Source organism: Xenopus laevis, chromosome 7S, assembly GCF_017654675.1.
Source record: "Xenopus laevis strain J_2021 chromosome 7S, Xenopus_laevis_v10.1, whole genome shotgun sequence".
Classification (NCBI taxonomy): domain Eukaryota; kingdom Metazoa; phylum Chordata; class Amphibia; order Anura; family Pipidae; genus Xenopus; species Xenopus laevis.
In genome coordinates, this window is record NC_054384.1 from 3,795,685 (window position 1) to 3,939,863 (window position 144,179).

At 40.8% G+C, this 144,179-nt stretch overlaps 6 protein-coding genes and 1 long non-coding RNA gene across 14 annotated transcripts; 5 read left to right on the forward strand and 2 right to left on the reverse strand.

The window, feature by feature from the left end:
* Positions 1-1,313: 1,313 nt before the first annotated feature.
* Positions 1,314-20,500, reverse strand: phc1.S (polyhomeotic homolog 1 S homeolog). Of its 7 annotated transcripts, none has more exons than XM_041570600.1 (17): positions 20,350-20,463; positions 19,024-19,106; positions 17,451-17,570; positions 16,225-16,352; positions 13,949-14,059; positions 10,343-10,420; positions 10,083-10,232; positions 9,807-9,962; positions 8,551-8,857; positions 7,455-8,005; positions 7,249-7,375; positions 6,939-7,126; positions 6,697-6,808; positions 5,649-5,757; positions 3,580-3,730; positions 3,238-3,463; positions 1,314-2,156 (listed from the first exon to the last, which is right to left on the reverse strand). In XM_041570600.1, the coding sequence occupies exons 4-17, from the start codon at positions 16,336-16,338 to the stop codon at positions 2,002-2,004; spliced, it is 2,535 nt and encodes an 844-aa protein (XP_041426534.1). In that variant the 5' UTR covers positions 16,339-16,352; positions 17,451-17,570; positions 19,024-19,106; positions 20,350-20,463; the 3' UTR covers positions 1,314-2,001.
* Positions 20,501-28,119: 7,619 nt separating this feature from the next.
* On the forward strand, positions 28,120-58,306 carry a2m.S (alpha-2-macroglobulin S homeolog). Its single transcript, NM_001172060.1, is given in 36 exon segments — positions 28,120-28,213; positions 31,171-31,354; positions 31,661-31,817; positions 32,278-32,330; positions 33,430-33,450; positions 34,136-34,304; positions 35,052-35,136; positions 35,969-36,089; positions 37,110-37,224; positions 37,446-37,555; positions 37,625-37,786; positions 37,940-38,167; positions 38,412-38,475; positions 38,628-38,773; positions 39,390-39,539; positions 39,644-39,814; positions 41,824-41,923; positions 42,111-42,228; positions 42,634-42,862; positions 42,939-43,065; positions 44,202-44,320; positions 44,403-44,454; positions 46,845-46,928; positions 47,134-47,310; positions 48,186-48,267; positions 48,348-48,504; positions 49,485-49,559; positions 49,713-49,875; positions 50,758-50,981; positions 51,074-51,289; positions 51,856-51,980; positions 52,990-53,080; positions 53,160-53,231; positions 53,793-53,895; positions 55,344-55,388; positions 57,765-58,306. Coding segments are annotated over 36 exon segments (4,389 nt in total). The 5' UTR covers positions 28,120-28,139; the 3' UTR covers positions 57,785-58,306.
* A 7,888-nt stretch (positions 58,307-66,194) lies between these two features.
* On the forward strand, positions 66,195-72,782 carry LOC108697913 (protein kinase C-like 1). Its single transcript, XM_041570699.1, has 10 exons — positions 66,195-66,697; positions 67,162-67,243; positions 68,439-68,512; positions 68,751-68,850; positions 69,618-70,108; positions 70,312-70,382; positions 70,629-70,692; positions 70,781-70,872; positions 71,261-71,437; positions 72,655-72,782. The coding sequence occupies exons 1-10, from the start codon at positions 66,614-66,616 to the stop codon at positions 72,719-72,721; spliced, it is 1,302 nt and encodes a 433-aa protein (XP_041426633.1). The 5' UTR covers positions 66,195-66,613; the 3' UTR covers positions 72,722-72,782.
* A 783-nt stretch (positions 72,783-73,565) lies between these two features.
* Positions 73,566-74,877, forward strand: LOC121396125 (ribosomal protein S6 kinase alpha-4-like). The gene is made up of 3 exons (XM_041570700.1): positions 73,566-74,276; positions 74,415-74,492; positions 74,665-74,877. Exons 1-3 carry the CDS (start codon positions 74,178-74,180, stop codon positions 74,854-74,856), a joined length of 369 nt encoding a protein of 122 aa, XP_041426634.1. The 5' UTR covers positions 73,566-74,177; the 3' UTR covers positions 74,857-74,877.
* Positions 74,878-80,212: 5,335 nt separating this feature from the next.
* Positions 80,213-83,886, forward strand: LOC108697149 (ovostatin-like). Of its 2 annotated transcripts, XR_005962845.1 has the most exons (4): positions 80,213-80,614; positions 81,105-81,197; positions 81,285-81,329; positions 83,751-83,886. XR_005962845.1 is itself a non-coding variant. In XM_041570701.1 (3 exons), exons 1-3 carry the CDS (start codon positions 80,483-80,485, stop codon positions 81,324-81,326), a joined length of 267 nt encoding a protein of 88 aa, XP_041426635.1. In that variant the 5' UTR covers positions 80,213-80,482; the 3' UTR covers positions 81,327-81,453. The 2 variants fall into 2 exon arrangements, 1 of the variants encoding a protein (XP_041426635.1); XM_041570701.1 differs by lacking the exon at positions 83,751-83,886 and having other exon boundaries at positions 81,285-81,453.
* Positions 83,887-97,389: 13,503 nt separating this feature from the next.
* LOC100036845 (uncharacterized) lies at positions 97,390-130,985 on the forward strand. Its single transcript, NM_001097133.1, is given in 36 exon segments — positions 97,390-97,714; positions 102,794-102,977; positions 104,252-104,417; positions 105,828-105,880; positions 106,568-106,588; positions 107,416-107,587; positions 107,991-108,075; positions 108,475-108,601; positions 110,177-110,291; positions 111,045-111,160; positions 111,463-111,621; positions 113,484-113,705; positions 114,141-114,198; positions 114,418-114,560; positions 115,020-115,169; positions 115,408-115,578; positions 116,142-116,223; positions 117,484-117,622; positions 118,038-118,269; positions 119,361-119,484; positions 119,752-119,870; positions 119,991-120,042; positions 120,715-120,798; positions 120,918-121,094; positions 121,768-121,849; positions 122,864-123,017; positions 123,856-123,939; positions 124,518-124,680; positions 125,219-125,439; positions 126,095-126,310; positions 127,122-127,243; positions 127,783-127,873; positions 129,876-129,944; positions 130,073-130,175; positions 130,289-130,339; positions 130,543-130,985. Coding segments are annotated over 35 exon segments (4,374 nt in total). The 5' UTR covers positions 97,390-97,646; the 3' UTR covers position 130,339; positions 130,543-130,985.
* LOC108697327 lies at positions 107,242-108,560 on the reverse strand. The gene is made up of 2 exons (XR_001932412.2): positions 108,436-108,560; positions 107,242-107,516 (listed from the first exon to the last, which is right to left on the reverse strand). It is a non-coding gene; the product is annotated as an uncharacterized LOC108697327 (long non-coding RNA).
* Positions 130,986-144,179: the final 13,194 nt, after the last annotated feature.

Consider the following 144,179-nt stretch of genomic DNA (forward strand, 5'->3'; position numbering starts at 1 on the left):
TTGGACTTTGCTAAAAAAAAACATGTAAAAAAGCCGCACAGTTGTGGAAAAACATTCTTTGGACAGATGAAACCAAGATGAAGCTCTAGCAGAATGATGGCAAGTAAAAAGTGTGGAGAAGGCTTGGGAAGAGCTGATGATCCAAAGCATAGCACAGTTGTGTATAAAACATTTGGGGGGCAGTGTGATGGCTTGGGGTGCATGGCTGCCAGTGGCACTGGGACACTAGTGTTTATCCATCATGTGACACAGGACAGAAGCACAAGAATGAATTGTGAGCTCTTCAGAGACACTGTCTGCTCAAATCCAGCTAAATGCACTCACATTGATTAGGAGGCGTCTCATAATGAGCCAAAACATAGAGCCAAAGCAACCCAGGAGTTTATTAAAGCAAAGAAGTGGAATATTGTTGAATGGCCAAGTCAGTCACCTGATGTGAAGCCAATTGAGCTGCATTTCACTTGTTGAAGTCTAAACTTGGGACAGAAAGGCCACAAACAAACAGCAAGTGAAAGCCACTGCAGTAAAGACCTGGCAGAGCATTAAACAGGAGCAAACCCAGAATCTGCTGATGTCCATGAGTTCAACACTTCAGCCTGTCATTGCAGCAAAGGGTTTTCAACCAAGTATTAGACATGAACATTTTATTTTCAGTTTTTTAATTTGTCCAATTGCTTTTGAGCCCCTGAAATAAAGTGATTGTGTTAAGGAAAGGCTTTAGTTCCTCACATGTTTATACAATCTTTTTGTTCAACCCACTGAATTAAAGCTGAAAGTCTGCAGTTCAACTGTATCTGAGTTGTTTCATTTAAAACTCATTGTGGTCATGTACAGAACCAAAATTAGAAACAAGTTGTCTATGTCCAAATATTAATGGGCCTAACTGTAACTGTTCCGTGAGTTTGTAATTGATCCTCAGCATTCAGCTCAGATTCAAACACAAACAGTTATGACCCAAGTGCCCCCCTCAAGTCACTGATTGGTTACTGTCTGGTAACCAATCAGTGGAAAGCTGAAAAGCAGGAAGTAGTGTTCTTGCTATTATGTTACACATCCACTCACTCCATTTTTGCCTAACTAACTATACTAGGAACATTTTTTATTTTGCACAGCCTATTTATTTATACTGAACGATTCCTTTAAAGGTGTCTGACCTCCAGCTGCCTCAAACTCATGAACCACAACTATCCACACGGGATGGACGCGTCACTATTGTCACAAGATCAACGACCAGCTCAACCCATATTTACACCGACAGATACATGAGAGTGTGTAGATGATACTCACAACAAAGAGATGCGTGTAGCCGTATCTGCATTGAGGGAACGCTCTGTATATTTATGCAGGAGGCCACACTACAGTCGAGTCTTTATGGAGTCACAAATCTTTGCACTTAGCACCTTTATACACAAGGTTTGGCCAACAAAACACAACAAAGCGACTGCCTCTAATTAGAACCCTTTACTTATGGATCTATGAGTAGAAGTATCATCCCTACCTTTCATACATAGGAACTGTATAAATACGCAAGAACTTGATTGGTCCGATTCCGTAACGCGAGGAATGAGTCTACACTGACTGCAGGTGCTTTAAAGATCTCGGGAAACCTCTCTCTTCTATAACCTAACGTGGAAGAGCTTCCTAAGACAAGCACCTACTTTACAGAGAAGCTTTGTTGTCCTGGAGAAGCAAAGGCACATTATCTCCCCCGTATGTTCATCGGCCTGTAACTGTCCTGGTGCCGGGATCACGCCTCACGTGTAGATGAACACATAGAGACATACAGAAGATATAGGTATATATTTAGAGAGGAATAACGAGGAGATTATAAATGGAGAGTTCACAGCAGGAATGTGGAGAAGTCGGCGGTGATTTGGAAATGCTCCTCTTGCCTCTTTGAGGTTACGAGTCCTGCTGAACTGCACCCCACCTCAATTTCCTTCTCCCCTTGTGTAAGTGTCTCCTCTGCCCCCTTGTGCTTGCAGAGGTAATGGGGAAAAGTTAGGTCTCCTTGAGCAGGTTTATTTTAGCACAGATTTTCAGCGCAGGTCCTAGTTTAATGTTAAGGGCGCTCATGAGATGTTCTTCCTTCAGCAGCAGCAAGGCCTGCCCGTCGATCTCTTGAGAGCGGAAGTCTTCAGCTAAATCTTGGCAACCTGCATGATAAGAAGATCAATCGTAATCAGTTGGGATATGCAACAGGATTAGGGATGCACCACATCCACTATTTGGGATTCGGCCAAATCCCCCGTGAGAGATTCAAACAGAATCCTAATTTACATATGCAAATCGGGTGGGAAAGGAAAAAGTGGGAAAAAAATGTACTTCCTTGTTTTGTGACGAAAAGTCACACATTTTCCCTTCCCGGACCTAATTTGCATATGCAAATGTGGATTCGGTTTGGCCAGGCACAAGGATTCGGCCTAATCCTGCTGAAAAAGGCTAATCCTGGATTTGGTGCATCCCTAGACAGGATATTTCTAAAGGAGAAGTGAAGACTACATAGAAAACCAAGAGGCAGGGGGATTCTATATTAGAAAGAGCAGTTTCAAGTTAAACTTTATATACGAAAGACTATGTTAAAGGGATACTGTCATGGGAAACGAGTCAGTTAATAGTGCTCCTCCAGCAGAATTCTGCACTGAAATCCAATTCTCAAAAGAGCAAACAGATTTTTTTTATATAAAATTTTGAAGTCTGAAATGGGGCTAGACATATTGTCAATTTCCCAGCTGCCCCCAGTCATGTGACTTGTGCCTGCACTTTAGAATGGAACTGCTTTCTGGCAGGCTGCTGTTATTTATCCTACTTAATGTAACTGAATGTGTCTCAGTGGGACCTGGGTTTTACTATTGAGTGTTGTTCTTAGATCTACCAGGCAGCTGTTATCTTGTGTTAGGGAGCTGTTATCTGGTTACCTTCCCATTGTTCTGTTGCGAGGCTGCTGGGGGGGGGGAGGGTTGATATCACTCCAACTTGCAGTACAGCAGTAAAGAGTGACTGAAGTTTATCAGAGTACAAGTCACATGACTGGTTGCAGCCGGGAAACTGACAATAAGTCTAGCCCCATGTCAGATTTCAAAATTGAATATAATAAAAATCTGTTTGCTGTTTTGAAAAAGGGATTTCAGTGTAGAATTCTGCTGGAGCAGCACTATTAACTGATGTGTTTTGAAAAAAACATGTTTTCCAATGACAGTATCCCTTTACATTTAAAATGACCTTGATCCCACTCACCTTGCAGAGAGGAGATGAACTCGTACACCTCTTCTACACTCCAGTGGCTGGGGTTACTGGAGAGGAACATGGGATTAATTCCCAGAAGGTCAGAGTTTGAGGGTCCACTTGTTGGGGTGCCACCATCTCTGTCGCCGTGTGGCGTTCTGCAAGACGGTGGGACGGGGGAGTTAGGAGAGAAGGCTTCATCATAGCTGGAATTATCGGACCCTCTGCTGGAATCCTCCTGTAGGAGGAAAGTACTTCAGTTAGGAACCGGATCCAAATGGAAGTGGGTTTTCAGTTAGTGCAGAAGTACAGACACATGGAGTGACAGCTGGACACAACGGAGCAATATCTCACCCGCATCCTGTTCCCTTGGATCTTTGCTCGCGCTATCTCTGAACTGTTCCTGCGAGGGCCGCGCCTTCGAGCTCTCACACCTCCACCTTCCTGCAGCTCTTTCAGTTTCTTTCGTTTGAGTCTGAATTGGTGGCTACAGCTGACGTTATATCTGGTGGGGGGGGAACGTGTTTATGAGTTCATTCGGTTGAGTTCATGTAAAAAGGTGCATGAACACTAAAAATTAATACACATTTTTTATACAGACATACCCCGATTCCACAGACTGAAAGGAAATCGTGAATAGTTTGTCTCTGATCTTAGGGACCATTCCCCCACCCGCCTTAGGCTCACAGTGTAATGCAACCCCTCCCTCACCTTGTTCTATTGTGAAGTGATGAATTCTGGGACTGCTTTCCAGGCAATTTAATGCACCACCCGCTATGAAATGCAGAAGGATTTTAAGTCCCTGAATCCATCACTTCATAATGGAACAAGTTGAGGTAGGGGTTGCATTACACTGTGAGCCTAAGGGCTTCTGACAAGTATCATGGTTTCCTTTCAAACTAGGGATGCACCGAATCCAGGATTTTGCTCGATATCTGTGGAAGATTCGGGCGAATCAAAAGTAGTGGATTTGGTGCATCCCTATTTCAAACTGTGCAATCAGTGTAACCTTTAAAGCGATACTGTCCTGGATAAACATTTTTCCCCCCAAAACACATCAGTTAATAGTGCTGCTCCAGCAGAATTCTGCACTGAAATCCATTTCTCAAAAGAGCAAACACATTTTTTTTTTTTATATTCAGTTTTTAAATCTGACATGGGGCTAGAGTCTAGACATATTGTCAGTTTACCAGCTGCACTAGTCATGTGCACTTTAGGATGGAACTACTTTCTGGCAGGCTGTTGTTTCTCCTACTTAATGTAACTGAATGTGTCTCAGTGGGACCTGGATTTTATTATTGAGTATTGTTCTTAGATCTACCAGGGAGCTGCTATCTGGTTGCCTTCCTATTGTTCTTTTGTTAGGCTGCTGGTGGGGGGAAGGGAGGGGGTGATATCACTCCAACTTGCAGTACAGCAGTAAAGAGAGACTGGAGTTTATCAGAGCACCATGACTGGGGGCAGCTGGGAAACTGACAATATGTCTAGCCCCATGTCAGATTTCAAAATGGAATATAAAAAAATCTGTCTGCTCTTTTGAAAAATGGATTTCAGTGCAGAATTCTGCTGGAGCAGCACTATTAACTGATGCGTTTTGAAAAAAACATGTTGTCCTGTGACAGTATCCCTTTAAGATAAGCAACTACATTCACCACGACTTAGTTCTTAAAAACCCAAAGGCGATGCCTGGCATTTAGTTGCAGAGAATATCAAAATATCAAAAAAGCCATTTGTTTGAAGATGACCTGTGTGCCATTACATTAAAGGGGAACTATTGTGAAAATGCTAATTTAATGTACACTTTATTTTATGGAAATAAAAAAATGATTTAAATATGGTTTCTGAAATAATCAAATTACTCTTCCTTATTTCTGTCTCAGTGCTGAAAAGAGGATCTTTATCCTCAATAAAATCCGATTTCTGCATAAGTTTATTCAGGCACCGCTGGTAGTTTGTCTTGAGACTTCGTGCAATTATTAACACTCTTTCTTTACATAGTTACATAGTTACATAGTTACATAGTTAAATTGGGTTGAAAAAAGACAAAGTCCATCAAGTTCAACCCCTCCAAATGAAAACCCAGCATCCATACACACACCCCTCCCTACTTTTAATTAAAATTCTATATACCCATACCTATATTAACTATAGAGTTTAGTATCACAATAGCCTTTAATATTATGTCTGTCCAAAAAATCATCCAAGCCATTCTTAAAGGCATTAACTGAATCAGCCATCACAACATCACCCGGCAGTGCATTCCACAACCTCACTGTCCTGACTGTGAAGAACCCTCTACGTTGCTTCAAATGAAAGTTCTTTTCTTCTAGTCTAAAGGGGTGGCCTCTGGTATTAATTAACTCTCACACAGAAACACTTTACAGCAACACGATTAGTTTGCTTCAGGACTAGCACACGCTCACCTTTTGGCACAAGTCATGGAACAGAATCGTTTGGAGCCGCGGAACTGCTCGGCAGGGGCGTACTTGCCACAGTACTCACATTTTAACAGCTTGGAGCTTCCAAAATCTGCTTTGGATACAAGACCAAGGATGTTTTTTTTTTGGTCAAGAAAGTGAATGTCGTGGTTAAGAGATGAAGAAGCATGCAAGATGAGAATAATGGGAAAAAACTAAATATGAGAAAAGCAGAAAAATACAATCACTCGTGTAAAGTGAGAAAGGAAGTAAGAGAATAAAACGGAAAAAATTGCAAATAGCTCAGGTAGGTATCCAGGAAGCAATTTAGAGATAAAAGTTTGGGCAACAGAAAAGAACAGGATGATGTAAGAACAATGTACTCTAAGTGACAGTTACAGTCTTTATATTAGGGATGCAGTGAATCCACTATTTTGGATTCGGCCGAACCCCTGAATCCTTCGCAAAAGATTCGGCCAAATACCAAACCGAATCCTGATTTGCATATGAAAATTATGGGTGGGAAGTGAAAAACGTTTTTTGCTTGCTTGTTTTTGTGTGAAAAAGTCACATGATTTCCCTCCCTGTCCCTAATTAGCATATGCAAATTCATATTTGGTTTGGCTGGGCAGAAGGATTCAGTTGAATACGATTCCTGCTGAAAAAGGCCGAATCCTGGTTGAATCCGAACTGAATCCTGTATTCGGTGCATCCCTACTTTTTATATTTAACAAGTCCCAGTAAATGAAGTGCAAGACTCGAGCAACAGATTCAGCAGCCCTGAAGAGAACATTTACTATAAAATGTATCTGTATCATTGTACTGTACAGCTTTTCACTGGCCCTGATGTCCATAGGTATGCATAGAAAGGGCAGGAACCAGCAGGAAGCAAAAGGAGTTTACACAACTTCATTTGTTGTGGCTGAGATCTCTCAGCTTTTGTAGAGCTCCTTACTCCTGTAAGTACTGTTTCCAAAGATAAAATAGTCTGGACATACTTATGGGACTAGTGTTAGCCAAGCAGAGGGTGGAATGATTGTATAAAGGATCCTACCGCTGGCAGCTGTATCTCCCACAGGCTGTGGAGGTGGGCTCTCTGCTGGGGGTAGAACATTCTCTGATACAGTTTGCTTCTCAGGTTCCTTTAGCAGTTGAGGGCTGCCCACCTGTACAGAGAGAAATAAAAGGTCAGAATGGATGTTGGAAAGAGCAAGGCAGCTGAATTAAAGACGGGCGCCATTATGCAGCAGTCAGCTGACTTGCTTGTTTTGTACAAAGAGATGTTCAGGTACTTACAGGGAAGGGCTCTGCTCCCTCCTGAATAACAAAGCCTTCAATGATGTGCGTCAGTATCTGTGGCTTCACAATGGCCTGGGGCGGCTTGGAGTCGCTGTGTTGACGAGAAGTTACTGAAAGGGCAGGGACGCTGCGGGGAGCCGAAACAATAAGAGTGGGGGAGACCTGGGTGGCAGCCTCTGGCTTATCTGAAAGAGAATATGTGAGAAGGTCTATTGTGTATATACAGTTTACACTAAACTCCTACAGGTAAGGAAGTCAATATAGAAGAATGACAGTTTCAGCACAAATCATAGGGCATCTCTCTCACCTGCTGGGGTGCTGGTCTCCTCAACAGTTGGGGGAGTGTTGGTGGGCAGAGATGCTTTGACAGGCAGCACAGAGGGATCATCCCTGTCCTCCTCTGCCTTCCTCTTCCCTGGACCAGATAATTTTCCCTAAGTGCCAAAGAGCAGTCTGTTAGTTTGGTCCAGTCGCAAATCATTATTAGTTGCCCATTTGTGCCCCGTGACTCACCTGCAGAACCCCATAAAACCCGGCTTGGCTTTCCTGCACAGCACCGGCCACCACAGAGGCAGTAGAAGAGGGTAGAGTCAATTGTGTCAGGGACGAGGCTTGTGATGGGGCTTGAGGGGCTCCCAAGGCTAATGCCTGGGCAGGGCCCTGCTGTCTGGCACCCACAAGCTGCACAGGTATATGAGGCTGGGTGGGGGAAGCTATCGGAAGTGCTCTGGTGCCTTGGGAAGCTTTAGCCCCCAGGTGACCTTGAAGATTTAGATGCGGCAGACCTTTGCCAGGCTGCTTTGGCTGGATAGGTACGGGGGCTTTAGTAGGGACAGCAGAGTCAGTATTCGCCTGCAGCATTGGTTGAACAACCAGGGTTTGCTGGGTCGTCGGGGTTTGTAGGCCTTGCTGGGTAGCAGCCTGGGGCTGAGGCTGGGCGAGCTGTAGGTGAGTAGAAGCATGAAGTAGCTGGGACTGTCGGTGCTGATGAATAGCAATCTGCTGCTGAAAGACCACTTGCTTCTGCTGCAGAACCGAGTGCGGCTGGATGTGAGTGTACGTGGCTACGGTGAGAGACAATTAAAGGGCAGGGTGGGAAAGGGATGGAGAGAGAAAACGGGAAGAAACTTTGAAATCAAGGCCATCAGGAATGGGAATGGGAAAATCAAGGCCATCAAAAGTCATGTGACTTGTGCTCTGATAAACTTCAGTCACTCTTTACTGCAAGTTGGAGTCATATCACCCCCCCCTTTCCCTCCCCAGCAGCCTAACAACAGAACAATGGGAAGGTAACCAAATAACAGCTCCCTAACACAAGATAACAGCTGCCTGGTAGATATAAGAACAGCACTCAATAGTAAAAACCCATGTCCCACTGAGACACATTCAGTTACATTGAGTAGGAGAAACAACAGCCTACCAGAAAGCAGTTCCATCCTAAAGTGCTGGCTCTTTCTGAAAGCAAAGACCAGACAAAATGACCTACACACCAATAATACAACTTGCTGGTTCAGGTTCAAAGGTTCTGTAGAGTGAATTATTGACAGTGATTTGGACTGGTCTAAGAATAGCTTACAATAGTTTGGAACTAGACTATTTCTAGACTTACCAGAACTGATGAGAGTCTGGTTAGGAGCTGGTGTTGCTGCTCTAGTGAGGTTGATGCCGACACTTTGCTGAACTCCTTCTCCGTCAGCTTTTCGCCCCTCTGCCTCAGTCTGACTCCCCTGACTCACGGTGCCCCCTGTTGACCCTACAGGGCTCTTTAAACTTTGTGGAACATTTGGAGATGGAATTTGTGTCGGTGCTGCTGAAGAGGCTGGGTGCATTGGGGATTTGGTAGTTAGAGGAGCTGGCTGTGAAATAGTAGAAGTAGTCGCAGCTGTCTGTTGGCCCCGAACGGCCAAATTCTGAACCTGTGAGAACAATAAAAAGGGGGTGTAAATTGCCTATTAAGGGCTAGTCCACACGGGGAGATAGCCCTGCGTTTGCGGTCGCGGCGACAAAGCGCCGCGCCAGTCGCCGCGACCGGCGCAGGTGACAGTTTTGTATGGGCGCCTATGTAAAAACGCCTGTGCTAACCACACGAGGCGATGCGCTTTTCAACAGTCGCCTGAAAAAGCCTGGCGAGGCATTTTCAGGCGACTGTTGAAAAGCGCATCGCCTCGTGTGGTTAGCACAGGCGTTTTTACATAGGCGCCCATACAAAACTGTCGCCTGCGCCGGTCGCGGCGACTGGCGCGGCGCTTTGTCGCCGCGACCGCAAACGCAAGGCTATCTCCCCATGTGGAATAGCCCTAAAGCTCCGAACTTAGCTGTGACCCGGACCACAGTTTAAATCTGTTGTGATTCTCCCATCTCATGAAAAAATGGAAGACGTCTTAAAAATCCATCAAAATAGTAAGAGGACAAAAACAGACTCTGTTCTCCCACTATTCTAGCCATCCCCCCCTTTAAAGGGATACTGTCATGGGAAAACATGTTTTTTTCCAAAACACATAAGTTAATAGTGCTACTCCAGCAGAATTCTGCACTGAAATCAGTTTGTCAAAAGAGCAAACAGATTTTATTTTATTCAATTTTGAAATCTGACATGGGGCTAGACATATTGTCAGTTTCCCAGATGCCCCCAGTCATGTGACTGCAGTGCAGAATTCTGCTAGCACAGCACTATTAACTGATGTGTTTTGAAAAAAAAAAAATGTTTTCCCATGACAGTATCCCTTTAAAGAGGACAGATAACCATTCTAGAGGTATCATATGTAAATGCTTTTAGGGAAACTATTGCTATTTGCCCACTAAACACAAAAATCTAACCATGTGTTACAAAGAAGCAGTGACTAAAACCAGAGCAATTCCATTTACCTGATCAGAGTCCTGGTGTACTCCTTGGTTCTGGGGAGATGTCACCTCCTGCTGGACTGCTACCGATCCGTTGGGCATCAAAATGAGCTGTGAGTTCAGTGGAACCCCACGCCCAAGTGACCGGTTCACCTGTAAAAGGTTTCCTAGCTGTGGTTGCTGCAGAAGAATGACAATCAATATAATACATATAGTAAAGTGCAGTCACAGATAAAACAGGTGGAGTAAATTTGTAATGTACAAAACCAATGCTGAAAATCTGTGCAAGGTGCAACTTACACGCAGGTACACTGGTGTTTGTGACTGCCCAAGAGATGGCGAGCTGCTGTTACTAAGCAACACCGACTGCGTGAGGGTCGTGGCACTGGGTGCGGTCACATTCTGCGTACGGCTTAGGAGCTGGGCTGAAGAGCTTGTGGAAAGGTTGGCCTGATGGAGGAGTAAGTAATATTTACATTAACAAACTGAATTTAGAAAATGGTAATATCAACATGTATTGAGCAGGACAATTAAAAAAACATCCACACGTTGCAACTCACAGATCCCTGTGTGGTGTTTGTCTGTTGGCCAGAGCCTGTGTTGGGAGATGCAGCTTGTCGACTCGCAGCAATTGTTGCCTGTTGGTCAGAAAGTACAAAGTTACCGTTATTATAAAACAAACAAACATCTTTTATATAAGTCCATGAAGATTCTCATTCATCCGGGTCATGGTATATCACTAGAACAGGTCCCATACCTGTATATATATCAAATATGAAAATATCTGTAAAAATAAGTCAAATCAACTGGACTTGCTGTGTTTTTTTTTTTTGAAGACGTTTCACCAGTCATCCAACTGGCTTTCTGAATTGAGAACAACTTGTAAATCCTGAATTGAGAAAGCCAGTTGGATGACTGGTGAAAGGTCTTCAAGAAAAACACAGCAAGTCCAGTTGATTTGACTTATTTTTACAGATATTTTCATATTTTATATATACAGGTATGGGACCTGTTATCCAGAATGCTCAGGACCGGGGGTTTTCCGGATAACGGAATATAACATTATGGTCAAATAAGTCAGGCAAACCAAATGGCTTCATAGCATGTATTTATACACACACACGCGCGCGACCTGGGGATAACGAATCTTTCCGTAATTTGGATCTTCATACCTTAAGTCTACTAGAAAATCATATAAACATTAATTAAACCCAATAGGCTGGTTTTGCTTCCAATAAGGATTAATTATATCTTAGAAAATTTGGAGTCTATGGGAGGCATAATTCGGAGCTTTTTGGATTACGGATTTCTGGATAACGGATCCAATACACAACATGTATGTGTGTGTATGTATATATATATATATATATATATATATATATATATATATATATATATATATATATATATATATATACACATACACACACACACACACAGGTATAGGATCCCTTATCCAGAAACCCAATATCCAGAAAGCTCTGAATTACGGAATGGCTGTCTCCCATAGACTCAATTTTATCCAAATAATCCAAATTTTTAAAAATAATTATTTCCCTTTTCTGTGTAATAATAAAACAGTAGCTTGTACTTGATCCCAACTAAGATATAATTAATCCTTTTTGGAAGCAATACCAGCCTATTTTTTTTATTGGGTTTATTTAATATTTAAATGATTTTCTAGTAGACTTAAAGCTATGAAGCTATTTGGTTTGCCTGACTTATTTGACCATAATGTTATATATAAATATACACTGGGGCAACAAAAACCATGACGTTCAGAAAAACTCATTTTAGTTTCTTGAGGGCTGCCCTACAGAGCATTTGATTGGGCCATTATGTTTTATGAATACAGGGATATGGGAGATAGCTCATAGTACAAGTTGCTCCAGGGACTAGTCCCATTAATTTTGGAGTAGGAATTTTTTACCCCTTTGAGGCAAATTGGAGAGGCTTCAAATGGGTTTTTTTTTTTGCCTTCCTCTGGGTCGACTGGCAGTTAGGCAGGTTAAAAGGGTGAACTTGATGGATGTGTCTTTTTTCAACCTAACTTACTATGTTATGACTTTATTCACGCAGTGCTGTAGTCTGGAAATCACAAAGGATCTATGATCAGAATGCCGAGATCCATTATGTGATTGGGATCATGTATTAGCTTGATGGCAGCTCAGATGTCTTTTTATGACTATCACCATCATTAGATCTATGTGCCTCAGTATTCTAGGTCTAGGTTTATTCCATAATGGCAAGAAAAAGAAGCCCTTCTACATCTTAGGAGGAATAAGAACACCAACATTTTTTAGTGATTACATTTGATTGAATCCATTCCAGTAACAGGTCTGTTGTACCAGCACTTAACTATTTCACCTGTTTGTTTTTTTTATCAATAAAAACTAAGAAGATGGTAGGTAACTATACAGGACATAACACAAGAGGGCGATGGGGCACTACAGGCACTTTGTATAGGTTTATGTGCCCGCCCTCAATTTATTTGCGTCACTGACAGTTTAAACAGGAACACATGCTTCTTTGTGTATGAGAAAGTAGCACATAAATGTGATCAGTGCGGGACTGCAAAGAGTCTGGAATCAACAAAGAGGAGAAGCGTAACTAAAGAAGTAGCTAGAAATGTTGTACATGATGTTTTGTGCTTCTGTACCAGCCCAAGGCAACCACAGCCCTTTAGCAGTAAAGATCTGTGTCTCCAAAGATGCCCCAGTAGCTCCCCATCTTCTTTTCTGCTGATTCACTGATTCACATGCTCTGTGCTGCTGTCACTTACTGAGCTTAGGGAGCCACTCACAATATACAGTACACATAGAATAGAAATGTCACAATATAAGGCTGATTAGTAATTAATACACATAATTACTACATGGCAGCACAGAAACCAGTGCAATTAGCATCAGAATTGAATAATCAGCAAACCTGTAGCATCAGCTTATATTACAGCCAGGGAAGCTGATTTTCTGCTGGATAATTAGTGACGAGCCCTAAGCTTAGCTTCTCAACAGCCAATCAGAGCCCACTGAGCATGTGAGTGTCACAGACACTTTCCAAGATGGTGACCCCCTGTGACAAGTTTGAAGTCCTGGATCATTGCTGCTATTGACAAGCTCAAACTTTAGCCTCGTGCAATAAGTTCACTATATAAAATAGGACATTTTTAGCCACATTCATTTTAGGGTTTAGTTCTCCAGTAAATGCAATCACTTCTGCTAAGCAAAATCACTTTTCTCTCATCCTACTGAGATTTATTTTTGTTTAAATGGATTGGTAAGGAGAAAGCATCAACAAAGACATGTGTGTGATTAAACTACAGGCATCTCCAATTCTATATTCTTCTACTATATAAAATATGGTATTTTTAGCCACATTCATTTTTAGGGTTTAGTGCTCCTTTAAAAGTGCTGTCGAAAGAGATGGCACTAGGATTTAGCGGTGACAAGTGAACCAGACCTGGACTGTTGTATCGTGAACGGTTGGACCTTGGAAGTGGCACCGAAGAAAAAGCCTCTCCAACCCTTAAGGTGGCCATAGACGCACAGATAATATCGTACGAAACAAATTTTCGTCCGATATTCGTTGCGTGTATGGTGGAAAAAGAGCCGACCGATATCGGCAGAAGACTTGGATATCGGTCGGTTCGTCGATCGGGCTGGACGGAAAATTTTGATCAGGAGCGTTTGAAGGGACCCAAACATCGGCCAGTTAGTGCTGAATCATCAGATACAGGTAGAATTCTATTGTTTCTTCCCGTATACCTGACCATTCAGCTCTACACGTGTGTATTGAAACGAACGATCTTTCTTGGAAAGATCTTTTCCAAGAAAGATCTTAATTGTTACGTCTATGGCCACCTTTAGATACAATATGCAATAAAATGAACCCCTATGTTATGTTAAAGACGGGGCTACCGGCCCTTTAAACAGGCTAAATATTGATCTCTTCAACAAGCTTAAAAGCAGCAGCATGTTTAGTTTCAGCAACTTTTAACATTCATGAATATATTTACATTTCATACGTAGTTAAAATATCTTGCAATTTTGCAGTTAGTAAAGTTGCCGTTTCTTAGCTCTGGCCACAACAATGCTCAGCTTCTTCTAACACAAACAAGTCACCAAACAGCAGAACATGGCTCCCAATTCAATCGTGGTTACGTTTACCTGCTGAACAGCTGCCAGGCTATGTAACTGGGCATTACTCAGCTGCTGTTGTAGCATCAACTGGTGGAAATACTGAGCAGCGTTTGGCTGTCTGTGGAGAGCCTGCAGGGCCTGTGAGGGAACACAATACAGAGACACTTCATCAATATCAACAAACAATATTAATTCACACTAAAGGCAAAGATCAAACCGCTGCATCGCTTTCCAAACATTATTCACGGAAAGTCGTTTTCACAAAAGTCACATGAAGGATAAGTAAACCTTGTAAATGTAAAATTGATGATGGTGCTATTCTAAGAAATCTTGCAATGTACATTTATTATTTGTTTTCTTTTTATTCCAAGATATTAAAGGGATACTGTCATGGGGTTTCCCACCAGTCTGACCAGCAAGTAGTCAAGGAAGTTGTCAGGAGAAAGAAAGAGGCTGATGTTCTTCTGCTTAGGAATAAAATTATAAACCTTTCTCGCATCTTTCCTAAGCAGAAGAACATCAGCCTCTTTCTTTCTCCTGACAACTTCCTTGACTACTTGCTGGTCAGACTGGTGGGAAACTGACCAGCAGGTGGCGCTGTTGTAACTAAATTAATTCATATTAACAGCACATGTATCCCTTGGAATAAAAAATAAATAATAAATGTACATTGCAGAAGTGCTTAGAATAGCCCCCTCTTCAATTTTACATTCAATTATGTTTAAGGTTTACTTATCCTTTAAGATTTAAAAGGGGATGCAAAACCCAAGATAAAATGATGCCCAATGAAAGGAAATGCCATTCTAAGCAACGGTCTAATGAATAATTGCAACTGAAAACACTATCTATCTGCCCCTTGCTATTTTCTTTGCTGCTGATTCTGGGCAGCAACATAACAAAAACCAGCAGTGCAGAAAATTGCTTAGATCCTTTAATAACTGTAAATATGGGAAACCACAGCCCATTCCCAGATGCTCAAACGGATTTGATTGGGAGCAGATTGTGGGCTCCTTCCTCCTCCCTTTCTGCTGAAACTAAATGTTGGCAGAAGAAAAGAAACATGACAAGGGAAGGCTGTAATGGAAGGGGGCACCCCTAGGTGACCCCAGTCACTAACATCCTACCATTATTACTAACACTTGCTTTATAGAACGGTATAAATAAGATAAACGTCTAAGACAAAATGTGTAAGATAAAAGGCATTAAAAGAAGGCAGCACCAGGGCAACGTTAAAACAATATACAGCAATAAAGAAATAGTTAGCCCTTTAGATTATCTCCCTCCTGCCTTTCTCTTTCAGTCTCTCAACTGTGTAAAAATGTCCAAAAAAACGTTAAAGGGATACTGTCAAGGGAAAACATGTTTTTTTCAAAAGTAATCAGTTAATAGTGCTGCTCCAGCAGAATTCTGCACTGAAATCTGTTTTTCCAAAGTAGCAAACTTTTTTTTTGGTATTTAATTTTAAAATCTGACATGGGGCTAGACATATTGTCAGTTTCCCAGCTGCCCCAAGTTATGTGACTTGTGCTCTGATAAGCTGCAGTCACTCTTTACTGCTGTACTGCAAGTTGGAGTAATATCACCCCCCCCCCAGCAGCCTAACAACAGAACAATGGGAAGGTAACCAGATAGCAGCTCCCTAACACAAGATAACAGCTGCCTGGTAGATCTAAGAACAACACTCATAGTAAAATCCAGGTCCCACTGAGACACATTCAGTTACATTGAGTAGGAGAAACAACAGCCTGCCAGAAAGTAGTTCCATCCTAAAGTGCTGGCTCTTTCTGAAATCACATGACCAGGCAAAATGAGCTGAGATGCACCTACATACCAATATTACAACTAAATACACTTGTTGGTTCAGGAATGACATTTTATATTGTACAGTGAATTATTTGCAGTGTAAACAGTGTCATTTAGAAATAAAAACTAAATCACAAAAATCATGACAGAATCCCTTTAAGGTTTTAGGACAGCCAAGGCAATGGGCTAGTTGTCTCCTACATCTCCTGCACTTGGACAGGATCCCTGGAGAGCTCAACTGCCGTCTCCTACAAGAACAAATTGCCCCTTAACAAAAGCGGAATGTAGGCTCTTACTAGGGGCAGCTTTTTCCTCCCAGTGGTATAGTGGTACCTAAAAGTTCTCACCTGCCTCATGGCATGAGCACCAGAGCATCAGAGAAGGCTTCTCTATAGTTACATGACTAAATAAATGATACAACAAGCTTATATGGCAGTAAATATCACAAACTTATAAATGAACATTTCAATGGTACCAAAGAATTCAAGGTTCAAACAAACCTGTACAGCTTGCCGTTCATAAAGAGACATCTGTGATATCTGAGGGCGCGTACTGCTCCCCGACGCTGAACTCCCATTGGTGGAGCCAGAATTCTGTTCACTCTCTGTTTCCATGGTGGGACTTTCACCTGCAAATCATAAAATCTTCAGTCAGAGGCCAAGGGATTGAATGTGTTTGCAATGTAACATCTCCTGGGGTTAAAAAGGCAATATACAAAGACCATAGGAAAGTGTCCGTATCAATGAAGAGATGCTGCATGCAAAATATTTGCAGCCAAATGCCGCCCCCAGCCCTGCGAACCTTAAAGGAGAACTAAACTCTAAGAATTAATATAGCTAAAAATTACATGTTTTATATAGTGAACTTATTGCACGGGGCTAAAGTTTGAGCTTGTCAATAGCAGCAATGATCCAGGACTTCAAACTTGTCACAGGGGGTCACCATCTTGGAAAGTGTCTGTGACACTCACATGCTCAGTGGGCTCTGATTGGCTGTTGAGAAGCTAAGCTTAGGGCTCGTCACTAATTATCCAGCAGAAAATGAGCTTCCCTGGCTGTAATATAAGCTGATGCTACAGGTTTGCTGATTATTCAATTCTGATGCTAATTGCACTGGTTTCTGTGCTGCCATGTAGTAATTATGTGTATTAATTACTAATCAGCCTTATATTGTGACATTTCTATTCTATGTGTACTGTATATTGTGAGTGGCTCCCTAAGCTCAGTAAGTGACAGCAGCACAGAGCATGTGAATCAGTGAATCAGCAGAAAAGAAGATGGGGAGCTACTGGGGCATCTTTGGAGACACAGATCTTTACTGCTAAAGGGCTGTGGTTGCCTTGGGCTGGTACAGAAGCACAAAACATCATGTACAACATTTCTACCTACTTCTTTAGTTAAGCTTTAGTTCTCTTTTAATGAAGTCGACCCTCTGACACAGCTAAGGGGTATTTTGGGTGCCTGTTTCATTCACGCTGGGCTGGGGACGGTGCAATCATTAGTAATTAGCCTATGGCAGGATTGCACCACCCTCAGCCCAGCGTAAAACAGGCACCCAAAATACCCCTTAGCTGTGTCAGAGGGTTGGCTTCATTAAGGTTCGCCGACTGGGGGCAGCTTTTTTGGGGGGCTTATAGCTGCAAATATTTCCTCTTCATTGATGCAGACTCGTTCCTTTGATTTTTATAGGAACATGTCAGTATCACTTTAAGACTGTGGGCACATACCGGCTGATGTGTTATTGGTACAGGAGAATACTTGTGCTGCTGTGGAGTTTTTGTATCTCTACTCACCAAGGCGAGGAGCTTGACAGAAATGTCATTCAATCCATGCAGATCTTCAGTTCACTACAAATCACAGAAATCAAAATTATTATAATAATAATAATAATATGGGAAAAAGAAGTTAAAGTCTTGAATCAGAAAATACTGTTCATTCGGGATGAGACACTTAAAGAGAATGCAGAGATATATCAGATGGCAGATCAGTGCACAGCCGCCCGCTAAAACATTTACACCTTTACCAAAATAGCTACTTTTTTAACTGATAAATATCAGATATTTAAGATCAAGCCCGCTGTGTCATTTCCTATGATGCACTGATCAATTCACTTTGTTACAAAAAGCATCTCATTCGCAACCCAAGGGAGTTAATATTAGGGATGCACATAATCCACTATTTGGGATTCAGGCGTATCCCCCAATCCTTCGTGAAAGATTCTGCCGAATACCCGAACCAAATTATAATTTGTTTAAGCAAATTAGGGTCAGGAAAGGGAAAAAGTGGGGAAACTATTTTTTACTTTCTTGTTTTGTGACAAAAGATCATGTAATTTCCCTCCCTGTCGCTAATTTGCATATGCAGATTTGGATTTGGTTCGGCCAGGCTCAAAGATTTGGCCAAATCCGAATCCTGCAGACAAAGGCCGAACTCTTCCCAAATTCGGTGCATCCCTAGTTAATATGCAGTTACCCCTCCCTTTGCTGCTATAATTACCCCAGCGCTTCTGGGCAGGTTCTCACTCGATGTTGGAACATTGTTGCTGGGAGTTGCTTCTATTCAGCCACAAGAGTATTACTGAGGTTGGGCAGTGATTTTGGGGGGGGATCAGGCTCACAGTTGGGGATCCATTTTATCCCACAGGGGTTCAGTTGGGTTGAGGTATGCAGTCAGGTTCTTCCCATCCCAGGAAACTCATTCTCTACAGACCTGGGGGGCATTATTTTGCTGAAACAGGACCTTCCCCAAACTGTTCCACAAAATAGGAAGCACAGAATTTTGGGGAATGCCATTGTACCCTATAGCCTTAAAGGGCTTGTTTACCTTACAAACATTTTTTTAAGTTCAATTGTTTTCAGATTGTTCACCAGAAATAGACTTTTTTCAACTACTTTCCATTTGTATTAGTTACCTTTTCCCCCCTAAAATGTAAATTTAAAGTTTAATGTCCCTGTCTCTTGTGTTTTAATCAGGCAGCTCAGTAATTCAGGTGCAGACTTTAAAGGGATCCTGTCATCAGAAATTTTTTTTTTCAAAACGTATCAGTTAATAGTGCTACTTCAGCAGAATTCTGCACTGAAATCCATTTCTCAAAAGAGCAAACAGATCTTTTTTTTATATTCAATTTTGAGATCTGACATGGGGCTAGACATATTGTCAATTTCCCAGCTGCCCCCAGTCATGTGACTTGTGCCTGCACTTTAGGAGAGAAATGCTTTCTGGCAGGCTGCTGTTTTTCCTTCTCAATGTAACTGAATGTGTCTCAGTGGGACATGGGTTTTTACTATGGAGTGTTGTTACCTTGAAGTTGCTAGGATACTCGCAAATCTGTCGGGCCTCAGATGAAATCTACTTATGTCTCCACCGTGTGGGTACTCGATCCGCTGCAGAGGGGTGGCCATTTAGTGAATAAAAAGGGAAAAATCTACCTTTTACAATATAAAAATGATTGCTGTGACATCACTTCCAGTTTAAGTGGCATCACTTCCCAAGAAATGGGAACATACAACAACCAATGCAGCGGGGTAAAGAGGGCCCTGGCCATAACAGCTTACAATCAAAATAATGTCATAGAATTTCCTGTTCAGGCATCTTTTATATTTCTAAAGTTTTTTTTAACCATTTGCCTCTTTCCAGCTTTTAAAGCGATTCTATCATGATTTTTATGATTTAGTTTAGGATGGAACTGCTTTCTGACAGTTTGTTGTTTCTCCTACTCAATGTAACTGAATGTGTCTCAGAGGGACCTGGATTTTACTATTGAGTGTTGTTCTTAGATCTACCAGGCAGCTGTTATCTTGTGTTAGGGAGCTGCTATCTGGTTATCTTCCCATTGTTCTTTTGTTTGGCTGCTGGGGGGGAAAGTGATATCACTCCAACTTGCAGTACAGCAGTAAAGAGTGACTGAAGTTTATCAGAGCACAAGTCACATGACTTGCGGCAGCTGGGAAACTGACAATATGTCTAGCCCCATGTCAGATTTCAAAATATAAAAAAATTTGTTTGCTCTTTTGAAAAACGGATTTCAGTGCAAAATTCTGCTGGAGCAGCTCTATTAACTGATTTATTTTTTCCCCATTACAGTATCCCTTTAACTGGGTATCTCTGACCCAGAGAGCCGTTGAACGGTTATGGTTTGATTCTACCACTAGCGGCTTGGTTGCTAGGGAATAAATGGGTCTGTAGCAACCAGAGAGCGGCTACAAAGCTGGAGAACCGACAAAAAAACGGATAAATATCAGCGTCTGCATCTTACGAGGGGAGAAATGTCATTTAAAGGAGAACTAAGCCTAGAATAGAAAACGTGTGGTGGGCGCTGGGAATGATATGATTTGTGGAAGGGGTGAAGAAGATTTGCTTTAGAGCCAATAAATGATGTGAATGAGAAGTTCCAGAAGTAAATGCAGAGACACAGGGAGGCAATGGGCCTGTAAGGGATAAATCACTAAATACACAGGACACAAGGACTAAACACACGACTCACTGTATCTCTCACAGACACAATATTGTGGGCAGTGTATAGAGGGGGAGGGGCCGAGCCTTATTACTATCCACTCAGCCAATAATCATCAGCCTGGGGCCCATCACCCCCTCACGCTGCTCCCCGCTCCCCAACAGCTGACTGACCTCTCCCCCCGACTCCCGCGCTGCCCTTTGACCTGTCCCCGCCGCTCACTCTGAGATGCGCCTCTCACTTCTACGTCTGCTTCTTTCTCTCGTCTCGTGACGTCACTTCCCCCTGGACGGTGCGACTTCCTCGGCACGTGATCTCGCCCTCCTCATCTTTCACCGTGTTGTTATGGTAACGGAAATAGGGCGGGAGGAGGATGTGTGGGTACCGGGGATGAAGTATTGTGATTAGCTTTGAGGGACACAGACAGATCTTGTTAATAAACGTTGACACGTCACACTGGATTCATACGTCAGAAATAGTTATTTCTTAGAACACTGGTCAGAAGGAATATTGATGCTTCACTTTCCTTGGATCCCTGCAAAAAAACAAACATTTCAGCTCTCAGAACTTCTCCCTAGTTCCCAACATTTTGGAAGTAAAAAGAGGGACATTTTTTTCCAAACGTAGAACAGCGACATTAGTCACCAGGTCCCTTTCTGTGGCCACACCCCCTAATTACCATGTTCATTTTACCAAATTAGGCAGGTTATGAAAGTTTGAAAATATTGTCTCAAAATTGTTACAAAAGTATCTTATCTGCAGCTGTGGCTGTTCTGAGCTCTCTGCCATAAGCCAATTATGTGAGAAACTGTTTCTTTTTCTGGCTGTTCAGTGCAGAGAAAAGAGGGACTTTCCAGTACAAACGAGGGATTGCAGGTTGAGCTGTCAAAGGAGGGACTGTCCCTCCGGAAAAGGGACAGTTGGGAGGTATGTCCCTGTAATTACTAACCTACCTCTGCCGCCCACACACAGGCCTAAAATCCACACAGAACGTGTGATCCACACAGGGACAATCCTGGCCATTTTGCCACCGAGGGGCTTTCCTTGTGCCACTCTCCCCCTTCCCCCATGGCCTCAACTTTTTGGAGCTGGAGGGGGGCTAGGGGTCCATGTCGCTAGAAGAGACACATTTTTACACCCAAGACGATTTTCTCAATGGCGCAGCGTCCAGACAGGTGGCGACCCTAAGTATGTACCTGCTCTCCCATGTAGCGGAGACACAGAGGTCTCTACAAAAAGATATTGCATAAAACAGCTCATGTGTAAAACCTGCTCCATGTAAATAAACCATTTTCATAATAATATACTTTAGTAGTATGTGCCATTGGGTAATCATAAATAGAAAATTGCCATTTTAAAAAATATGGGCCACCCCCTGGGATTGTACGATTCACGGTGCACACAAACATACCAAACATGTTGGGTCACATGAGCCAATTAACAGACAGAGTTGTTTCTTTTGCTTCCACACTTCTTCCTGTGCCAGTTAGAGCTGCAGTATTTCTGGTCAGGTGATCTCTTCCTGTTACAGTTAGAGCTGCAGTATTTCTGGTCAGGTGATCTCTTCCTGTTACAGTTAGAGCTGCAGTATTTCTGGTCAGGTGATCTCTTCCTGTTACAGTTAGAGCTGCAGTATTTCTGGTCAGGTGATCTCTTCCTGTTACAGTTAGAGCTGCAGTATTTCTGGTCAGGTGATCTCTTCCTGTTACAGTTAGAGCTGCAGTATTTCTGGTCAGGCGATCTCTTCCTGTTACAGTTAGAGCTGCAGTATTTCTGGTCAGGCGATCTCTTCCTGTTACAGTTAGAGCTGCAGTATTTCTGGTCAGGTGATCTCTTCCTGTTACAGTTAGAGCTGCAGTATTTCTGGTCAGGTGGTCTCTTCCTGTTACAGTTAGAGCTGCAGTATTTCTGGTCAGGTGATCTCTTCCTGTTACAGTTAGAGCTGCAGTATTTCTGGTCAGGTGATCTCTGAGGCAACACACAGACCATTACGAAATGGTGGCTCAAGGCAAGAGATGTAAAAGGGCAAGATTTACTTCAATATATATTCCAGTTTGGTAAGATTCTTTAATATGCCACTTAATATGATATAAACTATCTGTTGTTTAAGTGTTCATTTTGGGGGTAAAGTTTTCCTGTAAAAGCCCCAACAGTTAGTGGCGGGGGAGGATCTAGCCCTCTGATTAAAACCAAAGCCAAGGTCAGGAGACACTGATCCCAACGACTACTACTTTTATACTATGACCAGAGGTAAACAGTTAGAACCACCATATGGGGTTTACCTTGACGTGGAATGGTGACTTACCAATTTTATGATCATAACTTGTATGTATATATATATATATATATATATATATATATATATATATATATACTGAATTACTTGTGAGACAGGGGACCAGATTCACTTTCACCTGGTATGGTGCCTATGGATTGGAGAAAAGCTGATGTCATTCCAATATTTAAAAAGGGATTACGATCTCAGCCTGGCAATTATAGGCCAGTAAACTTGACATCTTTGGTGGACAAATTATTCGAAGGCTTGTTAAGGGATCACATTCAAAATATTGTCTGTTTGTCCTAGTGAATGACATTAGGTCACCCATTCCGATTAGAAGAAAGGAGGTTCCACCTAAATATTGGGAAGGGGTTTGTTACAGTGAGAGCTGTGAAGATGTGGAAATCTCTCCCTGAATCAGTGGTACAGGCTGATACATTAGATAGGTACAAGGAAGGGTCGGATGCTTTATTCACCAGTAGCTCCTCCCAGCAGACAGGAGGGAGCCAATGAGATTAGAGGAGGGAAAGGGGTGTTACAGGGAGAGCTGGGAAGTGAATCAGTGGTACAGGCTGATACATTAGATAGGTACAAGGAAGGGTCGGATGCTTTATTCACCAGTAGCTCCTCCCAGCAGACAGGAGGGAGCCAATGAGATTAGAGGAGGGAAAGGGGTGTTACAGGGAGAGCTGGGAAGTGAATCAGTGGTACAGGCTGATACATTAGATAGGTACAAGGAAGGGTCGGATGCTTTATTCACCAGTAGCTCCTCCCAGCAGACAGGAGGGAGCCAATGAGATTAGAGGAGGGAAAGGGGTGTTACAGGGAGAGCTGGGAAGTGAATCAGTGGTACAGGCTGATACATTAGATAGGTACAAGGAAGGGTCGGATGCTTTATTCACCAGTAGCTCCTCCCAGCAGACAGGAGGGAGCCAATGAGATTAGAGGAGGGAAAGGGGTGTTACAGGGAGAGCTGGGAAGTGAATCAGTGGTACAGGCTGATACATTAGATAGGTACAAGGAAGGGTCGGATGCTTTATTCACCAGTAGCTCCTCCCAGCAGACAGGAGGGAGCCAATGAGATTAGAGGAGGGAAAGGGGTGTTACAGGGAGAGCTGGGAAGTGAATCAGTGGTACAGGCTGATACATTAGATAGGTACAAGGAAGGGTCGGATGCTTTATTCACCAGTAGCTCCTCCCAGCAGACAGGAGGGAGCCAATGAGATTAGAGGAGGGAAAGGGGTGTTACAGGGAGAGCTGGGAAGTGAATCAGGGGTACAGGCTGATACATTAGATAGGTACAAGGAAGGGTCGAATGCTTTATTCACCAGTAGCTCCTCCCAGCAGACAGGAGGGAGCCAATGAGATTAGAGGAGGGAAAGGGGTGTTACAGGGAGAGCTGGGAAGTGAATCAGTGGTACAGGCTGATACATTAGATAGGTACAAGGAAGGGTCGGATGCTTTATTCACCAGTAGCTCCTCCCAGCAGACAGGAGGGAGCCAATGAGATTAGAGGAGGGAAAGGGGTGTTACAGGGAGAGCTGGGAAGTGAATCAGGGGTACAGGCTGATACATTAGATAGGTACAAGGAAGGGTTGGATGCTTTATTCACCAGTAGCTCCTCCCAGCAGACAGGAGGGAGCCAATGAGATTAGAGGAGGGAAAGGGGTGTTACAGGGAGAGCTGGGAAGTGAATCAGGGGTACAGGCTGATACATTAGATAGGTATAAGAAGGGGTTGGATGGTGTTTAGCAAGTGAGGGAATACAGGGTTATGGGAAATAGCTCATAGTCCAAGTTGATCCAGGGACTGGTCCGATTGCCATTTTGGAGTCAGGAAGGAATTTTTCCCCCTCTTAGGCAAATTGGAGAGGCTTCAGATGGGTTTTTTGCCTTCCTCTGGATCAACTGGCAGATAGGTAGTTAATAAAAAAAAAAAAGGTTGAACTCGATGGACATGTGTCCTTTTTCAACCTTACTTACTATGTTACTATGTTACTATGTTACTTTACAACCTGGTGGCATCCGAGTAGCTGAGGGCTCCTCCCAAAGCAAAAGGCGGCTGTTATAGGCAGAAAGTGAGCTGTGACTGCAACCTTGGCATCTGTTCTGGATTTTGGGATACCATAAATTACAATATCTCAATTTCCATGTTCATCCAATCAGTTGTCTTGTATTCATGTAGAAAAGAAGCCCCAATGGAAGCAAAGCTTCCATTTGCACTACCTATGGGTGCTATAACTTTTTAATAAATAATTCAGCAGCAGATGTTTACTGTGGTCCAGTTTGTGCCAATGTAATGTTTGTATGGTTTGAATGTTGCAGAAAAAGGGTCCAAATAAGTGTAGAAGCTGAGGATGAGAAATGACACGTATCCATTGAGTTAAGCCCCTTAAATTAATTTAAAAAAAAACAAGCAAATACAGGCGGTTTACACTGTTCGTGCCATGTCTGTTTTTGACCCCTAAGAAGTTTGTATTTGAGGGTCAAAGGTCTGCAGAATGTGAGTGGGAGAGCAAACAACATTTCATAAGGGTTTGTTGCTTTTGCCTCAGACCTTCAGCCTGGCGCATTCAAACTTTTATTTATTTACTTGCCCTGGAAAGCCCTATATATATATATATATATATATATATATATATATATACTATTTTGCAGATACTTCACTGATTATGGCCCTCACAGACCAAAACTGCCCTATCTTACCCAAACTGCTGTAGGGAATCCCTGTACAGCTTGTAACTGCAGTTCAAGCAGGATAATGTGTCACCCTGCCCACCCATGGCCTAAGGTTTAAAGCCAACAGATGGCATTCATGATTGACTCTTGCTAATTGATAAAATTCCCCCAAGACAATCTGCGGAAATGACTTGCAAAGAGATAGCAACACTGTCCACAAAGGGTCCCAGCTGGCTGTCAATATGAGGTCAATATACAATGCTTTTCCTAATTATTGAGTATTTTGGGCTTGGCTTCACGTGACTAGTAAATCACTTGTTAATGAATTAGCATTGTTCAGATACTTGCCATGTGTTGTTGCTGGGAATTAATGAAGTTATCCTACAATTACAATACAATAGAGATGGTTGCAGCCTACTGAGCTGAGGCAGTATCTGTGTTCATTCCATTAAAGCCCTTTGTTCTCCCAGTTGTTAGTGACTCGCCCATTGTTTACAGTTTAAATACCCTCTTCCTCCTGACACCAGCTTCAGCTATACATGCTTGGGTAATGTTATGTGGCATATTATCTTTGTCGTGTAAACACAAATATGCTTGTTGCCAGCTAAGATGATCATTGCTCAGTGTAGCCACCCTTACCCCAAGAACTACATCATATACAAGGTCTGTTCAGAACTTTAATCTGCAGATCATATCCATGGCCATTAGTATTTCCACCCTGCTCCATTAATATCTGAATTAGCCCTAAGGAGATATTAATCAGGAACATGATCTTTTGGGGTCTATTTAAAGGCCAGTAGTATAGAGAGGTTGAGTTGGAAGGCATGGTATGCCTCTATTTGGGAACTCTTTGTATAACCATTATACATAGTTCATTAGAAGACTGCTTACTGTCATTATAATTACTGCCGTTTTCTATAAAGGCAGTACATCTTGAGCACCAATATATGTTGGATCACATTGGCATCAAGACTACATGCAAATATATCTCTGAACAGGATATTATTCTACCCAGGTGCCCAGCTCAAGCTCAGTTCCTGCATATACCTGCAAAATAGTTGATTTTCTAAGTTTCTAGTCCTCACATACTTGTTATAGTCAACAACAGGGGTCCGAACCTTTTTTTTACCTGTGGTGCTAAATAAGGGCTGTGATTGGCTATTTGGTAGACCCTGGACTGGCAGCTACAGGAGGTTCTGTTTGGCAGCACATCGGTTTTTTATGTAACCAAAACTTGCCTCCAAGCCTGGAATTCCAAAATAAGCACCTGCTTTGAGGTCACTGGGAGCAACATCCAAGGGGCTGGCGAGTAACATGTTGCTCAAGAGCCACTGGTTGTGGATCACTGGTCAACAACACCTCACCCAACTGAATCATCAGTACAAGAAAATTGTTTTCCATTTTTCACGTTCCCTCTTCAGAAAGGCAACTGAAATGAAATGTGTTGACACCTAGAGGACTGCAGTGCCAAGCCTCAGGGGATATTTAGCAGCTATAGCTCAGGGGCAGCTCCACATCCAAAGCTGCCAATGAGGAGAAGTCACATGTAGGGCACTGACTGAATATGTCTTCATATGAAGTGAATTTGTCATCAGCAAAACATTTCCCAAAGATCAGAATCCTATTGGTTCTGATGGTTCTCCGCCTGTATAAAAAAAAAACAAGAGGAAGCATTGTCAGATATTGAGAAATGTTCTGCCAAATAATCCAAGGGGCCTAAAACCAGGGATCTATTTAATCATCACTTCTTCTCAGGTTTCACTAGCTTCTTGTTTCCATAATATACTAGGGGGGTGACAGGGGAAGGAGCTGCCTCAGGCAATTTGGTTCATAACAATGTTTAGGGTGAAGCACAAGGAAAAAGTGGTCGGAACAAGGGATGGAGGCTAGGGGAATGTCTAGTAGGGTTACTGCCTGCATTTGTTTCATTTCCCATAAAGAAAGTAAAGAGTTTTACCTGCAGAGCAGCAGTGAAACAGATATTTGAAAAATTAATTGGGAAAACATCAGCAATAATGTCAGCCTGCTGCTGATTGTGATCCTGACCCGTGTCTGGCTTCCTTCACAATTTCGTATCATTCCTTTCTGATTCTCCCATTTGGCTACCAGTTTAGTGCCTATGTTGTTATGTCGGCACCTCTGTCACTCTTTACCTGGGCTCATTCCTGTACCGACCCAGTGAGTGAGCTATTACTCTACGGACCCGCTACTGAAGCCTGATATAAATATCGACGTTATCACGAGTGGTTTGCCCATCTCTGATTACAACTCTGCTTGTCAATAATGGCGCACAAAGTAAATGGCTGATTAATAGTTGCAGTGATCATACTGTCCCTAGGGTGCTGAATTCTCCATCTGTAGCAGGAGGGAATAACATGAGGGCTGGAATGTGGGCAGGTAACCCAGACCTTGTTTTGTGATTGGGAACAGAAATAAAAGGTGATACACCCACCATACACAAGCTGGCAACACGTAGCGCTGGAGTTTCGTTATGTCTCAATGGCATTTAATAGGAGAATAACTGTACTGTGATTTTTGGGAAATTTTTCAAAAAGGATTACGGGAATAAATCTGTGCACAATTGTCTCTTTTGTCCCCCTTTGTCCAGCAGAGGAGAGGGAAATACTGGAGAACTGTTCAAGTCCCTGTAATTAAAGACCCTTTAGCCAGGCCCCTTTCAGGGATCGCTGCCGACCCAACCAGAAATATGAAGCGTTCTGCTCCGGCCCTTTATATTTTCTCATTATTTCCCTGGAATTTTAATGAAAAGGGTTGTGCGGGAATCCCATTGCCTAACTGGGCAGTGAGCCACCGACACACAAACCATTCAGTGCTGATCTGTAATTGGATAAGCTTCAAGCAAACAGACACAAGGTAAATATGTGCATTGGGTCAGTGTGAGTGGGTTTGGGAGGCTGTAGGGAGGTGCACCCAGGGGCGGCTTTATAAACAACTCTGTCTCCTTACAGATTTCTCCTCATTCAGCCAGAGGCACCCAGCCAGAAACATGTGGAGCTCCGCTCTTGCCTTTTGCCTGCTGCTCACTGCCTTCCCTGGGGGAGACTCTGCACCTCCTCATCCGTAAGAAAATTGGGATGGGACTGGGATATTTCTGCCTGTTTCTTTCTAATATTTGAATTTTGTGAAAATACTGCAATAATGTCATTTTCCTTTTCCTAATATTATCAGCACTGAATCCTATTAAGAAAAATCATCCCATTTAGTGATTACCCTTTAAGCAGTTGTATTAGCAGACACTGGGAACTAATATCTGCTGCTCCTAAAATAATAATTCTGTGCGGTTGGTCTGCTGAAAAGCCATTGAATATTTCCAGGAAGAATAAGGACTGGGAACTCTCTCATTACTTTAGGAATTGGTTTTAGCACTAATATTCTCATGGAGTCAGAAGGGTCATTATTAACTAAAATTAACTATGTGCAAAGTGCAGTTTTCAGATGCCAATTGCTGTGTTTTTTGTACCCCAAATGCTCACAATCCCCTGCAATTGTGTTTGATACTTCCAGGCAATTGCACAGGACTGTTTTTATGGATTTGTGGGGATTTGTGTCATAGCCCTATAGGCATGGGGGTGGGCTGCTTACTTTGCAAGGGGGTCCACGGTTGACGCACAACACATACGAAATCACAGCACACCCAACTTTTTGCTGAATGCGAGTGTCCTGCATTGTTAGAATTAATAAAGGGAAAATACGTGGTATTTGTAACTGGGGATGACTTGATTTTATTACTTGGTTTTATTTTTGCATCAATGTTCAGGAATTCATTTTGGCAGGGGGTGTTGTTGCTTAGGGAGCTTTATTCTCTGCAAGATTGGATTTGTTCATATTCATGGAGACAGCCATGATTTCTCTGTAACAAACGATGGTCTCTGGCATGAAGATTTCCTTTGTTTTGTTTTTTACAAATCTCACAACTATAGGATAACAAACAAAATGGGTAAACAAAGAGCATTAGAGCTCTTGGTTGTGTTCATTATAGCAACAAGCTCTTTCTTTGGAGGTTTAATCCTTGGGGTATCTCTTGTTTTACTCAGTAGGGCATGGCCTGTTCAGTGTATCCATAACGGCAGGAGTTTTGCATTTATATGTTGCCATACAAGGTGTTTCAGTGTACTAAGCATAATTAAGAACGGTCCCTGAGGTTACAGATAAGCTGTACAGAGAGATCCCATAAAACTATGGCAGTATAGGTATTCCCTGTACTAAGCACAATTCAGCAGGGACAGTCCCTAAGTTTGCTCATAGTCTGTGCAGAGAGATACCATACAACTATGGCAGCATAGGTATTCCCTGTACTAAGCACAATTCAGCAGGAACAGCCCCTAAGTTTGCTCATAGTCTGTACAGAGAGATCCCATAAAACTATGGCAGTATAGGTATTCCCTGTACTAAGCACAATTCAGCAGGAACAGCCCCCTAAGTTTGCTCATAGTCTGTGCAGAGAGATCCCATAAAACTATGGCAGCATAGGTATTCCCTGTACTAAGCAATTCAGCAGGAACAGTCCCTAAGTTTGCTCATAGTCTGTACAGAGAGATCCCATAAAACTATGGCAGCATAGGTATTCCCTGTACTAAGCACAATTCAGCAGGAACAGCCCCTAAGTTTGCTCATAGTCTGTACAGAGAGATCCCATAAAACTATGGCAGTATAGGTATTCCCTGTACTAAGCACAATTCAGCAGGAACAGCCCCCTAAGTTTGCTCATAGTCTGTGCAGAGAGATCCCATAAAACTATGGCAGCATAGGTATTCCCTGTACTAAGCACAATTCAGCAGGAACAGTCCCTAAGTTTGCTCATAGTCTGTACAGAGAGATCCCATAAAACTATGGCAGCATAGATATTCCCTGTACTAAGCACAATTCAGCAGGAACAGTCCCCTAAGTTTGCTCATAGTCTGTGCAGAGAGATCCCATAAACTATGGCAGCATAGGTATCCCCTGTACTAAGCACAATTCAGCAGGAACAGTCCCCTAAGTTTGCTCATAGTCTGTGCAGAGAGATACCATACAACTATGGCAGCATAGGTATCCCCTGTACTAAAATTCAGCAGGAACAATCATTTTAGTTTACTCATAGCCTGTACAAAGAAATATCATAAACCTATGTATAACACTGGAGGTTTTCCCCTTTAATAAGCATAATTCAGCATAAGTTTGCTCGTAGCATGTATAGAGCTACCTGTAACAATTATAATAGTGACCAGTTATTCTTCCTGGTAAATGTAGTCGCTCAGCATTAGTACTTTTTGCATTTGGTTTGATGCAGCAGACTCTGTTTTTAGAATTATACGGATGGCTCCCCTGGCAGGGATAATGTTTTATACATAAATGCTGTTGTGCAAGTTTAGACTCAGAGTCCAATGGCCGCTACAAGGGTAACAGTAAGGGGCCTGTGTTGGTTTTGGACTGGATGTGCCAGACTGGACTGTGACTCCACTGTGCAACTTTATGAGGCTGAAGAGCTAAAAAATCACCCAAAGTAAAATAGCTGCACTGTGATTCTGAACTCTTTCTCAATCCCAATAAATGAGTAACACGATAAGCCCTGGGTCTTGCACTGAATCTATAGCTTGTTCCCCTCGAGCCACCCATTGGCACTGGCACTTGCACTCAAAGCTCAGGGTCTTCTCCATTCACAAACATGCACAATGCGTCCTTGCCCCAAAGGCTTGCGGTCTAAGTTTGTGTCTGGGGGGGGTTGTAGATTATATAAAAAGAAAAATACGCAGGTCACATTTCCATCACAAGCTGGAATCATGTAAAACATGGGTGCCTCCTTGGTTCTCCAGAACAACTGTGAGAGGAGGAGAAGGTATTCATTCAGATTGTCCCACCCAGAGAAAACATAGGCCTCTTTTGGGCTCTTGTGCTTCTTAATGTTGTTGATAAGTCCCCCAATTTCTGACTTTCCACTATCATTCCACTTTAACCCAGCCATGGGACCATTGATAAAGCATGTAAGGGGACCTGCTAGGGGTTGTGTGTAACTTTATTCTCTCTCCTGCTACATATAGTAAATATATGCTTCTGGTGCCCACTGTCCTGCATGGCGGGAGTGAGGAGAAGTTCTGCCTGCTGCTCTCTCAGCTTAATGAGACCGTCACGGTGACACTGACCATGGGGTTGCCGAGACAGAATCACACATTGCTGGAGAAGCAGGTCACGGATAAAGAAGATGATAGCTGTGTCCCCTTCCAGGTAAGAAAACCAGAGCTCATAATATTTGCTTATTAGTTGGGCGGTGGACTTTTCTTGGGGTATCTCCATTGCCTGACGGTTGGACAGCAGAACATGGGGATGACATAGTTGGGAGTTTACTTGCTGCAGTTTGCTTGGGCTTTACATGCAAGGAGAACTTATCTAGCTGCAGCTAAAACCAATGTTGGGCACCCATGAAAAGGTATGAGTTTCTATATCTAGAGCACATTATACAGTAGGGACTACAGTGTGTTTTAGTATGGAGGTCATTTATATTTGGTTTTATGGTTCCTTTTACCGTTCCAGACTCCCAAGTTAGACAATGTAGAGGTGGGCTATCTCACGCTGCTCGTCGACGGAGACACCCTGCACTTTACATCTCGAAGAAGTGTCCTGATTAAACCTCTGCAGAACCTGGTGTTTGTCCAAACTGATAAACCCATCTACAAACCTGGACAGAAAGGTCAGTCTTGTGGTTAATCAATTATTTCATTATTTTGTTCATGTTTGTCACCCTAGTGGGATGTTGACAATGAATAGGAGAGGCCTTGGATAGAAAGATAAGCAATGCAAATATTAGCAATAGGAATTGCTGGGATCACTGACCTTAGCTGCTTAAAGTCATAGGAAATAGGCAGAATGGAGAGGCAAACAACTCAGATGAGTTTGTTCCTTCCCAACAAACACAAAGCTGTGTACATAACACATTTCTTATTATTCTACTTACTGTACATGTAAACATGTTGTTATAGTCCTGTATTGCTATAGAAAATCAACCTTCTCCTGATGATGTTCTGGGTGCACTATACTCCCTCTTTTCTACCTATCTCTATCTCTCGTTAGCATGTTCCTGCTGCTGCTTAATTGGTTACCTTCCTGGAATTAACTTCAAGTAATTGAGATTTGTATTTTCCCTTCTTTAGTTCAGTTCCGCATCGTGTCTCTGGATGAGAAATTTTACCCCGTTTCTGAGCAGGTGAGAAGACACTCAGTCATGAGCTCAAGAGACAAGGAGGACATTACCCTAATCAACTTTGTAAACAGCAATACGATAAAACTCATAGTGACCTTATGTTAGAGATTTGCAGAGCATGAGAACAGGGGAGGACATGCGAATATGAAACCTTAATCAAAGCTTCTCTATTGCAAACCCCACTTGGAGACCCTTCATACCCTGTCCCCTACTATACTCCTGCAGTGCTTTACACGTCCTCCCTAAAGATGGATTCTGAATTGTAGCTTCTACACCTTTCTCTCACCACCCAAGTAGAGACCTCTTGTACTGGAGACCTACAGTGCATTATGCAACCTACCTAGAGATGTCTTCTAAATGCATTAGACCTTTTGCAACCTACCTAGAGATGTCTTCTAAAAACATTAGGATTAATTTACTTAGGAAAGAAGTGCACCCCTTAATTCTCATTTTGGGAATACTGCTTCCCCAGGCCTGAATGCACACTGAATCTTAGACTAGTAAAGCTGGTGCAAGATGCAACACTTAGTAATTGTGGTGGTAGCCACATGTCTTGATGCACTTTTTTTAAACAAGACAGTGTGGAAAGTCCAAACATAGATGGATTGCACCCATTATTGCACTTTACACCTATTCATAAAAGTTACACATAGTTTCATAGTTAGCACTTCGCCAGGTGAAGATTCACCAGGGCGCCGCTAATTCACTAAAATCCGAAGTTGCACTCTGGGAGGCGAAAGGTAGCAAAGTTGAATGGACGTATATGTAGCAGTAAATACATTACACTACATAAGCCCGGGAAAGCTTCATAAAATAAATAGAGTTGTTATTTTGCCCTATACATGTGCCCACTGTATAGTTAAGGTGCCATATGTTAGGAAATGTAGTGGGGAAGGAGGGTACCCCCAAAAAAATTTACGATCTTTTTCAGCCTATCACCCTTAAAAAAGTAAAAGACGCCAGCGTTTTTTGGGATGTCACGCTGGTGAATTTTCGCTAGCGTTAGCCACTTCGCCCTTTAGTAAATTTCCAGATTTCAAATACATTTATTTATGGATTTTATAGTTCTCCAGAACTGACCTTTTTCTTTTTCTCTTTTTAGTTTCCGGTGGTTTATATTACGGTAAGTAACAAATCATTTCCCATCAGTGCAGAGCTGCCCATGTGGCTTCACATCACACAATGGGGTCTGGTTCCGTAGGTTAAATGAGAAGGTCCTTTTATGATCTGGCACCAATTCTTTTCTAAGCTGGGTCAGGACAGTATAGGGTCGGGGCATAAAATGAATCTTAAAGGAACAATCCACAGATATATGTTTTAGAGCTTTTGTATCTGATTCAAATATGGAGTCTGCTCTTTACTGGAAGTTCAGAAGTCATTACAGATACAAGTCTGACCACTTGCAAAGAATGTGCAGTTTCTATCACCAGTATTGGCCTTTGGACTTATTTTGGACATTTGCACAGGGTAAAAAAAAATAGGTGGGGAAACAACCAAAAAACAACCACTGTTGAGCCATGTTGCCTGAATGAATAGGATGATTTTACTGAAGGGGAAGGTTGGTATTTTATATGTAAGGTTGAACAAAGGCCGTACTCCCATATGTAATACAAGGCACTATGTTTGCCCATGTGCTGTAACCCATAGCAACCAACAATGGGCCTTTTATTACATTACCCCAAAAGTTTATTGAGTTCAAACTGAATGAACCAGAGGATAGGAAAAAACCCAAACTCTCCTCCATATCATGAGTCTCTGTGCTCCAAAGTGATCACTGCATGAGTAATCAACAATGACTTGTATTCCAGGACCCCAAAGGCAACCGCATAAGCCAATGGCTGAATGTGGAGATCAAGAATGGCCTTACCCAGGAGTCCTTTCAGCTCAGCTCTGAGCCAGGCCTTGGGACATACCATGTAAATGTGAAGAGAGAGAAGGGTGACCTTGTTATATACAGCTTCAGTGTGGAGGAATACGGTATGTAGTACAATGCTTACTGTTGTATTTGGAGATGATACAGGACGCAGTTGTTGTTAACAAATGATGTGTGCCTTTCTATGGTCACAGAACAACCCCTCAGTGACTTCTAATATCCTTATCATTTACAGTAGGGGGTACATTATCCCTTATAATACATGAGTGATACTCAGAGTTCCCTGTATAACTCAGCCTGCAGCCTTGTGCCTTTATATGGTCACAGAACAACCCCTCAGTGACTTCTAATATCCTTATCATTTACAGTAGGGGGTACATTATCCCTTATAATACATGAGTGATACTCAGAGTTCCCTGTATAACTCAGCCTGCAGCCTTGTGTCTTTATATGGTCACAGAACAACCCCTCAGTGACTTCTAATATCCTTATCATTTACAGTAGGGGGTACATCATCCCTTATAATACATGAGTGATACTCAGAGTTTCCTGTATAACTCAGCCTGTAGCCTTGTGCCTTTATATGGTCACAGAACAACCCCTCAGTGACTTCTAATATCCTTATCATTTACAGTAGGGGGTACATTATCCCTTATAATACATGAGTGATACTCAGAGTTCCCTGTATAACTCAGCCTGCAGCCTTGTGCCTTTATATGGTAAACAATTTGGTTTGCACATGTGTCAAAACAAGTCCCCCGTACTCTTGTGCTCACGCAACCCAACAAAGGACTACTGTCTCTATTGCTGCAGTTCCTTCCAGATCTGAGTCATTCCTGTATATTTTTCAGTGTTGCCAAAATATGAGGTGCAGGTGAAACTGCCAGCGGTTGTAACAATTCTGGACAAAGAGGTGAAAGTGACTGTGTGTGGCAGGTGAGTGTTAGCTCTAAGCTCAGATTTAAAATATATTTTTTTTTAAAGGGAAGATTTTCTAAAAGTCTTAAAGGCAAAACAACACATTAGAAGTCTACAGGTCCTGGTGTATAAATTTAGACCAACCCAAAAACCTCAAGGTTATTGTTCACAAGCACCAATACTACTATAGGTGTCCAGAATACTTGGGACCTGGGTTTTCCAGATAACGGATCTTTCTGTAATTTGGATCTTCATATCTTGTCTACTAGAAAATCACAGAAACATTAAATAAACCCAATAGGCTGGTTTTGCTTACAATAAGGATTAATTATATCTTAGTTGGGATCAAGTACAAGCTACTGTTTTATTATTACACAGAAAAAGGAAATAATTTTTTAAAAATCTGGGTTATTTGATTATTATGGAGTCTGTGGGAGACAGTCTGAGCTGTAGGATACTGGTTTTCAGATAACAGATCCCATACCTGTACTTTAATCCACTGATATCCTTTAAACAATGCATGTAGAATTATGGGCCATTTATTTCACTCAGCCTATAGGTTACTACCACAGGGTCTGGCCAGTTGCAAAGTCAGCACCTTGTGTAGTGACAAATACTATCAACACCCATTTTTTGTAATTCTGATTAAAAGGAGGGGTCATTCATGGGAAATTACAGGCATTGTCACATTTTACCTGTTGCTGAGGGCAATTCCATCCCATAGATACCAATAAGCAGATGTCACCACCTTCTACCACCACTTCCATCCTGATTCTCTGTGCTGCACTTTATTAACATCTCATTAGTCCTAGGCTGGTTGAAACTACATCACTCTCTCTTCCTCTCACAGATACACATATGGAAAGCCAGTTTTAGGTATGATCAATGTCCACGTGTGCAGAAAGTTCACTGAGCGTTACAATCCATGTCCTGATGAAGAAGATGGTGTATGTGAAGAGATTAACCAACACGTGGGTATCTATAATACATGGACGGTTGACCTAAGGCATAAATTCAGATTATAGAAACAATGTGGTTTTTATGTAACTCTACACAATTCCCAATGGTCCTCTTTTCCCCACCTCTCTCTTTGTTAAAGCCCGGTGCTGGTTAGAGAGGTCGGCGCCTCTCCTACTCGAAGATCCGTAAAAGATACCAGACACACAATAGCAAGTGTAGCGGGGATGACCCCTGCACGTTTATTGCGTCAAATGTAACGTTTCGGGGGCGTGTCTGACGAAGGGGCACGCCCCCAAAACGTTACATTTGACGTAATAAACGTGCAGGGGTCATCCCCGCTACACTTGCTATCGTGTGTCTGGTATCTTTTACGGATTTTATGTAACTCTAACATAGGGGTCCACAACCTTTTTTCCTGTGAGCAGGGTTGTCAGGTTGGTGGTTTTCCAGCCAAATTGGGTTACTAATTTAAAGTCCAGGTGGGTTTTGAAAGTACAAACTAGCCAAAGTACAGATTTGGGCTACTTTTTGGGCCGTTGATGGTTTGGAAACCAGCCAAAGTTTTTTCTTGCCCTAATGTGCCAAGCCTGCGTCTCCCAATGCCTGTTGGGTAATGTCGTTCTGTTTAAAGGAGAATTCAACCCTAAACTTAAAAAAACCCTATTATTATTTTTATGCAACCAAAACTTGCTTCCAAGTCTGAAACTCAAATTAAGCACCTGCTTTGAGGCCACTGGGAGCAAAATCCAAGGGTTTGGTGAGCACCAGGTTGTACCAGAGCCACTGGTTGGGGACCACTGCTCTAACTCTATCACTTTTAAATCCAAACCATCTTAAAAACTACAGTGGTGTTGGCTTTATTTCACAGAGTAGGATATATTAAGTGTTCCTGTTGTTTGGGATTTATTTGCCAAAAGTAATTGTTACAGGATGACTTCAAGACTTTAGAATCTCAGGAAACATTAAGCAAGGAATTTTAAAAAAAACAGAATTCCCAATTCAAATAACAGATTGACCACTTCTTATTGTAGGCCGGTCCTGATGGCTGCATCTCAGATGTGGTGAACACCAAAATCTTCCAGATGAGACGCACCGGTTATGAGATGAAAATCATAGCTTCGGCCAAAATAACCGAGGATGGGACAGGTGAGTCAAGTGGGATACAGGAGCTGCACGATAATTATTGCTACGGACATGTGGTGGAGGTGAACAGTGAGATAGTGGGTACTAAGGGTTCTGGACCTCACCGGTTTTATTCACAGTGAGCACTGGGGAATGTTTTTCAGTGGAAACAAACAATGGCTTGTTCACTGGTGCAGCACTTGTAGATATTGTTAAGAAATTAAGATAATCTCTATCTATGGCAGGTGTGGAAATGACTGGTGAAGGTTCTGCTGAGATTAAGAGCTCCTTGGCTAAAGTATCTTTTCGGCAATTGGATTCCCAGTACAAAAGAGGCATCCCCTTGTATGGACAGGTGGGTTGAATGAGGTCTATTGATTTATTATACCTTAAGCCCAGTGATATAACTTATAACTTCTTACAGGTGTTCTTGGAGGATGCAGGTGGAAATCCAATGAGTAATGAGACAGTGGTGGTTTATGTGGGGGATGATGGAACCAATTTCACCTACATAACGGCTCAGGATGGAACAGCAGAGTTCTCCATTGATACCAGTTCTATCCAGCTGTCATCTCTCAGGATCAAGGTGATGCTCCAAGATGAGATATAATGAAAATGTGTTTTCCAATAATTATTAAGCAGGGATTTTAGTCTTTGTACCCTCTCTTTTTTCTATTTCTGGTGGGTCTTCTGTATGAAGCACAAGAAGAAATGTCAGTCTGCTCTTTCTGTGTCTTAGGTCAGTTACAAGACTGGAGGCTACTGTCCCAGGTACAGGTGGCTGGCTGCATCCTATGAGGAGGATACACGAACCATTAAGCATTTTTACTCCCTGAGCAAAAGCTATCTGAAAATCCAGCCTATCCATAGGACTTTGGGGTGTCAAACAGTAGAGGAAGTCCATGTGCATTATATTCTGACTCCTGAAGGTGTTGGAGAGGCAAGAAGTGCAGTGTTTCACTACTTGGTGAGTTTTCATTCCCTCTGTCATCACTAAGTGATGCCCAGTAGTGTTGTGGAATATACCAGCACTTTAATTCTGTAAATTAAATATTTTTTCTGTTTCTAGATTGCATTTCATTCATTCATTGCCATGTCCACTAAACATGTCCAAATTATAATAAAGAAAGATAAAAGACTCATTTTACAGTCTGGGCAGTGGTTGGGGCTAATGAGATCGTCTATACAATGAAGTTGTCCTCTATTCACAGGTAATGGCAAAAGGAGGTATAGCAGAAAATGGCAAACACACATTGGAAGTTATCTCAAATCAAGGTAAGAACCTGTGTGACTGATGCTTCTCATTGAGTTTCCAGGTGGTTGTCCAGAAATTCTATAAAATCTGAGATTTGGGGTGTCATGAATAACCGGGGCAGTTTCATCACACTGATGTTTTTTACACTTCCTCCACTTGTGTTTTTTTATAGAGGCACATGGGCAGTTCTCATTTAACCTGCCTGTTGGAATTAACATCTCACCTTCTGCCAAGATCTTGGTTTATCTTGTTCTGGACAGTGGGGAGGTCATTGCGGACAGTATCACGCTGACAGTGCAAGAATGCTTTGGAAGCAAGGTGAGGTATATCACAAATTGTGCTACATTTTTTTAACATGTTTTTACCCTATGAGTTGAGATCCAACAATGGGTTCTTGGACTTGTTCTCTCAAATGTAGCGTGTTTTTCTGTTCAGTTAACAACCATGGGTCAAAGGACAGAAATGATATGCATTGGTCTACAAAGATGTAGGCAGTTCTGCTGTGGCTGTTATATATGTTTAGTGCACTACTACTACTATTATTACTACTACTACTGCACTAGTACTGAACCAGCCAAGCCAGTGCTCCATGAGAACTACAAGGAAATCCATGTAAATCAATTTTTATAACCCTTGAACTAAGAATAATGGGCAAATGTTTTTTAAAAAAAACTAGACTAGAAGCAACTTAAGCATTTCTTGTGCTAAATGGAATCCATAAACCATGAAATATTATGTTTATTACGGGGGACCATATTATTGGAATCAAGTTAAAGACATTCCCTGCAAGGAGAAAGGGATTACACAAAACAAATGAGTTTAGCCAAAATTGAACTCTTATTTTTCCATAATGACCCTATAAAATGTTGATGTATATATCATGTTAATCATAATCTTGGGTTTCTTCTTATTAAATGCTATTTTCATCATCTAGGTGAAACTCTCGTTTTCCCCCACTGAAGCTCTTCCTGGATCTCAGGCCCATCTCCAGTTAAGTACAAGTCGTGCGTCTCTGTGCGCTTTAAGAGCCGTAGATGAGAGTGTGCTGATATTGAAACCAGAGGCTGAACTATCTGCACATATGGTATGAATTATATTTACTACTAGACTAGTTTAGTGCCAATACTGCAAATGTTGATCTACTTGGCTTTCCACTTGTTCTGACTCATACGACCTTATACATTCCAGATATATGACCTGTTGCCATTAAAAGACCTTAGTGGATATGATCACGATGGGAAATTTCTCGAAGAGCCTCGAGAAGATCCCTGTTTGTCATTGGAACCAATCTTGTTGAACGGCATTTATTACACTCCATCAAATCCGGAAGGGGACACCGATACTTACAGAATCTTAAAAGTTCGTTTTTTTTACCAGATTTTTATTATTATTAAGTTTTGAAGAATTAACTTTGCGTTGGTGAAAATTCTCTTTGCATTGGCTTAAGTTACCTCTCTTCTCCATGTGAACTTTCTCCAGTGAAAATTCTCTAATTCACTAAGAGCACAGGAGCACATTTTCGTCAAGAGACATTTCTCCAAGTTTAGGCTGGTGAACTCCATTATAAAGACAGAGCAGCCACTTTTAAATCTCCATCAACATTGCCCTTTCCACTACTATTCTTGTTTAGGGAAATATACACCTTTAAAGCAATGAAGGCAGCTATTATAGGAGCACAAAGTAGCCAGGACATTTAGTGACTTGCCCAGGGTCACAAGGTGTTGAACCAGAGTCTCTAGTATGAGATCCCACATCAAAGGCTGAACACTTAAGGGGTTATAAAATCTGACTTTTAAAAAAATCATGATTTTTTTGGAATTTATTAAACCCCAAGGATGGAAAAGTCCTAATTAAAAAATCCAGTATTTCAGACCTGTCGAGGTTGCAAGTCAATGGGAGAAGTTCCAATGATTTTTTGATGTGCGTTGGGTTTCGTGCAATGCCCCGAAGTTTTCGGCCAAAAAAGCATAAGAAAGAATAAAATAAGAAATAAGAAAGAATATGAGATTTTGGGTGAATAATCCGAACAAATCGTGAAAATCAGATTTTTTCCCGCAAAGCAAATTTTCTGGAAAATGTAATAATAAATAAGCGTAAAAATCCAGAGCGGGTTTGATAGGAGTTTGTGGCAGAAAATGTTGAGATAAAATTGGACTTTGATAAATAACCCCCTTAATCTCTAGGCCAGCTTTACTTACAACTGACTTTCTATTTTTTACACAAATCTTGATAAACATGTGGGTTTCCTATATTTCTTAAAAGCTCTAGAAATTCCAGATTTCTGAAGTAAAAAAAAAAAAAACACGAAAACCTTAAAGGGATACTGTCATGGGAAAAAATTTTTTTTTCAAAATGAATCAGTTAATAGTGCTGCTCCAGCAGAATTCTGCACTGAAATCCATTTCTCAAAAGAGCAAACAGATTTTTTTATATTCAATTTTGAAATCTGACACGGGGCTAGACATTTTGTCAATTTCCCAGCTGCCCCATGTCATGTGACTTGTGCCTGCACTTCAGGAGAGTAATGCTTTTTGGCAGGCTGCTGTTTCTCCTTCTCAATGTAACTGAAGGAGTCTCAGTGGGACATGGGATTTTACTATTGAGTGCTGTTCTTAGATCTACCAGGCAGCTGTTATCTTGTGTTAGGCAGCTGTTATCTGGTTACCTTCCCATTGTTCTTTTGTTTGGCTGCTGGGGGGAAAAGGGAGGGGGTGATAATCACTCCAACTTGCAGTACAGCAGTAAAGAGTGATTGAAGTTTATCAGAGCACAAGTCACATGACATGGGGCAGCTGGGAAATTGACAAAATGTCTAGCCCCATGTCAGATTTCAAAATTGAATATAAAAAAATCTGTTTGCTCTTTTGAGAAATGGATTTCAGTGCAGAATTCTGCTGGAGCAGCACTATTAACTGATTCATTTTGAAAAAATTTTTTTTTCCCATGACAGTATCCCTTTAAATATAAAAAGTCATCAAATAAAAGTTGCGGAGGTTCTATAAAAAGTTAATGGGAGCTGCGCTCATCCTATTGGACCATTTTTAATCCATTCAGAGGTTTTCGGATTTTTTTTTCCCCGCTAAGAATTGTCCTGGAAAAACTAGGATTTTTTAGAGGTTTTAGTGGTATTCGTATTTTTTTCAACATCGTTCAGCCATTATTTTGTAAATTTGTATCTTTTGTCAACATCATTCAGCCATTATTTTGTACCTTTCGATAAATTTCTTGACATTCGCGGTTTTAGAGAATGCGAGTGTAGTCGCAAGTTCCAAAAACCTCTAAAACCACTAAAAAGAGACTGTTGACAATTAAGCCTCCACATGTAGAACACTGGATAACGAATCCCATACGTGGTTTTTTTATTGCAGGATTTGGGCCTTAAGGTTTTCACAAACACCAATATCAGGATCCCTGTTGTCTGTGAAGAACGATTGGGCAGAGGAGCAGTGCAATTTAGCTCATTTGCAGGTATGTGTAAAGGTATTTTTTGTCACTCATCCTTGCGTTATCTGTAAACAATGAACTTTTTAATATTTTATGGATTCTGGATTTCCTCTGAAATAACTGTAGTTCTGTCTTAATCACAACCTGTTTCTATGCTGGGAAATGGAGTTGCTATGCCCTAATATCACCCTCTTTAATCTTTGTTGTGCAGTATCTGCAGATTTCGGAATGGAAATGGCCCCAATGGCATTAATGCACTCTACGGAAGTCATTGAGACGGTGCGCAAATATTTCCCCGAGACTTGGCTTTGGGACCTTGTTGAAACAGAGTAAGTTTTAGCTTTACCATATGTTTTTTTTGCCCTGGGAACTGTTTTACCTTCAATAATCCATTATATTTTAATTAGGGTTTAGGACAAGGCATTGTTTTCTTATTACAGAGGCAAATCATATTAGTTTTTTAAAAAAATGACATGAGTTAATTCAGAACTTGCTGGAATATTTCTGGAGAATGGATCCCATAGCTGTACATGCAATCGTTTGAGAGCTACAACTATTTCCATTGTGAGAAGCAAGGACCTGATCACTAGTATATTGGCCATGCCAGTGCTAACACACATACAGGCCCTCCATTTATTTATTTTGTTGTAGATCCTTGGAAAACTTGCCCTATAATATAATTCCAATGGGGCCGGAGGGTCATTCTAATGCTCATACTCCAATATTCCTTGTAGTGCTGATGGGAACGCTGATGTGGCAGTGACTGTTCCAGACACCATAACTACCTGGAAAGCCGGAATGTTCTGCACTTCAAAAGATGCCGGGTTTAGCCTTTCTGAAACTATATCTCTGGTAGCTTTCCAGCCTTTCTTCCTGGACCTCACCCTGCCGTATTCTGCTATCCGTGGAGAGAAATTTACTTTAAAGGCTACATTGTTTAATTACCTCTCGCAGACCATAAGGGTAAATAAAACTATAAAATCAAATGTACATTATTTTTGTCTCTATGCCCCTCTCTTCATCCATCTTCTCTTTTCAGGTGGCCATTTCATTAGAAGATTCAGACCAGTTCTTGGCTAAACCCACAAACCTACAGGAAGATGGTTACTGTGTCGCAGGAAATGGTCGAATCACTCTCTCATGGGATGTGGCCCTTAAGTCTTTAGGTAAACTACGTGAGGGTGTTTTTTATTTTTTTATATTTTTGAACCTAGATTGAACCTGGGCCCCTGTTTTGATGATATCATACTCTAGAACTTATCATGCTAGAAGTTAAATATATTTCTATTTGACTACAGGAGCTTCAAACTAAGGGGTAGATTTACTGAAGAGCGAAGTGGCTAACGCTAGCGACTTTTCGGCAGCGTTTCCACCCGCAGGGACATTGCTGTTTTACAGGCGCAGACGCCAATTTCGCTAGCGTAGCAGACCAATGCTAGCGGCCATTCACACTGTACGGCCAGGCAACTTTTCACTCTGACGAACAGACATTACGTTGCAAATTCACTAAAATGCGGAATTTACTGAACGTTAGCTCTTTTGCCAGAGTTGTCTTCGCCACCTCAGACCAGGAGAAGTGCTATAAAGTAGCTAGAGCTTCCTCAATCTTCTGTCACTTACATCATATCCTGTCTGCTGAAAATGCATCAAAGTTCCAAAAATGCTGCCATCTTTTCCTTTTTTCAGCGTAATTAACTGCAAAAATCCTAACAAACTTTTTTTGGGGAAACCGGTTTTCTCCAGACATTTCCTAACATATGGAAGATTCATTTTACAGTGGGCTCATGTGTAGGGCATAATATTAACTCTCTTGCCGTAATTAAGGTTCCCTGGACATATGTAATGTAAACCGGTAACTTAAACCATTTGCAGCAACATTTATAATAAAGACGTCCAAACAACTTTAAATTTTCCGCCCTATGCAAATTGACCTAAGCGCAAGATCACTAGCGAAGTACAAGCAAATGCTAGCGCATCTTAGCTATGAAATGCTCGCAGTAACGCTAGCGAAAAGTTCGACGCCTGGCTCGAAACGCTGCATTTTAGTGAATAAGCGTATTCGTATCGTATTTGCGCCTGGGAAAGAGGTGCGATGGGTGCGAAGCTGACGCTGGCGAAAATTCATCTGTTAGTGCCCCCATGTTTGTCTGACACTTGATGGACATTTAAACATATGTTCTGCTGAATGTCTGGTCTGAATAAAAGACATAGGTACAAGGATGATTAAGAAAGTAGGTTTCTAGGTCCTTTTCAAGAATCATTTCCAGGATAAATTCTTATGTTCTGTCTATGGTCCTTTCAGGAGAAGTGAATTTTACCATGACTGCTGAGACCCTGACTGGAGAAGGCCTGTGTGAGAATGAGATTGTTAGTCCAACACAGGGTAGAAAGGATACAATCACCAAACATATCCTGGTGGAGGTAGGTACTCTGTGGCACAAACTTACCAGTTGTGTAAAAAGCAAATTTAAGCTCTATAATGTTCCTCTCTTCGTTGTTGTAGCCAGAAGGAGTGGAAAGAGAGGAGACACAGAATGCCATGATCTGTGGAAAAGGTAAGTTCACTTCTGCTGTCTCATGTTTAACTTATAGCATAGTCACTAATGCTTTTTAATCGGTGACACTTAAGTACCGTCCGAGTATAAGCCGAGTTTTTCAGCATCCAAAATTTGCTGAAAAAGTCTACCTCGGCTTATACTCGGGTCAGTGGTACCTGACCCGCGTTGCCGAGATTGCAGTCACTTCTAATCATTCCTATACCAACAGTACACTTGGGGAGAGACTGCAATATCCCACAATGCCCTCTGTTGGTTATATGAAAGAATAACAGTGACTGCAATATCACACAGCGCCATCTGTTGGTTGTATGAAAGAATAACAGTGCGCCCTCTGTTGGTTATATTAAAGAATAACAGTGACTGCAATATCACACAGCACCCTCTGTTGGTTATATGAAAGAATAACAGTGCGCCCTCTGTTGGTTATATGAAAGAATAACAGTGACTGTAATATCACACAGCGCCATCTGTTGGTTATATGGAAGAATAACAGTGACTGCAATATCACACAGTGCCCTCTGTTGGTTATATGAAAGATTAACAGTGACTGCAATATCACACAGCGCCCTCTGTTGGTTATATGAAAGAATAACAGTGACTGCAATATCACACAGCGCCCTCTGTTGGTTATACGAAAGATTAACAGTGATGGCAATATCACACAGCACCCTCTGCACAGGTGGACAGTGGGACAATGCACACAGTAATCCGTTTGTCAATTCTCTGTCACCATCAACTTTGCAAAGAAGTCCGGTTGATCGCTGGGGGGGTCGCTTTGGCAGAATGTGCGCTGCTGGGAGACAGGGCTGTAGTTGTGTCTAGGCTTATACTCGAGTCAATAAGTTTTCCCAGTTTTCGTAGGTAAAATTAGGTACCTCGGCTTATACTCGGGTCGGCTTATACTCGAGTATATACGGTAAGTATCTCTAGCCCACAGGCAAAATCTCTCAATTTTATGTGTTTAAGTCGCATAAAAGAATGGTCAAGTGGCACAGATCCCATCAGATCCCATCATATCCCATCAGATCACAAACAAAATTTCCATTTCCACTTTCAGGTTAAGCCATCTCCACCCACTTGTACAAATGTGGTCAGGTTACAGAAGAAGACTCTGCTCATGGCACCAACTTTTTACACATAGAAATACCTATCCTACTGGTTCAAATATTGGATCTCCATGTTGTCATCTTCTGTAATCACATGCAGCCTGAGTTCATCTCAAAATTCTGAGTTTTAAAAGTTACAGTTTTGACCTGGAAAGTCAAAATTGCTTAACAGTTAGGGGGTTATTTATCAAAATCCGAATTTATCAAATTTTTTTCGGAAATATACTCCGATTAAATCCTCATGGGTTATTTCCCCTTATTAATCAATACATTTTCCCGAAAAAAAACCAGTGCCGGAAAAAACTCCAAAAAAATCTTGAAACTCATACAAAAATTCAAATTGTGCGAATTTTTTTGATTTTCCGCCTGAAGACTGAATTTTTTACCCAAAAATCCCCAAATCTTCAGATTTTTGCAAGAAACCCAGTGCAGATCAGGATATCTTTGGGACTTCTCCCATTTACTGATATACAACCTCTGCAGAGTCTGAGATGCCAGATTTTCGGATTCTGACTTTTTCCATCCTCGGGGTATAATAAGAAAAAAATCAAACATTTTTTCACAAAAAATTCAAATTTCAAACATTTTTCAAGATTTTGGCATTCGGACTTCAATAAATAACCCCCTAAATCTCAAATTGTTACTTTTACAAGTCTAAATTTCAAGATGAAAATGGTTTCTTTTGGGGGGTTATTTATTGCAGTCAAAATGCTAAAAACTTTTTTTTACTATAAAATTAGAATTTTTTATTGGAAAAAAAAAACCTAAAAATGTTCAAGATTTATCATACCCCGAGGATGGAAAAGGTCAGAATCTGAATATCCGGCATCTCAGACCTGCCCAGGTTGTATTAAAGTCAATGGGAGAGGTCCCTATCCTATTTGGAAGTTTCTGTGGTCTGCTCTGGAATTAGCCCAAAAATCTGTTTCAGATTTTTCGGGCAAAAATCTGAAACATTTGGGCTTTTTGGGAAAAAGCCTGAAATATTTTTGAGATGAAATGCCAAAAGTCAAAGAATTTCAAATTCAAAACTCAAATTTTTGACTTTTTTAAAGTCGCTGAGATTTATGATATGGTAGATCCCTGTAACTGCAAATGTGACCCAATTATGCTAAAACTTGGATCAATAATTTATATATTGTATGAATATAGATTATCTGATAATAAATATTACTTTTTGTTTTTTTCTTAACTTACTTGATCTAAATGTATCTGATCTAGGGAGAACTTTACATGACATGTACAATGGCATCTCCTTGTATCTCTTAATACTTAATGCAGGTTCGGAAATAAATGAGGATATTCACCTGAAACTCCCAGAGAAGGTAGTAGAAGGATCAGCACGGGCGTATTTCTCTGTCATCGGTGAGTTATACGTTTCTAAATCTCAGCATTGTAACAGTCAGTGTACTAAGCTGCTACTCTGGCTACACAAACCAGCTGACTGTGCCATATCTATGAATTCTTCATTCATTTTTATAAATTGTATACAAATAACCAAGGGATACTGCTTTATTCAAAGTGAAAGCAAAAGAATTCAACCAAGGATCTCTTTGTACCTCTTTTTCAGGTGATATTCTAGGCACAGCCTTGCAGAATGTGGGGAACCTAGTTCAGATGCCATATGGTTGTGGAGAGCAGAATATGGTTCTTTTCACCCCAATTATCTACATCTCGGAATATCTGAACAAAACTAATCAGCTGACTCCAGAAATAAGATCAAAAACCCTCAGCTACATGAGCACCGGTAAGATAGATCTCAGCTACACTCTATGGCAGGGGTCCCCAATCTTTTTTTAACCGTGAGCCTCATTCAGATTTAAAAAGAGTTGTGGAGCAACGCAAGCATGAAAAAAGTTCCTGGGGGTGCAAAATATGGGCTGTGATTGGCTATTTGGTAGCCCCTATGAGGTCTGTCAGCCTACAGGAGGCTCTGTTTGGCAGTGCACCTCGTTTTTAAGCAACCAAAACTTGCCTCCAAGCCTTGAATTCAAAAATAAGCACCTGCTTAGAGGCCACTGGAAGCAACATCCAAGGGGTTGAAGAGCAACATATTGTTCACGAGCCACTGGTTGGGGATCACTGCTCTATGGAGTAGTTTTGCTAAGTGTCTCCTCTCTATATAGTTTCACCCTCTGTCTGTTTCCATTTTGTATTTTACTCCTCTTTGCCTTCTGCTCCAATGTGCTGACTAATGGCTCGCTGTGTATAAAGATTTCTCTTTCTAGCAAACCTAAACAATTGTTCAAGCTCAAGTTTATGGCTGTTGCCTGATCAAGTAATGAGTAGCTTTTCCTTATTTATTTAAATGAAAATACAGTGTATGAATGTGGCACATTCTGTTGACCATTCTGTTCTTTTCAAATTCTCATAAATACTATTAATCAGTGGCGTAACTACCGGGGGAGCAGGGGGTGCGATTGGGCCAGGGCCCGCACCCCCTCAGGGCCCCCCGGCAGCTCGGGCGCCACTCAGTTTTGCGGCCGTTTCCGGCCGTACGGAGGGGGCGGGGCCCGGCTGCGCGTCCCGTTCCAGGGCCCGCCCCCCTCTAGTTACGCCTCTGCTATTAATAAAATAAAATTACCTATTTTCCTGTGTGACCTGCTATCTGATTTTTTTCAGGCTACCAAAAGCAACTTTCATACAAACACTATGACGGCTCCTACAGTGCATTTGGACAACAATATGGAGAGGGGAATACCTGGTATGAACCCAATCATGACATCACATACTGTACTTAAACCTAAAGTGGAAAATTGACTGTTCATAATTTAATGATTTTAGGCTGACTGCTTTCACAATGAAATCCTTTGCCAGAGCACGAGCTCATATTTATATTGAGGAGAAACTGATCGCAGATGCTCTTACTTGGCTGTCAAACCATCAAAAAGAAAATGGCTGCTTCCGTAGTGTCGGCAGACTCTTCAATAACGCTATGAAGGTGAGTGGAAGTGAAAGGTAGACAACATGAGAGATCTTTAAGGTGCACATTTCTATCAAAACGTACCATAGAAGAGCCAATATAAGTTACCCATGGCAGCTTACTGCTCTGATCTGATTTTCTGGACAGATTCAGCCAGATATCAATTGGGCAGATTAGAAGATACAACCAAGAGAGGACTGCATCCAACTAATGATGGAGTTGTAGCTCAATATCTTTGCATAGACCTGTATTATGATCCAATTTTTGGCCAAATGATCAGATCAACCTGCTCTGGCATAGAGAGGGCCTCTAGTGTAAGTGCTGATAACATTAACTAGAACTTATAGAGGTAAATGTGGCAGGCATTCTCAGCTCTCCCATACACAACAATAATTCTCCTTGAAAGGAACTACCGTATATACTCGAGTATAAGCCGAGTTTTTCAGCCCCCAAAATATGCTGAATAGTCGCTGGCGCCTAAGAATAGTCTCCAGCTCCTAGGAATAGTCGCTGGCGTCCAAGAATAGTCGCCGGCGTCCAAGAATAGTCTCCAAGAGTATTCGCCAATCGCCAGCGTCCAAGAATGGTCGCTGGCATCCAAAAATGAGATGCCGGCACCTCCAATGGGAGCAGAAACCCTAAATTTTTTGATTGAAACTTACCTGAAGCTGCTGCATTTCTCACCCTAGGCTTATACTCGAGTCAATAAGCTTTCCCAGTTTTTGGAGGTAAAATTAGGTACCTCAACTTATACTCGGAACGGCTTATACTCGAGTATATACGGTATTCTATATTTCTGGAACCTTTAACATAGCATAGCCATCTGTCATTAATTAGCATCACCGAGCATCAATAGGTAGACAGAATTGACATGGGTGCTAAAATTTTCTCTACCTGACATAATGGTATATGGTTCCGACAACCTCATCTTTCAAGTGCTGCAAAGACTAAACAAGGGTAAATGGGTATGTTATATTTATTTCTTATGTTCCCTGTAGGGTGGAGTGGATGATGAAGTCACGTTGGCTGCCTACATAACGATTGCTCTTCTGGAGTATCCCCTTCCGGTTACAGTATGTACTTTACATAGAGGTTACAGTCCTGTCTTCTTTATTTTATAGTTGGAACATAAACACCTACTTGTTCAGTATCAAGTTTCTTATTTCAGAGGTTATGTAGGTAACAATAATTATGATGAGCAACACTCTCTTTCACACTCTCCATAGCACCCTACTGTCCGAAATTCTCTCTTCTGCCTGGAGACTGCATTGGGAGGCCAGAACAGCATCTACACTAAGGCCTTAATTGCTTACGCTTTCACTCTTGCTGGAAAGATGGACATTCGCCATAAGCTCCTACAGTCATTGGATGAACAGGCCATCAAGAAGGGTGAGTAAGAAGACACAAGGTGACACTGCTGGACTACATAGACCCAGCTGTAATAGAGAGAGGTCACTGGAGGTACCATTAGGACAACTTTTTGTTCATCAACTTTCTAGGGGAAAAATCTATCCACTGAATTGTCTAAAAATGTCTTTCGTTGTGTCTCATTATTGTTAACTGGAAACCCATGATTAGTGGAGCCACCAATTACTCAGTAGCTGAAATCTAACTGCTATGACTGCCATAACCCTTGTGCAAAAAGTAAGAAGTTGCACAAATTGCCATATTTTTAAATCACAATTTAGCGTTTTTTCACAAAACAAATTGAGAGAGCATTTTAATTAAAATGATCTTCAGTGACCCAGTATAGACATTTGTAACTGGCATTTAAGTTGCAGTATGGAGGTCACTAAATGCGGACATGGGTGTTTTATCTTCAACTGAGTGTGATTTTGTGCATGCACATTATAAATTGCAGTGGCCCCATTACTAGAACAAAGTCTTGGAAAGTGCCAAATATAGTGGCTCATGTTTCTCTGAGATTGCTAGGTGAATAACAAAGTACAAGTATGGGACCTGTCATCCAGAATTCGTGGGATCTGGGGTTAAGGGATTTTTTGATAATTTGGATCCCCATACCTTAAATTTGCTAAAAAATATAATTTAAATGTGAATTAAACCAAATAGGATTGTTCTGCTTCCAAAAAGGGTTAATTATATCTCTGCTTGGATCAAGTATAAGCTACAGTTTTATTATTAAAAAATGGAGTCTATGGGAGCTGGTCTTACCATAATTTGGAGCTTTCTGGTTTCCAGATGACGGATCCATACCTGTATTATAAGAACAAATAATAACATATTAATGTTTTCCTATACTCAACCTTTTAGATGGTACAGTCCACTGGCAGCGCCCAGAGACTTCTGATGATTCCGGCCTTTACAGGGACCCTTACAGTCGGGCCCCTTCAGCAGAAGTAGAGATGACTTCATATGTGCTACTAGCTCTATTGTCCAAACCTGATGTCTCAGATGAAGATTTGACCTTGGCTACTCAGGTTGTCTCCTGGATCATTAAGCAGCAGAATCCTAGCGGTGGCTTCTCGTCAACTCAGGTAGACTTGATTTTAGTCTTAATTATGTATGTAACTTTCATATCAATGTTGGTCTAGTCAATCATTTGCATTTGCTGTATTGGCTTCTCTAGGATACGGTTGTAGCACTCCAGGCGCTTGCCTTGTATGGCTCTCTCACTCTCAGCCATGATGCCACCCGAACTGTTTTACTCGCTCTGGACAAAACTCCAGTCGCTAAATTCAACGTGGAGGATTCAAACCGGTTGCTTCTCCAGCAAATCGCTCTGAATGAAGTCCCTGGGGATTACACAGCCACAGTCAGTGGGTCAGGGTGTCTCTACCTTAAGGTGAGATTTCTCAAAATAGAAAGGTCAATCCTACTGTGCCATTGGCACCTACAGGTTTCAAATCATGTTATTTGATGTGAATACAGGTATGGGACCTTTTATCACAATATTTGGGACCTGGGGTTTTCCAAATAAGGGACATTTTAGTCATTTCTCCAAGCGTACTTAAATAGGGGTGTTTTACCTCCAACAAGGATTAATTATATCTTATTTGGGATCAACTATTGTTTTATTATTACAGAGAAATAAGGATTAATTTCTAAGATATTGAATTATTTGATTAAAATTGAGTCTATGGGAGATGGCCTTCCTGTAATTTGGAGCTATCTGGATAATGGATCACATGCCTGTATTTGCTTAGATATTTCTCATTATAGTGCTGCCTCGAAGTTACACAATCATATCCTGACTCTTTACATTTATTACCCCATACACTGTCCTCAAATGGAATTGCTCAAAAATGTAAGGAAGATTTTGACAACTACCTCCAACTTCTATGTGCAATGATCAGACCTAAAATGTATTTACAGCAGATATGGGAAGGATGATATGCTTTTGTGTTACAGACAACCCTGAGATATAACATTCCCCACCCCAAAGAAGATGCCGCTTTCACTATCTTACTAACCACAGAGCCTACAACCTGCGATCAGAAGTCCCTCAAATCATTTGCAATATTAGCCAATGTAAGGTGAGTGTGCTGAAATCCTAGAAATTGGACATCGGAAACTCCCTAGAGTGCAAAATCCAGCTAATAATAATCTTCCACCCACTGCTTGGGGGTCTTACGCCTTGCTATGCTTTTAATTTGGATGTAAGTAGTAAAGGTGCAACAAGTGCACATAGAATATCTCACACATCTATGCATATGGCAGGGGGTCGTTTGCATCAGCTGGGGCATTATCCTTAGACTATTATAGAATGGGAGCCCCTAGTAGTAATAAACAACTCATTCTGTGGCTATTGGGATACAGGGAGGCCCATTTATTAAAGGTCAGATTTTACTGGTAGAGTATGGGACCTGTTGTCCAGAATGCTTAGGACCTGGGATTTTCAAGATAACAGATCTTTCCGTAATTTGGATCTACATACCTTAAGTCTAATAATGTAAACATTAAATAAAGCCAATAGGCTGGTCTTGCTTCCAATAAGGATTAATTATATCTTAATTGGGATCAAGTACAAGCGACTGTTTTATTATTACACAGAAAAAGGAAATCATTTTTAAAAATTTGGTTTATTTATTTATAATGGAGTCTATTGGAGACAGCCTTTGCGTAATTCAGAACTTTATAGATTACAGGTTTCCTGATAACAGATCTCGTATCTGTATTAGAGCTTTTCGAAACCATGATTAAACTCATTTTCTCTAAAACCATGAAAGCCATTAAAGTTATTAAAAAATACAAATATCAAAAGTACAAATGGAAAATAATGCTGAACAAGGCGCTAAAAAATATGAATACCTCTAAAAATTCACAACTACTGGCTAAAAATAAGTTCCAATAGGATCAGTGCAGGTCCCGTTGACTTCTTTTGGACCACATCTGGTTTTGAGATATTGTGAAGAGGACCTTTCAGATTTTTTTCCTTTCTTAGAATGCGTACTCTGGTATCTGGCTCTACTTGATATCCATGTTTGGTTTTCTCTACTAACACAGATACAACCGAAATAACAATATATAATTCTCTTCTTATAGTTATATTGGCAAGAGGGAAAACTCCAATATGGTTCTAATGGAAATAAAGATGCCATCAGGGTACATTCCTGTGAAGTCTTCTGTCAAAAAGGTACGCGCCATACATCTAGCTTGGTCTTGAAGATGCTGTAAGAGATTTGGATCATTGACCAATAATTCTTTTCTTTTAGCTGCCTCAGTCAAACAACTTAATTGAAAGAACGGAGACTCAGATCAATAAAGTCATTCTGTACTTTGAGTCGGTAAGTAGTGACTAGAAGGCGAGGGCACCTCTTGGACGAAGACAATGTAGGGTGGACATGCATGAGTCCACCCTACAGATATTTTTCTACATACACATGGTGGCTTGCTTGTATATATAAGAGCTGGGCAGTTGCATATTTCTATTATATTATACAGTTTGTTTAGTCAGAGAAAAAGTTCCATAAGTCAATAAGGAAAATTTCCAGTAAAGAGTATTGAACTTCTAAGGCAGTGATCCCTAACCAGTGGCTTGTGACTAACATGTTGCTCAGCAACCCTTTGGATGTTGCTCCCAGTGGCCTCAAAGCAGATGCTTATTATTTTAATTTTAGGCTTGAAGGCAAGATTTAGTTGCCTAAAAACCATGTGTTAACAAGCAAAGTTCCTGTAGGTTGCCAGTCTCATAGGTCTCCCAATAGCAAGCCATATCCCATATTTGGCACCAGGAACTTTTTGCATGTTTATGTTGCCCTCAAACTTTTTTAAAAATCTGAATGTGGCTCACAGGAAAATAAAGGTTGTAAGAATGTATTAACTTGCTCTAATTCTTCTTCCTAAAGCTCTCCAAGGACATTCAGAGTTTTAGTTTCTTGGTGGAGCAGGACATTCCCATCAGCAACCTCCAGCCAGCAACTGCTATCATCTATGATTACTATGAGAAAGGTAACTTCAGTAGCTTTTTAACACCATCATACTCATGGATTTCAATAACTTAATCAAACAAATGAAGAATTGTTGTTATTATGTTCCCTTAAGTCAACTATCAACCTCTGGTGACTGCTTAACTAGTGTTTTTCCAAAGTGTCCTTTCTTCTGTTTGGATCTTCAACTTACCATTTTGGCAATTATATCTAGCCATCTTGTTGACATTGGTCAACTTTTTTTCTATTTTCCCTGATAACGTTTCTGAGCATAACTGCCATTTCTTTTCAATTAGTTCTGCTCATACAGTATGTTCAAAATAAGGCAGATTTGCTTAAAGGGGTGGTTCACCTTTGAGGTAACTGTTAGTTTGATGTACAGAGTGGTATTCTGAGACAATTTGCAATTGGTTTTAATTTTTTTATTATTTGTGATTTAATTCAGAAGCTCTCCAATTTGGTATTTCAGCAATCTGCTTGCTAGGGTCCAAATTCCCACAGGCTAGTGTGCAATAAAAATAGAAAGAATGGAAGCCAGGAGGTTCTTGCAGTGAAAACAGAGTAACAGTTTATTTGTCCAAGACAAATGACCCACAGAGTTACTTACAATAATGGAGCAGATGAAATACAGGCAGATGAGACAGCTAGGAATGTGACTCCCATAAAGATGTCGTCAAGTAGTAAGGGAATCCCTTCAGGCAGATGCACCTTGAAGTGGTCCGGATCCCACCCAGTGGAGTGGTCAGGGAGAAGAAGTCTAAGCCTGACACCCTATCCACTGTGGTCCCTTCACTAAAGGCAATCTAGGAGCCTTGGGAAGCCACTCCCTGCTACAGATCCTTGATGGAGCACAAAGCTGCTCTTTCTCTGTCTCCTCACTATCTCACTCTCCTAGAGAGTCTATAACAGATCTAATCCTGTCTCTAGCTAACCTCATTCACGGGGTTCCTACTTCCCGACCTCTTGCCCAGGAGGTGCTGGTCCCTCTTGGGCAAAAGGGCTTTACTGGGCCTTGGTGTACTCATGCTCAATGGGAACATCCAGATGGTTAGGACACCAGGAGCCAAAGAGGAAGATCCACCCCTTTCCAAGCACTAGATGAAAGTGTGGCGGGAATTGGTTATAACATCTCTTTGCCATTAACTGGGATAGGTGACAGTAAACTAGATACATGGGCTTTTGCCCAGCAACTAGGAAAAGGAGGAAGGGTATGGATTTAAAGCCATAGGGGTATTTTAACCATATGGGTCCCTACACTATAATAGACTAAAAGTTAACTTAAAGGTGAACCACCCCTTTAAATGACTGATTCAGCACTCAGTTCAGTAGAGACAATGTATTATGTATGCGCGGGCAATAAAGTCTCCGGCTGTATACTTGCTGTCACCTGTATCTGCTGTTTATTTTAAGGGTTATGCTTATTTAGTATTATTTGAGAGAAAATCGTTACTTTATCTTTATCCCTTTCAGATGATTTTGCTGTGACCAAGTACAACGCCCCCTGCAGTGCAAAAGGTAATGTATTATGGGGCTTATTTACTAGCATTGTCTTTGAATCGTACAATTCAGTTACCCATAGCAACCAATCAAACTTTTACTTCTAACTTGTATTAGACTGTATGTATTGTATTGAATTATATGTATTTATAAAGAAACAGGGGTACTGTTAGTTTTGTATAATTTAGACAGTGCCAATAAATACCCCTGGTTAAAAGCTAGTTACACCTGGAAATGAAAGTGCCCCAAAGGCATTAATACAGGGAGGCCCGTTTATTAACATTCCCATTGTGGTGGTTTTAGAAACCACAAATGAACTCACTTTCTCAAAAATCACAAACGCCATGTCATTTATTAAAAGTAGGGATGCACCAAATCCACTATTTTGGATTCGGCCGAACCCCCGAATCCTTCGTGAAAGATTTGTTTTCTGACAAAAAGTCATGCAATTTCCGCCCCTAAATTTGCATATGCAATTTAGGATTTGGTTCAGCCGGGCAGAAGGATTCGGCCGAATCTGAATCCTGTTGAAAAAGGCTGAATCCTGTCCGAATCCCAAAACGAATCCTGGATTCGGTGCAGACCTAATTAAAGGATCCAAATACAAAAAGATGCTAAACGGTGCACTAAAAAATACAAAATTCATGCAAATCTCTACAAAATCGACGTTTCTGGACAATTACTAGCGAAAAGAAACCAGAAAACCACTAAAAGTCCAAATTGATTCAAAAAAAGATATGTGAATGCTAGTATATAGGACTCTTAGCCTTTAAAAATTTGGAAGAATTGTGTTTCCTCTTTAAAATCTGTTTTGACAATTTAATTGCTAGTGATGTGAAAATCTGACCCGGTTTGCCAAAAATTTTCAAAACCATGAAAAATTCACCAAATGCATTAAAATCTATGGGCGAAAAAATTTTTTGGCCGAACAATTTTTTTTCCAGCACGACAAATTTTGGACATGGTACAATTTTTTTCACCCATTTGGAGTCAAGGGTGCAAAAAATTTGACATTTTGCAAAACGTATAAAAATGTATATAGCTTGATTTGGGAAAATACACCTCCTATTGACCAGATTTTTGCACCTAACAAATCTCTATTAAATACATTTTGGAAACTTTTAAAAAGCTCAAATCTCTGTAATTTAAATTTAATGTTGATAAATTATGCCATTTAAGATTTGGCTGAAAAAATGGTAGGATTTTGCCAATAAAAATGAGTGAGTTTTTATGGTGCAGTTTTTATTTCTAAATTATACTGTTTACACTGCAAATAATTCACTGTACAATATAAAATGTCATTCCTGAACCAGCAAGTGTATTTAGTTGTAATATTGGTGTGTAGGTGCATCTCAGCTCATTTTGCCTGGTCATGTGCTTTCAGAAAGAGCCAGCACTTTAGGATGGAACTGCTTTCTGGCAGGCTGTTGTTTCTCCTACTCAATGTGACTGAATGTGTCCCAGTGGGACATGGATTTTTACTTTTGAGTGTTCTTCTGTCTACCTGGGAGCTACTATCTGGTTAAATTCTAATTGCTCTGCTGATGGGCTGCTGGGGGAGAAAGGAAGGGGGTGATATCACTCCAACTTGCAGAGCACAAGTCAAATGACTGGCGGCAGCTGGGAAACTGACAATATGTCTAACCCCATGTCAGATTTCAAAACTAAATATTAAAAAAACTTGTTTGTTCTTTTGAAAAACAGGTTTCTGTGCAGAAGTCTGCCGGAGCAGAACTATTAATTGATGCATTTTGGAAAAAAAAACATGTTTTTCCATGACAGTATTCCTAAAGGATGGCAATCTTATTTTTGTCCTTATGTTGAACTTGGATTTAAACATGGTTTCCAAAAAAAGTAAAAACACTGTGTAAAGTTTCAATAACAAGCAAATGGGATGATCTGCAAATCATTTAAACCCTGTATTTAATTGCTAATAGTACAAAGATAACATTTCAAATTCTGGAACTGAGAAACACGTTAAAAAAAGAAGTTGAGGCCGGGGCAACGAAGACTGGAAGACGTGTGCCATGCTAAAAAGAGTGGATCCCTAAGAGATGGGAGGGTATACCCTACAATATTTTGGGGAATTGAATTATCTATAGAGAGAAAAGATCAGAGAACTCAGAGAAATCTCTGTACCCACGGGGCAAGATGTGATGCTCATCATGTTTGGGCCTTTACATTATAAACAGATCCTAATTCATAGTGGAAATCACTCAGGAATTCGGGAATACTCCCCAAATCCATTGTCTGTGAACACAGTTCTTTACTGCAGCCACAAATGCAAGTTCCACCTCTACCACGCAAAGAAGAAGCCAGAAATAAAGGGTTTAAATGATTTCTAAATAATTCGAAATTAATGATTTCTAAATATTTTGTGTCTTCTCTCCTTAGATGGTGGGAGCAATGAGTAACAATGAAGTTCTGCAAAGGAATAAAGAAGCTGCGTAATAACATGGACTCAAATATTTCTGATTGGGAGAGATTGTTGACTTATATTTTTATATAAACAAGAATGGCCCCTCTTCTTCCAGACTGCCATCAAGTTTATTTCTCAAATATTTCAGATAAATCAAATCTGTATGGAGGATATGAAGGCAGAGAACCCAGTAGACCCGCCATTATTTCAGTATGGCACAAAGCGTTTCATATATGGCTCTCCAAATGGCCACCTAAAAATGCATCGTGGCTATAAAATGATTTTCATGTCTTGTAAGCAAGTAAATAGAAAACGCAACTGAACACAAAGGGGCAGACTGATAGTTTTAAAGACCCAATAAAAGTTTCTGCAAAGTTTACCATGGAGTAGTTCACCAAAAATAATTACAAAACATTTTCTATTCTACCAATGATAAAAGCACAGCCGTCTGCTTCTCAAACTGAATATCGGCAATGTATTAATGCATGTAGATAATAAAACTCCAATCTTAAACCCATATTCATTAACCAAACAACCAGTTGGTAAGTGCAGTTGTGTGCAGCACTCACCAGTATCCAGTCTCTTTCTTTGAGCTTCTCAAGGAGAAGTCCATGGGTGGTCAGGGTGTGGTCAGCAATTTGCAATGTTTAGTGTTTATGAGGAATTTCATAGCTACTTCATTTGCTGTCTATAGTCATGGTGGAAAAAACAGGAGAAACAGATTGTACACCTGCTGGGGGTGGGAGACACAATGGTTGGGCAACTGCAAGGTTTTGGAAAGGTCCTAAAACTATTTTGCTGTTGGTTTGGGTAAGTTCTATATGGAATACTTTTTAGCAGGGCCACCACCAGGCTGGTGAAGCCAGAAGTCCTGTCAAATTACAGTTCTGCAGGAATGTTTGAAGGTTTAGTTTCCCTTTAATAATGAAATTTATGCTTGTGCTACATCATGGACATCACATGTGAGACTATAAGCCTTCATTGACATTAAGGACCACACCATACGAATAGAAATTAGGTCCCTCTCTGGGCTTGGGCACAATTATTATGTGCCCTGGTAAGTGTGTGACTGGTAAGTGGGAGCAGTGTTGGACTGGCCCCCCGGGATAACAGGAAAACACCCGGTGGGCCAATGTGACAGTGGGCCTCTTGCTTTTAACCATTTAGCCTATTTCATGGTCATTCCCTATTTCTTTATGGGGAAAGTATCTCTTACTCGCAGAGCCAGTTTTGCCCCTCTTTATATTCACTTACATTATTTAGGCCAGAATGTTTTACAGTTGGGATCAGAAGCTGTCCCCAGGGGAATAACAAGAATGCTCCAGGCCCCCACACCAGAGAAACTTTCTGAGGGTATTCACAATGTGTCCTGTTTCTTTTGAGCCCACTCGCTGGAGGTTGGTGCTGGAGAGCCTAAGGTGGAAGTAGGTCTTAGTAGGAGAAGGTCTGTAGGAGTGAGAGTTAGGCTTAGGGTAGTAAGTAGAGCAGCCAAAGGCTCCAACCAGAAGGCCAAATGGGTTCGTACCCCACAGTGTGTGTACATAGTGGTTAACTCTTCCTCCATCTTACAGCCATTGCCATTCTGAGAGTCCTGAGTAATTTCCACTGCTACTATAGCTCTGCTGGGAGTTGTGAGGCTATTAAGGCTCGGTTATTTCTTTTATATTGTGTTCATTTGTGTCCACTGCTACTATAGGCACCATCTCTCCCAACTACACACAAATTGCTAATTATCTCTTAATATCACTAATTACAGCATAGTAATAGGGGTAGTTCACCTGTAAGTTAACTTTTAGTATGTCAGAATGACCAGTTGTAAGCAACTTTTTAATTGATCTTCATTATTTATTTTTTATAGTTTTTTTTTAAATTATTTACTTTTTTCTTCTGACTCTTCTGTCTCTTATTCAAATCAGTGCATGGTTTTGTAACCCAATCTAGACTGAGTTAGGCCTTGTCCGGCTACTAAACAGGCAGAGCACCAGCTACATTTGACCCTCTTTCCGCAGGGCCTTTGCTACAAACATAGAGAAAAAGAAGAAAAATTGATCAATGCACATTCCCTGGTCCCCTGTCATATAAGTAATCTATGCAGATACATGTATTTACAAAGACAGGGGTTTTTTAGTTACAAAATTACGATCATAAGATTGATAAGCCACCATACCACATCAAGGTAAAACCCATATGGCGGTCCCTAACTATTTACCTCTGGTCATAATATCATATGCTAAAGCCTCCCGGCATAAGAGCATTACCTGAAATAAAGGTCTCCCGACCTGGGCATTGGTTTTAATCATAGGGCTTAGTCCTCCCCCGCCATTAGCTTTCAAAGGGGAGAGATAACCTAGACCCCAGCATTGGTTCCATGAGACTATTCCTCCTCCGCTTGCGGCTTTTAAGAGAGAGAAACAGCCCTGACCAACACCCATTTCCAAAGGCATTGTTCCACCATTTAAAGGGACGGGTGTAGGGGTGCTACAACCACATGGAAGCCTGGCCTGTAGCAAAGCTGCTGAACTTCCGAATAGAATAGATCTGCTACAATACAAAATGCAAAAAGGAAAGGTTGTGGGAGCACTCCATGGCTTAATAATGTTCCCACAACCTTTCCTTAGCAGAAATGAAGAATAGTCACGTGACCAAAGATGGGGGTGTGTGGCCACAGTGAAGTTAGTGTAAGTGTCAGTGATGTGGTTGGGCAGAGGGGCTGGAGGATCTGTGCACAAGCGCTAAAACAAAAGGTTTTAACTTCCCCTTTAACAAGAGACAACACCTAATGGATATAATGGATATAACTCATGCAGTACTGTATCCATCAATAATTAGAAAGTCACTCAAAGTTGATGTGATATAGCATGCTTTCTAGCATATTGTCCTTTTTTAGAGAGGCAGGGAATCTATTCTCTGAAAGGCACAAGCATTAGTGTAGGGGTGATAAATAGTTTCCCCATTTATATTACAATCCCCTAAAGTTTGGCCCCTTAGTTATACAGGAGCTAGGCTTATCTTCCTGGGTCAAAGCATGACCCCTAGAGGCTATAGTTTTACCACTAGGGGCAGTGTGGGCTCAGGGTTCATTTTGCCAGTCCCTTTACCTTGGTAGGCAGGAAGGGTTTGCAGGGAACCTAAACAAGGTTAGGTCTGGCTAGTGATAGGCTAATCACTTTCATAGGTCACACTAGGAGTGTTAGATAGACTGGGCTATTTATCTGAGCAGTAGAAGCTCCACCGAGGAGATTGAGTGGGACTAGAATACCAGGTACTAATTGGCCAGAAATAGGGACTAAGTGTGCCCAGGAGAGACAAATTAAGAAAAAAATGTTGATAGAAAGTCATTTAAAATGTTGTGCGAAAGATCTGGAAACTGTTCAAAATTGAATTTCACTCAATATCAGCAATTTTTGTCAATTCCCTCCCACCCAAAGGTCTCTGACACATATATTACAAAATTGTTCAGGTACGCACTCTTGAGTTAATTCATTAATTCATTTTAATTTATTTTTCATTATTTCATTTTAATAAAATTTTCATGAATTCATTTGAATTCATTTTTTCACATGAATCATTTTTTTGAATTTAGATCCCCTTTAATGTCCTCAAGGGGCGCTGCGTCAGTGAGTTGAAAAACTGTCCTGGTAACTTTAAGAGGCAAATTTCTGCTTTTCAACGCTCTTTGCACAAGTGATGTGAACCCCCCGGGACCCCCTCCAGACTCAAAAATATTAGTGCCATGGGAGGGGGAGGACCTGAATGTCCTTTTTATTGCGTCACAATGAAATCCATATTGAAGAGCTTGGCCTTATTCTGCACATAGTGATGGGTTCCATGAGCGCATAGCTCAGCCCACCCCACCCCAGATCCCGCCCACCCTACACCACAGTTAAAAGACCACACAGACATCAGCGGTAAAAATGGTAAAACCTCCCCCACACAAGTTATATAAATCCATTGATGGCGAGAGCCCCCTTATAAGTAAAAAAAACACTGGCACCAGGGCCCCCCAGAAATTTTATTTTAAAAAAACATTGACGACAGGGACCCCCATTAAAGTTTTTAAAAAATCACTGGTGGTTAGGGCTCCCCATAAGTTAAAACACTTGTGTCCCCCATAAAAGTTTTTAAAAATCATTGATGGTCAGGGCCCCCCATGAGTTAAAGAAAAAATGTTGGCACCAGGGCCCCTGGCCCTGAATTCATGGCTTCAGATTTCAACTTTGGCTCCGTTTGTGGCTTCTGTTTTTTTCACGGCTTCGGGACTTCGGCAGTTGAGGGACGGCTTTGACGTTATCAAGGGGGGCCCGGTTATTTCGAAAAGTGCAGCACAGCAGGGCCCCCTTTTCTGCCATGGCCTTGTACAGGAGTACCCCCTGTGCCCCCTGATGGCGGCCCTGACTATAACAACACTGCCTGTTAGTCACTTAGGGTTTGTGAGGCTCATTCACAATAGGCCTTAGATTTTATTTATTTTTATCTTGCAGAACTGGACCACATAAACCTATTAATATGTTGTATCGGAAATCTTTTAGTCCCCATTAAATACAGTTAATGAGGGTCAGTTTAGCAACCATTCTCCTGTTATATTCCAGAAATGATTTAAATTGTCCTTATAACCATCAAACTCATGCTGAATGTAAAAAACTTGCTCTTAAATGCATTTTAAACACAACTAAGTGGCAGATTTAATTGAAAATTCTAATTTGAAATTTAAATATTCTATTTTTTTATGGTCAAAACTGTCAAATTCGACTAGGGAGTAATTCAAATTCGATTTGAATTTTTAAAAAAAAAAATAGATTTTCGAGATTTCTCATACTCTGGCCCTTTAGGAACTCAAATTTGACTATTCACCACCACCTAAAATCTGCCAAATTGCTGTTTAAATCAATGGGAGTTGTGATGAGCGAATTTGGGGCCTTACGCCGGCTTTGTTCTCAAATTTTTTGCCGTTATGCGAATGTCACAGACAATTCGCATAACGGCAAAAAATTTGAGAAACAGCGCCGGCGTCTGTTTTTTGGACGCCAGCGAATTTTCGTGGCGGTTTCGCAAATTTACTTGCCGGCGGTAAATCGCGGGAATTTGCCGCAAATTCGCGTCTGCCAAATAAATTCGCCCATCACTGAATGGGAGTCATCCGGGGATCAATTTTGAGTTATTTGCAGCCTTCCTGACATTTGAGGTTTTTTTCAGAGAAAAAAACTTTTTAAAGTTTTTTGAGTTTTTAAAATTCAAATCGAATTCGATTCCATTCATCCGAGTTTATTTATATTAAATTTGATATTTTTTAAATAAATTTTGATTGGTTGAATTTTCAAATTTATGGGAGTTTTTAAAAACTCACATGAATTCTAATTGTTCTATTGTTATCTGAATGTGCGTCGAATGCAGCATGTTGCGTCTAAACAAACGCAGCCAATGGAGTAAAAACGCTACGCAGAATGCCCATCAGTACAACCGGGCAGAATATAAAGAAATCAATTAGAGAATGTGTTTATTGCCACGTTACCTGCATGAAAAACCCAGGGAGTTATAAACGGTGAGTAGTGATGTTATTTTTGTCACATGACTCACTAAAACCTGTGTATTACAATAAAGAAAACACAAAATACGAGGATATTAGAAGTCACCTCGAAGTTCCATGACCTGAATAAAATGGTCATGGAACCCCTTGGTGACTAAAAATATCCTTATATTTTACAATAGGGGTATTTTTATCCACTATATATTACAGTTGCATTTTACAGACCGAAAATGGTGTTTTAGCTTATAGTCTGTTGGATGAATTGGTGCATAATTAGTATGTGTGTGTGGCATTTGCATGTGATCACTCCCATGATGCACCTTGGCTGACATTGTGATGTCATAATGCACAAAGAAGTTTCTAGAGCTTCCCAGACAAGCTTGTGTCATAGCTGAGCTGGTTAGACTGCAGAGCAGATCCCTAGTGACTGATCTGTACTAACGAGCTTTTTAACATCTTTAATCTTATTCGTTTGATTATATCTGATTGCTGAGGGGCATCCTTGCTCAGCTCTGTATCTGTAAGTGAGAGAATTCTTTTTTATCATTCAAATATATAAAGGAAATAGGGGTTTAGCTTGGGAACTGTAGGCCTGGAAGTTTCAATATATATATATATATTAGGGATGCACAGAATCCACTATTTTGGATTTGGCCGAACCCCCGAATCCTTCGCGAAAGATTCGACCGAATACCGAATCCGAATCCTAATTTGAATATGCAAATTAGGGGTGGGAAGGGGAAAACTTTTTTACTTCCTTGTTTTGTGTCAAAAAGTCAAGCTATTTCCCTCCTGCCCCTAATTTGAAATACAAATTAGGATTAAGATTCGGTTCGGACAGGCAGACGGATTCAGCCGAATACGAATCCTGCTGAAAAAGGCCGAATCCTGAACCGAATCCTGGATTCTGTGCATTTATAATATATATATATATATATATATATATATATATATATATATATATATATATATATATATATATATATATATATATAACAGTTGCATTTTACAGACGGAAAATGGTGTTTTAGCTTATAGTCTGTTGGATGAATTGGTGCATAATTAGTATATGTGTGTGTGGCATTTGCATGTGATCACTCCCATGATGCACCTTGGCTGACATTGTGAGGTCATAATGCACCTTGGCTGACATTGTGATGTCATAATGCACTTTGGCTCACATTGTGAGGTCATAATGCACCTTGGCTGACATTGTGATGTCATAATGCACAAAGAAGTTTCTAGAACTTCCTAGACAAGCTTGTGTCATAGCTGAGCTGGTTAGACTGCAGAGCAGATCCCTGGAGACTGATCTGTACTAACGAGCTTTTTACATCTTTAATCTTATTCGTTTGATTATATCTGATTGCTGAGGGGCATCCTTGCTCAGCTCTGTATCTGTAAGTGAGAGAATTCTTTTTTATCATTCAAATATATAAAGGAAATAGGGGTTTAGCTTGGGAACTGTAGGCCTGGAAGTTTCAATATATATATATATATTAGGGATGCACGGAATACACTATTTTGGATTTGGCCGAACCCCCGAATCCTTTGCGAAAGATTCGTCCGAATACCGAATCCGAATCCTAATTTGCATATGCAAATTAGGGGTGGGAAGGGGAAAACTTTTTTACTTCCTTGTTTTGTGTCAAAAAGTCAAGCTATTTCCCTCCTGCCCCTAATTTGCATATGCAAATTAGGATTACAATTCGGTTCGGCCGGGCAGAAGGATTCAGCCGAATCCGAATCCGAATCCTGCTGAAAAAGGCAGAATCCTGGCCGAATCCCGAACCGAATCCTGTATTCGGTGCATTTATAATACATATATATATATATATATAACAGTTGCATTTTACAGACCGAAAATGGTGTTTTAGCTTATAGTCTGTTGGATGAATTGGTGCATAATTAGTATATGTGTGTGGCATTTGCATGTGATCATGTGATCACTCCCATGATGCACCTTGGCTGACATTGTGATGTCATAATGCAACTTGGCTGACATTGTGATGTCATAATGCACAAAGAAGTTTCTAGAGCTTTACAGACAAGCTTGTGTCATAGCTGAGCTGGTTAGACTGCAGAGCAGATCCCTAGTGACTGATCTGTACTAACGAGCTTTTTACATCTTTAATCTTATTCGTTTGATTATATCTGATTGCTGAGGGGCATCCTTGCTCAGCTCTGTATCTGTAAGTGAGAGAATTCTTTTTTATCATTCAAATATATAAAGGAAATAGGGGCTTAGCTTGGGAACTGTAGGCCTGGAAGTTTCAATATATATATATATATATATATATATATATATTAGGTATGCACGGAATCCACTATTTTGAGTTTGGCCAAACCCCCGAATCCTTCGCGAAAGATTCGTCCGAATACCGAATCCAAATCCTAATTTGCATATGCAAATTAGGGGTGGGAAGGGGAAAACTTTTTTTTACTTCCTTGTTTTGTGTCAAAAAGTCAAGCTATTTCCCTCCTGCCCCTAATTTGAAATACAAATTAGGATTAAGATTCGGTTCGGACAGGCAGACGGATTCAGCCGAATGCGAATCCTGCTGAAAAAGGCCGAATCCTGGCCGAATCCCGAACCGAATCCTGGATTCCGTGCATTTATAATACATATATATATATATAACAGTTGCATTTTACAGACGGAAAATGGTGTTTTATCTTATAGTCTGTTGGATGAATTGGTGCATAATTAGTATGTGTGTGTGGCATTTGCATGTGATCACTCCCATGATGCACCATGGCTCACATTGTGATGTCATAATGCACCTTGGCTCACATTGTGATGTCATAATGCACCTTGGCTCAGATTGTGATGTCATAATGCACAAAGAAGTTTCTAGAGCTTCCCAGACAAGCTTGTGTCATAGCTGAGCTGGTTAGACTGCAGAGCAGATCCCTGGAGACTGATCTGTACTAACGAGCTTTTAACATCTTTAATCTTATTCGTTTGATTATATCTGATTGCTGAGGGGCATCCTTGCTCAGCTCTGTATCTGTAAGTGAGAGAATTCTTTTTTATCATTCAAATATATAAAGGAAATAGGGGCTGCAGACCCAAAATGGTGTTGGAGCTTATAGTCTGTTGAATGAATCCTGCATAATTAGTATGTGTGTGTGTGTCATTTGCATGTGATCAGGATATTAGATTGCAAGCTCCACTGAGGCAGGGACCATGTCAATGGAGTATATTCTCTGTGATGCGCTGCAGATAAAAACATAATAATTCTATAGCAGTAACAGTTAACCCTGATTCCTTTCTATGTTCCCATAAACTCAAATAAAATGTATATTTTGTATCATAGGAGCTGCAGCATGGGTGACCGACTCTGCAATGCATTTCGGAAAATTTTCAAACACAAGAATAAGGTAAGGCCAGAACTTGTTTCTCTGATATTCAATGGGACTGGGACATAAGACTAAAGTCTGGTATTAACTGGGACATCACAATTAACATGAGTAAGCAATAATTATCACTGATGACGTCACTAAATACCGTTTATAAGAGGTTATGGGTACAATACATTATACATTTTGTCCTGGTGTTCCCAAATTCTAAGCAGATGTATATTGTGCCTTGGTTCTGCCTGTAAATGGTCAATGAGTCTGTCCCTTATACAGTCCTGCACCAATCACTTATTAATCACTTGTCAATCACTTATGTAACATTAACCCTGCAATGTTTAACCCTAGTTATTAACACACCAGGGGGCACATTTACTATTGGTCGAATATCGAGGGTTAATTAAGCAAAATGGGGGTTCTACTGTAGTGACGTGTGGGTTCTAGGTCTTCTTTTCCTAATGCCATTTTTAAAATCTCTTCCGCTACAGAAAAAGACAGATAAACATGTTAGTCCTACCCAAGAGACAGACATCGCACCTGCACCAGAAGTGACAGAGGAAAAACCACAAGGTATTTAAGGAATCGGATGGTCCCATGCATATATTGTATAGAAGACAAGCTTATTACTATAGCCATGGGGAGAGAGCTGGGAGAACGTGTGACTTCATATAATATTTACCAATAGGACAAATATCTCTAATGGGCGATTCTTACGCCCCTCCCCCCACCCTGAGGAGGCTTTCTGGCTGCTGCCCCATATTTCTGGGGGTCCAGGGGAGTCCACTATGGTCTATGAAGCTAACGCAGAGCGAAACCATCAATTTGGCTTTAAAAATGACCCTGCCATTGGCAGTGCCCAATGGGGGTCACTGACCCCATCTAAAAAAAAACCAAATGCCCTGTAAGGCCACAAATGGGTTGTTATTGCTACTTTTTACTCCTCATTTTTCTATTCAGGCCTCTCTTATTTATAATACCTGTACAGTATCTTTTTCAAATGAATGCATGGTTGCTAGGATCATTTGGACCCTAGCAACCAGATTGCTAAAACTGGAGAGCCGCTGAATATAAATCTAAATAAGTCAACAACCTAATGAAAACCTAATGAAACCCTAATTCAAATTGTCTCAGAATATCCCTCTCTACATCATGCTACAAGTTCATTTAAAGGTGAACAATCCCTTTAAAGGAGAACTAAACCCCCCAGTCCCCACTGGCCCCCCTCCGCTGCCTCCCCCCTGTCTTACCCATGAATTCTGTCCCCTCTAGACAGGGTCAGACTGGACAATTGTGGGGCCACTGGGGTCCAACCTGTTCATGTGCAAATGCCACAGTGCTGGCCTACATTTAGGTATTTTTTATGGGCCAGCCAATCGAGGAGCGGGTCTGGGCCGGCGGTGGCCCACCAGTCCGACCCTGCCTCTAGAAATATTGATCGCACATACAGAGTGAGAGCAGTGGAGCTCACGGGCGACATCTTCTTCTCTTCGGTAATCTTCTTGAAGTGAGTGACATATATCCGTAGTCGGAACAATCTTCCGGTTCGCAACAACTGCGCATGCGACGAAAGAGACAGAAATTACCGAAGGGGAGGAAGAAGACACGAAGAATTAAGGATCTAATCCTCAAAATATTGTGAATTGTCCTACATTCTACTGGTTACATAGAGCCACTGCTCAGTTTGCCTTCCTGAATAACCAATCAGGGCACTGATAGTAGTTCTTTCTGTATCATCTAAATGTACAATCTTTATTTTACACAACAGAATCGAAGGTGAAGAAAGGAAAACTTCGGTGCTTCTTTAAATGCATAAGGAACCTCTGTCAAAAGAAGAAGAAGGTAAGATGGAACACTCCATTGTAACATTAATGCAAGGCAGAATATCATGTTGCAGTTAAAAAAGGGCAAGATGATTTTAAAGTGATTTGCAAGGTCCCCTGTGTTATTGGGAGGACTTTAGTACTAATTATGCTACTGCCTTGACTTTTCCTTGAACAGAAATGTTCAGCATCATTTCCTAATCATTTTTTGTGTTTGTTTTTTTTATTGACGGTTATTAACTCTTGTATTTCTATAGGAGAGTTCAGAAGCTGTGCAGGAAGTAAAAAACACAGAATGTGAACAAATACAACAGGAAGCGTTGATATGCGAGGAAATCGTCATTCAGATCCTTAAAGGTAACGCTGTGTTTCCTTATGCACCCCCATTAATTGTTTTCTTTAGAAATCACGGGGCCCCGTACAGCAAAATTTTCTGGGCCCCTAGTCCCAGATCCTGCCCATCCCTACAAAAAACATTCATGGTCAGGGCCCCCCTGGTGGTCAGTCCCACTATAAATTAAAAAAAACAAACATTGGCAGCAGGGCCACCCATAAAAGTTTTAAAAAAAACATTGGTGGTCAGGCACCCCCTACAAGTTAAAAAAAATTAATTGGTGGTCTGGGCCCCACCTATAAGTTAAAAAATATATATTGGCGCCATAAAAGTTTTTAAAAAATCATTGGTGGTCAGGGCCCCTCCATAAAAAAACCAGTGATGCCAGGGCCCCCTATAAAAGTTTTTACAAAAACATTAGTGGTCAGGGGGCCCCAAAGAATATTTAAAAAAATTATTGGTGGCCAGGGGTTCACGTGTAGAAGAAGCTTCGCCCTCCTGACCCAATTCTACAGCTTTCTGACAGCAGTGGGGGCCCGGCTACAGAGTGAGTACAGCGGCTGGGACCCCCCTAAGACCCAAAAATCACCGGGCCCGGGACAACTGTCCCCCTAGTCCCTCCTGATGGCGGCCCTGGTTTTCTTCCTCTGGTCCTTGAGGGAAAAGTATTGAAACCCCTGGTTAGTAATATTGTAATAGGAGGCCTTCCAAGCCCTGTGGGTCATCTGTTAGGTTAGTCATATATCTATCCGACATCTTGTTATTAAATCATTTTATTTGATCTTTGCAGGGTCTTCAGAAATTCCCCGTGATCCTTCCCCAAATATTGAAAATGCTCTGAATCCACAGAGTAAGAAGGATGAGGAAATTCCCTGTGATCCTTCCCCAAATATTGAAAATACTCTGAATCCACAGAGTAAAAAGGATGAGGAAATTCCCTGTGATCCTTCCCCAAATATTGAAAATCCACAGAGTGAGAAGGATGAGGAAATTCCCTGTGATCCTTCCCCAAATATTGAAAATCCACAGAGTGAGAAGGATAATGAAGAAAAGAAGCCACAGAATGACATTTCCCTTAAGTCAAGTCAACTGTTAGATAGCATCCCAAAGCCAATAAAAGAATCTGTGGAGCCAAAGAGCAAGAAGGAAGAGCCACAGATTGAAGAGGACATTGCTCCGAAGGTTCCATCTAAGGATAAGGATCTAACGAGTTCTGAGGACACTTATGACAGTTCAATGGAGTTCACTGATGAGAGCGAGACTTCTTTTGAGACAGAATCGGTAAGATTTGGTTTTATGTGGGTTTCTTGGGTATAGTAAATAAATGCAATAAAAGAGATTAATATTAGAATGATAAGACTCATAGGACATAGCATCCCCTACAGGTATATGGATACTGTATATGGTAGATTATACTTGACTGTATATCATTATCCTCAGTGAGACTTTTATCTGAATTAATGGTGTTCCATTTCCTTCTCTAGATTGAAAGCCTTTTCTATGATACTTTGGACGAGATTGATACAGCACTAAACCATGTAAAGGTGGACACAAGGTATGATTTTGGGGTTCATAGTTTGATGCTGAGGTTTTTATGGCTGTTTATAGTTATTGTGGTTGCCTGAGACCTTAATGATAAAGCCTCCTATAATTTGTGTGTATGTAGACTTGGGCTGGATTTCTGCTTCGTACACGTAAACTGTCCTCAGGCAATGAAGGTCCGAGCGTAACACAAGGGCATAAACAGGTCACCATAGGGTTCATGGAGAAAATATTTATCTCTTGTTTTCTTTGCTTTCAGTAATCAGACAACTATAGCTGATTTCAAACTACAACATGAACTTGGTTCTGGTAATTTTGGAAAGGTGAGTTACTCAGTCCCTGGATATGACAGAAATAACAGTGAGATATTATAATAAACTCATTATAATGGAGGTCTCTCTCTCATTCCAGGTATATCGAGCGGAACACAGACAAACAAGGAGGATCGTTGCCATCAAGACTCAACAAAAGAGCACAGTTACTACCTTAGCTCAATATAGAAGGTGAGGGAGATGGGGGAAATAACTACCAAAAATGATCAGGGTCTGAAACTTATCTGACTCAGAAGCTGATCTGATTCCGTTTTTCATTTACTTTCCAGTTACCCTTAGTTTAATATTTAAATTTTTATTACATTCTCTCATAAAAGGCCATTGTTTTGAAAACTATGGGGCTGATTTATTCAAATTCAAGATTTTGAAATTTTTACAAATCTGCCTCCCTGTGATTTGGGGAGATTCTCATAGAATCATGATTATGCCCCTTATTAATTATTAATATAGGGATCTATGATAGACAGAGTAGACTTAGCTCATCATAACTAACCAGTAAATATCTCTCTTTGGTCAAAACCAAAAACTGATGAGAATTTCTGATGGTTTTATTTTGCAGTATTCTCGTGGAGCAGCGCATCCTTCTGATGGCAAAGAGATTGCAGAATCCTTTCCTTGTAGGATTATTTGCCTCCTTTTCAACTGAAAATCACATCTGCTTTGCTATGGACTATGCAGAAGATGGAGACTTGGCGTCAAAGCTGAGCCATGGTGCCATATCTCTGAAGAGAACTATGTAAGTACCATCAAGCTTTTATATGTGGGGTCACACAAGTGATAGGTCTAGTAAACATATAAAATCCAAAACGTCTTCATTCTGCCTCTATGTATGCAAAAATGAATATATTTACCGATGAGAGGTGCTTAAAGTTGGCTCCACTGCAAATAAGAGCTTTTGAAATAAGCGCACAAAAATAGGAACAAAGGGACACTCAATTCAATGCTTCTACAAAAACTTCAGGTTTTTCCTTTTATTTAAGGTGAGATTCCAGCAAACGTTTCAGAGCCACTTGATGAAGGGGCCTGGCCCTGAAACGTTTTCTGGGATCTGTCCTTAAATAAAAGGAAAAACCTGGAGTTTTTGCAGAAGCATTGACTTGAGTGTCCCTTTGTTCCTATTGTAGTAAGTGTAGTAGACATAACAAATAATAAAGGCTTGGGCAGGTCTTGGCCTAACAATGGCTAAAGGTTGTTACCCGTACAAATAAGTTAAGAATTAAAAAAGAGAAGATAGGAACCCGTGATATAGCTTGTGGTTTGGAACCTATAGCAGGGTCTGACTAGGTCAGTGTATCTAAATTTGTAGAAACCGAAAGAAAAAAGATACCCCGTATATTCCCTAATTGAGGTTTAGATATAAACCTCAATTAATATTTATAACTGACAGGAATTAATTGATTATTAAAAAGACCAAAAAGTGCACAGTGCTTCTAGTAAACAGAAAAAACTTGATCTACCCCCCACAAGTTCATATAAGGTTGGAAAAAGTGCTATGTGCTTCTTAAGTTAAATCGATTTGATTGACCTACACCTAATCCATTAAATCAATTGATAAACTACAAAAATTAATTACCAATCACACTTGAATTAATAGGGCTTGAATTCATTAGAAAATAGGTTAGAAAAGGAAATTATAGACGGTGGAGCTGTCCCAAAAGAAACCAACTCAATTATTTGCTAACTTTGGGACACCACAAAGTAAAGACAGTCAAAGTAAACCGGACTGTGGTCACAATACTATTTTACACTAACTTCAGGAAGAGCTATCTATGCAATAAAACCACAAATCCGGTAACCTTTAAGAATTCTAGATAAGAGGAGAGAGAAAGATGAATTCTTTAAAAAGGTTTTAAAATGTAGCTTTTAAAGTATCTTAGTGCCTAATACAAATAGGTTCTCAGTTGTGCATGTATAATGGAATTGATATGAGTTTTCTCTGTTTGATCCTTGCAGATTTTATTCCTCCTGCATTGTCCTAGGGCTGAAGTTCTTACACGATAACAAGGTTGTTCATAGGTGAGTAAACAGTTTTCCGTAAGCTGGTCATAAATGCAAAGATCCGATCGTTGGAATCCTCGACCGATTGGACTTCCCCATCTCCCGACCTGCCACTAACCATTCCGATCAAATAAAGTAGTAAAAGAACAGATCAGCCCCTGACAGCAATCGTAGGAAAGTTATGTCCAACAAAAGCTGGTGACAGTCTCCCACTGAAAATCGTACGATCGGCAATAGACGCAGAGAAATTATCGGCAGCCGACAGAAATCGTTTAACCTGTCCGATCAACCAAACGACCGATCTCCATGGGACGAAAAAATGTCGGGACTCCACACATGGTCTGAAAATCGTACGAATCCTCAATCGGATCTTTGCGTCTACGGCCAGCTTTAGTCCTACAAGTGAAATACTGTATATCATAATAGGGCAGGATAACATTGTCTTAAAAAATTTCTGTTCTTTTAACACAGAGATTTAAAGCCCCAAAACATTCTTCTGGACAGCCGAGGATATGCAAAACTAGCAGACTTCGGCCTGAGTATAGAAGGTAAGATTCCTGTGTATAATGGCATTGGACTTATGGGACCATATTATTATGCTCATAATCTGCTTTGGCAATATACTTCAAGATATGGTTGGCACTTTCCCAGGGTTCCACAGTAAAGTGGCCCCACCTAATGAATAATGCCAAAGTATATTATCCTGCATTATTAGTGTCATTATTACATTTATTTATAAAGTCTGAATAATCGTCAACATGCAGATAAACATTTGGGAATGACATCCCTACCCTCAGATTCTTTGGTTTACACCAACATTTGGAGATGGCATGGCTCACTTTTCACAAAAGATTAGGTTAAAGGGGAGGTAAAGTTGATCTGCACTGATAGAACCAAATCATAGGATGGCAGCATTTGCCCACCGGATATACACCTTACTTTTCATACTGCATATATACCCCTGAATATGCATATTGGCAAGATTGCCTAGATCTATCCATGGCATAATGAAGGATAGGTCCCTAGTCATTTAGATCTAAGCTTCCATCCTTCCAGCTACTTATGTCCCCAGTCACCACCTCGTTTAGCTTTCTTATCCACTAGCATTAATGTGCCTCTTTATGTGGGCTTTGGGCATCTTTATACTAGCTAAACAACCTCATTCATTCGACTGATCTTCTACTAATTCAAGTTGTTCTGATTGTGTTGAAGGAATTGGCCACATGGACACGTTCCAGAGCCGCTGTGGAACTTTAAATTATATGGCACCAGAAATTTTCACAGAGAAAAGCTTCACCAGTTTAGTGGACTGGTGGGCTTTTGGAGTGATCCTGTACCAAATGGCTGTCGGCAGGGTAAGTGCCCATTCATAAACTCAATCAGGGAATTTCTGTTTCTAAAAATCGTATTCCATTATGGCTGCCATTTTATCTCGTGTTTTTAATACAAATTCTGTTTCCTGTTTGTAGTTACCTTTCATGGGAAATACAAGAATACTCCTAGAGGTTGAAATCCTAACCGCAAAGCCAAAATTTCCTCCAGGCATGAATTGGAATGTCCAGTGTGCAATAATTAAAGTAAGTACCTGCTGGGGTAACCAGAATCTTGCATGAGCCTGTAGGTGTCTGTAAGTCACCCCTACACATACATGGGAGGAATCAGATGATCACACTATGCTTTATGCTTCTTTACATGGTACTTTTTTTTCTTTATAGCTCCTGAAGAAAGACATCAAATATCGCCTTGGAGCTGAACAAGATGCTGAAGAAATAATGAAAAGTTCTCTATTCTGGGTATGTTTACACTTTACTACTCCTAAATGGCAACCGTTAATAGAAGGGTCTTCCATGAGATTTCATTCAATCTTTATGCAGTTTCACTGGGCAGATATCAGTTCGAATTGGATTGAATCTGTATATGTTAAATAACAAATAGAACTAATAATGCATTTCTACTGTGTTACAGGGAGTAGACTGGGACGCACTTCTGAGACAAGAAATCCAGCCTCCATTCACTCCTCAGATAAGAACGGCCGATGTACAGGAGGAATCAAGCCTTTGTCTATCAGGTGTTTCTACCTCAGTGGCCCTTCTGAATGATTTCCCAAAGGCATTAAACCAATTGAATTGCCCCGCTCTTTTATCCGGAAAACTCTGAGGCGGAAACAAATACTTCTACTTTATTCTAATTTTATATATTTTGTAAATAACATAATTATATTTTTATATATATTTTGTAAATAACATAATTATATTGTTATATATATTTTGTAATTTTAGATAAATAAACTATTAAAATTGACATACAGTGTATCTACTCATTTATGTATGCATGAGTGTGTGCGTTTACCAATATCCTTAGAGCAGGGGTCCCCAATGTATTTTATCCGTGAGCCACATTCAACTGTAAAAAGAGTTGGGGAGCAACACTAGCATGAAAAAGCCAAATAAGGGCTGTGATTGGCTATTTGGTAGCCCCTATGTGGACTGGCAGCCTACAGGAGGCTCTACTTTGCACTTTACTTAGTTTTTATGCAATTCAAACTTGCTTCCAAGCCTGGAATTCAAAAATAAGCACCGGCTTTGAGGACACTGAGAGCAACATCCAAGAGGTTGTAGAGCAACATGTTACTCATGAGCTACTGGTTGGGGATCACTGGTTTAAAGGGACCAAAATACTGGATACATGAGCTGAATATGTTTGGTGACTGTGTTACAAATAAGCAGTGGGTAGTTTCCTAATGTTCACAGACACACAATAGGATGTAAATATTTCAGCTTTTAGTCCATCAGAGCTTAAATCACTCACAGGGAAATATTTACTGTGCTTCCCAGTTGGCTCTGCTAATTATATGGGGGGCTGAGAGTATATCATATTTAGAAGCTAAGGAGTAAAGCTGGCCATAGACATGCAGATATTCTCGTGTATGACGAATGATCATTCATTGCAATCTATGGACCTCAGACTAACCATTCATATTAAATAACGTAGTAAAAATAACAAATCTACATGTTTTGGCCAATAATTGACAGACAGCAATTGTACAAAAGTTATATATGACAAATAGAAGTGACAGTCACCCATTGATATGGTCAGATAGGCAATACATGCAGAGATATTATCGTTAGCCGACAGAAATTTTCTATCTGTCCCATCAACTTAACGACTGATCACCACTGTACGAAAAATACGGAACTATCCACACACTGGGGCTCATTTATAAACACTGGGCAAATTTGCACCTGGGCAGTATCCCATGGCAACCAATCAGAGGCCTGCTTACATTGCTCAACCTGCAGCTGGCTGAAAAAAGCCACTCACTGATTGGTTGCTATGGGTTACTGCCCAGGTGCAAATTTGCCCAGTGTTTATAAATGAGCCCCACTGTCTGAAAATTGCACAAACCTTTGATTCATAGAACTTTAAGTTACTCTGATGGAAGGGCTGAGGAGCCAGTTAGGTCTCTTGTGGGCAAGAGGTATTTAAGGGGATAGGAGTGAGCTTTGAAGAGCAAGAAAGCAGTATATCAATGGCAGTAGGTATTGAATAAACTTGGATTTTGGGGAATCAGAAGTTTTTAAGTTATAGCCCCATAAAGTTGTTAATGAAAATGTGTAAAGGTCAATCTTCCACCAGCAATTACCATATTAGAGCAGCCCTTTGACTGACAGATGGAGCTGGCATGACAGTTCTGCATGAAAATAAACACAGAGGTGTATTATTGTGTTGCACAATGGGCGTGCATTTGAGGTGTAAAGGAGAAATGTGTACAGTGTAGACTGTATTAATGAAAAGCAAAGAGCAAGGATTTGGGCCTCCTGCTAACTGAGGCCTCAGATCTATTACACCACATTGCACATATGTTGAGTACTTTGAACAGGAAGGAAGGGGGCTCATCACCATAACCCTTATCTCACCAGCTACATTCTCCAACTTGGCACCAGACATTAGATTAGGCGCAATGGAGACCCATTTAGCAACATTCTCATATTAGTGGTTGTAGAAATCATGAATAAAACCATTTACTCTAAACCCATGATTGCCATGTCATTTAATAAAAGAGTATGAACAATGCTCTAGAAATCCAAAAACCTCCAAAAAATTTGAAATTTTCAGACAATTATTCGTGAAAAAAACCTCTGAAATTCTGAATGGCTAAAAGAAGGTCCATTAGGATCAGCACAACTCCAATTACCTTCTGTTGAATCTCGACTGCTCTTACATGACAAAAATATGTATTAGAATCTTTGTGGTTTTCATAGTTAATAACTCTCTAATTTTTCTCTGAAAACTTTTTAAAAACCCTGAATTTTTGGAAAAATGTTTTTGATTATTGAAAAAAAAACAAGTTAGAATCTTAGTAAATAGGAATTCGGGCTCTTGTTACTGGCAATAAGATTCAAGAGAAAGCACCCCTATCTCAAACCGAAGTGTATCTAATGCCTTGTGACAAGAAGAGTTTAGAAGCTATCAGGTGGGGATGGATCGGGGTAGGACTTTGAAAAAGGTTCTGTCTCCATAAAACATTCCATAAAATAGCTACAAACATAATGATGTGCACTCAAACCAGTTGCTACTTCTCTCTTCTATAGTATTGTAGGGAATTAGTGCAAAACCACTGCACTTATCCCTGTAAGGGCTCAGGCATAGAGCCTTTGTCTGTGTGCTGTAAGCTGTTACTTAGCAACCAGCTGTTCAGTGATCTCAGTGCAGCAGGAAGTGACACAGCAGCTAGTGAGTGGCTGGCAGGAAGAGGAAGTCACAGATACTGGCAGAAGAGCAAAACCTGGCAGAGAGAACCACATGGTGGACAGAGAGAGAGACAGAGAGCTTAGAGGTTTCACCAAAAGCATTCATTTGGATCAGGCTGGCACAGGGAAGCCAGATAATGTGCCTGGTGGGACAGAGATTGTGAAATGAATACAGATTGGAGAAACCAGGAGGAAATTCCTATCTGAGCATCCAAAGGGGCTGGTAGTCGCACTGTATGTCTGAATGTGGTGGACTTGCCTGAAGACAAACTGTAAAGAAGCGTTTGAAGATACAAAGACTGTTTTGTGGAAGGACATTAAAGGACTTTGCCTTCTTTAGTTAGCACAACGAAGTTAGTTGGCGAGGCCCTGGTTAAGAGTGCTATTTGTACTAGTTGGCCATTTAATTTTAAATAAACAATTATTCAGTTTAACAAATACTGTCTGTGTTTTATTACTGTATTCCTAGTAGGGCCACCCGTAGGTGCATTCCCGGATCCCACTAGGTGGAGGCACAGCAGTAGTAAGTACCAGGTACCCAGTCTCTCCCAATACCACTGCGGAGTGGCTCAGGTTTGTCCCGTGTCTGGACTTCATTCTCCTCACTTATATGGAGTGGTTTATTACATAGACGCATGATAATTTTCTTTCAAACTTTAGTCCTGAAATCTCTACCCAAAGGTATTCCACCCCCTCCAAGGCCCAGATTTGTGGAACGGCTACTAAAGCCCAGGCCTAGGGTGGCAGGATTTTAGATGACGGCATGTCGCCCCAACCACATTGGTTTGGAAGCTCTAGAGCTGCTCATGAGATGCTAATGAGGGCTAAGGTGCTAATGAGGGCTACTATTGATGAAAGGGGTGGGGACTGGGGTGACGAACAGCAACGGGTATAGGGGCACCCACTATGTAAATCCAGCCCTCCCCAGTGCCATCTCAGGTTTGTCCCGTGTCTGGACTTCATTCTCCTCACTTATATGGAGTGGTTTATTACATAGACCAATGATAATTTTCTTTCAAACTTTAGTCCAGAAATCTCTACCCAAAGGCATTCCACCCCCTCCAAGGCCCAGATTTGTGGAAAGGCTACTAAAGCCCAGGCCTAGGGTGGCAGGATTTTAGATGACGGCATGTCGCCCCAACCACATTGGTTTGGAAGCTCTAGAGCTGCTCATGAGATGCTAATGAGGGCTAATTTGCTAATGAGGGCTACTATTGATGAAAGGGGTGGGGACTGGGGTGACGAACAGCAACGGGCATAGGGGCACCCACTATGTAAATCCAGCCCTCCCCGGTGCCATCCATGTTTATTTCTTTAGAGCATGGCTTTAATTCAAGCTTTACATAAAGACATATTCCTCCAACCTTTTTAATCCTCCGGCCTCATAATAAGGGTGTAACTATTTAAATTCACATCCCTGGTTACATTGATGCTTCTGTATCTTCTGGATCCTCTTCTTTCTTTTCAGTAATTTTCTGAGCTCTCCGACTCAACTGCACATGTGCCAATGGCTAAAGTGCCGACGCTCATGTCACAAAAATTCAAAATTGTCCAAACATGGGGCCCCTGAGGTACTCTGCAAATTTAGGTCAGTGTTGCCCGATGGGGCATGTATTATTTTTAAACACTATGGGGGGAGAAATAGGGAGTGGGCAGTGGAGAAGGGAATGGGAATTTTAGCTGTGGGGGGGTGAGTTAGTTCTCCTTTAAGTTCAACTTTTAGTCCAGTTGAGACCTGTCTACCTTAGATGATCCAGAAAAAGGTGAGACCTCTCCATTTGTAGCCATCTCCACTCCTGTTTGAATAAAATTGGGTTGCTGACTCTTGACTACTGAACTCTTCCTATCTAAAAACTTTATTGCTGTGATTATTTTGAGACTATCAGAAGCAGCTCTCGTTCAAACACACTGATGGATCTTACAGTGCATTTGTGCATACGGGGCATATGGAGAGGGCAATACCTGGTATGAACACTAGAGTGAACTGTAGGCCAAGATGAAATTAGACATTGCAATGTAATGGAAAACCAAGGGATATGAAAATTGCATTCAAAATTGTTATTTAATCAGATTCCTCTTCTTCACAAAAAAAATGTCAAGCTTTACAATCAGAGCCACTTGCTCTCTTAAAAAAAACAATAATTGGACATTAAAGAGCAACATTTTTAAAATTTGAGGTTGCATGTAAGCAAATTTTTCTCAACATTTTAAAATATGCATCTACTTTTTTTTATAAGACTTACAGAACTGAGTTGTATAAACATGTAAAGTAAAGAAGAAAAAACAACATGTAAAGTATCAATATGAAAAGAACCCTTGCTCATGTTGAATCACGTTTTTGTTAACTTGAATTTTTCAATTCAGATATTAAATAAATAAAGTAAGTACCAATTTTGGTTGCAGCGTTCAGTGTCAGGAAGTGGCTACAAAGGCTAATACATATTTATATGAAGGGACAGATTCCAATGATGCCAATACAAATCGGCTTGTGTATTAATGACTAATGGTTAAAGCACACATTTAATATGACTTACAGTTTTTGGCACCAACATATAAATAATCAAGGAAGAACCGGCAAGGGCTAACTGCCAAGCAACTGAATTAACATGGGGATTAGAGATTTAGAAAAGATTAACAAACTAGAATTATCGTGTTAAAACATCACCATCCAGGGTATATGGTAAAAGTGCATAAATATATACTGTATGAGCAAAAGCCTGCATGTAAAGCACTGGTCTGTACTGGTCTGTAATGGTCTGTGAACCACTCCTAGCTGGAAACCTTAGCTACAACACTGTGGCACATAATGTGAGTTAACACTCACGCTCACTTCTCCAGGGATCACAGTATGGAATCTATTTAGAGTTTGAGACAGTTTTTAAAAAGGTCATTAGATCTTTCTCCTTTAAGGTCAAGAGAGGAAAAACTTTTATTTTTAAGATGGCACAGTACATTGGCATCGTCCAGAGCTTTCTGATGATTCATGGGTGGATAGGTTTCCTTACAGACGAGCGCCTTCAGCAGAAGTAGAGATGACTTCTTATGTGTTACTGGCTCTCTTGTCCAAACCTGATGTCTCAGCTGAAGATCTGACCTTGACCACCCAGATTGTCTCCTGGATCATAAAGCAACAGAATCATAGTGGTAGCTTCTCTGCAACTCAGGTAGATTGTCCTACATTGTATATTTCAGACTCAGATTTATGCTACATATACCTTTTGCCTCCCTGGGCGCAACTTCAGATTTTAGTGAATTTGAGCAGCCCTGGCAAAACTACACCTGGCGAAGTGCGGCAAAGCCGTCGCTAGCGCATTTTCGGCCAATAGTGAATGAGGTCATAATGTACTTTGAGTCGGTGAGTGTTGCACTTGCAAATAAAGGCTTGTCCTTTAGGAAAGAGAAGTCATACTGGGAAATTTTGCCCATGGATTACAATAAATAAATTCCACTAGATGTACAAACGAGCATCTTATAGCGTTACAGAGCTGTGGGTCATTATGGTTGTATAGCTCTTTATTTGTATGTTTAAATGGTTTGGTAGTTCACTAATAAAGAACATAAATCACCTGTTATCAACAGGTGCAAAAAACTATATTTTTATTTTAAATTAGCACCACAAATTGTGTTGACTCTCATGTACACTTCTTTCTAAAGCTCTCCAAAGATATTCAGAAGTTTTGGTTCTTGGTGGAGCAAGAAATTCAGATCAGCCAGCCACTATTACCATCTATGATTACTATGAGACAGGTAACATCAATAGTTCTTTGTATGAGCTTAAATTGTCTCCTTAAAATATGTCTTCTGGTGAATCTTTTGTTTTTGCATTTCTTACAGATGATTTGGCCATCACCAAATACAATGCCCCCTGTAGTATAAAAGGTACGACATTGTATTTCTTTCTGTTAATGAGTTTTATTGACAGCGACCTATAGCTCTAACTGTAAAGTCTAAGCTGTATTAAGTTGCCTGTCCTTAAAGGGGAACTAAAGTCTAAAATAGAATAATGCTAGAAATGCTATATTTTGTGCACTAATTATAAACATGAACTTAATGCACCAGAAGCCTAATTAAACAAATGATTTATGCTTTCAAAGTTGGCCGCAGAGGGCTGTCATTTTGTAACTTTGTTAAACATCTTTGCAAGACCAAGACCCTGCACATGCTCAGTGTGGTCTGGGTTTCTTTTGGGAGGATAAACTTAGAGATCATCATAAATTAATAAAAAAGCACAAGTCAAATAATATCTGACATAGAAGCCGATACAGCAAGACTGATTAATAGTCAGAATATGCAGACTGCACTGGGTCTGAGGATACAAATCTCTACATGGTCACTGGCTGCTCTACAGGGAAACAAACAAAGCAGCTCTGGGAAGTAAGATGGGAGGGGCTCCCCCTGCTGTTTTAAAGTATGATTGTTTCCCTGCAGAGCAGTTAGGGACCGTCTGAAGTTTCCTATACACAGCAGTCAGAGCAAGTAAAACGAAGGGGAAATTTCACTGCATACAGTCAGGTTTCTTATTTTAATTTTAATTTTTTAATTAAAGTATATTAGAGGTAGATTTATTTTTCATTAAATAAACTAAAAATGGGATTTTATTTTTTTGCCTTTACATCCCCTTTAAAAACAACTATAAGCTCACTGATTATAACTATGTACCATGCAGCACAAAATGAGTAAGGCTTTTCTAAGAGTATGCAAACTTAATAAAGGCATTTTTTTAAAATGTATTTGGTCTATATGTTGGAATATTTGGAGTGCCTGCTCATATTATTTGCAATTGGATACCCCCAGAACTATAGACGGGCAACTGTTACCCCAAAGTTTAAACCTCCAAAGGAGGCTTGAACTAAACAGTATAAAAATCACTACTCTAGATGGTGAGCAGAAGTAAGAATTTATTAATATAACCGTTCTGTTGGGGTAACTCTTTTTCTTCTACTATATAAGTTGGCAGGCAAGATATATCGATGACACTCTACTTGTTCAATTATTCTCATCTTAAATGTGCAAACAAAGAACAGCATTAGAAAAGTCTCAGGAAGTACAAAGTGTGCAGTAGCCACCAACTAAAAGATCTGTCAGTGGATTTGGAGAAATTAAAAAACCTATTACCCTTTTTCTTGGGCACAAGTGGATTGTCACAGTTCCTCTGCCAATTTGCCAACCTGATTATTTTCTAGAATATTTCAAAATGGACAAAATATGCACATGAAGATCTGGAGAAGATTCTAAAATGATGCACTTTAATTGTATAGCTGTAGATCAAACTTTTAAATCTATATTTTACACATGTACATACATATATAAACAATGTATTTGAAGGAACATGCACTTGCTCATGGCCTATATGGAGAAATAACATAAAACTAAGACAATACAGGTATACACACTTATACAGCCCCCTGATTATACCTGAAGCAGGGACACCATTAAACTATGACAATAGCGATCTAAGAATTGTTCAACAGAATTAGATATTCTCATAGTCTGTGCAGAGTGGTACCAATAAACAGCACCATCATTTGTATTTCACATACTAAGAACAATTCAGCAGAAGCTCCTAACCATCTTTGTAGGGAGAGAGATGTCATAAAACTATACCAGCAGTGGCATAACTGCCTTACAACTGGTCCTGAAATCATGGGGCAGTCTGGGGAGCAAAGGCTCATGAGCAAGGGGTCCTGCTGTATGGTATAATCCCTTGAATAATGAATGTAGATAGGGAAAATGATTGCTTTGTGCTATATCGATGCTAAATATAGCAAATAAACATACGGGTGTCAAGATGCCATTGGTCTAAATCACAAGAATAATGAGATGACTTCATTTAAATGCTTTTTTGGAACAGAGTGATCCAAATAGCACCTGCAAACATATCACAACCATGTTGTCTAAAGGAGGTTCCTAAATCCTGAATCACCGAAAATCACCTAAAATAATGACTTCCTTAAAAGTTATAAAATAACACATGACCATGAAGAAGGTCTTTTGTTTTGGATGATGGTAGTAACGTCACACAAATGAAATTATGAGAATTAGTAACCCCCTCATCCTGAAATATTTTATTTACTGTAACGATTCTCTTTGAGTTAGAAATTGTAACACTGAATCTAAATTGTTGTCAATACTAAATCCTTGTAGACTTGTATATAGACATGAGGCTAATCCGCCAGGATACCAGAAGACCTCCAAGTTGATCCTCAGTCTTGGATTGATATTTACACCTTCCACAAAGCAATGGGTGAAATTGACCAAAACTAATGTTTTACTATTTCTTTTCTCTGGTCTGTGTTCCAGTTCCTTGTCGGCTCCATAGCATAAAGTATGTGGGTGGAGACCGGTGCTGGCGGGGTTTAACCTGTTTCATGGAGGATTTAAACCACACTGACTGTCACCCATGGTTGCCAATAAAATGACTTTCACTTATTCTGAATTCTGGTCCAGTGTTTTTATTTTTTTTTAAGACAAGGACAATATTTTTCACAATTTAGGGACAACATATGGGCTGATTTAAGAGAATCTAATGGGTACCATCGTTAATCTTTTGTTTCTAGGCTATTTTTATGGTGGTATTTTTCTGGATGCCAACAGTACCTGCCACCATCTTATGGTTACTACTGTAGCCTGTGATTTCTGATGGTGGTCCTTCTATATGTGTGCAAAACAGATCGATAGTCTTACCCAGAAGGGATCTCTAAAAGGATTTTGCCATAGGTCTAAGAACCCCAAACTTTGACACTTCAATTGCAGGTTTGGAAATAAAATGGCCCTCGGGACTTGCTAAAGAAACAGCTGAAGAGCCAGGAATGCAGGTTTGGGAAATAGTAGGGAAGCAAAGAAGATGTGTTGTGTTGCCTTTGGCTGTTCGGTGCCCCACACCCTTGCCATTAACAGACAAACCCTGCTTATGTAATTCTTCTCTATCTCAACACACAGTGGCACAGCCAAAGGGTTGCACAAGACATAAATTGCCCAAATAACGCAACTGTAAAATATGATTGTACATGAAAGACATGTAGCAATCACTGATTGGCAGCTGTTGGCTTTACCCTAACAACTTAGTTGTACCCAGCTGATCCAGTACACTTTATGCATCTGCCACCCAAAAATTATAGTATCTCTGGGGTACAGAGAGAAGTTACTGCTACAAAAATGCCTCTGATATATGCTGAGTATGTTTATCAAACATCTTATGAACCTGTGTTTCTTCTCTGCAGTCAGTTTCCTGATATGTTATTAATGTATAATGCCAGTTCCTGTTCCAGACGGGAAATGCTTCAATCTCAGCTGCTTTTCTCCACCTTGCTCAACCTCTTATTTACAATTATTTTAGCCCTGGGCACAAATGTCAGCTGTTTATTTATTTAGTTTATTAACCTTTATGGTAATACTTTTTCTTTCCTCTTTGCAGACAATAGAACATTATTTTTGCTTTTTCACTTGATTATGCTGCTGTTCATTGTCTTGTGTACAGGCATTAAGTCTCAAGTCTAAGATGTCCATTGTATAGAAGGGTCCAGGATGTGTTATTACGATTTGGATCAAACCATTTCAAGCTTTGTGGCTACCTACTAAGGTGCTATGGTTACCTGTGAGTGTCAATCAGCTTAGTGTTAAAATAATGGGTCGGTTGAACCCTATTTCTGCTTTTTGTCCTAGACCTCCTTTTCTTACAATCTCCATCAACCAGCTCACCTCCCTTAAGCCTTTATCATCTGGGCTTCCATTAGGAAGATTTTCTGAGCTGCTACACTTTGGATTCTACAGTCACAGAAAATCTAAAATTAATCTCAGGACCTTGAAAAACTTTTTGCTATGGACATATCATCAACAACATATGTCTTGGGAAAAAAAAATGTATCATATATTTGACTGTGTCCCTTACTCTTCATGGAGGTTAACCAGAGCATTCTACAAGAGCCATACCATTTTATTTCTAGGACAACAGGCACCTCCTAATACACATTATTAAGTACCATGGTAGCACCAATGAACCTTAGCAGAACTAGAACTATGGGTAGGCATCAAAGGCACATATCTAGGGCACAATGGGGTGTGGTGATCTAGGACTGTGGGGCTGGTGTTTGGAATTGGTGGTAAACATAGAGAGTAGTATGGCCGGTAAAGAACAGTGGGGTCATGGTTAGTGACTTGCCTTGGGTGCCCTTATATTTTAGCCTGGCTATTATGGTTAATACTGTAGCCCAGAGGTTCACAAACTGTTGGCCAGATGGGTTTCAGATTTGAGGCTTAATACCAATTACGTGCTTCAGGCAGTGCCATGTGTTTTATGAAGTGCATGAGCTATGCTTGAAAATGTATGTGATGCTGCAATATACCAGTGTGCAGTCAGGAACAAGATGAATTTGCAGGTAATTTTGAGACAAACTTTTACATTTTTCAGTATAAAAGAGAACAGCATGGTCCCCAAAACCAGATTCACAGCAGGGTGACTGGTCCCCAACCTTTTTCACCCTTGAGCAATATTCAGATGTAAAAAGAGTTGGGGAGCAACACAAGCATACGTTCCTGGGGGTGCACTGAAAAATAAGTGCTCTGATTGGCTAATGGTAGCCCCTATGTGCAATGGCAGCCTACAGGAGTCTCTGTTTGGCAGCACATCTGGTTATTATGCAACTAAAACTTGCCTCCAAGCCAGGAATTCAAAAATAAGCTCCTGCTTTGAAGTCACTGAGAGCAACAGCTAAGGGGTTGGAGAGCAACAAGTGGCTCACGAGTTACTGGTTGGGGATCACTGCACTAGAGCAACCAACCATACTTTATTTGCTGCCTGACCTTCAGAAGACATAATGTATCCTCAATAAATCAACTACACTCTACATTCCATTGTTCTGGGTACAGCAGTTAGCTTTGATCAGCCTACTACAAGTTAGAGCAGGAAAGCAAAGATGCAACTGGGTCTGGGTTTTCAGATACAATATAGAAAGCCCTATGCTGCTAATCCATCTTCTTGTATCTCCCTACAAGGCCGTGCATCTCCAATTATCTCTTTGTAAATAGATTGATTTCATCTTTAATCAGTGAATCAGAATAAATTATTCTAGTGTTACAGATAATTTGCTGTAGTTTTGCAATGGACCCATTTGTTATATATACAGGAACATGTGACTTTGATGAGTCACTGATAAGTTCCATGCTCAGATTCACACTGACATTTATTTTGAAATTGTCGGTTCAAATCTGCACCACCAATTGAGAAGAATGGAAAAAAGTATGTAATCCCCAACATGAGTTGGCCCCTACTGACTTACAGTCTTCAGGAATTCAAGCAGTTGAATGGCAGGGTCCTTGGCTTGATTCCAACCAGGGCACTGTCTGCAATCAGTTTGAATATTCTCCTCGTATCTGCGTGATTTTCCTCCGGGAATGCCACTTTCCCCACACACTCCAAAAACATACAGGCAGATTGATTGGCTCCTGATAAAAGTGACCCTAGTGTGTATAAATGTGATAGATTGTATCATATCTGCTAAGGGTTGTGTAATATGTTGTCTTCCAGCTGAGTGTGAAGTTCCATGTGGCACAGTGAGTACAGTAGGCCCTTAAAAGGCACCTGTTGGGCAAAAATCTTAATGTTGCTAATGGATCCCGCACTCCGGTTGGGAGTAACAGTAGTTTTTTTAAAAAAAAAAATTGCCCCCCGCCAGTGCTAGGACACTCGTACCGATAGGGAGCTCCTGGTACAAGCGTCCATGTTGGGGCACACACATGCGCATAATGAGCAAGTGCCGCAATCTGCTCATTATGTATGCACATGATGTCAGAAGAGCATTTGTGCATGTGATTTAATGACATGGCCGCTCACACTGGGAGCTCCCTCCGGATGCGAGTGTCCTAGCACTGGCAGGGGGCAATTTTTTTAAAAAAAAATCTACTGTTACCCCCAACCGGAGTGCAGGCTCTATTATCCCATATGGGGATAACATTTTAGCCCAACAGGAGCCCTTTAAGGACCGTAAAGTAATTGAGGGACAGGGCGATGACAGGGCTAGGGAAGTGGATCAGGAACTGTTGGGAGCATGGGGTTGTGGGAAATGTAGTTTAACAAAGGATTGGTTAGAGGGCAAAAGGGGGGGGTTGAAGAGAGTTGAGCGAGAAGGGTTCAGTGCCATTTTACCTTAGAAGTTGACGTTATGTTGTATTGTGTTGCTGGTTTGTTTGTTTTATTTCTTTGAAAGGTCACAGGAGAGTGGTATGGCTGTTGGACAATTCATGTCCTTGTGCTCCATGCTGGTGGTAATCATATGGGTGTTATGAGCCAGAGAGACTTGGTGAGGTTTATGAAGAAGGACTGGATAAACTGAGGTCGTTTTTTATGGGGGTGTTGATAATCTGGTCAGAGATGATAGGACGGTTGGTCAGGAGGTGGGCACTGGACTTGGAGCCAATATGGATCTCTCGGATGGGATTAAAAGGGCTCTGGTGTTAGTGGGTGGAGGGTGAAACGCCAAACTTGGGTAGGTCTGAGGCTAGGGCTTGTGGAGATTGGCCACTGCTAAGAGGGGAAGTACAAAAACAAGGGGACCAGCCTCAGGATCTGGATATGTCGTAAGCAAGGGGATCTCCATAGGAGCAGCCTTTTTGCTAGTGGTAGAGATCCCACCGGATAGTTGTTCTGATGTTAACATGTTTGAAAAGGTAAAAATATGTGATTGTTCATTTATAATTTAATAAAAAACTGGGTCGCAACCTTTTAAATCCATTAAAGAATTGTTTAATAAAGGGGATGAAGTGGTATTGTGAAAGAGGGTCCAAGACTTGGCAGTGCCCAAGTCAAGAAAAGCATGGGGTACATTAACTCCCTACTGGAGGAAGACATAAAATAGCCACCATAGTGGAACCTATGAATAATACTAAAATAATTGCTACAGTTATTTCAAAGGGGAACTTTTACTATTATAAATAATGCACTAAGATATTTGAAGGATATTTCAGAAATCTGTTTCCAAAATAGCTTTCATTATATGTTTTTCTACTAATTGCAAAGCAACACAAAGAATATTGGAGTGTTCCGTATGTACTATTCATTTTCTGTGGCTATTCAACTGCTGAAAAGTCCTGGAAAATGTGTTAAGGAATCACCTGAATTTTCCTTTGGCATCGATTGTGCCTTTTATAAAATAATACGTAGGTTGTATTCACTGTATTCGGTGGAAGACATCAGTCTGAACCTAAGCAACTTTATTTCAAGGATCATCAAACATGACATTTTTGACACAGCAGTTTTGCAATTATTGTGCAACTACATCCCTGTGGTTTTACAAATGCAGCCATTACATAGTGTGCTGTGGGCCCTGATAGGCTGATATCATTTCCAATGCTCTGAATGACTAATGCATATTTATATTGAACAAATAAGATTAGGCGTTTCAAATCCAAATCATTTTGTGACCATTTTGCAACTGTTTTTGGGTAACAACCTCCCCCTGACCTAAACTTTAAAGCCTGACACAGAAATCAGAGAATGTTTACACACAATGCAATTTTATTTCCTTGCCTCTGCTTTATAATAGTGGGACGAATTCAGCTGAACCCTCAACGTGTGACTGATAGAGAGAGACTGGGAGACAGATGTTATACTCTTCATCAGCAATCCAAGTTTGGGCCTTTTTTCCCTTCTGAGTGTCACCTTCTTCATAAACATTGCACAGTATATGTCCAAATCTGCACAAATAATGATCACAAGTTCCTTGTATGTAAGACAAATGAATTATTATCTTGGGTACCTTCCATATGGATTACAAGTCTTTTCATTAGAAACTGATATGGAATCCAGAGCCTTATCAGAGGTGCATCATTGACTACATGAAGACTATTATTTGACTCCTGACTTGGGTTTCTTTACTAGAATCCAACATAGATAGGGCACATATTGCCTTGTGTTTTTATCCATAATATGTTTTTATTACCAACATCCCAACAAAATTATGACCATATTTTGCAATTGCGCAACTCAATGTTTGAACGCCATGGGAACCCTGGAGGTCCATGATGTCCATGATGGTGTTGACACCGCCTGCCCCCCATTATTACTGTTGCGCTCCACTGTACTGTGCTCCATCACCTGCCCATGAGCCCAGGCCAGTGGGGCCCAACAAGATGGGGGTCCACCATTTTTTTTCCTGGCCATTCCAACCCTGGACATAGTTGCTAAACATTGATCAGAGGCAGGATGAACCCATTGGCAAGAATGAGAAAGTGCAGGATCGTGTTTAAACTCAAGTACCTTAAAGGGATACAGTCAAAACGCATCAGTTAATAGTGAAGCTCCAGGAGACTTCTGCACTGAACTCCATTTTACAAAACAGCAAACTAATTTTTTTTATGTAATGTTGAAATCTGACATGGGGCTAGACATTGTCAGTTTACCATGTGCACCCACTCATGTGACTTGTGTAAACTTCAGTCACTCTTTACTGCTGTACTGCAAGTTGGAGTGATATCACCCCCCTCCCTTCCCCCACCCAGCAGCCTAACAACAGAACAATGGGAAGGTAACCAGATAGCAGCTCCCTAACACAAGATAACAGCTGCCTGGTAGATCTAAGAACAGCACTCAATAGTAAAATCCAGGTCCCACTGAGACACATTCAGTTACATTGAGTAGGAGAAACAACAGCCTACCAGAAAGCAGTTCCATCCTAAAGTGCTGGCTCTTTCTGAAATCACATGACCAGGCAAAATGAGCTGAGATGCACCTACACACCAATATTACAACTAAATACACTTGCTGCTTCACGAATGACATTTTATATTGTACAGTGAATTATTTGCAGTGTAAACAGTGTCATTTAGGAATAAAAACAATACCATAAAAATCATGACAGAATCCCTTTAAGACATTGCATCAATATTCACTTCCCGTTTGGTCCTTTCTGAAGCACCTGAATTTGTGAGAACCTTCATAAATGACTCCTGTGTTCTCTCTTGTTTGTAAATTAGAATTACATTCCAGTTCTTCCAGTTCCACGTTATTGTGCGCAATTAAAAGTCTTCACAATAGGTGTATTTGCCTGTAATCCTAATTATTATGTTTCAAATCAGTCAGGCCTGCCTAGGTGTTACCATATTATATATATATATGTGTGAGGTGAGTACTGCTGGGCCACCATTCTCAATACATTTGTCATATTTGTTCCTCTGATGTCACTGTCATTATTTCACACAAACAAAAATATGACAAAAACATACAGATCATTTTTACCTCCGTATTTCACAGTGCATTGAGTGCTTTGCCTTTGACTCTTTACTCTAAATTAGGACTTTACAGATGGGCCAATAATTGTTACATTTTCCTCTTAATACCTTCCTCCTAGGGATGATAAAACTGTCAGGCCGGTGTCATTGACGCTCAGGGGGTTGTTATTTATCAAAATCCAATTTTTTCTGGTCAGACTTTTAAAGGGAGAAACCACCATTTTTTCACAAAAGAACTCCAACTCAGACCTGCCGAGTTCATGTAGAATCAATGGCAGATGTCTTGTTGATATCCTGATCTGCGCTGGGTTTGTTCAGCAAACCGAAGAGTTCATGGGTTTCGGACGTCAAATCAGAAAAAGTTGCAGGTTTTGGCGACAAATTTGAAACATTTGTACGATTAGGATTTTTTTCACGGTTTTATTGATTTTTTTCTTGCACAAGAAATTTTCATAAAAATTTCTTGATAAATAGGAGGGAAAAATCTGTGTGGAGTTGGTCGCGTAGTTTTCAGAAAATAGTGAGAACCATTTGGATTTAGATAAATAACCCCCTCAGTGTTCTGCAGATTTTAGAAGGATGAAGTTCTTCTAGTGTCAATACTTCACTTTCCTGCCAAAAGAAATAGGACAATAGGACCCACGTGACTGGAAGTGATCTTAATGGTCAACCTGGGAAAGTAGTTTGCCCCTTTCTTGATTTAAAGACATAATTCAAAAGACACCTACACACATTCTTTTTAACCTCCAACCCTGTACCCTGAAATCCAATTCAAAAATGGCCATCCTTGCTTAGGGGTATAAGAGTTAATAGTAGAAGAGCAGCAGCAGCTGAAGGACATTGGTATTATGATCTACATAAACTAGGACAAAAATGACAAATCAATGAATTTTGCTAATACAGACATGGGACCTATTATCCAGGATGTTCTGGTTTGGGGCTTTCTGGATAATGGATCTTTCTCTAATTCAGATCTTCATACCTTAAGTCTACAAGAAAATCATGTAATCATTAAATAAACACAATAAGGATTCATCATGGGGTTATTTATTAAAGTCCAATTGCTAAAAAGGCAAAAATGTTTTAACTATAAAACCTGAATTTTTAGTGGAAAGAATTAATTTAATAATTTAATAAAGATTTTTTATACCCCAATGCTGCAAAAAGTCAGAATCTCAGACTTGCCAAGGTTGTATATAAGTCAATGGGAGAGGTTCCTATCCTATTTGGAAGTTTCTGTGGTCTGCGCTGAAATTAGCCCTTGCAAAAATCCAGAGAATTCAGGCTTTTTGGGGAAAAAAAATCGAGATTTGGGAAAAAAACACTTAAGAAATCACATGATTCGGGTTATCGCTTGTTTTATCGAGTTTTTCCCCGATCAAATTAAGTAGAGCTTTTTTAATGATATATATAAGGTCAAATCACTGATTCTAGTATTGTTGGACTTTTTTAAATTAAATAATCAGAAGAAATTTGGATTTTGATAAATAACCCCCTATTTTCAAGTTGGGATCAAGCACAAGGTACTGAAATGGATAATAGATCCCATACCTGCAATATTTTAAGATGCTCCCTCTAAACCCAAGACAATGACTCAATGACTTCATTCCAATACAAGCTAATGGTGAGAAGAGATGGAGGTTGGATCATTCAAATGCAATGATGAGACCCAGCTTACAAAGTCATGGAATCCTGGCAACAGAACATTATAAATCTGGGAGGCGCCAGTTCATATGTCCAGTAAAGCAATACACCTAAGTTTATGTGCTACATATACACAGGCATTGCATTGGCTTAACTCTATAAAAATATCCCTGAGGAAATGAAAGTTAGTTCATACTGTATATATATATATGTATATCCACCCATTATTTATATGTTGATTGATGTTGTTCTGTAGGAAACAAGTTCCAGCATGTGAAAGTTGACAGGGAAGTTTTGGGTTGGGAAGATAATGGCACTTTTGTGTATCAGGTCACATATCTATTGATCTGGTTCTGCAAAGAAACGCAACACAACAGAATGCGTGAGGTTGTGACACCCTAAGGGGCAGAATAGTACCCCTTTAATCCACGGATTTTGTAGAAGTGTCCCTGAGCTTTCCAGTTATCTGAACCTTAACGGACAAGGAAAGTCATAATTCTGCATTGGTTATGTACGACTGTCCCCTCTAGATTCCTGCTGCTTCTCTACCTGACCGTACCACCATCTTTGCAGACTTGCATTCCTGCAGTGCATTAGAGACCAGAGCATGCATGTTAGCACCTCCTTGCAATCTGCAACCAATTGGTGGACTGTGGATCTGCAAAGTTAAAGATGTGGTCGGGGACAGTAGGAATCCAGTGGGAAATGACAAATTAAAGGGACAATGAAAATAGAGTAAGCGACTGGGGTCCGGCTGTGATTTTCATAACCAATGGGCATTAGAGATTTGACTTCCCTTGTTCTTCAACGGAGAGCACAGACCATCACCCAACTTACTACTCCTTTATAATGTATTGAAATCCAACTAAATCTCCAACACTTCCCATGAAGCAGCCCCCCCCACCTATTTGTGCAAGAACTTGATCTGAGCGCAGTTCCTATTACATCACAAGAAGCAGAAAAACTGGTCGTACTTCTCGCCTGATCCTGTGGCATTTTAAGTGTTTCTTTAATCAAAGATTGCAAAGGAGCTGCACATAGCAGTGTTTGTCAGATATAAATACCAAGAAGTGGATACAGAGTATATTATTTCCCTTTTGGCTTGTTTATTTACCCTGTATGAAGTGTTCTGTCTCATTCTTGCCTAAGCCTCCCTTATTCCCACTCTGACTGAATGACTGAAACACTCCTGAATTGTGACATCCACTCCTTGTGACATTAACAACACATGTTTGTGCAAACCCAGTGTGTCCTGCTTTGGGTTACATTTCATAATAAACCACCGATCACTTACACTATTTTAAAGTCACCTCTGAATGAAGTTTGCGTATGGTGTAGACGGAAGGGTTCTCAGATCATTTTAGTTGAGTCTTCATTCATTTATTCTTGTGATTTCAGAATTATTTTTACATTTTGCCTAGTGGCTCTGGATCTCGTTGCTAGGGCTTAATTATCTTAATAGACTGCAGTTTGGAACTCAGCCCTGAAGATGAAAAGTATAGTGTTTTTCGTATAGAGCAATGTGCATGTTGCCATGTTTTTTTGCACTTTGCTCCCTTCTCTACAGGTAGTAGAATTGATTAAAGTCTCCTCATTCCATCAGCAGCACTGTATTCATAAGGGGTGGAAGTAGAGAGGCGCATAGGAACAAGCTTTCTAGCCCCATTCACTAAGTAGCACGTCATTCAGATGTGCCGGTTCAGGAGCACAGTCCCATTCAAGCCAGACTTTATTGTCTAACTTGACTTGAAGGAGTCATGAAAGTGACTTGACTTGGACAGGGCTGGTTTGCAGCTGCTAATGCCACACTCTGGATTGTTTATGTGGTGTAAGGTGCAGAGTGCAGTTTGACCCTGGACAGAAGTTGTTTTATTTTTTTGTGGCTGCTCTTAAATGTTGTTTTTGTTCTTTTTTGATTAGCTCTCAACTTGGGTCCTGTTATTTGCTTCTGCTTCTGCTTTCTCTCATACCCATTCCCTTTTGCTTTGCCACCGTTTCCTCTTTGTTCACCTGCTTCTTCCTTGAGATGTTTTATCTTTCCCTGTTCTGCTTTCTCCTTCTATCAAACAATATTGTTCTTTGTTGGATAACCTTCTGTTATTCTACTGCCCTTTCTATTGAAAAATTCAGTGTTCTTCTTCTCCGTCTTTCCTGTCTTCTCTTCCTCGTATTGCTGCTCCCCCTTGAGTCTGCTTTCTGTTTCATTTTCTGTTTAAGTTGTTTCACTTTTTTCTATCATCTTGTGCCATGAATTCTCTATCTGGTCTCTGTTCATAAAAGGATGAAGTGTTTGAACATTTGCAAAAGAAGAGTGCCCATGCCCAAAGCCGAGTCCTGGACCTGAATGTCATGTGACATTCCAAATTTTCCTAGTGGCTCTGTTTGGCCCAACATAGTCTGTGTGCCTCTTAATGATGAGTATGTTGACCTGAAACCTGCAGAGTTGGTGGCTTTGGGTCAGGTGGAGGTTCAGGCAAGTTAGACTCTGAGCAGTAGCCCTAACCATTGGTGGTTCATGTTCATCAGAGTTTTCAATAGAAAATTTTAGACTGGGTTGTAATGCAGGTTTGGGCTTAGAAGTTTCTGACCTGCTCATCTCTACCTCTGTCTTCATTGTACTAGAGTGAGTGTGTGGAGGATATTTGCTCTTGGACTCCAACCTTCCCATTGAAATGCAGCTGCAGTCAGCAAATACATTTTAATAATCTCCTATTAAAAAACGAAACATTTCGACAATTATATTGTAATCTCAATTTTATGTTCAAGCACAGTGATAATTATACACAATGGTGTTTACTTCCTCAATAAGAAAATGGGAATTGTTCATATTCAGGCCAGGCTTCTGTCTGCAGACACTTGCACAATCTTCTCAAACAAATCATCGGTGCAACACTAGCAGGGAGTGAATGCTTTGTCTCTTGTACAATCTATCATTCTTGGTCAATGTTCTACTGGCAGTAATTATATAGTATTGGGAAATAGTTATTGTATATTAATGAAGAAATTCCCCAGATCTTATTTCCTGCTTAATTCTGAGCTTGCTAAGGGTTCCAGTGTAATCGTTGTATGAACAATTTGATGTAATTCTAGGTGGCACCAACTGGACCCCTCCAAGCACTGAGTAGTTTATTAAGTAAATGTACTCTTGCACAATAGCCTTACAGGTAATAGTGTTTTGACCCATCCCCCCATATAATTACTTATGCTGACCTGTAGGTTGGAACTTACTTGTCTACTAGTCTATCCCAGCAGTAGTAGGGGGTTCCTTTGCCAATTAAGGACATATTATACTGTGCATTGACCCAAGTGATAGGAAGGGACCAAACTACACTCTACTTACCAAGGTTTGATTTCCATGTGAGTTTGCAAGTTGGGGGGCATAAAAAAGGATTCTCTGGGCCCATGTAAATTCAGTTTACACCACTAACTGAGTTACTATGAGTTTCCCCACCCCTCACAATTCCAGCGTCATGTTGCAATTACCACAACTGCACCCGATATGTCAAAATGAACACAGTTGTGCATGTGTCCATTGGCCATCTAATATTTCTGAAGTGGTGAAGGCATCGCTTCTGGCATTTGGTTAAAACGGCATTAAGAAGTTATAGTTTGGGTACAAGACTGTTGCAACCATTGACACAACTGGCTCTGGGCACCCTGGAATTACAGCATTGTGTTGAGTGGAGGTAACTCCAGGTTTTCTTTATGTCAGCAGGTGCACTTTTGCACAATTTTTGTAATGACAGAAGAGGTGCTGATGGCAACAAGGTGGAGGTGTGAGGAGCATGTTGGGAAGAACGAACTTTTAATGAATAGTCAATATGTACATGGCCTTGTTGGCCATCTGAGTTTATGCAAACTTGCACTTGAGTAGAGTCAGACCTTAGGGGCACCCACACTTTCTCAGGGGCCCCCAACCCAGTCGCGAGCTCTTCCAGATGCAGTACACAACACTACAACGCAGAATGTTCATGGTTTTCTGCAGGGAGCAGATCTGGGTCAGCAGGGCCAACGAAGGTCTGGGGGCCCACCGGGTTTTTTCCTGGTGTCCCGCCAGCCCAGTCTGACCCTGAAATTGTATCCTATAATGCCATTTCTAGGAACCTCACACTTTACTAGCTTAGATTCCAAAATGCATTGCTCTTTTATGACATGAACATAATAAGTGTGCCACCCCAAAACTTTTAAGACCTGTACTCCCCCTCCCTGCACAGAACACCATAGTTCGCCAGTATGGTTGTAAACAGCTGACATTTTGTTCACTTCTTTTGATGCCCCTAAATATGATTTAGCTCCCAGGGTAAAGCCAGACTTTAAGGGAAATCCAGGGCAAAACTTACTGTCAGCTTGTTCATTTGCTGGATGGATTTCTAATAACTCAACTGATGACTATGGGTCATATGGTAATTCAGAATACTCCGTTATCACAATATCAGACCTCATTTTTACTGAAACCACATGCTGAATGACTTACTATGGGGGAGGGGAAAAATATATATATATTTTTAGGGAAGCTATGACAGGTTCCACAGAGTAAGCATCAGGACAGCAAATAGTCTCAAAGAAAAGCAGGTATAGTAGGGAGAGATGGTGCCTATAGTAACAGTGGATAATAGTCTCTGGGAAGGGAGTGTAACTGTGGGATAGCAGGTATAGTAGGGAGAGATGGTGTCTATAGTAACAGTGGGATAATAGTCTCTGGGAAGGGAGTGTGACTGTGGGATAGCAGGTATAGTTAGGGAGAGATGGTGTCTATAGTAACAGTGGATAATAGTCTCTGGGAAGGGAGTGTGACTGTGGATAGCAGGTATAGTAGGGAGAGATGGTGTCTATAGTAACAGTGGATAATAGGCTCTGGGAAGGGAGTGTGACTGTGGGATAGCAGGTATAGTAGGGAGAGATGGTGCCTATAGTAACAGTGGATAATAGTCTCTGGGAAGGGAGTGTGACTGTGGGATAGCAGGTATAGTATAGTGGGCTTTTGTGATCAGACAGGGTTTTAAGGACTACTGATTAGCCACCTGAGGCTAATAAAAACCCAGCTGGTCAGCCTGTAGCGTCTCACTCTGCTACAAAAGCCTACAAAGGTCAATGTCAGCTTGTTCTCTCTGTTGTTATAGATTCCCCTCCCGACACACACACCTTTCCAATGCTCAGTTGTGCACGTTGTGCAGGCAGGACTTCTGACTGTACATGAGAAGTGCTATTGAGCAACTAGCAGGTGGTTCCTATATGGGAGTTCCCTCTATTAAAGTGATATAAAGCCTGGAGCAGGTTGTCACAGTAGGAGTTGGTTCACACAAGAACCAGCAGGCTCCGTTCACTGTCACAATGAACCAAAGGAGGTTCCTCCTGTTCTCTTGCCTCCTGGGTCTCATCGCTGGAGCCACCTCAAAGCTGTAAGTGATACAACATATATACTATATAACAAGCTGTGTGTATTATACTCACCTTCCTGCCACTGCTGGGCCTCTGTAGGTGCATATTAGACACAGTGTCTTCTTCTATCTTTCTGCATTATTTACCATAATCATCCTGGAGACCCCAACAGTCATAACTCCATCCAGATTATAGAGATAAAGGGGGTCCAGGCCAAGGACAAAGCAAATGTAACAGTCGGAATGTTCAACTGCTCCTTAAATACAACATAAGTGTTGGTGATGTTCTTTCTGGTCATACCAAGAAATCTTACGTATTATACGTATTCACGGCAGTTTTGTTAAATTTGTGTTTTCTTTAATTAATGATTGATGTGGTATTAGGAGGTGTACCCAAAGAAATAACACGAAACAGAACCGAATTAATCCTGTTGTCTCTTTAAAATAATTAATAAACCTTCAATATACTGTATTGCATATTTTTTGCCATTGCCTTACTGTGCCTCAAATCAGGTACCAGGCGTTGCATCTGTCAAGTGGCAGTTTTATTCTTTTCCTATTTTGGAGTTATTTATCATTCCAGTTTAATAGAGAATGGGGGAATTTCTCTCTGATGGGTTGTGGTAAACTCTTATTATTTCACTGCTCCATAAATACAAATACACAAGGTTGCAATTCTAATGTGCTCGTGATACAAGGCAGAAGAACCTCTGAGTAAAACACCCTGCTGTCTGATAATCTTACCAAAAAGCTTTTAATCTGCACAGACTGAAAAGAAAATGAACAAATGTATTTCTGAGTGAAGGAACATTGTGCATCAGCATATGAGCAAATTACAGGCGCTTCTCTTTACTGCATGTTGAACTGACTGTAAAGCTTTTCAGTCCTTGTTGTGCCTGTACTTTAACAAGAGTAAAACTAGTATAACTCCTCTGTTACTATAGACACATCTCTCCCTACTATACCTGCTATCCCACAGTCACACTCCCTTCCCAGAGACTATTATCCACTGTTACTATAGGCACCATCTCTCCCTACTATACCTGCTATCCCACAGTCACACTCCCTTCCCAGAGACTATTATCCACTGTTACTATAGACACCATCTCTCCCTACTATACCTGCTATCCCACAGTCACACTCCCTTCCCAGAGACTATTATCCACTGTTACTATAGACACCATCTCTCCCTACTATACCTGCTATCCCACAGTCACACTCCCTTCCCAGAGACTATTATCCACTGTTACTATAGACACCATCTCTCCCTACTATACCTGCTATCCCACAGTCACACTCCCTTCCCAGAGACTATTATCCACTGTTACTATAGGCACCATCTCTCCCTACTATACCTGCTATCCCACAGTCACACTCCCTACCCAGAGACTATTATCCCACTGTTACTATAGGCGCCATCTCTCCCTACTATACCTGCTATCCCACAGTCACACTCCCTTCCCAGAGACTATTATCCACTGTTACTATAGACACCATCTCTCCCTACTATACCTGTTATCCCACAGTCACACTCACTTCCCAGTGACTATTATCCACTGTTACTATAGACACATCTCTCCCTACTATACCTGCTATCCCACAGTCACACTCCCTTCCCAGAGACTATTATCCACTGTTACTATAGACACATCTCTCCCTACTATACCTGCTATCCCACAGTCACACTCCTTCCCAGAGACTATTATCCACTGTTACTATAGACACATCTCTCCCTACTATAGCTGCTATCCCACAGTCACACCCCTTCCCAGAGACTATTATCCACTGTTACTATAGACACATCTCTCCCTACTATACCTGCTATCCCACAGTCACACTCCCTTCCCAGAGACTATTATCCACTGGTACTAATAGACACATCTCTCCCTACTATAGCTGCTATCCCACAGTCCACACTCCCTTCCCAGAAACTATTATCCACTGTTACTATAGACACATCCTCCCTACTATACCTGCTATCCACAGTCACACTCCCTTCCCAGAGACTATTATCCACTGTTACTATAGGCACTCATCTCTCCCTACTATACCTGCTATCCACAGTCACCAACTCCCTCCCAGAGACTATTATCCACTGTTACTATAGACACATCCCTCCCTACTATACCTGCTATCCCACAGTCACACTCCCTTCCCAGAGACTATTATCCACTGTTACTATAGACACATCTCTCCCTACTATAGCTGCTATCCCACAGTCACACTCCCTTCCCAGAGACTATTATCCACTGTTACTATAGACACATCTCTCCCTACTATACCTGCTGATCCCACAGTCACACTCCCTTCCCAGAGACTATTATCCACTGTTACTATAGACACATCTTCCCTACTAAATAGCTGCTATCCCACAGTCACACTCCCTTCCAGAAACTATTATCCACTGTTACTATAGACACATCCTCCCTACTATACCTGCTATCGCCACAGTCCACTCCCTTCCCAGAGACTATTATCCACTGTTTACTATAGGCACCATCATCTCCCTACTAATACCTGCTATCCACAGTCACACTCCCTTCCAGAGACTATTATCCACTGTTACTATAGGCACCATCTCTCCCTACTATACCTGCTATCCCACAGTCACACTCCTTCCCAGAGACTATTATCCACTGTTACTATAGACACCATCTCTCCCTACTATACCTGCTATCCCACAGTCCACACTCCCTTCCCAGGAGACTATTATCCACTGTTAACTATAGACACCATCTCTCCCTACTAATACCTGCTATCCCACAGTCACACTCCCTTCCCAGAGACTAATATCCCACCTGTTACTATAGACACCATCTCTCCTACTATACCCTATCCCACAGTCACTCCTTCCCAGAGACATTATCACTGTACTATAGCTCTCTCCCTACTATACCCTGCTATCCCACAGTCACACTCCCTTCCCAGAGACTATTATCCCACTGTTACTATAGGCACCATCTCTCCCTACTATACCTGCTATCCACAGTCACACTCCCTTCCCAGAGACTATTATCCCACTGTTACTATAGGCGCATCTCTCCTACTATACCTGCTATCCCAGTCCACTCCCTTCCCAGAGACTATATCCACTGTTACTATAGACACCATCTCTCCCTACTATACTGCTTATCCCACAGTCACACTCACTTCCCAGGACTATTATCCACTGTATATGACACATCTCTCCCTACTATACCTGCTATCCCACAGTCACACTCCCTTCCCAGAAGCTATTATCCACTGTTACTATAGACACATCTCTCCCTACTATTACCTGCTTATCCACCAGTTCACACTCCCTTCCCAGGAGGCACTATTATTCGCACTGTTACTATATCAGCATCTCTCCCTACTATAGCTGCTATCCCACCAGTCACACTCCCTTCCCAGAGGACTATTATACCTGTTACTTATAGACACACCCTCCCTACGTATACCTGCCTATCCCCACGTCACACTCCCTCCCAGAGACTAATTATCCACGTGTGTACTATAGAGCACATGATCCCCGCTATCCCACAGTGCACACTGAGGGCCGTGGTCGCGCAGGAGACTATTATCCGTACTGACTACGTAGTGACCAGGTACGACTTCCCATTATCCAGGCACCCACTGTACTATAAGAGGACTCTACCCCTACTATAGCTATCTCACACTCCCTTCCCAGCAGACTATTCCACTGTACTATAGACACATGCGACCCACTCACACTCCCTTACCCAGAGACGATATCGCAGCGTGTACTATAGTGACACATCTCTCCCTACTCCTGCTAATCCCACAGTCACACTCCTTCCAGGAGGACTATTATCCACTGTTACTATAGACACATCTCTCCCTACTATACCTGCTATCCCACAGTCACACTCCCTTCCCAGAGACTATTATCCACTGTTTACTATAGACACATCTCTCCCTACTATAGCTGCTATACCCACAGTCACACTCCCTTTCCCAGAGACTATTATCCACTGTTACTATAGACAACATCTCTTCCTACTATACCTGCTATCCCACAGTCACACTCCCTTCCCAGAGACTATTATCCACTGTTACTATAGACACATCTCTCCCTACTATAGCTGCTATCCCACAGTCACACTCCCTTCCCAGAGACTATTATCCACTGTTACTATAGACACATCTCTCCCTACTATACCTGCTATCCCACAGTCACACTCCCTTCCAGAGACTATTATCCACTGTTACTATAGACACATCTCTCCCTACTATAGCTGCTATCCCAACAGTCACACTCCCTTCCCAGAAACTATTATCCACTGTTTACTATAGACACATCCCTCCCTACTATACCTGCTATCCCACAGTCACACTCCCTTCCCAGAGACTTTATCCACTGTACTATTTCGATTTGTCTCCTACTATACTGCCTATCTGTCCCAGTCACACTCCCTTCCTGAGAGTACTATATCACTGTTACTATAAAGTCATCCTCCTAGCTGATACCTGCTATCCCACAGTCACGACTCCCTTCCCAAGACTTATTTTCCACTGTTACTATAGGCACCATCTCTCCCTACTATACTGTACTTGCTATCCCAGTCACACTTTCTGTTACTATCCCTTCCCTATATCATCCTCTATCGTCATCATTCCCAGGAGACCGGTTCCTAGTACCATCTCTCCCTACTATACTGGACAGGTCCACTCCTTCCCAGAGACTATTATCCACTGTTACTATAGGCACATTTCTCCCTACTATACCTGCTATCCCACAGTCACACTCCCTTCCCAGAGACTATTATCCACTGTTACTATAGACACATCCCTCCCTATCCTAAAGCCATTCCTGTTGCACAAAACTGCCACCATGAAGTTACATGGAAATGTGATGGGCATATTTTCCACGTACTCAATCAAATTTGATTTTACTTGAGTTCAGAAGCTGGATCTAATCACATAACATATATAGTGTATCAAGTCACATGATGTGAGTAAGTCTGTATGTAGTTTTCACTTGTGAAAGTAAATGATGCAGCGAATGAATGAAGTACAAAGCCATAATTATTTTGGGTGTATTTTATAAATGTGTTATTATTGATTTAACTCTTTCTATGTTGTCCTAATGTTTTGCAGGCATCATGTCCTGACTATCCCAGTACAGTTGAGCAGTGGAGGGACACAGAGGGCCTGTGTGAACTTACAGGACTATGAAGAAGCAGTTAGTCTCCATGTTGTCTTGCTGCACAATGGAGTTGAAACCACCATCTTTGAAGAAACAGTTCAACCCCCTTGTTTTTTTATGTGTAAAGAATTCCCAGTAAGTGTTTCTCTGCTAAACCATAAATACATTAAGGGGCAACAGGGGCAGTTGACAGAAAGCACAGGGTGGAGAAATACAGTAAAAGGGAGACTTGTTAGGGCAGTGATGGGGCAACATAAATCAAAAGATGCTTCTTAACAATAAAATATGTATAGGATTTTGTTCATGTTAATTTGGGCCAGTGTGGGTCATACACATCTGTTATACGGATCAATGTTGAGTGACTCTGGTCCAGTCAGTAGAGTGTACGGCACATTTAAAAAGGAAACTTCGTATTATAAAAATCCAACAAAATAGTGGACAGTTAATAAATCTGTTTCATAAATCTTTAATGAATATTTTTCTTTTCATTGACCTTAATTCTCTCTCCCTCTCTCTCCCCCTCTCTCTCTCTCTCTCCCTCTCTCTCAGTGGGGGATATACTGGTCTTTTGGGATGAACTTTTAATTGTCTCTGACTGAGGATTCTGGTGGTCTTTTGGGAGGAACCCCTAATTTAGACTGTGGTTGAAGAATTTCGAGATCCCTCTGTTAGGCATACATTGGTCTTTTGCCATGAACCCCCAATTATCTCTCTGTTATGGAGACACTGATCTTTTGGGATGAACCTCAAATTGACAAAGAGTTCCAGTGGCTTTTTGAAAAGAATCTCTAATTCTCATTAAGTGAGGAATCCAATGGTCTTTTGAGATGAACCCCAAACTCTCTCTCAGTGAGTGATCCAGTGGTCATAAGAGATTCTAATTCCCCTTCAATGAGAGATCCGGTGGTCTTTTGAGATGAACCTCAAATTCTCTCTCAATGAGATTCTATTTTTCCCTCAATGAGGGATCTAGTGGTATTTTGAGATGAACCTCAAATTCTCTCTCAGTGAGAGATCCAGTGGTTATAAGAGTCCCCCATTCACCCTCAATGAGGGATCCAATGGTCTTTTGGGATGAACCACAAATTTTTTCTCAGTGACGCAAATACTGGCCTTTTGGAATTAACCCCCTAATTGTCTCTTGGAGAGGTATCAAATGGTCTTTTGGGTTGAACCCATAATTATCTCTTAGAAGTTTTTTGGCATCAAAGTTCTGCTAGGGGAGACGCACTTTAGAATGTCATACAGGATGGCTTTTTATATGTGTTCAAATGTCTACAGAAGAATTTTTTGTAAAAAAAAAAATGAAATTAGTGTTTTACAGCCATTTTTTTCAAGCTTACATTTTGACTTGTGATTGTATCTATAGCAAAGCCATTGCCTAATAATTTCCTCCCTATCTCTTTGAGGTTCCGGAAGTAGAATCTGATACACCTGTCGCTGTCACGCTTTCTGCAATCAGTGGTGAAGAAGAAGTTTTGGATCGTAAGACGGTCGTGATTGTTTCGCAACAGAAGACACAAACTGTCACATTCATTCAGTTCGACAAACCTATCTATAAGCCTGGCAATAAAGGTAATGGCCATAGAACAGAGGCATATGGGAGACTGTAATAAAAATATCACAATGGAAAAAATATTTGCAATGCGAAAAGTTATGCCTTTGCGAAAACAAACTTTCCTTTTGTGAATTTAATATCGTTTTTGTGAACCTGGAAACTCTTTAGCGATCTCTTCCTACACGGGAAAAAGGTTTGCGAATTTTATTGTTTGCTCCAAAAGATTACAACACCTTCAAGCACTTCTTAAAAGTGCACCATTAAAATTCACAATGAGCAATTAAAAGGTAGAATATTACATTAAGAAATGCAAATTTTTTTAATTTGATTTTTTAGATTTTAGATTTTGTAATACATATATGCCAGCCCATTTTAGGGAATATTCAAGGCATTGTGTAATTGTTACTCATTGGCTCAGTAGATTTCAACTGGATCTGCAGGTTTTAGGGTCCCCTCCTATAGGTGGAGTGTATTGGCATCCTTCCAGTCAAGTTGCTATTCTTATTCTTTTGCTGAATCAGGCTGAAGTTAATGGCCAACTTCCACTACACCCTTCCCTGCCCTCAGCTATTACTGACTCTGTGAATGTAGATGACTATAACCAAACTGGGGGCCACATTTACAATCACAAGTGCAATTTCAGGTGAAATTCAGAGTTTCCACCATAATTCCACTGCATCTGTGGAGATGAACGTGACCCAATTGCTCTCGATGCTTGAACTTCAACCTGAATCGGATGCAATTGTGATGAAATTCTTTGATGTTAGAGTGCCAATATTTTGGCCGCTAGGTGTCCAAATGACATCTGTGTCCCATATTGATGGAGATCACTGTGGGAACCCTGCAGTTCTCACCAGCTTTGAGGTGGTAGTATCTTTGAGGGTTCCATATTGTCAGTAGGTACACCAAAAGCAACTATACAAAAGCGCAAGTAGAGGCTTTCTACGAAAGTATGTTTGATGAATGGCCAATTTGCGTAAAGATTGCACCTATTTTAGCTCAGCAGCAACTGAGGTTGTGGTCACAAATGACCCCTCAAGTCAAGAGCTGCTGGGTGCTTGGAGAGAAGAGTAATTAGAAGGCACAACTAAGTGATTAAGTTGTGCCACCAGGAATTAAGTTGTCCAGATCAAGTTATGAACTACCAAAGGAGATTGGCACAAGCAATAATTACTCGGGTCACACCTAATCCAACATCCCTCAGAAAGGTCTCAACTGACCCTTGCTCATCTGGCAGCCATCGAGGCATCTACGGGAAAAGAAAGGATGATAGTGTTGACTCATAATGTTTATATGGAATGACACTTTTGTGTGTGGAAACAGAAATTGAGGTAGAAAATATATAGTTATTGCATAAAAAAATAAAATTCAAGACAAGAGGCTCCCATGATCCTTAAAATCCTTCATGTAAATTTCTTGTTCTACAGTTGACTTTCGACTGATCACAATGGATTCCCTGCTGCACCCAGTAAATCAGCAGGTAAACTATGACTCTCTGAATGTGGGGGTGTGATATATTTTGTGATGAATGGATGAATGCTCAGAATGTTCATATAGCCACGTGAATGAGTGGGGCATCTAGGATTCCTCTTTCTCTGGCATCTCCGGGGACACAGGAGACCAGTGGGGTTGAACTGTCTTCCTGGGAGGAAAGCAGAGTTGTGGCTCTTAACTTACACATCATACAGATTCACATTCAGGTGCTCAAGTTAGGGAGCAGATCACAGCTAGACCCCAGGCAGAAGGACTCTCTGCAGCCAAGAGGCTGTTGCACTTCTGCTAAGGTTGAGAGTAAACAACCCCTATTGTTTTTTAAGAATAAACATTCATTGATCTTTTTGGGTGAACCCCAATTGTTTTGCAATGAGGCATTCATTGGTCTGATGGGATGAACCCCATCTATATCTCAGTGAGGGATCCATTGGTCAAATAGGAATAACTCTGTCTTAATGAATGATTCATTAATCCTATGGACTGAACCCCAATTCTCTCATAGCAAGGAATCCATTTGTTTTTTAAAAAAATTTTTTTTAGATTAGTCTCTAGTTCTCTCTCAGGGAGGTGAGAGTGTGTGTGTGCTGCTTACATGTGTGTGTGGTTGTTAATACTTATGTGCTGGTATAATCCTTATACCAAAGGGAATAACATCTCCCATTTTATCTTTCAGTTCTCAGCTGTTTACCTTCAGGTAAGAAAAACACTGGTCCATAAAAAGTTATTGTTCTGCAATTTATTATCATATTGCCAATTGTCTTATTGTCTTATAGCTCTAAAACACACATATACACACACACTTTGATTTCCTTAGCCAATTAACCTACAGTAAACTTTTGGACTATGATGGTGACTTTTAGAAAATGAACAAGGCCCATGGCAGAACATGGTGCTATACAGACTTATTGGTCATCTTGTTATTTGAAGAAGGACCGCCTGTTCACAGGGACATCCATAAGATCATAGTAAGGTCTAAGCAGACTTGTTGAAAGCATTAAGGGGTGGTTGTATTTCTAACACAATGAGATTTAGTAATTGTAAAGGTAGAGTGGTCAGATATCGGTCAAGACGGCTGTCATTTTAGCCCTATACACACCAATCACATTGCAAATCCAATTATAGACCAAAACTTTTGACCTGTTGGGTGATGTAAAGGATGGAATGTGCAGCCTGGTGTCCTCTAGCATTCTTTATAGCTCAATTACTTCAGATAAGTAGGTCGAGGAATCACAGACTTTTCTAGGTAACCTACCTCTACCCTCAGATATAGGAGACCATGTTGTTGCTTTAGCCTTGATATGCAATATTAGTATAGTTCAATATATTGCATGGGTCCCAGAAGTTACACTAGTCTTGGGCTCTATGGGAATAACTGTTTTTGATGGAAGATCTGATAGGTTTTATTGGAAAAAACTTTAGGTATAAACTATGCCAAGGCCATTACAAAGGATGGCTATGATTTCCGATAGATTCAGTCTCACAGCCTTTATGCTAATTTGATGTCTTCTTTTTCTTCTGTAGGACCCTTCAGGGAGTCGCATAGCCCAGTGGCTAGATCTGACCTCACAACGTGGTGTTGCGGAACTGTTCTTCCAGCTTATCAGTGACGCAGCTCCTGGCTCCTACAATATCATTGTTGAGAGCACATCAGATAACATTGATGTTATGGAATATTTTACAGTGGAAGAATACAGTATGAATTCAATTCCATATTCTCTAATATATCAACTCACTAGGTCTATGAAGGTCTATGTAATAGAAATTTTCCTGTCAAATCATGTTCATTTTCCTGTAGTGGGAGACTAATCATATTTAGGTGCAACTACAGGATCCCTAAGGTCATCTACCCTTATGTACTGGAGTAGGTAGATTGTAAATCATCAGGCTGGACTAGAACACATTAATGGAAAGTTAACAGGGGGCGGGACACAAAGTGTCTAACTCAAGCAGTGGGTGGGACTTGAACACACAGATGGCAGCTTCCATTATTTGTATGTCTGGCTGTTATCAGGTCATCTCTCAGGTCTCTCTCTTCATTTTACATCTTTTCTCACTTATCCTGGTTCTGTTTTATATTGTTTCTTGTTCCCTTTCAGTACCACCGAGATTCAGTGTCTCCGTGGCCGCCCCTCAAACTTTATCTGTATTGGACGAGACTGCGAAATTCAATGTCTCTGCTGTGTGAGTAATATTAGATGTTATTTTCCATAGTAATAGGGTAATACAGAACTGTCTAGCTGGGTATTATATACACATTTATTGCAGTAAAAAAATTCAATCTATTCATCAGACCTTTGAGTTCAGTCTAGAGCAAAGAGAGCCCTGTCAAAAAGTATGTGTCATATATATGTGTGATATATACATATAAACTATAACATAGCAAATGGACAGGCCCATATTGGGCCTTTTCAAGGATAAAGGCCCCAGTATGGGTCGAAACGTTGGATGGATATATATACTGTATGTATATATTAAAAGTAAGGATATTCAATATCATCCTCACACAGTTTAGAACAAGGTAACGATTTGAATTCATAGTACCGTAACTTCTGTAGCATCTTAATGGCTCTTCTCCCTCAGATACACCTATGGTCAACCAGTCCCGGGTAGGGTCACAGTACGGATTTGCAAACAAGTTTTTCCCTTTGGACGAAGTCGAAACTGCTTAAAGGACAAATCAGAAAAATGCTTGAATACAACCGAACAGGTGAGTTTTCAAAAATGCTTGCAGCCTGAAGGCCAGTTGGGGGGAGATTTGGGGTGAGTGTTTATTTGTACCCTGGGTACCCCTGGAACTATAGCAGGGTGATACCCCAATGTTTCTATATATCTGTAACCTTGTTATGAGCTAAGGGGGCCCAGTCTGAAGGTCAGTTAGGGGGAGATTTGGGGTGAGTGCTTATTTGTACCCTGGGTACCCCTGGAACTATAGCAGGGTGATACCCCAATGTTTCTATATATCTGTAACCTTGTTATGAGCTAAGGGGGCCCAGTCTGAAGGCCAGTTAGGGGGAGATTTGGGGTGAGTGTTTATTTGTGCCCTGGGTACCCCTAGAACTATAGCAGGGTGACTGTTACCCCAATGTTTCTATATATCTGTAACCTTGTTATGAGCTAAGGGGGCCCAGTCTGAAGGTCAGTTAGGGGGAGATTTGGGATGAGTGATTATTTGTATCAATATGGGGGGGTTTGTGGATGCACACCTAAGGCCAATTTCAAAAAGTATAATTTCAAAAAGTATAAAGCCCTGTCTAAGTAATTCAAGTAAATATGCCAGTGCATTTAATTTTGAAACAGGGTTTTTTTGTTACAAAGTTATGATCATAATATTGATAAGCCACCATACCACGTCAAGGTAAAACCCCACATGGTGGTCCCTAACTTATTTATCTTTAGTCATAGTAAACAAGGTACATTACCTCTCTGTAGTAGCAATTCTTTGTATAAACATCTCCTGTGCCTTGGTTTCAACTCTGTGCTAGATCCTCCCCCGCCAACTTGCTGAGCGGCTTTTAAGAGGGAGAGACTGCCTTAACCAACGCCCATTTTAGAAAAGTGGAAATCAGGTGTTGTAATTAAAATCAAGGTAGAGTGATATGTGCAGTTGCACAATAGTGTGTATACATGTGTAAGTGAAAAGTGAAAGTATGTATGGTAGTGGTAAGGGAAAGTGTATGTGTATTTGGGAGTATATGTGTAAGAAAGCATAGAATAAAAGAATGTAAAGAAGAAATAAATGAGAGACTCATCTGCATCCACAAACCCCCCCATAGTGATTATTTGTACCCTGGGTACCCCTGGAACTATAGCAGGGTGACACCCCAATGTTTCTATATATCTGTAACCTTGTTATGAGCTAAGGGGGCCCAGTCTGAAGGTCAGTTAGGGGGAGATTTGGGGTGAGTGTTTATTTGTACCCTGGGTACCCCTGGAACTATAGCAGGGTGACACCCCAATGTTTCTATATATCTGTAACTTGTTATGAGCTAAGGGGCCCAGTCTGAAGGCCAGTTAGGAGGAGATTTCGGGTGAGTGTTTATTTGTACCCTGGGTACCCCTGGAACTATAGCAGGGTGACTGTTACCCCAATGTTTTTATATATATCTGTAACCTTGTTATGAGCCAAGGTGGCCCAACCTGAAAGCTAGTAAAGGCAAGATTTGGGAGAGTGCTTAATTAGATGCAACTTGAGGATGGAAAGGTGCAATGTGGGACAGAAAGGAGAAAATAAAAGTATGCTTACCCAGTATATATTGTTTATAAAATATAATTTTTTTTGCAGTTGGGCCCTGATGGAACATACCAAGCTGAAATTGATTTGAACCCTTTAAGCATAGGGCTTTCTGTCTTTGGGTCATCTCTGTCTGTGGACATCACAGTGGTTGAGGAAGGCACAGGTAAGAGGGACCCAATCTCACATTGTTGTCTCTTGAAGGGCCAAAAATAGGGCTTTTATGGAAAATATATTCTGCCTGTTCTTTAAATTTGAAACATACAAAGCATTAATGATATGTTTTTACACATATCTCTTCCAGAGCAATGGTAGGCTCTGTTTGGGCATTTTGACTTTTTTTAAATAAAATCAATTAATAGCACATTGCACTTTATTTGTTTAAATGGAGTTGGTGTGAATTTAGATTATTTTATGAGAATTGACTGTTAAATTCGGAAATTGATTAATTGAAATGGACCATTGGGTTATCTGATAGAAGAGGGGTTCTTTTTTTGTTGTTACTAAATTATACTGATCCAATCAGACTTCTATTGAGGGGATAAATCATAAATAAGGGTATCTGCCTATTTTATTAAATTACTAAGTAACTACACCTTACTAGTCAGGATTATCAAATTGTGGAAAACGTGTATCCCTCAAGGGGTTCTTCATGACTGTTCTCTGAATTATGTTTCCCTAGATTCTTTCCTGGAAGAATGTACAGTAACAAATCATGATTTTATTAAAACCAAGTATCATTTTTACTATTAAGTGTGTGTTTTGGCATCTTAGGAATCTAGAGCCCTAGTGCTTAATTGCAGGAGTTTCTTCATTCAGCTGGGCCTCCAAATACCCAAGGGTTTTACCCCAATTGTGAAAAACAGTCAATCAATGCAGAGCAAGATAAATAATCTGGTTCTTTTGTCTGTTGCTACAGGGGTCCAAGTAAGAGAAAATCGTTACATCGGCATCAGTAGCCAGCTTGCCAGTCTCTCGCTTGACTATGAGTCTCTGCAGCAGTATTACAAACGGGGGCTGCCTTACGTATTAAGGGTGAGTGTCTTGCTATTTGTATTTTTATAAGAAACAATTATTTCATGAGTTTTGACTCTCCAATGATCTTTCTATTAATAGAATTCTACATCAACAAAATGATAATGCTTTCATACGTGTAGAACGCACGCCAAACTGTAGCCCCACCCACACAAGCCTGATGTACATGTAGCATGTTCGGTATAGCTATTGCATAGGGTGATCTTAAGAATGGGATTTGTGTTTATTATTATATGACTGGTGTTATAGACAAGTGCTCATAATTGATTCTGGTAATTAAGTCTTGTGTATCTTAATTACAGGTGACATTAAGAAACGAGAAGGGGCAGCCTCTTGCAAATGAAAAAGTCGATCTGGAAATTCAGAGCAGTGTTATTCAAGAAGTAAATACAGACCAGGCTGGAAAGGCAGAGTTTCAGATTGATACCTCAAGCTTTGTGATGCCCAATTTCACATTCAAGGTAAATATCTTTTTTTAAAAGATCAGTGTTTATGTAGCAGCAATGTTATTCACCCATGATATCATTATTTTATGCCCTTGAGTCATAAGCTGATGCAGAAATAGTTTGGATCTAGTGGAAGACATTTTGAGGTTCTCGTGCACTAAAGCTGGCCATAGATGTTGAGATTTTTAAAAGATCAGATCCTGACCGTCAGACCAAGATCTTCTCAGAACGATCGTATGAATTTACCATCAACTAAAAAGACCAATTTGCCAGGAAAACAAAGGGGAGCTCCTGCTTGGCCCTGCAAACATAGATAGATTGCACTGGGGCCGACAAAGATTTTTTGACCTGGCCGATCAATTTCCTGACAGATGTCGGCCGAAAAATCGTAAGATGTACGATCGTTCGAATCCCACTAACCGCACGATAATTTCGAAGGATTGGTCGGGCTTCCCTAAAATCGGTTGTTCGGCAAGAAGAATCGTCGCGTCTATGGGGAGCTTTAGGGTGACGTCATGCTTCATAATTGCCCTCATGTTCTTGTTCTGGTTCCTGGCCCTATCAGAAAACCGACTGGTCTAGTTACTGATTATAAAGTAAATTGGTTGCTGTAGAAGGGACAGTGAAAATGCAATTGACCCTACCACACTGATCAGCAGCCAAAACTGTAGGAAAAGTAAAGAGCGCATTATGATAGACATCACAATGGGTGCAAGAGATGGGGGTGGATAAATGGCATACAGGGCAGTGAGAGGGAAAGATAGCTAGGGGATTATAAAAGACAGAAGAGTAGATGGGAGAGACAGTAGTACAAGAATTAAAGGTAGGACATTAGGTGGAGAGGAATTAATAATAATAATAATAAGACAGACAGAAGATCACCTGCAACCACATACATTTCTCCATGGCAAATTAGTTGGAGGTACTTGCATTAACATGTACTACTTGCACTTACTTACACCATATAGTTGGACTTGGCGCATGTGCCTTCCTCTTGCCTTTGGATCTGAACCAAGCACCATCATGCCTATTAATGTAGGGAAACCATAGAGCCACCTCCAAACCAGACAAAAGCTCCAAGGTTTCCACAGTTCCCTGCATCAAAAGTCATATAATTCACAAACATAATTTTGGTCTTGAGAAATTTGCCAATTTCCAGTGCTATTGTATATGATTTGCATCGAAGTGCAAGCATAATGCTTCGGCCACAATTGCATCAGGCACAACTCACTTTGGCAACCGCAACAAAACTGAAATTCAGGGGGAAAAATGCAGTATGGGGAAAAACGTGGTGCTCAGAATTGCACTTTGATCACTGTGCTTGAGAATGTAATTGGGTCAGAGAGGATAATGAGAGTCCATCACTGTTCTAGATACAGTAGGTAGGATGAGGAGAATTAGAGACAGGGCAGTAAGCTGGAGTAGAGGAATGAATAATAGGACAATGGACTGAAGAGGGGAAAAAGGTGAAGAGGACAGTTGGTTGGAGAAGGATCGGAAGAAAGACTGAATAACAGAACAGTGGGTGGGACAGGCAGGAAGAGATGAATAAGAAGATAGTGGCATAGAGAGCGAGGAAGATGAGAGAGAATATTCAGACTGAGGGGGGAAGAGGAAGGGAGAGGAAAACAGGACGGTAGGCTGAAGTGGTAAAATATTTTCAGCCACAGAAACAAAAATGTTTTGTTCTAGAAATTCTACCCCATTATAATAAGCCATTAGCAAATCCTGGGGTAGCCACTTGAACCAGATAACCGCAAGTGTTCCTATTTATTCATTGGCTCTCATGGGTTTAGACCACTAAACCTCTACAAAAGTAAAGATTATTAACTACCACAGTTTTGGATAGATTTTAAAACATTTCTGCCTTCCCCTAGGTCAGTTATCAGAATCCAGCCCTATGTTACTACTCCCAGTGGGAAAACACTAACTATCCTTCTGTTGAATATCAAGTGCTACGGTTCTACTCGGAGAGCGGCAGCTTCTTGCAGCTTTATGGCCCAAAGGAGGCACTGAGTTGTGGGAAGAGCTACAGCATCAACGTGCAGTATATTGTGAACTGTGATAAAGCGGGAGACACGGCTACTTTCTTCTTCTTGGTGAGTTAAAGAAACGGCTTGGGATGAACTATGAACAATGTCCGTTCTGCCAACGTTTCAGATTTCAAAGCTGGTTTAGCTGTATGATGTATGGTGGGTTGTCCACTCAATCATTAAATTGTTGTTGTACTGAATATACATCCGAGGTTGGTTGTTTAGTTGAGCGTAAAGGGCTGATTGTTGGATATTAATGGTATTGGGGATGAAAAATTCCCCTTCCTGTTATCAAGCTCAACCAAGAGCTCAGATATTGTTTTGATTGGGAAGACCTAAAAAGAAAAAGAAAATTGCTGTCTGGGACCTCCTGGCCTAATATTCTTCAGCCCCCTCTAGCAATCCTTGCTTACCTCCATGCTATGTTATATACTTTCCATGATTTAATTGGCTTATTGATGTAGCCCAGATCCTAAATATTGAAATACTTTGTTCTTGCAGGTAATGTCGAAAGAAAAGATTGTTCTCTCTGGTGCACAGGATGTTGATGTTTCTACATGTAAGTAATTAGAGACTTGGTGGGAAGTTTTGGGGAGACTGTGTTCTTTGTCAGTGTTCAGTGGAGACTTAGACAATACATACAAACAAAAACACTGAACTTCTTTCCATAAAAATATCATGCCTTCTAGAAATAACACGGACTATGGGGAACCCTAAAGAATTTTATTTTGCTGGTTTGACTTACCCTTTAAGTGAGCAATGACTTCTTTTCTTACAGCTAAAAATGGCTCCATTTCTATAAATATTGATGTGACTTCAGAACTCGTTCCTTCTGCAAGAGTTATAGTGTACAGCATATTGCATTCCGAGCTTATAGCAGATACTGTGACTCTGAATATTGAAACCTGCTTCAAGCACCAGGTAAGTTGAGACTTGATAGATAATGGTTTGGTTATCTCCCTCCCTTCAAATGCAGCAAGGGAAGCATTGGTAATAAATCATAAGATCTTCCAAAAAGTAGTACTGAACCCCCAATTGTAAATAATAAGGATATTAGAAGTCACTGAGGGGTTGTTCTGTGACTATATAAAGGCACAAGGCTGCAGGCTGAGTTATACAAGGAACTCTGAGTATCACTCATGTATTATAAGGGATAATGTACCCCCTACTGTAAATGATAAGGATATTAGAAGTCACTGAGGGGTCTGTGACCATATTAAGGCACAAGGCTGCAGGTTATGTATTATAATGGATAATGCAATGTAGATAAACAGTATGTACATTTTAGTATAGGACATAGAACCTGGAGGGTATCACTTTATTGAATGTAGATGTACTTCATTATGTTGATCATAAGGTAAATTTTAAAATCTTTTAAAGGTTTCCCTCAGCTTCTCGGAGGATCGAGGCCCACCAGCTTCAAATGTTGACCTGAAAATATCAGCTGCTCCTGGAGCTTTTTGTGGCGTTAGGGTTATTGATTCCAGTCTCCTCTTGCTCAATTCATACGAAAGATTTTCAGCCTCTAATGTGAGTACAAAAAATTATTTTTACATTTGGTATAACAGTTGCTTGAAAATTTTTATTTATCAGAATGACTTTTTTTTGAAGTTTTACATTTACATTTGAAGTAGGTTGACTTAATTCTGTTTAAATTGTAATGGCTGGTTGACCATTCCAAGGACTTTTGTAATGTTGTATTTTGTAGGAGACGATTTTTCACCTCTCGGTTCAAACATATAAGCATTTGACCTTCTTTGTATTACAGGTGTACAGCTCCATTCCATATCTGTCACTTTATGGGTACAACGTTGGTGAATTAGATTTGGAAGAGCCAAAGCCTCCCTGTGAGGATCCTCACAGACAAATATTCTACAATGGGAGCTATTATATACCTATAAGCAGCTATTCAGAAGGAGACAGCTATGGTATTTTCAAGGTAAAAACAAAAATCAGAGAGACGGTGAGTCTCTAAGAACTTCCAATTTCAGAGAGTCAAAACTATTACACAATATTTGGCTAAAGAGACATTGGTTGGATTACTCTGAAATATTTGAGTGCAGGGATTTAATGCATATTTACTAGATTAGTAGATATTCCTTCTGTGACTATAATGCATTAGTTAGTGCTTATGTATCCAATATTGGTAGGTTGACCACACCCAGGGTGGTTGAAAGTGGGCTAGTTATTGAGAGAGTTTGAACAAATAACAATTTGCTCTCCTAGATCCTTGGAAGGCCACAATGAAGATCAGTTAGGATGAGATTTGGTTAGTTAGAAAGAAAGAAACAACAAGATTGTTTTCTTATATCTGTAGACCTGTATTAATCTTGGACCTCAAATAAGGTTTAAACCAAGAAAGTGCACAAAAAATGTATAGGCTAAACACAGGCATATACATAGTAATGGGGGCAGCAAAGGACAAAAATGCAGGGTTGGAAATGTTGGGGTTAGTAGTGATTTACAAGTACCTTGAAGATGATAATTTCTAATCTCTTTTAGCAATTGGGTCTGGTGGTTGGTACTGAATACAGGCTGAGAAAACCAGTTGTCTGTGGATATGAACAGGAGCCAATTGTGCCTAGTGAGTGCCGTTTTTTTTTTTTATTTGGTTCCCCTATAAATAGAAATGCACTAGTTTCTAAGTATGAAATTGAATTTGCAGTGTGCAAGAATGATCTAGAATAATAGGTGGATGTATCAGATGGTGACCGACATCTGCACACTCATTATATTTTATTAGTTCTTACACCCCTCCCTCCATTATATTGATTGCACTGTGCTCAGAGCACCCTATCAATATAAAGGTGCAAGTGACCGAGCTGCTACAAACTGAGGATTATAACAAAGCTGAATCCTTAGTTTTAGCTAATGTGGCATCAGTTCCTAGTAGTGATGTGTAGATGGACCACTGATTGGGTGGATATGGGCTGAAAATTGGTCAAGCATTGCGGGTTAGGGTTGGGTGTACTGGGGAAGTATATTCTGAAGATTCCCTGCCTTGGAATCACACAGAAGTAACGTATGGAGCAAAAGTTGCAGCAGGGGGTAACTACAGAGGAAGCAGACCCTGCGGCTGCAGGGGGGCCTAGGAGCTATAGGGGCAACATGAGGCCCTAAATAATGAATTTCAACAATAAAGGACAACCTCTGGTTATGCTGTAGGCCCTAAAATCAATTTGCTGTGGGGCCTAGTAACATGAAGATACGCCCTGAGTTGCAGATACGGGTTGGGTGCGGGTTAAGGTGTTTTAAGTTAGGGTCAGGTGTGGGTTGAGATTTTCCCGACCCGCACATCACTAGTACCTAGCAGCATGTTCAGTCACTAGTTACTCATATTAATTATACAGTTATATTTATAGCATCATTTATACCTTTAGTACACCGTACATAAATTTAGACAACAGAGGGGCCCAGAGGTGTTGTAAGGGCAGAAAAGACACAAAGAATTTAAGCAGAACACATTTACTAAAGGCAGGTCAGGGAAATCTGTGTGAAATGTAAAATAGGGGTGCACCATGTAATCTGAACTTTGCAACCTGACCTGTGGGTGACACCCTTAGACGTGGGTCTTTTGAGTAGTGATACCGGTGTTCGGAAGCAGAGGGGTGGTCTGGGGGTGAACCCAGGGATTGTCTGGGCTTTAAACAGCATCTATGAAATGTTTAGGCAGGTCCCTTCACACCCTCTACCCATCCATTACTATATTGCGCCCATTTTCTGCACCCCATCCCATCATTCAGTAAATGACCCCCTTGGGTTTTGTAGGATTTACATGTCTAACACAATGCTCCAGTCGCAATACTTTTTGAATGTTTTTTCCCAAATTATCTTTCTTTGTCAGTTAGGAAAGGTGGCTTTGGAGGTGGCTTTGGAGGTCCCATGCTAACATCTGTTCTAGCGGATGGAGTTGGCACAGGACGCATTGAAACAGTTCGAAAAGACTTCAGGGAGACCTTTGTATGGAAAATGGTGGTTGTTGAGTGAGTATTTTTGTACATATATAATTTCAATGTAATCTCCTTATTAACTTCACACTTAAAGGGCCACTATAGGGGAATACTGGAATATAGAAATCCTAAGCAGTCAAAGTTGCTATCTCCCTATAGAAGGCAATAAGAAAAGTCAGGGCTGTCTTTCTAAAGAACAATGCCTTGCATCTCCTGTGCTTACATGAACTTGAATTCCATTCACACACAAAACATTTTATAAAATGTATTTGTGAATATTTATGTAAGCCCCTCCCCCTCTTACCAATTTAAAGATGATCTATTTTTAAAGATCAAGTTAGAAATTAAATAAGTTTGCTAAACTGTATCCAATTGATATCATAGATGATAAATATTTTTTACATAGACTAACCAATGACTGAAAACAATCTTTTTCTGTGTCCCTCAGCTCAGAAGGCAAATTATCATTCACGGAGAAAGTCCCAGACACCATCACCGAGTGGAAAGGCTCCATGTTCTGTCTTTCTGAGGAGCAAGGATTTGGGATGACTACATACACAGCCAACTACACGTCATTCCTGCCGTTCTTTGTGGAACCTTCGTTGCCTTATTCCATCACTAGAGGGGAGACCATGGTGCTGAGGGCATTTGTGTCCAACTACTTGCAGAAATGCATCACGGTAACGTCTACTGGAGCTCTGGGTTGAATATTAAAATCCTGAATTCCCATTGCCCTGCTCATAAAAACCACTGGTTTCTTTTAGGGTAATGTAATACCAAGTGCCTAATTGGCTCAGGTTTGAAAAAGCAAACAACCAATCAGCTGGCAGTGTGTGCTGTTCAAAAGCAAGCAAATGTCTGAGGGGTTGCTATGGGTAACTAGACTTGGATCAAACCTTGTGACCATTATTGCTGGCCTTCTACAGTGCTGCTCTTGGTCTAAGGGACAATTCTGGAGCAATATGGCCATTCTGCCCTTTCGTTATCTGTTCCTGTTTCTCTCTTTGGGACAATAGGTGATGGCATCAGGAGAAACGATCAATGGATCAACCTTGTCTAGACCATGGATGTAGTTTGACCTCTTACTAAGCATCTCATGCATTTCTGTAGTTCAACCTCCAAAGTGTATCGGTACATGTAGAAAGAACATGGTTTATTTGTTTGGTAGTTCTGCCCATGAGATATCTGGTTTTATGCTTAGCATGCATGCCGTATGTTTTTTCTGTAGTTCCAGCAAGGGGAATATTCTCCTGGAGGATTATGGCTTGACCACCTTGAGGTTTTTGGAATGTGTACACATTATTTAGCAGTAATCCTTTTCATCCCTTCATTTAGTTATATGCAGTATGACTTCTGGTCACAGACATGAAACAGAGAAGGGGTTATTGTATAAGTGGAGTATTAACTCACCACATATAGGAAGTGGTCACAGACATACTGCTCATATCTATCTATTCTGTACACAGCCCAGATATCTGTCCTTGTTGCCTTTTCATGGTATATTGGGAGGCTGACCCCACTTAGGGTTTTTGAAAGGGGGTTGGTTATTGTGGGGTTTTGAAAGAACGGTAATTTGCTGTCCGAGATCCTTGGAAAGCCATCATGAAGATCAGTTAGGAGGTGATTTGGTTAGTTAGGAAGAGAAGACAAGCATGTCTCATTCATCCAGATCATGGGTGATGTGGACTCTTTTAGTTGTCCCCTTTGGGGTCCAACATTTAAACCGGATACTAATACTGGATATTAATAGAACACCTTGTTATGTGCACAGATCAGCGTAACCCTGGCGGAATCTGCTGATTTTGAAGCTGCGCCCCAGGACGTCCAACAGGATAAATGTATCTGTGCAGGCGGCAGAGCCACTTACTCATGGAATGTAGATGCAAAGACATTAGGTGAGAATATTTTATGAACCCCCTGGATGGCACTGATTCTAAATTCTCCTCTCCCAATGGGTTGTAAAATGCTGTGCCATTTAGTTATTGCTGTATGTATATATGTATATATATATGTGTGTGTGTATATACTTCATCCTGGACTTTCCCTAGTATCCTGGTAATGACCTTACCACAATATTTACACATTTACTTTGCTGCCCGACTGAATTTCCCTCTCCTTTGCTATATAAGACACATTACTCCTCTACACCCCACTAATTACAGGTGAGATCAGCTTTTCCTTGTCTGCCGAGACAACTAACATTGGAGACACTTGTGAGGGGCCCAACGACCCATCCCAGCCCCTCCGCAAAGATACAGTGATCAGAACGGTTCTGGTGGAGGTGAGAGCTGGGCATTTGGATAATATTTATTATGGTGGTCAAAGAGGGATATATAGAAGTAGCTCAATTCATATGTGAAGCAGCAGTGATTTGTTATTTTTTTTTTCTCTTCTCTGTCAGGCTGAGGGTATCAGAAGAGAAGTGACTTCTAGCAATCTTGTTTGTGTGGATGGTAAGGATAAAAACCTATGCAATTCTCCATTTATAACTCAATTCTCTATGATGATAGTCTAGCCCATAGCTGTCCAAATGTGGGTCTGTAGGCTGGAGGTAGATAATTGAAAGGGCCCAAGTCTTACCATGGATGAAAAAAATATCCGCTAAAAACAATACTAGTGAAATATAGAAGTCATAAATCATTGGTTTTCATTTCTTCAAGCATTTTGCCTGAATAGAATCATAAATACATTACCAGTAGATGCCTAATGTCATATCCCACCCATTATCCCAGTTATTGGCAATATTTCACCTTAGTGAGTAAGTTAGCCGTAAGAAAAAACACCCATTGACTTTAATGCATTTGGACAAAAAGGTCAGCGAGACAGTGGCCATAATAAAAACGCCCATTGACTTTAATGAATTAAGAGTGAGAAAAAATTGTTTGTCATGCATACAAAAAATTGATAACAATTGACTTCGCTCATCAATATTGTGAAAAGCTGAAAATGGCCCATAATGGAATTCTATAGGCATCAGGCATGGTATAAGTTTCACAGAGAGGTATAACCAACTGCAGTGGGGCAGCCTAGGTATTGGCCTGTACTTTGCATAATTCTGCAGGAAAACATTATTGCAAAAATGGATATTTCTACCATGGTAAAGTGTATTTGTGCATTATCCATAGGTTCTAATACTGAAATACCCATCAGTATTACTCCCCCTGAAAACATAGTGTCGGGCTCAGCTGATGGCTACATCATTGCCCTGGGTGAGTAGATGTTTTGTGGACATTTAGATGCCTTCTCTGTTCTTTCACAATTTTAACTCCCTTTTGAGTGCTCTTTACATTTACCAGCCTTCTCTCCTTTTTATTTCACTTTCCTTCAGGTGATGTTATTGGTCTACCTCTGAGTAATCTCCAGAATCTGCTCCAGATGCCCTATGGGTGTGGTGAACAGAACCTTGCCCGTTTGGCACCCATTCCAGATGTTCTGGATTATCTGAACAACACAGGACAGCTGACTGATAAAATTCTTCAGACTGGGATAAAATTCATGACTGAAGGTGAGAAAGCTAGACTTTCGGCAAGTTGAATATTTACCATGAATTCAAGCAACCCATTCAGTATCATATCCATTCATATCTGCACTACCTTTACTATAAGTATCATGTAGGCGTAAAATGTCTAACTGCTTCAAGAATCAACTTCCCAGCCATTTACAATGGTGAGGATGCTTCCTTGTGTTGGAGAACAGCAGATGGAGATAGGCACAATAGGACTTAGGGCATGTCCAAAGTTTGACCACATCAGAATGATTAGATGGTTAAGCAGACTCTCATCCATTGTTGCTATGTGGATACCATGGAAGTTAATGCCAGTGAAAATTTAAGGGTCATCAGTATCCTTTTCCATTTAGAGTTATGTTCTAGATAATAAAGCAACAAGCAAGTGTTCTGTTCTCCAGAGTATGAAGCCAACTGATTAAAGAGGCACCGTTTGGTGATGGGCCCAAAAACCCATATCAAATCTACTGAAGTTCATGGCTTTAAAAATGAAAATTTGATTGGTTATTGTCTGTTACTAGTCCAGAACAAACGTTTATATTCCTAAATCCATGTATTATATAATTATTGTCTGTCCCTTTGCATGTCTGTGCTGTAATAAACTGGGAAATATGGGAATAGTCCTATTTCATTGATATATTTCTTTCATTTTCATTTGTCTCTCTAATTAAAGGTTATTACCGGCAGACGAGATATAAACTGTGGAATGGAGCCTATAGTACATTTTGGGGCTGGGCTGCTCAGTCGAATTCCTGGTAAGGGCATGAAAATGTCAGTCTGCAGCAGCAAAAATGCTGCACTTTTATTGGAGCTCAGTTTTCCTGATGGTTTTTTCAGAACAGCAGAGAGGGGTGAGGAAGGGCAATTTAGGTCAGGTAGGAGCACCGCATTGGAATCTTTGTTCTGCTTCTTTAATCTTCTCTTTAATCCTGGGCAACTTTTTCAATTCAAGTTCAGCTTTTCACTCTACCGTGCACAAACACCTGAAGAAAATACAGAAGAAGGGGCTGACTGGTGATAGTATGTTGGTATCCTGTTGGATGCTCCAGTTTTTAAAACATAACTTTGTAACTTCTATTATTCTATAGGCCGTCATCCTTCACATCCTCTTCTTGAAACATTAGCACTTTAGTGGTGATAGTAGCACAACCCTGTGTTAGCCAAATAAATACATTTATACTTAGTGGGGGTTGGATGCAGGAGGTACATAGGTGCACTCTCCGTTATTGACAGGCTTACGTGTGAGCAAGACTTTGAACTTTAAGGGCAGAGACAGATGAGGCGAGTCGCCTGCCGACAAATCTCCTCTTCGGGGAGACTAATCTCCCTGAACTGCCTTCCCGCTGGCTAGAATGAAAATCACCGGTGGGATGGCACTCTTGAGTGCTTCGTTTTCCGAAGTCGCTTGAAGTTTCCTCATGAGGCGACTTCGGAAAACGAAGTGATCCAAGTGCCTACCACCGGCGATTTTCACGGTCGGAAGGCAGGGGAAGGCAGGGGAAGGCAGTGCCGGGAGTTTAGTCCACCCGAAGAGAAGATTTGTCGCCGGACGACTAATCTCCCCAAATTTGCCAGTGTATCTCTGCCCTAAATGTATCTTAGTTACCAATACCTTGACGTGCCTCTTTATCCTTTATTCTACATTGCAATGAATCCTTGTGTCTTCCATCTAGACCAACCCATATACCCCGGTGACTGAACTGCTAAGACTAGACTAATAGGAGAGGGGGTATTCAAACTATTAACAGAAGGCTTTTACTCTCTTCCAGGCTCACTGCTTACACCTTTAAAACACTAGAAAAATGTAAGAAGTACATTTTTATTGATAAAAACATTCAGCAGCAAACTTTAATTTACTTGGAACAGAGACAGAAGCTGGAAAGTGGCTGCTTTATGCCAGAGGGGCAACTGTTCATAAAGGAGGTAAGAAAGAAGGATGGTATTGTTATACGTCCCCTCTAGGATTGCTTAGTAACTTCCAAGTCGTTCTTTGGCCTCCGATCCAGTGGCAGAAACTTCTGGCAAGAGGCCTACTATGCTCCTCACCCTTCTTGATTTGCTATCCTGCCCTCCTGAAGCTTCTCACACTCCCTGACAACCTGTAGAACTTTCTCTCTGCCAACCTGAAGATCTTGAATGTACCTGCCAACCTGTAACTCTTAACTTTTCCAGTCAATCAGTAACCTTCTGTCAACCTAGAAATCTTCAGTCTACCTGCCAAACTGTATCACCTCACTCCCTGGCCGGACAAATTATTGCCACATTTGTTCACTTCCAGACTGTACACAATTGCTCACTTTGCCAACCTGTAAGGCCTTACCCTCCCTGCCAGCCTATAGCCACATCTAAGACACTGTAGGCATTTACTCTCTCTAACAGCCTATAACCTCATGCTCATCCAATTGCCCTGTAGCTTCTTTGTACTCCTTGACCTGTGTAGGTACTTGTCCTTCCTCCAGTCGGGAGACCCACTCACTCTTAGTGCAAGCAACAGCTTTACAATCTTTCAGTATTAACCTTTAGCTCCCCCCTGCCAACCTGTGCCTATTTACTCTCCCTACCAACCAGCAGCTACTTCTCCATCCCCCATCATCCTACAGACCCTCGTTATCCTAAGAACCTATAGGTAATCATTCTTTCTGACATTCTCTAGCTCCTCGCTCTCCTTGTCAACCTTTGCTCCTTACCCTTTGTTTCCTTTAATATGTACAGTATATACAGTACTGCAGGGTTCTACATTTTTCTTTTATTTTTTAAACAGGATGAAAAAGACGAGGAAGCAATTAGCGTCCAGTACACGGCTTTCCTTGCTATTGCTCTTCTAGAATCTAACTACAGCCTTGGGGTAAGTAATAATCAAAGTCGTGACGATAATACAGCAACCCACACATGGATATGATATAGAGCAAACCCTCACATCATGTATGGCTGTTCAGTCTCCAAAAAAACGAAATTTGATATCAGCCTGCTTTCCCATGTCTTACCACAAAAATACACAAACCAACTCAAACTTAATCTACTCCAGTCCACAACCCTATCTCTTAAGCCATATACAACATACCTACAAGAAAGAAACTACCTTTTGTAACCCCCAACACACCATATCTAGTCATTGTATATACAGGGAGCAGGTGGAATGACCATGCTGGGGTCTTGGTGTTAGTTCTACTCAGGACACTCTCCTCAAACACAGCCACCCCCAGCATGATAGTTGCAACTGTTTAAGAGATCAAACATTCAACAAATGAATCTATATTGCGTTCAGACCTTATTGCTACATTATGCAAAAAGAAACTATTCCTAATCATCAGCCTTGGTACTCTGGCTGAACCATAGTAGATCTGAAGTTTAGGCTGAATCTAAACCCACTGATGTCTGAGTGAAACATTTTGTACAAGGCCAGTTCTTATTATTCCATTATAGAAGACCTTGCTGGATGGCGCCATGGGGTGCCTCAGGAATGCTTCTACTCGGGAGCAAAAGATGATCAATAAGGCCCTCATGCTCTACGCCTTTACCTTAGCTGGGGATGAGGAACATAGAGCAAGTCTGCTGGAGGCAGTGAAACAAAGTGCTGTTTCTGAAGGTATTGTTCAATAAGTACTACAGCAATCTGTTTCCTCCACACTTTTTAACTTAATTACATGTCTGGGAACTGTTATCCAGAATTCTCGGACATGGGGCTTTTTGGATAAGGGATCTTTTTAATCTGGATCTTCATACCTTCAGTCTACTAGAAAATCATTTAAACATTAAATAAACTTTTAAAACTTTGAATTATTTGGATAAAATGCAGTCTGAGGGAAATGGCCTTCCTGTCATTTTGAGCTTTTTAGATGATGGATTTCCAGATAACAGATCCTGTGCTTGTATTATCATCTCTCTGATGCCCTTATTGGGATTATTCTAAAAAATTAATGTTTGTGTCCATTGCACCCCACCCTTTTTAAACTTGGAGTGACTAGAACATAATGAGGCCCAGGTGAGCTGGAACTCTACTTTAACCATTAATTGTGCCAGTCAAGCAGTATTTTATCCATAACTTCAATCTCTTAATTCTGCATTGTGAAAGTTTGGTGGTTATTACTAAATAAATGTATATTTATTTGTTTCCTCCCACTTAGGAGGCATCTTGCACTGGGAGCGTGAAGGTACAACTGGAAATGTGGCAGTTCCTTTCTTTTACCCCCGTCATGCAGCAGCTAATGTTGAAGTTACAGCCTACATCTTACTAAGTATTGCAAAGGGTTCCATTGTCACCCAGGAGGACCTGACCTACATGGCTCAAATAGCAGTTTGGCTTATCCGCCAGCAGAACTCATTCGGAGGCTTCAGATCAACTCAGGTAAGTAAAGAGTAGATAATATCAAGAATTAGTTAAGAGGGAGGATGAACATGTCTCGTTTACATTATTATTAAATAAGGATCGGAGTGTTGACCAAATGAGAAGCACTTTGGGTTATTCACAGAACCATGAGTCAATCCAATACTCTCCAGATGACCCAAACAAAAGTAACTGACATAGACTGTTGGTGAGTCACAATTCCATGACTATCTTAGATTCACTGCAGAGCAAGTATAAAGCTATCACAGGCTGAGATTCGCCCTAGATGCTTTATTCCAGGATTTCCTCTCCTACAATGTTATTTGTTCCTATGGTTATCAGTCCATCTTGAAATAAATGAAAAAGATCAGATGCTAAATGCTCAATCTTTTGTCACATCAAGGGGAAACCTGTGCCTATCACTGACTTCTTCCCTATACATTCTGTAACTGAAAGATCAGACTATTAATGCTCCATCTTTCTCCTTGTTCAGCCATTCATTCCAAGCTTTCATGAATTTTACTTGTTTGAGCCTACCATTTTCATTTTCTAAAGTAATGCTTTTCAAAGGTGATACTAAATGGATATTGTGTGATATTGGATCAAATAAGAGGAAATGAAGTGACAGAATTTTTGCTTTGGAGATCCAATATGCTACTTGCCCATTCTCTTTCAGGACACAGTGGTGGCACTACAGGCTCTCACTTCCTATGGTCGTCTGATATATAAACCTAACGCCAATCACAATTTGGCCATAACAAGTGGCAATGATGGAGTTGGACAGATGACTTTGAATCAAAGTAACCGGCTCCTAGTCCAGAGACAGCCACTTCCTGAAGTCCCTGGGGAATATGGCGTTGGTGTTAGTGGCACAGGATGTTGTTTGATACAGGTAAGTAAAGTTAGGATGTACCATTAGATAAACATCCCATAGGAATGTGGGTGAATTTTTCTGTGGTGAGCTCTAATCTCAGATTTTGCTAAATCTGCCCCATCGCATTGGCTAATAACAAAAAACGACAAACTTTTAGTTAAGGAATTATATGTGCATCCAGAACTGCATCACATGCTGGAGGCAACGGTGTCCCATTAGAGCATCTCCTATTGGGTGCAACGGTGTCCCATTAGAACAGGAATCCTCTGCTGGGGGTAACAGTCCCATTAGAACAGGAGTCATCTGCTGGGGGTAACAGTCCCATTAGAACAGGAATCATCTGCTGTGGGTAACAGTCCCATTAGAACATGAATCCCCTGCTGGGGGTAACGGTGTCCCATTAGAACAGGAGTCATTTGCTGGGGGTAGCAGTGTCCCATTAGAACAGGAATCCTCTGCTGGGGGTAACAGTGTCCCATTAGAACAGGAATCATCTGCTGGGGGTAACAGTCCCATTAGAACATGAATCCCCTGCTGGGGGTAACGGTGTCCCATTAGAACAGGAATCCTCTGCTGGGGGTAACAGTGTCCCATTAGAACAGGAATCATCTGCTGGGGGTAACAGTCCCATTAGAACATGAATCCTCTTCTGGGGGTAACAGTGTCCCATTAGTACAGGAATCCTCTGCTGGGGGTAACGGTGTCCCATTAGAACATGAATCCCCTGATGGGGGTAACAGTGTCCCATTAGAACAGGAATCCCTGAATACTGTGTGTTTGTTTGCTTGTGTTTTTGAGATTTACTAGTTTTTGGGGTTTCTATTATTAGAGTACTGTACGATATAACATCCCGGTTCCAGATGAGAATTCTGCTTTCTCGATGTCTGCAACATCCTCTGGAAACTGCCTGGATGGAGTAGCAACTCTAGTTGATCTCACCCTCCAAGTCAGGTACTGTTTGCTGAAGTAGGAAAGGTAAACAATGTAGGCAAGAAATCCTATTTAGTAAGGGCTTCTGGATAAATTGGTGTTGATTTAACAAGCAAGAAAGCAGAAGGCTACTGATCCTATTACTCTTAATACAAAACTGATCCAGAAACTGACCCAGTTCCCAGAAAAGAAACACACACAACTTCTTATGAGTTTTTGAACCTTCTGCTGCCTCAGCTATAGGTTAAGTAGGATCTACTAGACTAAATGGCCATATGTCTTTTTTTCAACCTCAACTACAATGGAACGGGGCAACTACTCTTGTTCAAATTTCTTTGGCGCTTTGCCTTGGTTAGGTCTGAAGGTGAAAATAATTATACTGTCTAGCAGGTCTCATTATTAAACATTTAACTATGGGCTACCATAGAACAAGTGCAGAAGAAGAAGAACGGAGATCTAAAAATACTTTCACTTTGTTCAATGCTGTTTGTTTTGCCTTTAAAAAGTAGTATCTGCCCGTCATCCTCTTTCTATCTAAAAAACCACCATCTTTTTTCCAGTTACCAAGGCAATCGTGATGCCCCAAGTACGGTGATCATTGATGTCAAATTGCTTTCTGGGTACCAGGCAGATTACTTGTCCCTTTATGAGGTAAGAGGGATGGAAATTATGAGATTCAATTGAAGAGTTACTTTTTTTGTGGATTGGCTGTATTAGGCCTATAACTCACATATTCCAGGGTAATATTCCAAGTTTTTTTTTTTAAGGAACAAGTTAACCTGTAGCTTGTATGTTTTTAGAGGAAAAGTACAGAACAAGAACATACAAACTACTTGCAGTTAGTTTTCTGATTGGATACATATGCAATATCAAACTGTAGTGGCCAGACTCACCATGATGCCACCTCAGGGGGTCCACCACCCCAGTTGCGAGCTCCAAACCCAATTTCTGCTTTCTGCCAAGATTAGCGGAGGTGGGATAGGAGTGGGTCCACACTTCCACAGTAGAGGGGCCTTAGTTGGTGGAGACCACCAGTGTCCATCTGTTTTTTTTTCCCCAGTGTCCTTCCAACCCAGTTTGAAACTGAACCTAATACATCATGGCTGCAGAGCAAACCACTAAGCCACCACATCCACCTAAGAGATAATATATATTGTCTATAAACTGATGTTTGAGTGCTGTGCATATTATTTTGAAGTATTCGGTATTAACAATTCTATGGGTCTGGAATTATTGCCTCTGTAAGGCAATGCTCTGCCTGCTTGGGTGAACTTTTCCATAACTAGCAATTTTTTTATTCACGTAAATCCACGCCGATTGCGACAGAAAGTTTCCATGCCAAGAAAATATCACAAATGAATCTCTCTAATTAGCTCCTAAAGACAAGTACATTCTTGCCTAAAATTTACTGGGCTCCACCTAACCATGAACAAGGCTTCACTGGCACTCTTAGAACTTGCATCTGGTTAATCCTGTTGGTTACTTTGATATATAAATAAAGGCTCTATCTATTTATCTATATATATATATATATCTCAAGAGAAGTGCTGAGCAGATAGTTGACGGTGTGTATATTTCACCAAGGATGAAAGTGTACAAGCATTAGCTCCAGGGGAAAATGTGTGCTATTGTGGCAGGTAAATGCTGCATTTAGTTTGCCAGCTTTAGAAAGAGGGATAAGGGGTCCCTGGAGTGAATGGAGGTACAGCAGGGTTGGCCCTCCATTATACATTCTATATACTGACTAGAGTTTGTAGCTGATTAGCCAGGTAGCTGCTTAAAGGAGAACTAAACCCACTAAGTCCCCACTGCCCCCCTCTGTTGGCCCCCCTGCACAGTCTTCCCCCAGAATTCTGTCCCCTCTAGAAATAGCAACCGCACATGCAGAGTGAGCGCAGCAGACCTCGGCGCCATCTTCTTCTCTTCGGTAATCTTCGAGGAGTGAGCGGCGTAATGGCGCATGCGCAGTTAGATAATTCTTCCGGTTCACACCAACTGTGCATGGGCCAAAAGAGACAGAAATTGCCAAAGGGGAGGAAGAAGACACAAAGATTACTGAAGAGAAGAAGATGGCACCCGTGAGCTCCGCTGCGCTCACTCTGCATGTACGGTCGCTATTTCTAGAGGGGACATAATTCTGGGGTAAGACTGTGCAGGGAGGGGGGCCAGTGAGGACTTAACGTTGTGGGGGTTTAGTTCTCCTTTAATTAGCGTGCAGGAGAGGCCTGATCCCTGGCAAATAAGGCTTCAGTTGGAGAGTCTGGCTGTCTGTGGCTGGGGAAGCAGGAGCTGCAAACAAGTGAGAGAACTTGTTGGGTTCTGTGAGTTTTTCCTAAAAACTGTATTTTGTTTGGAAGGACTGGGCACTAGACCTCGCCCTTTATAGAGAGGTTTGATTTCTTTTACATAGCGCTAAGTTGGCCTAGGTTTTATTATTTACTGTTTGTTCCTTTTGACTGAATAAAACTGACTGCGGGTCAGTTGTACCCTATTTTTGGGACTAACATCCTTCTACCTGAAACCCTACAATATTAACATGGTATAATGTAGGAAGTATAATTTTCTACAATGTCCATAGATGGGAAGTAAGAAAACTGGCGAGAACCAGAAACATAACACTCAGTTGTTTTAATAAATTCTCTTTTTTTTTTAGCTGGAGAATGCAAAATTGATTGCCAGATTCGAAGAGAAGAACGGTCATGTTATTCTGTACCTTAACTCTGTGAGTGAGCTTCTCTTTATATGTAAATTGCGTCTCTCTCTCATGAACTAATCATTTAGTAGCTAATAACCTGGGTCTCATGGGAGGTCTTGCAATGTTAATAACCTATCTTGTGTGGTTCCGCTCAGATTTCCAGTGAACCAGTTGACCTCACTTTCAAGATGCAGATGGGCAGCCGGGTGCTGAATGTGATGAGCAGCTCAGTTTATGTTTATGACTACTACGAAGCAGGTAAAGTGGGTTTGCTGGGGAAGTTAGACTAAAATACTGTATAGAGTGACCAGCCATCGTGCTCTTCATATGATAAGTTTTCACCTCATATTCCTGGTATTTCTTCCTTACAGATGAAAATGGCTATGCATCATACAGTCACCCCTGCCCAGTGGCCACATAAAGTAAGTCCAGATTAACTTCTGCCTGGCTGCAAATATTTGCTCCCAATTTCACCTTCCTTCCTTTGGCTAATAAGCAACGTCCCCCACTTTTATACTGGTTGATCCAGGTCTGGAGCCAGCTTGGGGGCATCAGGCCAATGGTATTGTAGCTCCTGTTTTGGTGTTCTGTACTCACCCTGTTCATCTGTTTTTTTATTTTTTAGGAATATAATTGTCTTCCATGTGTGAACAGATGTCATATATCAGATGTCATACTCCTAGAATCACCAGAAAGCTGTGCTTGTGCTCAAGAATTATCATCTGATCTCTCCTCAACTCCCTTCTCTTCATGAGAATTAGGTGACCCTCTGCCTGGTCCATAGAAGGACTCATTCACTTTCCTGCTTTTAAAACAAAGTCCAGCTCTTATTCTTTTAGATTAATCTTCCATTCCTTGCCTTTACCTAATATTTTTTAAATAAATGGGCTGTGCAAAAGTGTACTGAAGCCTCTGGAGGTCTATGACTACGGGTTCCTCTTCTTTTCTTCACAATTTACAACGTATTTTTAGGATACTCCCTTTGCACTCAGCACTCTGTTGACTCCTCCAGTTCTGGTTGTATAAATATCTTAATGAAACAGATAATAAAGTGATGTTCACACCCTCCTCAGTGTTTCATTACTTGTAAAAAGTAAGAATGTGCGAAGACTTGTCTTTGTTGAATCTCAATAAAGTCCAAAGCTAATTACACAGGTAGCCAATCTGCCGTTGTAGCTCAGTTGGTACCTTCTGTAATGAAGAGAAGATCAAGTCATTCCGTTACAGTGGCACAGTATGTGTTGGGTTATTAAACTGATCCAATCTGCCTCCACAATGGACGTTGCTTGGCTTCAGAACAACAAACACATTATGGGCTAATAAATTGCTGTTGATTTGACCAGAGTTAGAAAGAAAAACTCTGTTCTCTGAAAGGGCCTCCATTGTATATTATCAACTTCTGTCGCCCTATTGTAAATTTAGCACACCCATGGGTTGGCCTGAGAAGTGTGTGGGTAGTTTGACTTACTGGCAGTGTACCTGGATGTGGGCAACTCCCAGAGTGGGGGAGGGGTTTGTGGCAGATAGGACTTTGTGGCTGGGGGGATGGTGTGGGGGGCCCCTGAGTCTGTGGCCCCCTGGTTCGACGCTGGTCCCCTGGTGCGCAGATCAATCTAGCTGAAAGTAACAACAGTCCAGGTTAATTGCTTCAAACAGATAACTTCTTTGTTGGACAACAGCAGATGATATGGCTCCGAGCAGTCAGGCAGTAAAGCTCTCCAAATACAATCACAGCACATACTGGAGAACCTTCACACTTTCTGATATTGCCAGTAGATCCATTTCAGGGGTAGTGCAGCCTGTCTTGGTGATTATCCCCGGCACTAGGGATTCCACAGGGTATCTTGCTCCTTGGCACTGTCCCTGAGCTCACCCACTAGTGTCCCTGTCTGGCGGCTTGATCACCACAAGGGTGCTAACCCCAACTACTCTCCTTGTTGGAGCAAGAAAGCTGCTCCCTAAAATAATCTTCCACTAACTTTTGCTCCTAGAGCAACTATAACATTAACTCCTACCACTAAATAAACTTGGGGCCCTGATACTGCTCAGACTTCTAAACACCTACCCACAGGGTGGGATCCAGAAAGTGAGCTCTGAGCACGTGTTTTCTTGTTTTAAACACTTAGATACTGCCACCTACTGGGCAAACCTTAAACTAAAATGAGACAACCTTGAATCCACGGAAAAAGGACATAGCTGCCTGGGTGAATCAGAGGACCACTTAGGTGTTGACAGTTCTCCTACAGCTTCATCATTAGAAACACACTTGTAGTTTTGGTTGAATCTCCTTTTCCTTTATCTAAAGCTCAGGATGAAGTAACTTTCGGACCACCCCATGTCTAATAAGTGAAATCTTATCTTCTCATATTATGTCCTAAGCAGGTGACTCCCAGACCAATCTTCTAACGGTGTACACATTTGGAGATCCATAAAAATGAATATATGGCTGCAGGTTTAGGGTTATTCCTATAATAATGAATGAAATGATCCCATAAAATAAGCAATGGTTATTCTTGATTCATCAATGAGCCACTCAGTCAAGTAATACAGTTTGATAAAGGGCAGAATTAACTGAGGTGGATTATGGACCCTAATAAGGTTTAGCATCATGAAAACAAAGTAGTGTTTGTGGGGCCTGGCCAATACATATTTTGATCTGGGCCCTTCAGTGGTTACTGAACACATTGACCATTATTGATTAGTGATGGGCGAATTTATTTGGCAGGTGCGAATTCGCGGCGAATTAGACGGGGTCAACAAAAAAATGGACGCCGGTGTCAAAAAGAAGACGCCGGCGCCATTTCGCAGGCAAAACGCCCCAAATTCGCCCATCACTAGTATTGATAAAAATGTCAATCTTGCCATACTAGCGCCATGTTGCTCTATGGGCCACAACTTTTAGCACTAGACCTGCTGTCTCCCTCTATACCTACAACTACTGGAAATCTGTTTTACAATGATATATTATCTGATATATTATCTGATTACAATGGAGTCTAGGCTATCCCGTAATTCAGAATTTTCCAGGTAATAGATCCCATACCTGTATGAAATAGAATTAATATCTGCTACTGTTAAAGGATTTTTGTTTTGATAATGATGATGGAAAATGTAACAATAAAGATCCAACAAATAAAGATATCAATAAAATAAACATTTCATTTTATGACTGTAAATGTATTAGGCTTTTTATGGCATTGGAGGGCGCAGTTAAAGAAGCGTGTGCAACACAAGCTCATAGAAGCTTCTTTCCACTCTATAATCCCATTAATAAAACAGCTCATTGGCCTCCACCCAGTCGCTACCTGTTAAACGTGTTGGTTTGGTCTTTGGGAAATAGGTGGTGACATGTCCAAACCAGATGAAAGAATAGGAACTATCTGTGGTTACTGGAACATTATTTTTTATTTCATCAAGTCCTTTCTGTGCAGGCCAGAAATAACAAAAATCCTCTGCTAAACACAAGCACCTTGTATAAATAGTACCAGTCTCCGACACTGCCGGCTCATGCTGAGTTACTGAGTTCAGAGGCAGCAGCCCTGCAGTGTCACAAGGAACAATTTGTACAACAGTTTTCAATTCAAATTTTATTAGCGGGGTGGTTCACCTTTGAAGGGATACTGTCATGGGAAAATTTTTTTTTTAAATGAATCGGTTAATAGTGCTGCTCCAGCAGAATTCTGCACTGAAATCCATTTCTCAAAAGAGCAAACAGATTTTTTTATATTCAATTTTGAAATCTAACATAGGGCTAGACATATTGTCAGTTTCCCAGCTGCCCCAAGTCATGTGACTTGTGCTCTGATAAACTTCAATCACTCTTTACTGCTGTACTGCAAGTTGGAGTGATATCACCCCCTCCCTTTCCCCCCCCCAGCAGCCAAACAAAAGAACAATGGGAAGGTAACCAGATAACAGCTCCCTAACACAAGATAACAGCTGCCTGGTAGATCTAAGAACAACACTCAATATTAAAATCCAGGTCCCACTGAGACACATTCAGTTACATTGAGAAGGAAAAACAGCAGCCTGCCAGAAAGCATTTCTCTCCTAAAGTGCAGGCACAAGTCACATGACTGGGGCAGCTGGGAAATTGACAAAATGTCTAGCCCCATGTCAGATTTCAAAATTGAATGTAAAAAAACCTGTTTGCTTTTTTGAGAAACGGATTTCAGTGCAGAATTCTGCTGGAGTAGCACTATTAACTGATGTGTTTTGAAAAAAACATGTTTTCCGATGACAAAAAGTTGGTGAAAAAAAAGTCGCAGAGACAAAAAAGTCGCCATAAGAAAAATGCCCATTGGCAAAAATTGTTGGCGAAGTGAAACGGGACAAATGCGCTCATCACTAAATAATTCTCATAAATACATATATGTTCCTGGTTAAGAGGATTTATTAATAAAGAGAGAGTTCCATCAAGATTTACATTTATTAACAATAAAATGATTCCTACACAAATCTACAGAAATAACAAATATGTGAAATAACAGATACAAAACAACCCTGAAATGACATAGAATATATAACAGATGTTTAGAGAAATAATAACAAATGTGGAGATGTTTCATCTAAATCCACTGCTTCTCTGATACTTCTTCTTCCACTGGCTACTCAGGAACACGACCTCCAGGAACCCCTGACTGATTAACCCATTCTGTTAGCCTAGAGACTGGCCATAGGTTCATGTGTCAAGTTCTCACTCAAATAACTGATTCCAGTACAAACAATATCTAACAAAATAACTGCCTTTTGCACAAATTCTGCATGTAGAGAGACATGATGTCTGTGAGTTTAATAGAGTGAGCTCTAATACATCTTCTAGGCAAAAGGAGCCCCCCTATAAGATATATTGGATGTAACTGTCAGTGAATATCTGACACCCAACTGCGGCATGAAGAGAGAATGAAGAGAAACAGATGCAGAGAGAGGAATAGTGAATATAAACTTGATTATTTCAGAAATGGTACAGAATTTGTCATTTATTACATTTAGAAAGTTTCTTTTTTCAGTATGATGAAGCCTATATTGTATTTTCATTTTCGTGAAAGTTCCCGTCTAAGGAGATGGCCATGGATTCCTGAGGCAGTTCTTTGAAGAATCAGGATAATGGCTGGTGGGAAATGCAGTTTGGAGACAGTCGAATTCTCAACTGCCCTTGGTCAAAGGGGAGGCAACTGTTTGTGCAAATCAATTCTGCAGAACAAGGCTATTTTAGGCTACTAATCCCCACCTTTTGGCTCAGTAGCTGTCATTACAGAGGTGTATCTTTGTTAAAGGGTGAAAATGCTACTTACATCCTTCAATAGATACATGTCCCTACAAATATATAAATACAGTCCAATATACACACAGTTGGTACAACAGGTAGCACAGTACTCACAGTAGATAGAAGGGGAGTCTCAATCAGGGGCTAAGGAATGTTTGAAATACTTCAGGGAGTTTTTCACTCTCTATTCAGATTCCTGTATAGAATTTGTATCCTCCCCATACAAGATCAGAAATTATATTTGGGGTTACTCTAAACACTCCTACTACTTCTAGTTCAGGGAAAAACTACCCTGTAAGTAGGGTCCTCTTTCCATTTTCTCAATTTGGATAATTAAACAGGCAAAACACAAATATAAATATCCATTTACTTAATCCATGCATAATACTAACTGATTATATCGCAATAGGCCAGGCTTTGAAGTTAATGATATAACTGAGGAGAACCCTGTCAATGATTCAGGGACATCCCATTTATGGCAGGCAAAGTAGGTAGAATTACACCCAGCTCTGTCATTGGATGATGATGCCAAGCCACCATACCATGTCAAGGTCAACTCCATATGGTGGTTCTAACTATTTAGTTCTGGTCATAATATCCTTCATTTCTCTTTGAAAAAGTATCTGGCTACCCTGTTTTAGATTTGGAGCTATGAAATCAGCAAAAATACTGTAGCTATCTTCAAACAACTGCCAGCTCCTGATATTTGATGAACGCAAGAAGAACTTACATCTCAACAGGCTGAAACCCAAGGCATTTGACCACCATTAAGGGTATACTGTATGTGTAGGTACTACAACTGGATGCAAGTTGGCCTTTCTGTTACCCAAGTTTAGTTTTGCACTAAAAGGCTAGTTGTTGATTCTGCTTGCCAAGTGGAAAGAATAACAGTAAACACGTGGCAAACTGGATGTTCCGCAGTCTCAAATCTATGAACCCTGCAATTAAAATCTTTAGCCGTCCCTTGACAAAAAGATTAAGTTCAATAAGTATTAATAAAGGTTAAGTTCAGAGCTCACCAAGAATAATTGTGCTATTCATAAATGTAGTATTGTAAGGTTTCTCTTTTCTATATCCTCTTTGTGATAGAGATACAAAGGGCCAACGGTACATTATATGTATCACTAAAACCCAAAATAATTATCATAGAAGGTACCTTAAGTCTTAATAATGTGTATGTTGTTTGGCCTTGGATAATGGCCTGGGGGAGAAAGATTGTCTACTTTGGACTGTTTTGTGCTGATAGCATAGAACCCAGGATAGAAGCCAACCATTATTTTCAGAGAGACAGATGAAGAGTTCTACAGGTGGTCACCAATGCCATTTTGGGCCCCTAGATGTTCTGTTATGACATATAGTCCCCTCAGTTGAACAAAAGGACAAGGCTGAATGATTTCCAAAGGCAACCATTAAAAGTGTTGTTTTTGCTGTTTTACTTGTAGCTGGCTGAAAACAGCTAAACTGTGATTGGTTGATATGAGTTGTGCCCGGGTTCAAATTTGCCAAATATTGAAAAATAAGCCCCAGTGTACAAAATGTGCAGTTTGTGTGACAGTACTAGAACCCATTTTGAATGTCAGTCCATTCATGGTTGATCTGATTTGCCTGACACCTTGTGCCAGTACTTTAGTACTCTGCGACAGAGCGTGCTTATGTTTCCCAGTTACAACTGGAAAAGTGCAAAGTTTTGGACCAATTTTAGGGGCCAATTCAACAGGAATTAAGTCCACGTCAGGCATTTGAATCCGTAGAGGTGTGTGGCTCCAACATAACTCCAGACTGGGTGAGATGACTCCATACTTCATGGGTGTGGGTGGTCATCTGTGTTTAAGGTGATTCACTCTTGGCTTTCTCTGTATTGTCAACTTCAGAAAGAACTGGACTGGCTGTTTTCCACATATTATTCTGCCCCTTTTGGAACAGAAGACATATCTCATATTTCCTGATCCAGATAAAGGTCAATATGCTTCTTAAATAATCTTACCAGGACAGTGACAAAAGAAAAGTTCTTTTCTCTTAGTCTTTTCTGAAATCCAAGTCAAGCAGTCATAATGAGGTTGCCTCCCATGGTCAAGGTGTATAAAGACCTCTCCATAGTTATTTGTGGCAGGACAAAAGTCACATGCACAAGGTTACCTAAGACAGTAAGAATGTTCCAGAGAAGGTTTCTGTGCTGGGTTCCTATTCTGGGTCTCATCGGTGGAGTGGTCTCTAAGCCGTGAGTGACAGATAACTGCAATTGTATAATGAAAACGTTGTCACAAGAATGTTTAGGCTCCACCAAACCAATAGGAAAATAATCTTGTTGCCAATTTTAAAAGTAATACAGGGTACAGTACTCACACATCCACAATTTACATTATGAGACAGTGACAAGCCTAACTGACATTACTGTTCTGATGGGTGAACAGAGGTTCTTGGATGACATACTGTTTGAGGTCTTGAATGTAAGAAAGTGAGAACCACTAAAAAGCCTGCCAGTCAAGTTCTGACATTTTTGCACAATATTCAATATTTGTATTCTGTCTGTACAGTTCTGACTGGCATCTATGTACTATGTATATCAGCTGGTTTGTCAATTATTCAGATTTGAAAATGTAATCTGATGTTCCAGCAGTTCAGCCAGTGTATGGTGCATCAGCAGATGAGAAACTGTAGCTCATTTCTATTTCTATTGTTTGGGCTATCAGTTCAAATGAATGAAACAGAAGACCCAAGCATGGGCACTTTATGGTATATGTCTGTTTGTCTGCAGCCCAGTCAGTTTGATACTGTATGTCAGTGATCCCCAACCAGTAGCTTGTGAGTAACACGTTGCTCTCCCCTTGGATGTTGCTCCCAGTGGACTCATAGCAAGAGCTTATTTTTGAGTACCTGGCTTGTAGCCATGTTTTGGTTCACAGTCCACATAGGGGCTACCAAATGGCTAATCACAGCCTTATTTGAAATCCCTAGGAACATTTTCCACACTTGCATTGCCCCCCAAATTCTTTTGCATCTAAATGTTGCTCACGAATAAAAAAGGAGTGGGCTCATAAATGGCCATCTTAAAGTGCCACTAACCATAACAGACAGTACTAAATGACTGTATAGTTGTGCAACAGATAACAGATGTCCTCTAGTGATGCTTGGTCTGTCACCCTTAGATCTAGAAAATATTATCTTTGTGGGTTAGTGTGGCATCCAGTGAGATAACTATCGAAAGTAGTTGATTCTGCGCACAGCCAATTTCAAACTTTTCAATGAGTGCTTCAATCCCCCATAGATAGACCATCCAAAATGTCAATAAATAATTGGAAAAGAGGAGAGCACTCAAAACACAGATTAACTGCTTGTGGTTGGTGTTTCGGGCTCTTAGTGCCCTTTCTCAAGTGAGATAACATATGCACTGCTTACTGGGCATCAGCAAAGTCCCTTTAACCGACTACTACGAGAAGCTCTAGAAGTAGCTCTTGGCTCTTACCTGAAAATGCACCAGTGTCATTGCAGCTTATGGTCTTCCTGTATGATCACTAATGGAACACTTGCAAAGGTTCATGGGACATGGAGTATTTTTTGTGTTTGACCTCCAAGAGAAATGTCAACATGACAAACCCAAGGGTTCTCTCAGTATACTCTCATGACAATTCCAGCTAATTTCCCTTTTTTGCAGGCAGCATGCATTTTCTATCCCCTTTGTGCTGAATAAAGGGAAGAACACTACGGCATGCATAAACTTTTTGAATCTTGAGGAACCCTTGCACCTTCATGTTTATATGGAAATTGATGGAACAAACTACACCATGTTTACTGATGAAATTCCAGCCAGAGACACCTTCCGGTGTAAAGAATTCCAGGTTGGTGATATGTCCCACTCCCAGTGGTGGTGAGAGGAAAGGATGAGTGAGATAGCAGGGAGTTTTTAGTGGATTTATCTCCAGTGGATACAGCAAAGCCAGATAACATATATGCAAAGTGTTGAACGTACGGTTTGCTTTCTATTAATTTAGGGAAATTAATCTTTAAGGGGTTTAACCACAGATTTCCCTACCGCTGACCAAACCCTCATCTTTCAGACTTCTGAGAAGGACTCAGTAGGGTTGGCAGCTTCCATGTTTGGCCCTTGTCACCTTCTGCCATGCAGCTAGAAACTTTTGGCCACAACATAAAATATAGCTTTATTCAGATCTACCATTTTGTAACAAAAGGAAGTTAAGGGGACTGTCTACTGAAAACCGAATTCATTATGCAAAAAACTGTTTTGGATGGACATCCCCCTCAAGGTGTTCAACAATATTAAACATAAATGACTAACCCAAGATCTTTTTAAGGTGCCTGATGTGGAGATTCATAATTATTTTAAACATCCTGTTATTACAATGGAGGCTACAGGCCAGGAGCTTGTCATTGTGGAACAACGGACTGTGGTCTTCAACATTTACAGTAACCTTTACTTCGTACAACTGGATAGACCCATACACCAGCCTGGGCAGAAAGGTATGTGGTCTTTTATTAATGATTAGGGATGCACCGAATCCACTATTTTGAACCCTCGAATCCTTCACGAAGGATTCTGCCGAATACAGAGACGAATCTGAATCCTAATTTGAATATGCAAATTAGGGGGGAAGGGGAAAAAATGTGACTTCCTTTTTTTGTGACAAAAAATAACGCAATTTTCCTCAACGCCTCTAGTTTGAATATCCAAATTAGGATATGGATTTGGTTCGGCCGGACAGAAGGATTCGGATGAATCCGAATCCTGCTGAAAAAGGCTGAATCCTGGCCAAATCCTGAACCGAATCCTGCATTCGGTGCATCCCTATTAATGATGGCTACATTTATTTAGTAAAAACAACATGGAACCTGGTGCAAACTATGTTTTCTACTGTTGTCCCTCCATTGTGATGGAACATTTTATTTCTCAATGTAGATGCCCACAGAACTATATTAGACAGCTCCGGGCAGTACTGCAGCAAACATAAATTAGAATTTTTTGTTACATGATAATTGTCCCTACTCTGGGTCTTTGTGAATTTTTTACACTTATCTGAAATCTAGATACTGATGGTGTTTCTTCAATAATACATCACTTTCCATAATAGATGCATGTGGTCAGGTATATGTAGACATGTTGTGATGCTATCAGCCCCCAGGATGCATTCTAATTGGTGAAAAATGCCAATGTATTGAACTCAATCTGCATCAACAAATGTTTCTCACTCAAATTGCATTAATTTCAATGGGTGTTTTTCTTGTATCAAATTTTTTGCTTTAAGACAAATTTGTCTTGGCGACCTTTTTGTCATGGCAAAATTTTTGCCGCAGTTTCGCAAAAAAATTTGCAGATGTCGAAGTGCAGCGCATTGTAGATGTTGTTATGTTACAGTTATTGTTATATATAGTTCTGTAATCAGGAATACAGAAGCAAATGATAGACAATGAAGTTTTATATTTATCCTTTGAGGTGAACCAATATGGAACCCATATCTGTAAAGCGTTATGGAATACACTTAATGGAAACCATTTCTACAAGCACAACCTTCATTATCCTCTTCCTAAACTTCTGTGTATCCCTATTGCTCTGAATAATATTCACTCAGGCCTGTTGCCTTTTTCTTTCCAGTTCACTTTCGTGTGATATCGGTCGATTCCCAGTTCCAGCCAGTGAAAGAGAAGGTAATTGTGGATTCTTTGGTTTGGTAGCTTATCAAAAATGTATGTTGTGTAAAGTATGACAATGTATTCTTTTCATTTTCAGTATTCTGAAGTGTGTATAACAGTGAGTATTATTATTATTTTATCTGTTATTTGAGTCGTCCGACTCGTCAGTGGCAGGGTCATGATTGTTGTGATTGTGTCTATACAAATTGTTGTATTTCATCCTATTTAACTTTCAACTGTTCTGACCATAAGGGTGGTGGCAAACCGGGTGGCACAACAACAAATCGCCTCTTCTTCGGCCGACTAATCTCCCCTTAATGCCTTCCGCAGGCTAGAATGTAAATCACTGGCGGGATGGCACCTGGAACGTTTCGTTTGCCGAAGTCGCCTGAAGTTGCCTCACAAGGATATTTTGGGTGATTTCGGAAAGCCAAAGCATTCCGATAGCCACCCTGTCGGCAATTTACATTCTAGCCGGCAGGAAGGCATTTAGGGCAGATAAGTCGTCCGAAGAAGAGACAATTTGTCAATGGGCGACTAATCTCCCTCAGTAACCACGTCTGCCACCAGCCTTAAAGTCTTTATACTATGAATTGGATCTTCTCAAAATATGACCAGAATATGTCAGGTTCAGGCAATATACTAAGTTTTAATTGGCTTTTACTTCTAGACCAACTCAATGTGGCTATTTTTCACTGGAACCCAAAACCAGACTAAGACCACCTACCTGCAAAACATCTCAGTTATGAGGACAGAAGAGAAAGATCTCATGGTCCTGTCTGTCAAATAGGACAATAGACACTACCTGAAAATACATAGTATCATTACTAAGGTCTTCCACACCCTCTATCCCAAGGGAACCCCTATTGTGTAGTTACTTCATGACAAAAGGGGACATTATATAGCATGACCTGCATGAGGAAGACAGAAGACGGGAAGTGGTGATCAAGAACAGCAGGGAGAAGGTTGAGGCTGTCAGTAAAGGTGAAATGAGGTTTACAGAATGAGCAAAGAATTAAACCCCATCAGGAATGCCAAGAACTATGTCCGAACCCCAAACAGAATGTGCCGCAGACCAAAAAAGTAGATTGCTCAGAGGGAGGGAACTTTTTGACTTTTAACTTTCTATACAGAATTTCTCTTTTCCATGTTAGGGTCCATATTTGGGTCATCCGAATGTGTGGTATAACCTGACAGCAGAACATGGAGTGGTGTCCTTGGAATTTACACTGCCAAATGACGTGCCTTTAGGGACGTACCATATCTGGGTTGTGAAGAATTCGTTGCATATTGTGACTGAACAAATAATTGAAGTTAAAAAGTATGGTACGTCTGTGTAACATAATCATGGCTCTCTCTATACAAAGACTGGTTCCTGTAGGCACCAACCATGCATTCTAGGCACTGCCAAATGCCATATTCTCCCCCGGGATCACAAGTAAAATTAAAATGCTTTCCATTGTTCTGCATTGTGCATTCCACAATCTGCTTTTGAAAATTGGATTTATGTTACAGTTTCGCCCAGATTCAGCCTGACTGTGGATGTTCCCAGAGAAATATTTATACAGGACAACAACATATCAATCAGTGTCGGTGCCACGTAAGTGATTCCCTGGCTGCATCTTAGTCTTGTTTGCTTTCCCTGTGTAATCAAACAACTAGACATGCTCACTGTATTGTTATTGTATTGACCACTACCTTTTGGGTTCTCCATTGAAGATACCCACATGGACAGGGGGCACCAGGACAGCTCAGTGGCAGACTTTGCATCAAACACAAGTCTTATGATCCAGAAAGAAATGGCCCCTGTTTCAATATCACAGGACAGGTGAGTTTATTTTACAATATTTCCAAAGTATTATTCTAACATACCCTGTGTTAAAGGAAGAGTAAACCTTGCAAGGTAGAATTATGTTTTACTTGTAAACTCAGTTGATAATGTCCCAGAAACTACTACAGGGTTGCGGGGGCTTAAAAAGCTCCCATAGACTCTATTTTATTCAAATAATCCAAATTTTAAAAAAGTATTCACTTTTTTCTCTGTAATGATAAAACAGTCGCTTGTACTTGATCCCAACTAAGATATAATTAATCCTTATTGGAAGCAAAACCAGCCTTTTGGGTTTATTTAATGTTTACATGATTTTCTAGTAGACTTAAGGTATAAAGATCCAAATTACGGAAAGAGCCCGAGCATTTGGGATAACAGGTCCCATACATGTATAATTTTTCCCAAGATGTTATTGTAACTCAGTGCTGTCCAACTATTGTGGTACCGAGGGCCGACATTTTTCTGGCCTACATGGTGGAGGGCCGATAATGGAAGTCAATGTTGACCATTCCCCCTTTTAAACCACACCCACTGTAAACCACACCCATGTTACCACAAGAACTTTTAAGATCATATCCACATTAACTGTGGTAGCACACCAAAAAAAACAAATGGTTGGTGCTCACTGCAGGGATATCACTCACAACTCATATGTGAAAAATGTAAGTCATGTTAAAACATACCCTTAAATCTATATGCCTCCTCCTCCCCTGTGGATAATGCAGCACCACCCAACACCTTAGCAGCATACACAAAAAAAAGCAGAGTAGGGAGCATAGGGCAGGCAGAGTATGGCACACTAAGGGAGTGTAAGACAAGCAGAGTATGGCACACACAAGCAGCGCTGGGCAAGATGAGAATGGCACACACAAGCAGCACTTGTCAAGCAGAGTATGGCACACACAGTGAGCATAGGACAGACAGATTACGGCACACACAGGCAGAGTATGGTACACACAGGGAGCGTATGACACACACACAGGCAGAGTATGACACACACAGGGAGCGTATGACACACACAGGCAGAGTATGACACACACATGGAGCATAGGGAAGACAGAACAGAGCAGGAGACAGGGCAGGACCACTCTAATATGTACTACATACAGTGACACAGTGCTGGTGCCCTTTCAGCAGTTCGTATGAGTGTGAACAGGTGAACAATGTGGGCAGTTTCAGTCTGGGTCTCAGGTGTGAACAGTACAGGGCTTTAGGGTGTGAACAATACAGGGGATTGGTCTGAATTTGAGATTTAAACAATGCAGGGGTCAGTTAATCTCTGTAGTGATACCTTTTAAAGCTTGCACACTGTAAACAGACACAGCAGGCAGACTTTCATGTGGGGGCCACACAAGGGGGGTCGCGGGCCAGCCCTGTTCTAATTTACCTTGTGTTAAAGGCAAAGTAAGCCTTGTGAGGTAGTGTCCTAGAAAGACATAATTATTTTTAAAGCAGGATACGCAGTTTATTGAACTCACCAAGAGAGCAGGTGAAAAGAATTAGGTGAACCAACATGTAGAGG

Excerpts from the sequence above, each read along its gene's own strand:
- LOC108697149 (XM_041570701.1), top strand. The coding sequence starts at position 80,483 with ATGACTTCTTATGTGTTACTGGCTCTCTTGTCCAAACCTGATGTCTCA. Across the intron at positions 80,615-81,104 it reads GTAGCTTCTCTGCAACTCAG|CTCTCCAAAGATATTCAGAA; the intron begins GTAGATTGTCCT and ends TTCTTTCTAAAG. Across the intron at positions 81,198-81,284 it reads CTATGATTACTATGAGACAG|ATGATTTGGCCATCACCAAA; the intron begins GTAACATCAATA and ends CATTTCTTACAG.
- LOC121396125 (XM_041570700.1), top strand. The coding sequence starts at position 74,178 with ATGGGAAATACAAGAATACTCCTAGAGGTTGAAATCCTAACCGCAAAG. Across the intron at positions 74,277-74,414 it reads TCCAGTGTGCAATAATTAAA|CTCCTGAAGAAAGACATCAA; the intron begins GTAAGTACCTGC and ends TTTTCTTTATAG. Across the intron at positions 74,493-74,664 it reads TGAAAAGTTCTCTATTCTGG|GGAGTAGACTGGGACGCACT; the intron begins GTATGTTTACAC and ends ACTGTGTTACAG.
- phc1.S (XM_018227057.2), bottom strand. The coding sequence starts at position 16,338 with ATGGAAACAGAGAGTGAACAGAATTCTGGCTCCACCAATGGGAGTTCA. Across the intron at positions 5,758-6,696 it reads GGGAGATACAGCTGCCAGCG|CAGATTTTGGAAGCTCCAAG; the intron begins GTAGGATCCTTT and ends TTGTATCCAAAG. Across the intron at positions 3,731-5,648 it reads TCCATGACTTGTGCCAAAAG|ATATAACGTCAGCTGTAGCC; the intron begins GTGAGCGTGTGC and ends CCCCCCCACCAG.
- LOC108697913 (XM_041570699.1), top strand. The coding sequence starts at position 66,614 with ATGTATATTTTGTATCATAGGAGCTGCAGCATGGGTGACCGACTCTGC. Across the intron at positions 66,698-67,161 it reads TTTTCAAACACAAGAATAAG|AAAAAGACAGATAAACATGT; the intron begins GTAAGGCCAGAA and ends CTTCCGCTACAG. Across the intron at positions 68,513-68,750 it reads TCTGTCAAAAGAAGAAGAAG|GAGAGTTCAGAAGCTGTGCA; the intron begins GTAAGATGGAAC and ends GTATTTCTATAG.